We start from the raw sequence: 102,619 nt of genomic DNA on the forward strand, positions 1-102,619 counted from the left end.
ATACGGATCGAACGACCGCAATGGGTACTTGTCCACGAATGTACAATTTTTTGCGTATGCACTGTAACACCTATAATGATTATAATAAAGAAAGAAAGTTCACTCTAATGGAAGGGGAACGGTAAAAACACATTAAAAAAGGCACGGCACATGTTCCTGCTTGTGTAGCACCAGACAATGAATATTCTACTGAATTAAGAAAAATAAGCAGCAGGTATTGCTCGCTTAGAAGACCGATAAACATGCAGTTAGATGAAATTTGAGAAATAATGATATTGAAGCTTCCAAGACTTTAGAAGAAAACAAAAAGAAAATTAAGACTGAATAATCGCGACGGAACATATCACCAGTCGCTGTAGGCGTCGAAGACCCTAGCTATAATGAAATTATTTTTGAACAGCTCCGATAGTGTCCATGCAACAATGGTTGCTTGCGTACTGTCAAATGCTCATATGCTGTGGCATAAAGCTCACGGCACGGTGCAAAAACATGCTCGGAGCGAAAGCGAAACATTGCGCGAGGACATGCATGCGGACGCGAAGTCGGTCACCGCGAACCCGTGCGATCGCTGCATTGCAGCTTCATTCTGTTATGCTACATTTAGTTACACAGACAGCCATCCCACTATAAGAACATATTTCACATAGTTTTCTCAGCAATTGCTTACGTTTCACGCAAATCGGTTCGGTGGAATCGATTGCGGCGACCGCTCGCAGTGTCCCAGCTTACTGTACGTAGTAGGCAAAGAGATAGCGTTTGTAAACCATTCTGTGCTTTCTGTTTGTCCAACATGATTGTTTTAAAGGTAAAATACTGCCATTTCGAGAGTACTTGCAAAATTGTTCAGGAGGGCTGCCGCGTAGTACGTTTATTTACCCTATATTAAGGGCCGATTTACGCTCGAGCCGCCCATCGCCGCAAGCCGCACCGCACTATTGCGGTTGCGCGAAAAATTGCACGTATCCAGCACTTGCGCACAAATTACCATTTAGACTGTGTGCACAGTGTATACCTTACACATTGTAAACCGAAATTTGTGCACAAGCGTTTGATACGTGCAATCTTTCGCGCGACCGCACGCGTGCGGTGCGGCTTGCGGCGATGGGCGGCTCGAGCGTAAATCGGCCCTTAACGCCGACGCATGTGAGGCGCTTCCGACAGATGGCGACCCGTCACCGTAGTGTGGATGTTAAAGTACCGGGCCCCGTCACTGTAGTGCAGATGTTAAAGTACCGGGCCCCGTCACTGTAGTCACTACCTACGCAGAATGTGTGCATTTTGCTGCCCTCGGCACCGTGCGCCGGCCAGTCGACGCTTCATCCGTGAAGATTGGAAAGAAGCGGCTGCTTTGAATGAATCCCCCTACCGCAGGCGTATCTTATCTGTGCGCACGAGAAGCGCAGGGAAGTGAAGGTTAGCCCGCAGATGCGCTGCAAGAGTGAGCAAGGCTCCACAGGATTAACGTACCCCTGCGAACACATCAAACTGCTGTTCCATGGTCGCACGTAGGCCAGTTCTACGCGCGTGGTGTTGTACACCGTGCGCCAGTTATCGCAAAATTTTAGTTCCGTGAAGCTTCACTTACCATGGCAAGAAGGCATCTCAGGCCGCAGTCAATGAATTTAAACGCGGAGTCAGAAATGACATATTCTCGCCGGCGCGCTGTCGCAGTGATGCGCGGCCACCCGAAGTTTCTTCAATAAAGCACGACGATTCCTCAAGCCACAGCGAGAATACGTGTTTGTGCTCATAAACTCCACATGGATCCCAAATGGGTCGGTGTGCCGTACGTGTCTGCAGTGCGTTCTTGCAGTGCAGTGAGAATGCTTACATTTTTTTTCGTGTCGACGTTTAGCTCGCAAGTCCGTCTGAGAGCCTCAGGAAGACTAAGCAGAGCAAAGCAAGTAGAAGGGAGCGATAAAGGTGATCGTTTTAAAAACACGCAAGAACGGGGAAGCGGCCGGTACCTGCGGTTGACGAGAACAGTTGACTGGACTAGCTGATAAAACGTTTATTTTCATAAACGCCGGTAAAAGCGGCCGATTCGACCTCACGGCCCAATTTGCAAAGTTCGGCAACGGTAATGCAATGAGACATCGCGATTACAACCTTTTGTTTGGTATTACTGCGGAGCGCGCGCGTCTGAGCAGCCCGGTTGCGCGCAACGCGACGTGGTTTCATCACAGAAAACCTACGTTTCACGTGGTATGTGGTTTCGCGAGAAATGTAAACACGAGAGGAGTACGATGCACTAGGTGGACAGAATACCCCCCTGGTGACCTAAGTTGGCGTGAAAAAAAAAAAGAAAGGAAGAAACAGCTACAGCACAGATGTCGATCGAAAAGGGCCCTCGGGTCCATTTCTTGTTCACATACACACACACACACAGATATATATATATATATATATATATATATATATATATATATATATATATATATATATATATATATATATATATATATATATATATATAAGCTTGTAAACCCTGATTATAGTGCTTAGAATATTATAGTGGCCAGTATATTTTAGGTCGGTCCACGTTGTAGCACCGCTCAAGTTCTTTACGTTTGAAAGGTAGCCTGAAGAATTACGCTTCACCTACTATATATAAGCTTTGTTTATGAAGTTGTAGCAGCACGAGTGCGCATGCACACCGAGGAAGGAACCAAAACGTTGGAAGGAACGGCAACGGATTATAACTAGCGCCACGACGCTCGTAGGTTACATTTATTTATTTATTTATTAATACTGTCAACCCTCATAGAGGGTCATAACAGAGAGGACAATACAATTACATACATCAAATATGGACAATGTCAATGTGCGTAGAGTTGCTTAACACTTAATGAACTAACCAGACGCGGGTGAGGAATGACATATGCAGTATGTGCATGCCAGCTGCCCCTCTTCCAAGTAATCCCGAAAACTGTTCATGTGTGGTGTCCTTGTTCAAAAGAATGAAGCTTTATCGCGGCAAGAATCTCGCTCCCATAGGCCCATAGCATCATACAGTTATTATAACTATAACGTATACCACCCTGCTTTGTATGTATATTCATTGGTCAGATTTTAGGACGGAGATATGTAAATGAATGATTTTTTTTCTAAATTATATTACTGCTTCGAGCAGCAATACTTGTATCTAAACTGTTAAAAGAGATTCAGAACTGATTGACATTATGCGCCTTATTCTACTGGAGTTAACAACTTAAAAGAGAATTTCACGAGGCAACACTGTAAAAAAAAAACTAAAAAAAACTGCACGGGCTACATTAAATTTTAATAAAATCAGTGTTTGATTGGTAGTATAATAGTTTAGCATGCAAAATAAATATAATAAAAATGTATTGGTAACTCATATTTAGTATCTTAATATATTATATTTTATTTAGGTAGTAGTGTGTGCGGGGTGTCTTGAAGATGGTGGCCTAACTTTTGTCGTCTGGTAAGAAGTATAAGTTATACACTTCCTTATCCGCGGCTTTATAGCGAAGCTTAACTGGACTTCGTGTGAGCTTCAGTAGAGTTCGCTTTATGTTGCTTTAACTCTTTGACGCATCACATGTTCTTGTAGCAGTATTTCGGACTCTCTTGTTAGCGTGTGTACCGAAAATAGGTGAGAGTGCATATGTAACGTTTCAGAGGAATCTGCCACGAAATGTTTTTCCTGTCCTGATCGAGAACCGAAACTAGAGCTACTTTCTTTGATTTCAAGTATAGCTTGTCTTTACACAAGTCATAAGGCGTAGCGTGTTTGTGTTGCGGTTGCCCCTAAACGTCCTCTTGGCGAGCGCAATCTTGTGGGAAATGGTGGCCTCTTTATACAAGGAGGTTACCTCGTGAGGAAGTATTGGGGCTCGTGGCCATGGGACGCCTGCACTGGCACGAGGAAAAGCCTTGAAAATACTAGTTACGTCACTCTATCCAGCCTTGAGCGCAGTCCCACGTGGCTTGCGTATAATCTTCCATCTGCTACGTTTTATTTACTTACTTTTTTTTTACAGCTTGAAGGGGAAACTTTTTCCCATCCGAGAACTCGCGAAAGATCGCGCGATTACCAGTTTGCGTCGGGCTGCCTGAGGAAGGCGTGTGGATCTTGCGTCTTTTTTTCCTGGACGTCATGAGTTTGTCGTAAGCTTCACTTTCGCTGTCCGCATTTCGGCAGGCTTGCATGTTCTTGTCATGTCTATTTGACAAGCGACGACCACTGGGCGCGTAAGAGGGCAGATTCGTTTTTATGCCGTATCACAAACTTTTGGTATACTTCTTGATGGAATGATGTATCACTGAAGATTCGTGTCGTGTCTTCCAGAGACTGGCCAGCAGCCACTCCGAGGACAGGGCTGGATTCGGATGGCAGGAGAGCGGCCATGGCAAGCGTAAACGGGGACACGACGGCTACCGCCCGGGTGCCCTCACCGCAGCCGCGTGAGTCACACATTCCAAAGCATCTTGTGATTGGCATATGTGCAATGACTGACGCATTTCCTTCTTACACAGCAATGCCCTGGTTTGGCATGGACATTGGAGGAACATTAGTAAAGTTGGTGTATTTCGAGCCTGCGGTTGAGGATGGACCAGCAACAACTGAGACACTGGAACGCATAAAGCACTACTTGAAGAAGAATGCCGCCTATGGTCAGTCAGGCAAGCGAGATGTTCATTTACAGATGGATGGTGTTGAGGTTGGCGGCATCGAAGGCACACTGCACTTCATTCGTTTCCCTACGAGTGAGATGCCCCGTTTCTTGGAGCTTGCCAAAGCCAAGGGGATCGCCAGTTTAGCCTCTACTGTGTGTGCCACAGGTGGTGGAGCTCACAAGTTTGAAAATGACTTCCGCACTCAGGTAGGCCTTGGCCTGCACAAGTTCGATGAGATGGACTCTCTGATTCGTGGTATCCACTATATGGAAGCCCACAACAGTCGAGAGTGCTATTACTACAGCAGCCCCATGGAGCGATGTGTCAAAATGCCGTATGACTTCAGCAATCCATACCCTTACCTTGTGGTAAACATTGGCTCAGGGGTGAGCATCCTAGCAGTACGATCACCCACCGAGTATCATCGTGTAACTGGCACTAGTCTCGGTGGTGGCACTTTTCTTGGCCTCTGCTGTCTGCTGACTGGTTGTGAAACTTTTGAGGAGGCTATTGAACTTGCCCAGAAAGGGGACAGCACTCATGTTGACAAGCTTGTGCGTGATATCTATGGTGGAGACTATCCGAAGTTTGACCTACGTGCTGACACAGTGGCTAGCAGTTTTGGGAACATGAACTGCAGGGCTCGGCGAGAAGCTGCTTCACGGGAGGACCTTGCCCGGGCAACACTGGTTACTATCACCAACAACATCGGCTCCATTGCTCGCATGTGTGCCATCAACGAGGGCATCTCACGTGTTGTCTTTGTGGGCAACTTCCTGCGGGTGAACCCCATCTCAATGCGCATGTTGGCATACGCCATGCAGTTCTGGTCCAAAGGCACGCTTAAAGCTCTCTTCCTGGAGCATGAGGTAAGACAGGGCTCCTGCATTGTGGGACCATAAACATTGACCAATCTTGCATTGCAGGGCTATTTTGGTGCTGTTGGCTGCCTGCTGGAGCTGATGAAGGCTTGCAGCTAGCCACACATTCCATGCTGCCATGGTGCAGCACGTCCCTGTGATATAGGCAGCCCTTTGTCAAAAGCTGGCCTGGTTTGACAGCTGCCAGATAGAATCCACCGTGCTCCGGACACTACGCTGTCACCGAGAAGCTTGAAATGCTGGTCGAGAGAACCTGTTTCCATGTGATCTTCACCAGCTCGTTGCACAGCACCCATGGGCCAGCCACCTTGGGATGGCATTGGTGCTATGCAGGCCTCGGAAATGAAAAGATGGTTTTTATCTGTGCTTCAGGTTATCACTGCATGAGCTCCTTCAGGGAACAGTGCTTTTCGAGTCTCTGAATCGGACAAGAGTTTTTGTATGTGTTGGGATGTTATCGTGCAAATCCCAAATAGTATTCCAAAAGGTGTTCTCTCTCCACTTAACATTTGGGTGTGTGTTTTAAAGACGGCTTTAGGAATGGACGTGTTGTCAATTTCATACTTTTATAGTGTCATCCTTTCTTTTTTTTTCACAAATTTTATGTATCAAGACAAATTGTTCATTGCGGGATTAGGCAGAACTTATTGTGGCTATTTTCTGTTATGCTTACACTTTCTGCCTTTATTCCCACAGGAGAGTGCAAACAAGTTGTTCTTATTGAAAAAGAAAAAAAAAAAAACAGAGAGAACCATTTTCAATGACCCCACAAGTGCCATGCTATTACGGCAATTGTGAATGTTCGATCAAAGAATAAGACTATTAAGTGTATGTTCAAAATAAAAAGAAAAAAAAACAGAACTGTGTCATGTGTGAAAAATATCAAAATATGCTCAGTTTTAATAGGGAGTAATGTTTCAAAGCTATCTATTCTTGCCATTGCTCACCTCAAACCTTGCATTATTTTTGTGTAATTGTGCTCTGTCCAACTTTACTCACCAAGTAACTAGCACTGCAAAGCATTTACCATGCAATAAATTTACAGTGGCATAAATTGGGGAGAAAATTTTAATGGCACCAGTTCGTCCCTGCATGCCTGTTTACAGTCTTACATGCATTACTCAATGCCCTGCTGAGGCTGCTGATAAGGCTGTACACATAGTGAAACCCTCGTAAGTAAATCTACCACACTACGAACCACATGTTCGGGACATACATAGATAGCTGCAGCATGGGCATTCCTTTCACTAGCTCAAAATCTATGGTGACGAGTACGTGCACATTCTGTATGTTTGCAAAGTGATGTCCTCGTAACTGTCATGCACATGGCTGCTTTTCATAGTGGCTCTCGAGCAGCTGTGTCTTGTGGAAGAGGCACTTCTGCCTCAAGTAAGATCAACTGCATGAGCTGCACAGTTTATAGATGCTTTGAACAACTTGACAAGCATTTTCACTGTGTTCATAAATGCGTGGGGCAGTGTGACTTTGAAGGCGTACTGACAAAATTTTGCCTTGTTTTTATTGCTCTATTTGGTAGCCATCGATCCAGTAACTGCGTTGTGAAGCGTTGATTCCCCCATTATAGTTATGTTGCTTTTTAGCACAGCCAGTTCAAGACATGTGCCAAGAGCAGTGCGGCTTCAGAGGTGAAAAAAGTTGATTCATCACGTAGCCTAAACCTGTTGTGGCAGTCTTGTGGTATCAGACAACACTGACACGTACATAGACACTATGGCCATGCTGCTGAATGCCGAGTCCATTCAACACTCCACCAAATGAGAAGAGAGCTTTTCCCCCCGAGTTTCCAAGGGAAGCATGCAATTGGACAGGTCATTTTGGCAACTTTCAGCAACATGGTCGTTGTGTGTCCTCAACCACCGCACAGGACATGTTTAAGATACATGAATGCTGCCAATGCTTTCTTTTCATCCTTTCATCCTTGAGGACGCCTTTGAATGCAATTCCTTTACTGATGTCTTACTGTGATGGCTGTGGCACACTGTGGCTTGTGAAATATACAGCCCTTTTGACTTGTGCATATGCATCATTGATTGATACATTTTTTTTCTTCCATGAAAGGCCAGCCCTTCGACCTCCCTCCTTTAATTGCACACATTTTGACTGTAGATGTTGCACAATTTGGAAGTCCTGCTACATGAATGGTGCTATGACCATGACAACTTGCCACTAATTTATACTATCAGAGTCACGAGTGCTTTCTCCTATAAACCATTATTGCAGAACATATTGCACTCAAATAAGCATGCAAGAGTGCTTTGCACTTTTATTTATATCTAAGGTACAAGCAGAGAGACTGTTTGCATTGTGGCATTTTACATTAATTGACTAGGAAGCTGCAGTCGCCACATTGTGTCTTGAAACCCAGCAGGAATGCTGCAGAGAGGTTATATTTTTTTGTAAGTTTTTCTCCTAGAATCTTGGTGCATTAAAGGAATTGTACATTTTATTTTATAGACAGCTTTCAAGCCACCAAACGGTATTGGGGTGTCTTTTTCCTAATAGCTTCTTTCTTTTTTTACATGTGATGGTCTTAAACAAAGACACTAAATAAACATTGAATCAATCTAGACTGTTGGGTAGCTATGACTGGTCTTTTGGACTTCAGATGGTGCTATAAAGGTTGTGCAGGGCAGCAGTCAAGCTTTAGTGCAAGACTAACGTGGCCCCAACATGCACTGAAATATATAGATTATGAGTGGCAGATCCCGCTTATCCTCAAACTACAGCTTGAATAAAGTATCCCATGCTGTGCCAGTGACCTCTGGAAGGAGAGGGGATGGGGTCATGCATAGCTGGGTTCTACTTCCCGCTTTTAATTACCACAAAGAGAAGGCACCATACTCCCAAAAATTAGTCTTACAGAGGATATGAAGAGAGTATCGGTGATCTGTTCTGTAATGCATTTTCTTTCATGTTGAAATGCGACATAGATAGAAGGGAGGAAGGAAAGGCATGGAGGTTAACCAGACTTTGTCCAGTTTGCTACCCTACACGTCGGGAGGGGGGATTTAAAGAAAAAGAGCGAAGGCACAAGTCTTGATTGCACTTTCACATGCACTAAGCCAGGTGCAGCATATCTAAAGTCAGGCACTCAAGTCTGTCGTCTTCAGGTACTGTAGGAGAGCTTGAATGGCATTATGGGCTCATAAGCTGCAAGACCAGGCACCTAAGACCTTTGCTTCTGTAAATGGCCTATCGTCCAGTCTATTCAGGGCACACTGGAGAGTCTGGCGTTATCGAAGCGAGAACAGCGGCACAGAAGATGATTGATAGTCTCTTCACGTTTGAACTTGGCACACATGGGCCAGTCCGCCATTCCAATGCGATAGTTGTAGAAGTTAGTGAAGGCTACTCCTAACCACAGCCGACATAGCAGTGTTACGTCACATCGTCTGTTGGCAACATAAATTTTTAAATTTCAGTAGATGCCTGCAATTTGCCAGTTATATATGTTCAATATTATGTATCAAGAGAGCTGGTATCACATTTTCACTATAGCAGGAGCTTGTGTGTCATGCCAGGAAACCGAGTATATTGTAACACCAAGTGCTGTTGCACTATATAGACTTTTTTTTTTTTGTCCTTGCAGTGCTGCTAAATTTCCCAGCAATCCTGTCATGCATTAACATAATTTTCTCAGCAAAAGAAAAGCTTTGGACATCATTGAGCACTATTAACTTCAAAATGCTTGCCTTTAATGCATCCTCAAAATTATGGGCGCATACTTAATATTTAAGGTATAGGAAACATTGAAACTATTGATTCAAGCACACTTTTGCAAATATTGAAGACTGTTAGGTCAATAAGCTAGTGCAAATTCCCATACTGTAGTAATACAGACCACTAGTAAAACTCTGCAAGTAGGCTTCTAGTGCGATTAAAAAGCCACTGCTAAGGTGGCGCATCTTGTGCATGAAGAGAAGGCCTTGCGGAGAGTGGCATACTTACTTATGCATATCTTTGGTGTTTTACAGCATTTGTCAAAAAAAAAAAAAGAAGCCACTGCTTCATGACTGCAGCTTAGTTTGGTATGGTTGGCTGGTCACTCAATTGTCTCTGCACTGCTTTAAAGTTCCGGACTAAAAATATAATTCTTGTAACCACTTACCAATTTTTTAGCTGCAGGAATTCCACATGTGCAAAATATCACAGGCAAGGTTTGAGCAATATTAATCCTTTTAGAATCTTTATTTCTTTTAAAAAGGCCGCCCCTGCTTTGAGTGCAAGTGCAAGCACTCTGGTGGCACCATTTTGTGTGAAGAAGCCTACCTGCCAAGTTTGGCATAGTGTCTGTTGCAAACAAGTACATGAATGGTTATGGGGTGTCTTGGTAATGGGTAATAAAAATATGCAGTTTGTGTACCAGTACCATCCACTTGATATATGTGACTCTGTGTGGGCCAAAGGCACCTCATGCAATTTTTTTACCAGCACTTGCCAATGCTTTGAGTGGCAGTGATTGTGACTTGGTGAATGAGCATTCCTACATCTGCAGTTGCACAATGTTGCAATGAAAAAATTTGAAGCAAAATAATTTTACTGATAAATTTATCACCTGTGCGCCAAACAAGATGAACAAAAGTAATGTACATGTTCGTATTCAATAATCAAATTGTTTTGTGTTATTGGAGTTACACATCAATGTGCAACTTTTGGAGCAGATTCAATTTATACACTGGAAACTAGAAGGGTGTAGTCATTAGTAAACATGTTTTGTTAATTAGTATACAAGCTGTGCTTGAAAAAAATAGCAAATACATTGACTTGCATCCAGTTTTTCTGGCAGACTAGCAAGGTACGTACTATAGTTACAACTCGCCAGTGTTTCTAGGAAACATTGGGTCTATAATTTCTGAGATTTATCCCCTCCATTGCTATGCTAAATAATTTTGTCACAGTAATGACTGCCTTATGAGGGGTTTTAGTTAAATTCAAAGGCCTTCTAAAAAATAAGCAAAAAATTTGTTAAAGATCTATTTTTCACACTAAAGGGTCTGTATACAGTGTGTTCATGCAACTTCTGTGAAGCTTTAGAAGAATGGACAAAATCACTGCTCACATTTTGCATAATTTGACTAATTGGATCATTTATCAAATAAACGTTTTAGGGCACATGTGCTATTTGAGAGCATATTCAGAAATGCATTTGTTCGCCATTCTGCTGCCTTGAACAGAAACTAAGGTCGGTGAAATGAGTGATGGAAAGGACATTGATAGGCGTGTAAGATGTGGCATTGATTAGAGATCGAAACATAAGTACATAATATTTTAGACAAGATTAAGAAGTGCATGGAAGTAGGTCAGGTAATGCATTAAGATAAACAGTGGTCTATTAGAGTAGCAGAATGGATGCCAGATTGATACAGTCTTAACACAGTTAAGGTTCACAGAGGATTAACTAAAGTGATGACGAATTTTACAGTGTATGGAATGGACTCGGATGATGCAGGTCGGAGTTGAATGGAGATTTTTGAGGGAGGCCTCTGTCCTGCAAATGACTTAAAATACACTTAACTGTCATCACCGTCTCGAGGGGTTAGTTTTTTCCAAACTCGTAAAGCTCAATTGCAATGAAATTTCACTCTCACTTAAGTGATTATAAATAAGTAGCATATATTATAGAAGCAATTTTGCAAAGTTGTAGGGCCAAAAATTGTGTAATTTTGTTAATGGCCCTTAAGTGGCACCTAAGCAGATATGTACACCTGCCTGTCAGCAGATACGATGAAAATCCTAGACCATGGCCTCAGATCAGTGTACTTCTCTCTTGGCCTGGTCTCAGTGATGTACTTCTCTCTTTCCCTCCCTTTCTACCTTTTGTAAACACCTAACTTGACAAACAGGCATTCTCATCACTCTAGTCATATCATTAATATTCAAGTGGCTCCATGGCTTTCATGGTAATGCATGTGGCTAATGTAGAGGCTGTGTACTGCTAAAAGGTTGCAGTGCAATAGCTATCACTAAAAAATGAAAAACTTCATTTTTACACACACACTCACAGAAACAAGACAGAGAATATAGAAAAATTGCAAAAGTGACCAAGCCTGAATTATAAAAAAAGGGTTATTTTTAGTTATACAAGAATCACTATCATCATCATAACTCCCCAATACGAAATTTGAGCGCTTGCAGCTCTATACATGTTTTCATTTCACGATACATTGGCTGGTGTGGACAATCTTTCTCGTGTAGCACGTTGCAAATGGAGTGAAGCGTGGCGCGACTGCATCGCTAATCAGGAGATTGCAAGAGGCAGTGCGTGGGTGGGCGCAATTCACAGCAGCTGCTGCAGACAGACCTCCACTCATGCGGCGCTTCGTTTCCATATACGGTATCAGTGGATGCGCTCGCCGCAAGCCTTATCAATGGAGTCATCGGTGAAGTCAACGCACGTCACTCTAGCAGCATCTCATAGTGATTGTTGCTGCAGAACACATTCTACATAGCATTACGCTTTTCATTTTTGCCATACCCTCCTCCCCTGCTTTCTGCCTCATGGTTTTGCTGCACCCTCCTCTTCCACTTTCCTCCTTTCGCTGTGCACCACGTTCACTCTTTCATCCTTTTCTGTGCTCGTTTGCTTGGTTACACCGAGGGACATCGACACTCAATGCAGGAACGGGCACCTAAGAGCTGCGCTCTAAAAATAATTCTCAGGTTTTACATGCTAAAACCACGATCTTATATGAGGCATGTAGTGGTGGACTTCGAATTAATTTTGACCACCTGGAATTCTTTAATGTGCACCCAATGCATGGTACATCAGCGTCAATTTAAAGGCAAAAAAAATGTGTTCTGCATATTTACACAAAAGTGTCATGTAATTTCTCTGCCGCCCATTTGTAGGCATGAGATAATCCCAACTGTACGCTTTGGAACCTAAACACATTGTAACAAACGCAGACAAACCTGGAAACAATGCATTTGAGTTGCTTTCTACTAGCTTTAATTTGAATTTATGCCTCTAGTGTACTCGCTTGCTGCCTTCTACTTGTCACTCAACTGCATGGTTGAGATGCTTTTGTACAGCTTTTGTAAATTAATTAGCATTTCAGTAAGATGACTTGTTCAAGGGACGCTAAGGAGCTACACTAAATCAGCCTAGACTAGTATTTTCTTAACTCAATTTTCATCCACATGGTGGAAGAAATGTTTGCCAATTGAGAAAATGAAGCCCAGACTTTCCTTTTCTTAAATTTTGCACCAAACCCTCAGCAGCAGCACATCAGTCTGAGGTGACGAATTTAAAAGCATTCTTTTGTATATGGGCCGTTTTCTTACAGAGCAAGTTCTTCAAAGTTCCTAGGTTCAATCTTTGGCCCGTTAATAATACAATGTAGTCCTTTACATATACATAACTATACCTCGGCGCACAGCATCAAAATCTATGATGTCATGGCAAATGGATTGCAGGAACTTCAGGGTGCACTACCCATCTTTTGTCTTCCCTAGCTTACCAAGCCTCTTCTCATAGCAAGAGTACCATTTTTGTCTATATATATTACAAAAGCATGGTTTATACAGGTCAACTTAACATTCCTCATTAGGATCCATTTACATGTCCCAGTAACTTCACAGTGTTAAAAAGAATGGCCACGCAGGTCGTAATTGTTTTACACAATGTACTGAGCATATAACAAATGAAATAGTAAGCTTTTATAAGAATTTGACAATTTTTTCAGCAAAAGTGCAGCCACTCCGGAAAAAAAAAATTTTATGCTGAATCCTTATGTTCTCTAACATGGTATAACAGGCTCGTGCAGTTATCAGTCACACAGAAAAGCACCAAGGTTTCAGTGTTTGTTCTTTCAAAAGCAAATAGCCACTTGAAATGGGTAAAGGTGTTCTTACAATCAAGAAAGCTGCCAGTCAAGAACTTGGTAAACTCATTTGTGCTACTCTCTACATTTAGAACACTTTGCCATTCAACAGCAACATTGCTACCTTCGTAGACAAAACACCTGCAGCACAAGCCAGTGCAATGTTCCTGCAAGCAACTGCCAGTGAGGGAGAACCATACATGCATTCACAACATAGCTTCCCCACCCACCTCCCCAGAAGCGGAAATCCACACCCACATGATAGAGAAAATGGCTGAGGCTATTCTGGCGGGATGCAGTCAAACACGGTTATAATAAACAGGCTTATGAGCTAAAGATAGTTCGATACATCAAGTAATTCAATATATTCAAACTCGCCGACACCTAAAAACATTTGTGGTGCATTCGCTATACACAGATTTCTTATCTCCAGTGAAGAAGCAAGGAAGGAATTCATTCATTGAAAACAACTATGCATAGTAGACAGTGCTTCAGGCACTGAATCGAGAAGCTGAGCAAGTTCCTCCCAGAGTGCGGCAATGCTGTCATTTTGCATTGGGACTGTGATCACTGGTTCAGTGCTTTCTAGCTAGGAGGTTAACCTGGTAGGAACAGTCGTGTATGGTGTTGAATGAGAAACCATACCTGGCATGGTTGAGCACTGCTAGCAAATCCAGCAAAGCTACGTGTCAGGGATCATTTAAAGATTGACTTGCTGGATTCTGCCGACTTGCTGCAAATCCAGCAAATCAATCTTTTAACTTTCCCTGACACTTAGTTTTGCTAGTAGCTGTTTGACCATGCAATTTCCATATCCTTGTTTCAATATCTGGGTGATGCCCTGGTTGAGCGGTGGTTGCATCGACGTACAAATGCTCGGGAAATAGAAAAGTTGTACATAAACTATCAACTGTTAATGTTAAGCTAATAACAGAATACTTCTAGAATTCTATTTGCTTTATTAAAGGGTCGATGCACTTGCTTGAAGGCATATATTTGTTGCACTGAGAATATTTAAGCAGTTTTTGTTTCATTGCGTAATTCCGTAGAGAACAGAGCTGTAACTCGCGCATCTATAGAGGCAGTGTAGGTGGCTATACAAGCCGATTCGTCATGTGTGTGTTTTAAGCGCCGAGCATTTTTAGGCTTAAGCGCGGCCGCCCCGGCTGACGTGGTAGTGGACTTTCCGCGTGCAGCTTGCTGTTCAGTCCCCATACATGGCTTGTCTCCAGAGACACGAGCACCGGCGTGCAAGGTGCCTGCCTCCTTCTCCTGCAGCTGCCACAAGGGAAGAGTGCGGCAGGAAAAGGGCTGCCATTCCCAAGCACCCCACCACAGCACGTAAACCCTCAGAAGTTCCAAAGCTCTCATGCAAGCATCTTAAATAGCTACAATAGTTGGCGTTTTGAGACTAAAGTGACTCGCAACTGAGTTGTGTGACAGCACATATCCTTTGCACCAACACCTTTTCATTGGAGAATAAAAAAAAATTAATCTGGGGTTTAACCCCTTCCCTGTCATGCGATTATTCCGAATTCTGACCAATAATGGTCAAGTTAATTTTTAAAGGGACACTAAAGTGAAAAATGATTTCTTCTGCATCAGTAAATTACCGCTGTACAACACCAAAAACGCCACTCTTACAACGATAAGACGTTTGGTAAGCCAGAAAAAGCGCACGAACAAAATACGGGTGGCGACGCCTACTTAAGTTCCCGCACCTGGGGGCTGTGACGTCTTGGATTTTGATGGCATCTTCTAGGACCTACTAATTATATATAGTGGTACAGATTGACTACAATGTGTTCTAAAGGAACCAAATATTAAACAAGGCAAGTTTCGGGAACCTTTATTCAGCCAACGCGGCCCAAATGCGAAAACATACTTTGAAATCCCCGACGTCACGCTGACGCACCAGCGCTGGGATTTCGACGCGAAACTCAAGTACTGATACTTGGGCCTTCATTTTCTCATCTAATAATCAAACTATTTTTTTGAAATGACTGCCTGCAGGCTTCTCAAACAATGCTTCATTAGTCTAAACTGATTTACTGTTTCGTTTTAGTGTCCCTTTAAAGAGCCCATATGCTAACACTTTTTACCTCCTCAGAAAGAATTCACTTCTGCTTGCGCTGTCCCGTGCATTGTGTGCTGCCAACTACCATAAGAATGACTAAGCACTGAGACAAGACTAGGCTCGGCCATAGCATTGCTAGAAAATGCGAAGTACCGTTGATAAGCCGAGCTCATCCTTGGCCGTTTTTACCAGAGACGCGCGGACAAACCCAGCTCGTCTAAAGACCAAACAATGAAATCTTCCTTACCTCAGTAAGGAAGCCTTCATTGCGGTGAGCTTACCTTATGTCACTCTGAAAGCTTCCTTACTGAGGGGCCCTCGGTGAAGGCTTCCTTGGTGCTTCCTCAACATAAGGTAGCTCCAAAGCTACCTTCATGCGTCCTTACACCGCTCCTGGCCCTGAACAAGCGCTTCACCTCACTGCTTAACTATGTGACGTTTGCTTGCGCATGCGCGCTGTTGCCCACCTCTGGAGAAGCGCGAGCACGGTACGTCTTGCCAGGCATGTTCGTTTTAGTCACGCTTGCGGCATGAAAGCGTTGCTAGGTGTTGCACGACGCCGGCGTGCCAGTGTTGATGGAGCACATCAAGTTTTGCACTGTAATGCGCAACTTTTTTTTAACTTTAGTAAACAAAACTAGAAGAAAGCGTCCACGCTTCTCTATATTAGCTCTTCAATGTAAAGACTGTGCGACGATACAATATATTTTTATAGAATAATGGTGTTCGCGTAAAGATTTTAAGAGATAATCTCGAACCCAGGCATACGGCAACCGCTCCTTACATGAGGTCAGATGAAGGGAGCTTTCAGAGTACGCTTGCTTCCTCCATCGGTCCTTCGCTGTAAGGAGGCCTCACGTAAGGGTAGGAAGCGCTCAAAGGAAAGGAATGTTTCATTGTTTGGGCATAAGGCAAAGAAGCGGTTGATGTTCCAAAATCCCAATCAGATTATGAGGCACATATAGTGGAAGACTCCGGATTAATTTTGACCACCTAAATATAAATACACAGACGTTCTTGCATTTTGCCCCCATTGAAATGCGGCTGCCGTGGCCGGAATTGAACCCACAACTACGAGCTTAGCAGAGTAACATTATAGCCACCGATACCGCAGCGGGTGGTGGTAAAGCCCAATGACCAACCACGACCACCACAAATACAGAACCAAGATTTCAAATAAGAATTTATCTGCTTAAAAAAATGTATATAGCTCACGTTTGCACCATGCAAACGGCTTTTCAGTGCTAGCAGCCATTACCCCGAGTGATATATCCAATGCGAAATTTGTTATGAGGGAGTTATTTTACGTGCATATTGGTCAGAAGTTTTGTATGTTCAATGTAGAGAATTGGGGGCGAAGGGGCTTTATCTGCGTGTATATCTAAATATTGATTGAGTATTATGCTTAAAGATGAGTGCATTTAGCACCATACACAAATGGCGGAAAGTAGGGGAATGAGGTCCGATGCTACAAGCTCTGCATTCATTGTGATGAAGTCGCTGACAGAGGTTTTTTTGCAGCTTGCATGTTGCACTTGGTTTTTGACAAATGATGTAATTTGCCAAGAAGGTTGTGTAAATGCTCAATAGTTACTAAAGATTATATTGAACATGATGGCACCAATACACCATCTGGTGTTAGTTTTTCCACATGGAAAGCCCACTGAGCAAGGCAAGTAATAACTACACGAATGTGGACACTTCTTTTGACGTTATAATTACAAGTTGAACAATTCCTATGCTAGGACAACATAAACTACCCCAACTAGTGATGGAAGGAAAACAAATGCAATTTGACTACTAGGTTGGAGTTCACTGATACAAACTAATATATGCACGTAAACAATTTGAAAGGGCTACTGCTCACATTTTCGGAGTACGTACAGCAAACAGTGAATGCAATTAAGCTACATACAGGTTTTAGGACGGAAAAACTGTCCACCTTAAAGAAGCACAAAGTTACAAAGGGTTTGCACTTGCAGTTACCAATCTTTGCAATTGAAAACTTCATCCTGGTTTGGGGATCCAAGTGGGGCCAGTGCTTTTCCAGGGCAGTCACTTCACCATATGAGCTATCCAAGAAGGCTAGCAGATGTGGCAGCATGATACTGAATTAACTCTAAGCACAGGAATACTGAACAAGGTTTCAGTTGCACATGCACATGGCTTTCACAAAAATAATGTAAACAAAAGCCGCTGAGCTTTATTTGAATCAAAGGAATTAAATGCAAGGCATCTGACATTTCCCCAGAAGCAAACAAGCTCTGGTCAAAGGCTGTTTCACTGTACATAGCAGCTCAAATTGACTTTCAGATTAAAAGCAAGAACTCAAGGCAAATGACATGAAATATACGCTAGTTGCAAAATGTTTTCAAAGCACAGTTATTTGACAAGGCACTTCTGTGGCGCAGTGTTTGCTTTATGCCATTTATGCCATTGTTGGGCATCATCTATTGAATGGGCGGGCAGGGTGTCTAGAGATGTATTGTGAACACAAGTGGTGTTCACGTCAAATCTAATTAGTCAAAATGGGAAATGGGGTTGATGTTGAGCTAGACATCACTTTTTTTTTTTGACTAAACACAGGCTGCAGGTAGCACAGACAGCATTTAGAATGCAACTCCTGTAGGTTGAAACTTAAGATGCTTTTGGCTGTCGTGGATTGCTGCATATGCTCTTAAAATATATGCAATGGGGCGTCTGAATAGCCTGCAATAGGTCAAAATATGCAAGAAAGCCCTAAGAATTGTCACAGACACAGCCTCTAGTGTCATAATGTAGGATTTAATGGAAAGGAGGGAGATGCACTTCAGGACGAAATCTGAACTCTCCTACTACTAGCCCTCACCAGCCAGTGTAGACCTCTGCAGAATGTAACAGTGTGCCTTATCGTAGTTGCAGGCAAAATCATGCCTGTTCTTTACACATCTAATGCCTCAAACATAGTGCCACCTACACCCTAATTCACAGCATAGCTGACGCAAACGGACCTCACGTGAGATGGGTACTCTCGTGGTCAAATTCAAATATACAATCGGGCACCGTCTACTGGGCACGCTTACTTAAGATGATGCGAGTGAGGATGCAGGACTAACTAATGCCACCACGCCACCCGAGTGCTACAAGCTGTTGTCGCCATGCCACATTACAGTGAAGCCACCTGCACACGAGAGCTGTGCTTCCATCGCAATCTTTGTACCCATTGCATGAAGTAGGTGTGCTCAGTAGATGGTGCAGACTGCACAGTCAGACATGCACTCCATTGTTTGTATTTCAATTGTCCACAGTAGTACATCAGTTTGGCAGGGCTGGTAGGAAGTTGACGCAAATGCAGTGCTACATAGTGGTGCTGTTACAGCCCACAAGTCAGCAGGCTCATTTGGTTAAAAATTTGCGCAACTTCTTGAATGCAAATTAATTTGTAGTACTGTGCACCAGGCAAAAGTTATACTAGGATGTTAGCTCTCACATTAGTATTTTAGAAGTGCCTTGAAGCAGCTTTCAGCAGTCCTGAAACTAACCGTAGGTATAAGAGGACCTTGAAAAAAGCATTTTAAATAAGTACTTGCATCAACCCTTTCGCTGTCGGACCTTTCTGACCGTGACGCACCCCCAGTGTCGGCTTGGTTTCAGGGAACGAGCATAACAGGGAATGAACATAGCAATTTATTTTTGATTATGATTGGTATACAAATAACATAGTCAATGCAATATACACATTTCAGTGTTCTGCAGCTGTTAGTAAACATCATCATCAGCCTGACTATAAAATCCCTTCAACATCCGAATCTGACGATGCGGAACCCTCTTCTTCGCATGCGACTCTGTCCGAGTCCGAATCCGAGCTCGGCTCGTATTCTGAATCGGAATTGAGCCACCGCTCCAATGAGCAGACGAAGGTCCCGCGCGCTGAGCCATCCGAAAGTAACCGCGCGCAGGGAGGATGCGCTTTCAGTCGCCCGCACAACGGAGATAAATGGGACGTTGCGTGATCAAGATGACAGAGAGAGATGGAAAAAGGCTAAACAAAGTTCGAAGGGTTTTACGTTTACTGCTGCAAGTCGGAAGCGAGGGTGCGGCGAGAGAGCGAAAACAGCAACGAGTCACTCTTTTCGGAGAGGCAACGGCACGTGCGCCTGAACTTGACGAGCCGTAGCAGGCACACCAACAGAAGAAAAATAAAAACCTTCAAACCAGCGGAGATGGCAGAACAACCCTTGAACCCAACCCCACACGCGCGCGACGCATGATACAGCCAACACGGAGCCACCGCGCCACTCAGCTAAGAGAAAGTGGGGAGTGGCAGTCGCGCCGTACTCTTCAATACATGGAGTAACACAGGTCGGGGCGAATATACGAACTTGTAGAAAGAGTCAACAGATAGCGTGGCCAATCCAGGAGCGCCAGCTTTGCGCTCTGGCGCGAAATTTCGAACGCACGATAGAGAACGTACCGGTACGTCAGTGACACTGTCGGGGGGAAGCGCGATGACGTACCGGTACGTCCGTGACAGCGAAAGGGTTAATAATGTCAGTAACTGGCTTTCCAACCATCATTAAAAAAAATTAAATTATAGGGTTTTATGTGCCAAAACCACTTTTCGATTATGAGGCATGCCGTAGTGGAGGACTCCGGAAATTTCGACCACCTAGGGTTCTTTAATGTGCACTTAAATCCAAGTACACGGGTGTTTTCACATTTCGTTCCCATCGAAATGCGGCCGGGATTCGATCCCGCAACCTCCCAACCATCATAAAGAATAACCCTTTGCCAACTACACATCACGAAGCATGCTCCTCTGCAAACATTAGACTATGCTCCAGATGGCAACGTTTTTCAAGTGCACAGATGGCAATACTTTGTCAAGTGTGCGTATTGCTATTCAAGGCATACCAAAATTTCGGCTAACAGGAAATTTTTTTTTAAAGATGCACCAGCAACCACTAAGGTTACTAAAGATTTGAAAAGACACAGTTAGGTGCAAGCAAACTTAAAAGGGGCCCTGCCGTGGAGGTCAGGCATGCACGTTTATTTCATCTTGACACAGTGAGGGTTGTGCTGGTGCCTCAAGTGCCATGACAGTAGCAACAGCAGGATATTTAGCATTTTAATGTCAGAAATGAATATGCGGTGGCATACGGCGGCAATATTTGGCAGCAACAATTATGCGGTATTGCGTTCACTGTGATTTGTTGGGGGCAGTTTGAGTATCTTTTCTTCACGCTACACCAATAAAAAAGAGAAAGAGATATGAAAAAGTTTCATTTCAGCCATTTCTTCCAGGAAACAAACACCACAAAAATAAACACTAATATATCTAAAGGGCAAAACTGTGACATGGGTCAGTGAGAGGAGTCGAATCGATTCAAAGGATACCTTATTTCGATTCAAAGGATACCTTATTCCACTGGACACCCCCCACTTTCCCCACGCTCCACCTTTTTTTCTCTTTTGGTATTTCAGCGAACTAAACCTGTCTGTTATGGCAACTGCACACCATTTCTTCACAAATGAGTCAGCTGAAATCAAAGCATCCTTTTGAGCCTTTGCCCCACTCACCTGTGCTGTTGGTAGCAACGGCATGCACACCAAAACGTTGCAAAAAGCACAGGCACCGACTGCTGCGACAGGACCATCTTGCTATGCAAGCTACTACACATACATAAAAATTAAAAATGCTCCTCTCATTCATAGCAACAGTGGCATAAATGGGCAAGTGAAATGCGTGATGTTCCTTTTCACCCGCTTTACTTCTAGTTTATAACATTTTTCTCACATATGCCAATTTCCACAATTTTTTACATTAAACTCAGTCCTGCAAAAAAAAAAAAGATGATTTCGCATTTTTCTTGTGTGTAAACATTTTGCCGAGATATTCAATGCAGTTACTTGGCAGACGCCTCATTCAGCATCAGCTGTGGTTCCCTATTGTTAGGGAGTGACAAAATAATTTGGGTCAAAATGACAAACACTGACAGCAATTCAATAGAAGTTTCCGATATGCTGTTGCTGTGAAGAATACAGTGCTCGGCACATTTATTCATTTTTGGTACCTAATGGTCTTTTCACACAGCTACAATGCAGAAGTTTTATTAACTGCTCTTGATTATTTCAAGTACTACAATGATGTATGCTGTACCTTTATGAAAGCAAAACCTGATGCAGATCTTCGAAGGCAGGCTATAGTTGGAACTTCTTAAAACATAACGGCTTGCTCTGAATGGTCAAATTAAGCTTTATACAGGCTCATTAAGGCTTCCGATGGCAAAATTAGCATGTTAGTGGCAAATATTCTTTGTATGGGAGGTGTTTTTACTATTCAATGCAAGACATGATTTCAGCAAACAACGGAACGGGTTCAGTATTCCTTTCCCGAACACGCGCAGTGCTACCACATTGATACAGATGAGGACACGACATTCTACAGTTGATGCAGACATATAAGAGTAAAGATTCAGCATTTGGTTCAGTGGTGGTTGAAAATTTCAACTGGTGGTCTCTCCTGCAATGACATCGTCTTTGTCATTTTCTTCTAACTACTTTGCAATAAGATTGTACATAAAATATATATATTAAAAAAATCTTCATAGAATGTCTAAGTTGTTTTCTTGACCTTAATTTACTAGGGGTGTACAAATAGAGACTTTCGAGACCGAAATAGTGCCGAAAGTGAATCAAATTGAATGTTCTATATTTATTAAAAAAAATTAACATTCTGGGGTTCTACATGCCAAAGCCACGATTTGGTTACGAGGCAGGCCATAGTGAGGGTCTCCGGATTAATTTTCCCCACACGGGGTTCTTTTATGTGCACAGTACAGGGGGCATCTTTGCAGTCACCCCCGTCAAAATGCAGCTGCCACAGCTGGAATTCAATCCTGTGCTCTCGACCGAGTAGCACACCATCATACCCACTATGCTACCATAGCTGAGTATTTTAGAGCACAGCTCTTAGGCACCCATTCCTGTGGCATGCGTCAGCAGCGTAACCGACTGAACGGGCACAGCGAAAGATGAAAGCACAAATGCAGAGTGGGATATGAAAGACTCCAGCAAACGGTGAAGGCCAATGAGAGCAACCCCTTCAGTGACACATGTGCGGGAAACTGGTGTCACGTGAACCCACGCAACTGCTCGTTTTGTACAATTGTCTGCTCACGTCGGCTCTCGCTCACGCATGTTTGGTTTCGTCTCGTCTGCACTTGTCGACTGTCATGGTTTGCAACTGTCTTGTTATCCTATCGTATGCACAATGCGAATTGTGTAGTGCTTTTTGCAAGCCATGTGGCACCAGCGATTGCACTGGAACCTCCAACAAGTCATGTATCAAAGCTGATGCGCTTGACCCATAGATCAGATTTTCGATGATCACAAGCTCTCCTACGTCTCTGAAATTCTTTGCCTCAATATATTGCGAAATGAAAACACTTATAGAGCTGCACTCAAATTTCGCATTAGGGAGTATCGTAATCGTCAGTGAATTTCTTTTTTCAATAATGAACAGCAGTTATCACAATTACTATAAAGCGATGCTCACATCCTAGTGATCTTAAAGTTTGAAATTTTGTGTCATCACATAGTATGTTACAAAGCACTGTTTATTAGGACAAATGGAGCATCAGAGGAAAACAAGTAGTTTCTTCGCATGCACTCTTGAGACAGCGCGAATTATTGCTGTATAGGCTGTAAAATATGGCTACCCGAGCAACATAGCCTGCTCCACTCCGTGAAATTCTCTTTATGTACTATGCTTGCAGGGGTGAAAATGTATCATACTTATGCTCCAATTTTGTTTGACTGGCTGCCAGACACTTTGAAATATTCGAAAAGTATTAATATTCACATGTAGAAATTGATTCAAAGACCAAATCAAATAGGACACTATTCAACTCGTTATTAGAAAGTTTCGAATATTGGCACACCCTTAAAATTTAGTCCAACACAGTTTGCTATTTATTGGAAGTGAAGACAAGATTGTGCCATTTTTGTGGATGGAAAGAAACTGGGAGCAGAAATACCAATGTTTATGTGCTTGTTATTCTCTTTATACAGTTTTGTTCACTGCGCTATACTGCATAGCGCAGTGAACAGAACCATGTCACAATAAACTAGCCCCAGTCAAAGCCTTACAAAAGCTCTTTATACCTGCAACCCCCTGTGAAGCTTTTTTGCAGCCAGCAACAAATACTTCGCCTGAATACAGGCAAAAAAACGATCAAACATGCTTTGAGAGCAAATAAACCTTTCTAGCATAGTCATAGGCCCAGCATACTTTATTATAAAGTACACTTGCATTTTCTTGTGAAGCTATAAAGATGCTTTGTATATGCAATCTCATGCATTCGTCATTTTACAACATTCTTTTCCAAGACTTTCACACAAAAATCGGCTTCAAAAGCAAGTACTAAGCATGATAAAAATGAGCTGCATGCACGGCATTACTTGCCAAGTTCAGCACTTCTCTCATTTTGGCGATTATAAGATCAGAGAAATTATACAGCTGAGAAAAAACAATGTGGTCATTTTGGCATGACCCTTTGTAAAATGGCATACTAACTAAAACAATGTTTCTTCTTTAATTATCTACAAATGAAAATGATGTACTTTCAAAAGTACACTTGGCGCTAATGCGTTAAGGGCACATCATAACAAGATAACAGTTCAACAGAGGCACCATGAAGTATGCAGGTTATTCATTAAAAACAAGTTGGGCACTGCACCAAGAATAAAAATTATTTGCTGCAATGAACGAGCGTTCCTTACACTGCTACCTCGCTCAAAACATCCAGGAAATAAATGAAGCTCTACCATGAGAAATGTACAGCAGGTATTTTCTTCCTGCTTGCTTGAAAATACACTTCTAAAGCATTGCCAAAATTTTTCGGCCAGCCATGTGTACAATAGCCATTTACTGCACCTGCACTGAAGGCATGCAGAAGGTGTAGAAAATTTATTCTGCCTGCCTTCATAGCAAGTTGTTCAGAACATTGTGGACTAGGAGTGGCAAAATGTACCAATTCTCCTACACTTCCTTCAGCTAAAGAGGCCAATCATCAAAAAGCATGCAGATAATAGTGTTTAAGAAAGAGAGAGAGACTTGGTACTTGTTCTCCCCAACTTTAATTGAACAAAATTTTCCTGCAACAATATGTTGCCTGTAAACGCCACTGATGCGTCACTGAGTGTCATCATCTGCAGGCATTCAATCTACATGCACCTCTGATGCCATTTGTAGTCAATACATTCTTCATTTCTTTACAGTCCCAGTTTCTTCAGCACCATGCACAGAACAAATAACTGTACGAGCACAGCCAGGTCCGGGGTATTCATATCCTATGCCACATGCACACACAACATTTCAGACGATCATCTGCAAAACCAACACCACCTCCGAGGCAAAAAAATGAAAAAAAGCAGGGCAAAAAGATTTAACAAGCACTGCACTGAATTAGGCTGCCAGAGAGAGAAACTGCAGCCTAAGAATCTTGCATAGCTCCAAGGATCATACAATGTATGTGCGTACCCTGTCCACTTGGAAATACCTTCTTGCTAACAATGGTATTGTCAATAAAATGAGTGCCTACTAAGAATATGATTGCGATAACCACAGCCACAAGCCTGGAGGAATTTAGAACCATTGTACACACACAGCCATACACCATCGTTTAAATAAAAAAACTTCATTCGCATTCATTCAGACCATTTGTAAAAATACAAATTCTACTGTAATTTCATACAGTTCCTGGCATGGGCATCTTAGTTTACCGCTTGCCTCACTGCCAAAAGGCACACAACTTGTTCATCCCATACCCACAACTACACTTCCAAGTGACAAATAGGTCAACTTGTGCAGGAAAGGCAGCAGCAGCAGCAGCACTGCTTCGATAGCAATTCACTAGGAATTCCCTCCCCATCACAAGCAGTCTTCAAACGAAGGGCGCAGGGCACACATGCTGTCTGGCCTGAAGAAAGTGGGGAGGGGGCAAGGCAGCAAGAGGTAGAAGTCGTCCCCAACTTCTTTAATGCTGCTCACCCTTGTAGAACACTGTACAGCACACCCAGGTCAGGTGGAAGGCCAGGCGGGTTGGCCAGGTGTGCGTTATAATAGTCGACAGCTCCGTGTGCACAGCAGCCACTAATCAAAGTGCCGAAGGAGCTAACTGGACGTTTACAGGTCATCTAAATCAAAGTCATCCACAAGGTCATTCACCTCGAGAGACTGGAAGTCCACACGGTAGCGCAGGATGCCTCCTATGCCACCAAAACCCTTGACAAACTGCGAGCCCTCCTGAGACTTATCTGTGATGATCTCTAGCGTGGCACCTGCGATAGAAAAGAGTTGATGAGCAAGGGCTACTACTTTACAAGCTGTCAGTCACTCACCAAAATTCTTGTAGTTATTCGCCAGCCATTCTAGCAGTGCCATTGACTCCACCAGCTCCAGTTCAACACCTGTCTCTCGATCCAGAAAGTGGCTTTTGTCTTTCTCTTGCTCAGGGGTAAGGTGCAGTATCTTCTCTTCATCACTTGTGTGGTTCTTAAGCACATAGCGTACAATGTCAAGATTTTCCCACGCAATCAGGATTTCAACAGAACCCATCTCAAGAGCTTTCAGTGTGTCTTCTACACCAAAGCAATATTTGCCAGTGTCCTGAGAAATTTCATCGAAGTAGCGGCCAATAAGTTTCTTCTCCTGAATGAACTTCACATTGGACAGCACCTCTGCAGACAGTTCTATGGCCTGGTTGAAGCCATTTTCACCACCATAAGATACATCAACCAGCTTGAGCACCTTAACCTGCAGCCTTGGGTCAAACATATCTGACTGGCTCAGCTCGGTCTTAAAGTCGGCAGAACCTGCCAAAATGAGGCCCGCAATGTTTGGCCTATCATTGCTTATGTAAAGTGTGGTGGCCACTTCGGCTACCTTGCGCACATAATTGTGCCTCTTCTCCATACGTAGCCGAGCAAATCGCAATGCAGACTGACCTCCACGTCCGTGCTTCTTCGGTAAATCTACCGTGAACTTGTGAAGCACTTCGCGTGTGTTGCCTTGAAGGGTGCCAAAGAGTGCTCCGTTGCCGTCCATCACAATGAAGCCGAATTTGTTGTCATCGGCAAGCAACGCGGACAGGGCCTCTGTGTGGAACTTATTGTCGCACAGGTACAGTGACGTGTTAATTGGCTTGAACGGCTCGAAGTCGATGTTCACCTTTTTCTCTTTGCCTTCCTCGGTTACGATCGTACCACAGTAGATGACTAATCCATTCGGTGGCACTGCATGGTGAATGACGAATGAGACACTGCTCACCGCAAAGAGTTGCGCTCACCTTTCGTGTAGAGCTTGAGCCGGTGCTGCACAGACGTGATAGCCCCAAGAACTGACAGCCGGTTCACCCGGCTCTTGATGTTGGAAGCCGTTCCGAACTCGTCGGCCAACATTTTAGACACTCGGGAGATCTGGTCCTTCGGTGGGATGATCAATGAGATCATACTCGTGCCATTGCTGCACAGAAATTACGAATGATCAGCGCATGACAACTTTAGAACGCCGGTTTGAAAGACACTCTAGGCTTAGCCTTTAACCCTAACATATGCCAAACACCATGGGAAAATGTCACTTACCCCCGTGCGGCCTCCAAGCTCTTGATTAGTTTCTTGATCTTCCAGATTTCCACATTCCTATCGGCGTTGGACTCCTCTAAGTTATATCCAGTAGAAGCCATGCTTAAATTAAATTAAAATATAAATACTTCAATGTAACCGGTTCGCACCGACTGTATCTAATGCTCGTAGGCCTAATGTCGGCCCCAAGCGCTCCGCTTTCTGGTCGTCAGGAGCGAAACTCACAGTAACAGTGGGCTAGCAACGATAAGTAAAGTGCTTCGAAATGTTACGCAATGATTTTGCGTGCCAGAACACCAACGATAGCGATTACATGAACTGGCAGTGCCTACTACAACCCTAGCAGAGCACGCGACAAAACGTGACTATGACTGAGGGCCCATGTGGAACTCACGAGTCCAGTAGGTCGACGTCACACGCCGCGCGCAGTCAGGGTCGTTCAGGGTGTCCAACTGAGGACGAGCTTTTGCGCCTTACCCTGCCGTACTCTCTACACATTTATCATAACGTGTATTTTAATGCCCTTACAAGTGCTAAGACGAATATTAAAGGTAATCATTTGTCATTTGTTCCCAATTATTAGCATTTCTTTATTTAGCATTTTTCAGGCCGCAGAGGTTACCGTAGCTTTATGTTTGCAGTTTTACCTCACATTCTTCGAGCAGTCCAGACTAAATTTCCTATAGATTGTTTCTTTCTAAAGAAGCAGAAAAAATACGTAGGGACTTAAGTTCAGATCGCTTTGGCTTCCATGGCCACGACGAAACTATAATCACACAATTTTACCCGTCCCCTCAAGGGCGATTTTTCCACAACTAGTACATTGGGCTAGCAAAAACGTTCGCTTCACTCACGGGAGTATCGCACCGGTATCACACGGCGCACTTTTGATCGCGATCAAGGCCGATCCGGATCGAATTTCTCTGGCGTGATTGGCTCCTTTACGCAAAATGCACGAGAGAGCCAATCGCAGTCGAGAGTTTCGAACCGGATCGGTCCCGATCGCGATCAGAAGTGTACGTGTGACATCGGTATAAATTGTTGACACGGTTGTGGCACCTGTCATATGGAGGAAAGAAACAAAACAGAAAACAAAACGCTTTCCTTCCTCCATGCACCTGTATTTCGTACCATAAAGTCTGCCACGTCACACCTTGTTTGTGTCTTTTGCGCGAAAAGTCACGTATTTTTCTTTTTTCGGCTTTGGCACTTGTAAGGGTTCCTTAGTTTGTATGGGAGAAGTGACAAATCACTATCATTATGCTGCGGTAGCTGTTTTTTGTAATGATAGAAGGAAGCCTTATGCATGAATACAGGACGCCATGTCCCGCAAAAGCGCAGCACGTGCCCATTTCTACAGCCGAAAGTGGCGAGGCGCCGATAAAAATTGGAGCATGGTTGGAATTTATTGCGCAGTTTTTGTTCTTAGCACCAGCCCAAAAGCGAACATTCTAAAATTGGATCACCAGAGCCATGGAGGAAGGAAAGAGCAGTGACGGCAAACACCACTACAACTGCCGTGCTAGCACCAGTAAAATTATGCGGACATCATTACCAGTCGCAAAAAGCAAGCGGCTGCATTAGCAACACCTATGCTATTTGCCGTGTGCATGGTGTAGCGTGAAGTGTGCGGAGTTGGGAGCCTCCTAGAGTTTCATATATACAACTATGGGGAGCCTGACAAAACTTCCCAGTCGAACTGGTTAACCCGTTCATGAATGAGGTCAATGAGGTCATGGAGGAACATGCCCAAAATATGCCATAGGGTTTTTATGGCACGTGACTTCCGCCACAAATAGTACGGTACCTGGCACGGTGGCCCTAATTGTATGAAAAAAAACCTAATTGTATGAAACTCTATGCACCGCACCTACAGTACTTGCTATCTGAGCCAAGCTAGCAAAGCCTGGAACGAGTTTTTTTGTAGAGAATACCTACGAACTCGCTATGCCTACAAATGTTACAATCGGTTCAACTAGAGTCACTGGCGGAAGTACGTCAGCAGTTAATTTTTTTTTTCGGTTTCTCTGATTGTATTTTTCTCATGCTACAGTCATAAAGGTTCTCACTATAACACCAATAACACTATATAGTGAGAGATTTTATGGCTACAGTAAACGTAAATTTTTTCCCGCAGAAAGAAGCGCGAAAGAAAGCGCACCCAGGGGGAAGGAAAAGGCGGGCCCTGCATACTGTAAAAAACCGCTCCATTCTCGAACACCAGTGTTTTGATGGGTCGGCATTACACGGTATTACCATGACATTACACGCGTCGAGTTCCCTACTGAGAAACCATGGAGAAACTCTGATCGCACGTGAATGCTAGTGATGACAACTGATCATGCATCGATGCTGGCGCTTTTTTGTGGCTTGCCTGCCAGTGGGAAAACGACGCTGGTACAAAGCATTTGTACTGCATTGGAAAGTCGTGGAATAGCGCCAACGCGCGGCTTGCCTTGGTACCCATGTGTCATTTGCTATGACGAACTCGTGAGCACGGATGCCCAAGCCGAAATGGTAAACAGCAATGGTTTTATATAAGCGCAGACGATATCAACATGTTGAAGCTGTTGCATTGTGCAACGCCGGAGCGAACTGCCGTCGTATATATTGCGAGAAGTTGCCATTGTGAATAATATACTACTGGCGTTTTCTTTCTTAACACCTTTGTTGTTGCCTCATTTGTGCCCAAGTGAGAAATCTTTATTTTAGAATAAAAACACGGAACACCGAGTCTACAGGACCATGTTCCAAAGCATGTTTCTCGTGAAATTGGAATTTTGTCCCGGAAGTGGCGTTATGTTTGAGTGCCAACAGAAGAATATGTTATACTTCTGATTTGGCAAGCGAATGTATTGTGCTCTCGGCCAAAATTGAAACACGAGCTTTGCTTCACGTATTGGGTGTTTCACATAATTTGAACCGAATATTGTATGGGCGATTGCGACCAACGGCATATTGCCCACAGTCTCTAGTTACTTAGGGTATTTTTCTGTAGTGCACTTAGTTACGAATTAATTTAGATAAGTTTGTATTGTCTTAGGGCATAAGTTGTCTTGAAGCTCTCTCTATGTGATAGTTTCTTCCAGGATCGAAACAATGTTTGATTAACAGCGCAAGGTCACCAGAGAGGACGGAAGAGAGAACAGAGAGCACTGTTCTCTCTTCCGTCCTCTCTGGTGACCTTGCACTGTTAATCAAACTTTAAAGCATGTTTTACCAACAAGTCCTATCTTACACCCTTCTTAATCACAACAATGACCATAAAAGATGGAATAATTATGTAACTGCTGATTTGCACACCTAGAATGCAGTGCTCTCATCTGTGTTTTCAAGTAACAGCAGCTGCATTTTTGCTGCAAGTGGGCTGTAGTGTTTTTATGGGCTTTAAGTGCCAGACCACTACTTATCAAATAAGACTCTGGCAGGTTTCATCTTCACGAAGGATACTGACATGGCTGCCTATGTTACACTGGATGCTAAGGCATGTTGCATTTTTTGCGGAAACTGACCTGGCAATTTAAGAAAAAATACAATTTAGGGTGCTGCATTCAAAGTGCACAAACATGTGATTTCATTTTTTCTTAATTTGCAGGTTTTCTTGAGAGCCTGAGTAAAAAGAACCATGTATAAAAACCACTTGGAAACAACTTCATTGAATGTTTCTGAACATGACCAACAGCTTCTATAAATATAATTATATGCCGAAGTGAATTGAACTTAATTTCAAACTAAGAGCAGTACAAGAAATAGTCTGAGTAAGTCGAGACGATTGTGAACACTGTGCCATATTTGCCTGTGGTTTTCATACCTTTTCAAAAGTTTGGTTGAAGTTACGAGAAACATCTAGTAGCAACTCCATGCAATGAAGTCTACCAGTGGCCTGTACACCATCTGTTGCTGTGCTGCCAAAACTATGGGAAGTAGGCAACCATTTACCTCATTGACGTGAGCTTGTAATTATGCAATACATGGTGTAGCTTTGAATATTTTAGTTAGGAGGACTAGATTGTTGCTGGGTTTGTTAGTTTTGACGTGGAGAATGCATAGTAGTGTAAACCTATACAAGCACAAATGAAGCACAAAGCGTCTGTCCTATCTTTTCTTTCTTTGTCCTTGTTCAAGTTTGTGCCACCATCTATTCTCTGAAAATGTCTTCTTCAGAACTAGAGCCGTGACACATTGTGACAGTCCATACTAATGAGGCAAGCAATGTTACATTTCCTGTCCTTGTGCATTTGGCCTTTCCTGAATCTACTTGTACTCGGAAAACATCTTGCTCTTCCTTGTGTTGTGCTGTGCACTGAAGTCAAGAAAACATGGTGTTGTTAACCGCATGCCTTGCTGCATGATCTAGGGGATTGAATAGAAAGCAAAATGTATGGTCCATTTACTCAGAGGAATGCGAAAACACCCATGTACTTAGATTTAGGTGCACATTAAAGAACCCCAGGTGGTCGAAATTTCCGGAGTCCCCCACTACGGTGTGCCTCATAATCAGAAAGTGGTTTTGGCACGTAAAACCCCATAATTTAATTTTTTTAAAGGGTGAAACATATTTTGGAATGGCCCCAATATGGAACCCTGAGGTAACCCCTGATTAGTTATCTTAGTGTCTGAAAACACACCTGATCAATGAACAATCTGTTGTCTTTTAGATAAATAGCTTCTTAAAAATGTTAATGACTGGACCTGTTATTCCATGGGCTTCTATTTTTGTAGACAACTGATTGGTAGCAACAGATACTGATTGCAATGACATAGTGGCCCAGCTGTAATGCGCATCTTCTCATGTTCAATTCCAAGCTATGGCAGCAGCAACTCGGTCAAGGTGAAAAGGAGACATCCAAAATACTGGTACATTAACACCTAATGTAGAGTCACATGCATAAGTGTATTACTCTTAAAACCACAGCAATGGCATACTGTTATTTAAACCAGTTCATTCTTTTTCGGATCCAATACTGAAATGTTGCTATTTTTACATCCAGTCAGGATTTTAATAAGTCAGGTTTGTTTCTAGGGTTGCTGCTTTTGCCAAGGAAAAAATCCTGAAATTTGGCACCTGGGGTAGGGGTTGCAATAAGTGTTAAGGATCTTATCATACTTGGACTTAATATGGAACATGAATCTGCTGTGCTTAGGTGGTTGCTCTTTCTTGCGCGGCATGTGATTTCAGAGGTACATTCACAAACAGCCCCTTGTAATTCAACCATTTGGCCACTGCATTCGTGGAACTTTCTATTTATTGTCTCAGTATTCCTTCGCGGCGCCAGTGAAATTTCATTATATTCAAATCGTGTATAAATGCATGATTATATTGAGGTTCTGAATACATGGTGTTCTATGGACAAAAAATCATAAAAAGTAAAATATTTCATTATATAGAGAATTTCGTTATATTGAAGTTCGTTATATCGAGGTTTAACTTACTGGGTGCTGATGCACAGTATGATACCTACTATTGTTGCAGAGTAAAGAGTGACTAGAAATCTTTAAAAATACAGAAGTTCACAGGAACTTGTAGGTTTGATTGAGATTGTTTGATTTTGATTGAGATACTAGATGACATAAAAAAAATGAGTGTCGTTGCTCTAGAAACATTCCTTATTTGACTTCTGTTGACCACAGGGAGTAGACAGTCCACATAAAGTATTGTCCTGGAATATTGAGTGCCTTCAAATTTGTAAAATACAGTCTGACTCTTATCATAAATTAATCAGTAAACTAATTGCAGCCTGTGAAATTTATATATAAAATTATGTGTTTACCTGAACAAATGGTCTTACACAGTGTAGCTTATGTAGCTGCCAAATTTAATTCGTCAGCAATTAGTTTCAAAGCCTAATATTGGGCCACATTTACAACACTTCTTAGGTGCCACTTGACATAGGTAGTGATGGTAATAGGGTCTATAGAGAAAGCTGCCAATGACATCAAAGTATACAATATTCAATTAGTGGCAATTAAGGACAGAAGGTGTACAACTATGAAGGAGAAGGAGAAAGAACAAATGCCTGTCTGTCACATTTGTAGTTCAAAAAATCAAATTTAAACATTTAGATTTGTTTTCTTTTTATTTAGAGCTATTCTTGATACTTTGAAAGGGATCACTGCACTGATGAAATGCTTAAATATTTAAATAATTGATTTAGTATCTCGAGTTTGAAAAATCATACGAAAGCGACGCGTAACTTTTTTCTGGCGAGTGCTCTTTCTTTCTTTTTTTTTGAAATAATAATCAATCTTGCTTAATTATATCAAGTAAATGATTCAGAGGCAGATAATGTTACTGAACAAAATAGGACGAGAAAATCACTACCTAATTTTGCTAGTACTGCCTCAGTTTCAAATTGTTTTGGCACACTTCTATGAAGCTTCACGACTCATTTGCCATGAATTAGGCATTGATAATGGGCCATTAAAAATAGAATAGTTGTAATAATAATAGTAAAGGATGTGTGAAACACTTTAAAGGTTTAAAGAATTTTCAGAGGTTCATGTACAAAAAAGTTTGAATGTTCAGGAGTGTGAATTACCTAAACACTTAAGCTTAATGAAAATTCTTAGGATATGTCGAAGAGTATTGGTATGAAAGGTTTACTATATTGCCACTACATGTTTCGTGACATTACCCTGTGCTATTGGCACCGTGGGCAGTTAGTGTGGGGGTCTATATGCTTATCAGCTTTGTTTTATGGCAACTTTTGGCACAGGCGCACAATAAAGGCCTCACTAAGGAATCCCGTCAGCATTTGCTTGAAGCAGCCGACCACTACATCAGATGGCTTCGTGGAGAGTTTTGTGAGCCGAGCTCTATGTGTACAGGCCCTGTGAAGGAAATGCTTAACCACTTAAAGACTGCAAGAAGGCAACTGCAACCTGATGAGAAGCCTTTGATTATGGTTGATGACAATCTCTACTATCGCAGCATGCGGGCTGCATGGTTCAGGCTGGCCCGGAAGTGTGAGTCTACAGTTGTCATTTATACCAGTGCTTCATGGGTCTAGCTGGTGGGAGGACAAGGGTGTTGCAGAGTTTAGATGGGAAACGGGGCAATGAAAGGTGTTTTCCCCATTTTTTGGTTATTTATGCAATTTTGGCACACTTAAGTAATCCTACACAGACATTAAAATGGCAGTGGGTTTTGAAATACATATCTGTTACAGCTTCTCAGTTACGAATCAAACAGTGTCTAACCAAAATTGCGATGTATTACACTAAACATTGCGGGGCTGAAGTCATTCCTTCCTCAAGGTTTAAAGAACAGGTGGTGAGCAGCACAGCTCTTTAGAAGATCTAGGTATAGGACAGAAGGTTCTTTTACATAGATTGATCTTTAGTGTGAGTTCATTGATTATAGGCTACTAAGATACACAGATGGAGTACAGTTAATTGCCAAGAGATATCCCTTTGTCAAACTCTGCAATGATGCACCTCCTGGCATAAACTAAATAAGATTAAAATGTTTACAACAGAAACTACTGCAAAGTGTAAGGAAAATACCTTTGTTTTTATGTGGTAGTTTGACATATGCCTGAATCAGAATAATGCTTGTTTTCCTTGCATGGTTTGGCATGTGAAAGGTGAAGGAGAGGGAAAGAGAAATCCCAGTTTTGGTGGTATGTGTTGTTCGCTTTATTAACTGAACAAGACAGGTAATTTTGTCAAAATATCTAGCTTCCATGTAGCTTCTGAGTTACAACAGGTAGCATTACTGCACACCCTTGCAACAGCACAAATCATGCATATTGACCCGCACACTTTTCACAAAGGCTGTACTTACTGTAGCAATGTGAGACATGCTGTGTCTTGCATTGAACCATCAGCAAGCATGAACCAAGTGAGAGCCACGCCATTTGCTAGGGCATGCTGTGTATATCTACCCACTTTGCCATGCTCTCTGCTCTTTCAGACTCTTTGGGCTTCTGCCAGGTATTTCTGCTCTGCTCTACAGAAGAGGCAATTAGAAGAAATTCTACTCGGGTCTTACCTGTGCCTGAACTGACAATTAAGACCATGGTGCAAAAATTTGAGCTGCCTCGCGATGAACCTTGGGAACAGCACTCGGTAGCTGTTGATGGAGGGCCAGGCAGCATGTGAGTTTATTGCTCATCTTGCACTACTTTAACATCTGTGATGTTGATTGATTTGCAAACACACTTTTGCATTGCAGCTTCAGACTTCACACAGTAGGCTTATTGTTCAAAGTATGTTGGGTTCTCACACAGCTGAAAAAAAAAATAGTTAATGACATTTAAGCAATTTCTAGTTAGAAGCAGGTGATGAACGATTGTCTACAGTGTTTTAGCACACTCAATGACCTACCACTTTGAATACCGTTTCTGCCAGCTATACCTGCAAACATTGTATGCGCCAACTATGCTACACCAGTTGCCTGTGTAGCTTAGCTGCACGTGCACTAGCAGGCACCTAAAACAGTGTAGTAGCTCTCTCTATTCCTGGACTCCTCACGGGTGTGTTTAGAGATATTTACATGGTATGCATGTAGGAACAGATTGAGCAACACCACAGGCGACTTATTTTGTGTTGCAGCTTTTGTTTACTTCTGATTGCTACCTTTTATCAATTTTCAAAGATGTATTTCTACTTACACATGAAGCTAGCTGGGATAATAAATCTGCTGATAAGGATTGTCATTTGGTTGTCATGATAACGCATGGAATTCTTTCGGAATATAAGTTCGGACTATTTTTTTTTATCTGGCTCTATGTTCAAGTGTCTCTTCACTATTTTAGGATGAACTGACACACTTACTTCTTTACATTTGTAGTTCAAAGAATACAAGGTGTGTCAAAAGTTCATTGATAGTGCAAGTTGTACCTTTGTACCGTTTGTACCTTCTTTATGATGTGCTGTTTATTTTACTGCCACAGTAGTTAAAAGCTCAAAACTGGGTTTGCTGTGGCTGTCTGTCTGTCTACCCATTCTGTCATGCTGACAATGAAGTTGTCATTAAAAGCTGCATACTTTCCATCACGTTGTCATCAGGCCACGTTGGCTACCTCAGGTCCACCCGCCCCGTAGAGTGAAGAAAAAAAACTTTGCCCATCATTGCATGCCACTGACATTTGAACTCATTCTTGTGCAACAATGTGCGCTTAGGAGATAGACATGCTTTGCTCTCTCATGCAACTTTGGTGCCTGGTAAATTGTGTGCGGTTTTGCACTGCACACAGGCTCTGAGAGAGGTAGTATTTATGCGCACATTTCCAAAACTGATAAAAAACAATACAAAAGTGGACAAGGACAATGATCTTTGCATCGCGAATAAATTTTTATGCAGAAGATGGTGGTGTTCACTGTGGGAGCCTGTAACTGTTGCAGTAAATCAATTGATGCAAAGGGCATATGATGCCGAACTCTTCCCGAAGGCCGGCAAAATTCTTTTTCACCTCTATAACAAAGCATACCCCTGACACACGGGCACTCCAAAGGCCTTTGGACTAGGGGACATCTACCGGAAAGGCGTTCACGTGGGATGACACATGACAAAGGAGTATCTGCTTTTTTGTAAGAGTCTCTTGTAGAAAGGGGGTTATTGAAATTCCTTTATGGGCCTAAAGTTATAGCCTTGCTTCCACAACAGAAAACTTGACAAAATAGATGGAATATGGCAGCCCACTTCAAAACAAGGACGTAACACAAAGTGAACAAACACGAGTGCTGTACTACAACTGTCGGTTTATTGCTGGATAAGCATACATAAATACGCATTCCAACGCATGTGTGGAGCACTTCATTAAAGGGTATGACACAGATTTTTGACCATTCATACAAGCTAACAGCCATCATGCTGCATGAAACCTCATACTTCACAAGCCTTCATACTGCACTGCAAAAAAGAAGCAAAAAAGAAAAAAAAAAGGTGGAAGAAGGAAAGTAAAACACCATCTGACATTGCAGAGCCGCAATCCCTACAGTGGAAGGCAAGGTGACCGGTATCTTTTCTAGAGCAGTGATAGTTATGCTCGTCAGCCTTGTGTTCAGACATCTACCTGTCTGGCCAATGTACACCTTATCACACGTCTGCGGAATGGAATAAATAACCTGCTCCATGCAGGGGACGTACGATTGCTTATGTTTGATAGCACAGACATCCGTTGGTTTCTTCTGTGTGTTTACTTTTTTGCTGAGTGAAGACAGCTGTAGAGGTGCTGAGAATACCACGTTGACATCAGCCTTTCAACCTTTCTTATGAAGATTATGTGAAACATTCGATCATTTCGATTAGAGATGATCACTGATGAACTATGTATGAGTCCCATTGGTCAAGCTAAATGTGCTGACTGTGGTATTTGCTGTCCCAATTTCTAGTGCTTGCTCTGCCAGCATTGGCGTAGCAAAGGGGAGTGGGGTTGACTCCCCCCCCCCCTGAAATTTTATGATGAAACCCCCCTTTGCCACGGAACAGAAAGTTTTAGGAAGCGGCCTCTGAAAGAGTGACCTTGATGAAAAGGAAAGCTTGAATGTGAAAGCAAGGCGAGTGCTAGTGGTGGTCCAAAAGGGGGGAGGGGGCGGTCGGGGGGGGCGATCCCCTATCTCATGCACAACATTGCGGCCCCACTCATGGTGCGCCTCTGCGTCATTCCGGATCGTGTTAACCATGACTACTGAGAGGGGATCAGCGCTAAAAGTTCCACTTACAGATAAAGATAGGATGAGTGCGTGCGTAAAACTTAGGAGGCACTGTTGCTCCTACCAGGCCTTCGTGTCGTTGAAGAGCTTCTCATTTTTGGTACTTGACCGAATCATCGACCACGCTGTGTGGATGAGAAGCATTCTGAAAATATTGTGACTTGCTTTCCTAGGACATGCATAATGAGCACTACCCCCCCCCCCTTTTTTCCCCTTCTTTTTCATTCGCTTGCCTCTAACTTTTATTATCTTAATAAACTTGAGATGAGCTTGCTGTTAGGCTAGTTGCTGCACACTGTCAAGAATGAAAGCAGCGAAAAGAATGGGACAAGAAACAAAGACCTACAGAACACTGATTTGCGCATGGCAAAATATGTCTAGGACAGGGGTACTGGGCCAGCGTAGTTAAGAAGCCGCCACAGCAAACAGGTGGGAGGGCAGGTACGTGAATAGCCTCGAAGACCATGCAGAAACAGACATATAGGAATCTTAGGGGCCACTGCGGCATTCAAAAACCCAGTAAATGTTGAAAAGTGCGACAGTGTCTAACCGAAAAGAATTTGAAGATGATATTGAGGTGATGGATATGAGGATGGATGGGGGGGTGCATAAAATGGGTTGTGGGGTGCTTAAAATGCACCAAAAACGAAGTTTACAGATAATTATGGACATAGGGAGAGCGTCTCGTCACTGCCCGATCGCTCAACACCAGACGGCTGTGGCCAATCGCATAGCTGAGGCTCCCCTACCCTGCTGTAACACGTGCTGCTCAACTGCTGTGGAGATACCATCCTAACTAAACGTTTCAGCAGTTTTCAGAATGGACGGGTGTTGGGAGACGCGACACTTTAAAATCTCTCGGAGCTACTGGCCCTTATTTTACTGTGTGGGGCTTCTCACCCACGCTCTTGGGACAAAGGAACGACAACACAGTAGTGTAAACAATCACAAGGGCATTTATTGCACCTTTCATAGATCAATGCCTGCTAGCCGAGTTACTATCCACAAAACATGCTGATGGGCACGCGACAAATCACGAAAGTCCAACTTACCGCGACCGGATGGCGAGCGAATATGTTCGCCTCATGCTGGACACCAACACCTAGTTGTTCACGCGTACGGTCAAGCGAACGGTGGTGCGTTCGAACGAGGCCTCACAAGACGGTCTCGCAGAAGCATAAATCGGCGCACGCGCTGGACGTCCGCGCCACTTGTCGACTCCAAGCCAAAGAGGAAGTGCCTTCTCCTTTCCGTGCCCTAGTAATCCTGCTGTTAGGCGGCGTCAGCACAGCCACACTCGCGCCATCTCTCGCAATGCGCTTCAACCACACCGACTGCCGCGGTCACTAGGCCATGCGGCGAAGCCGGATCACAGGATACGGGAGTTATGCGGGAAAACAGCGTATCAGGGGACGCATGAGATTCGCGCATCCCCCCAACTGCGAATTACTGATGCCGTAATTTTCGCAAAGGCTTCTAAACAGGAAGCAGCCCTGCTTTGGACTGTCCGCCGCATCAATTCCCAAGTATGATCAAATAACATTATGTGTTGCATGATCTACAATACCATGATAGCAAGTTATTTCTAAACATCTCTTCAAACAAGTCGGACAGCAGGTCACTGAAAGTGAGTGAAACTTGCATCATATGGTACTATCGAGGTTCTAGCGCAAAGCTTCGTTCCTGTATTTTTTAATATCTAGAATAATATAGCATGCCTGCAATGCCGAAACCGCAATTGAGTGATAGGTGGTTTGCAAAATAGTGTCCGCCCTCTTCCGTACATAGCCGTGACCCTACCATTCACTAGAAGATCTGGCTGGAAAACAACGGTTATGTGCGCTGTTACCTGGGCTGCAACAAGTCTGGCCCAGAAACAAGAAGACATGATAGTGCTCTATCTTGGTTTGGTTTATCCCCGTTTTTAGCTCCCCGTTTGTTTTTCCAAGTGATGTAAAAGCTAGGTCATCAACATACATTATAGAAATGCATCAATTCATAAACACAATTTTAGTTTTTTTTAATATCGTCATTTTTAAAAATAGCATAAGGATGATAGCATAATTTGATGCGAAGTGGCTACATGCCTTAGCAACAACAAAATTCACACAGAAACTCCCCTGGAAGTTGTGTAAGTATGGATAAGCATTGTACCACTTGCTCATCTCTACGCAGCCCAGTGCCATTATCAATGTTATGAAACTTGATACGACTGGTAGAAACGACAGCGCTTGCGGCAACACAAACTGCTGTGGACAGTGGCGCAAGGTGAATTGATGAGGCAAGCAAACTACTGCAGGTGGCGGTGCTAGGTGTGCTGATAGCTTTCTGATCATTATAATCTGATATCACTCTTTAGTGCCTTATCCATCCATGTCGAACCAGGGTGCACTGCGCGGACCATATCTTGAATGCGTTCTACGATGCAGACAGAGAGAACCGACTGCTTATAGCGTTGCGAGCTGTGTTTTTGCCGCTTCGCGTTGAAAAGAGACGTGCAGGCCCATATCTTGAAAGTGATCTGTGAAAGGGGCAGGGTGCTGCGTGTGCTGGGAGATTTGTGAGTGCTGTGTTCTCTCTGGTTTGTTTGCGTGAAAGTGATAGGCAGCACGAAGGTAAAGCCGCTCACTGCTGCGGGCTTTATCTATATTGTATGCATGATTCCAAAGAATGTATGCACTTTTCACTTCACTTTGTCTAGTGCTTGAAGCCTGCTACACCTCCGCCGAAGGTCGGCCTGATATTGCACTATCTTCGTGATCGGCCCACATTTTTGTCTTACGTGACGGTCGGTTTTCCCGTAGGTGTAAAGTTCTGTGGCGACAGCTGTAGACTCGCACCTTTTCCTCGCCTTACCTCCTCCACCGCATTCATCCCTTCATGTACCTTTATCCCTCTTGTAAATTCTGCATCTCTCCCAAAGCAGACTTAAACCACATCATGTGGGTGTGCCTCACCCTTTCCTCTAGCAATTAATACCTAGTGAGGAGCAGCGGGAAGCTGCCTTGCGCAACTCGAGGCCCGACCTTCAGGAGGCCATCCTGGAGTGGGCTGAGAGGATAGAGGAGGCCTACTTCAAGTAGTTCTTCCCCCTGCCCTCTATCCCGTTGCCCCCATCCCTTTAATGAGGGATAAATAAAGTTTTTCATTCATTCATTCATTCATTCATTCATTCATTCATTCATTCATTCATTCATTCACATTGGGTAAGCATAGAAATGCTTGTGCTCTTAAAAACTTGTCAGAAGTTTAAAATGTTTCGGCAATGCAAAAATTTGTGTCCTCTCTCTCTATATATATGTAGGTTGTACACCACACAAAGACAAACTCCAAGCACTCCTCGGACATGATGGCTTTAACAACGAGGATATAGGTACATATAAATGCATTGGCGTTCCAGTTACTTGTGTGCATCAGTGCATGAAACGATGTTTTGGTAACAAATTAACTGGAACACCAATGCATTTCTCCGCAAAGTTCGGGAATTTATATCTTGAAACTGGTGTCATCTTGAAAATTCGTTCCAAGTGGATCTGCCTTGCGAACTCCACGGCTAGAATTTGTAAATCGCAATATGGGCCATAATGTAATTAGTTGAAAACTTAATTAGTGATTTTTTTAATTAGTCAATTTTGCATCTTAATTTTTTGTGGAAGTATTGTCCGCCGCTTTGAGTAGACCAGCTTATGAACTATAATTGCACAGGCAACTCTTAAACATTTTTGAAAGTGTTCGCTGAAACACCCTGTATATGAACAAAAAGAAAGGGAACTGAGGGGCCTGATTTTTATTAATCCTATCATAAGCCAACAAACAGAGACACCATGGATAACATTGAGGAAATTACTTGTACTTAATAATTTTATTAAAGAAATTATAAGTTAATGGAAATAATGACTGAACAAACAACTTGCCGCAGGTGGGGAATGATCCTGTCTTTGCATAACGCATACAATGCGCTTACCAATTGAACTACCGCGGCAGATGCGGAACATCCTCTCTGCCGCAGGCTTTATGATATATATATATATATATATATATATATATATATATATATATATATATATATATATATATATATATTAGCAGCACCCAGCATCGCGTCGGAACTGTCCTCCTCCATCTATCTTCCCAGCTTGGCTCTCGCACCTCTTGCACGTGACCAACAGCATGTTGTCTACTACATTCATAATATATATATATATATATATATATATATATATATAATATGTTGTTATGACCGCTGTAGGCAGCATGCTGTTGGTCACGTGCAAGAGTACGATGTGAGAGCCACGCTGGGAAGGTAGTTGGAGGACAGTTCCCACATAATGCTGGGCACTGCTAACTTTCCCGTAACAAGCTACCCTCGTGATAGAAGAAGTGCCATAAAGGGAACAAAGAGTTGCCATTTTGGGTGAAGTGAGATGACGTGAAGGGCTCATGTACATTTCCAGGGAGAAAGCTGCCATGAATTGGTGCCTGCCCTATACTGAGAAGCAGTGGAGAAAACCAGTTGAGAGTAAAGATCTCATTTCCCGTTCCCATGGCCGGAGACCCTCTCTTTGCCTTTGCGCCCACTGGAACTTGGTGGGGCTGCCGGTCCAATATTCCGTCTGCGACAGTGTTGTTTGCGCTTCTTGATTGGCTGTTGTCCTGGTGGGTTGTGACCTGTGTGTGATTGGCTACCGCCAGGAGGGAGGGTTGGAACAGAGGTGTTATAATGACTGTGTAGAGAGAAAACAAGCGGCACTGGGCCATGGAAACTCTGCTCATCCAGATGCTCCTTGCTAAGCACTTTAATCTTTTTCTGTTTTCCTATTCAACAATGTAAATAAGTTTTGTTCAAATGCCAGTAAACCTGTTGGTTTTGATTTCCCAACTTCTGAGCTTCTGATTTCTTCAATCCGAAGCCTCCACCATGCTGCCATATGGAGCCAGGTTCGAGAGATAACCTATCGTCGCAACTATATATATGTACATATATATATATATATAATATATACCATAGGAAGCCAACAAACACTGATGTCAAGGACAACATTGGGGAAATTACTTGTGCTTTATAAATGAAATAAAGAAACGATAAATTAATGTGATCGTAATGGAATAATGGAAACTTGCCAGCACTGCAGTTATCCTTTATAAGTATACTTTGTAAATAGTCTCCAGTTATTGATCCTTTGTTCGCGTAACATTTTGGTGGAGGGTGCCATTCCCTGTCCTCGCCACGGAACTCTGCAGCGGCCGCACCATCCTGCTTTTCGCCATGGCTCCCGGTGACGACACCTCGTCTGTGTCTACTCCTGCGACCCCGACAACAGCGTACCTTACATTTACCAATCCCCGCGATCCTGGCATTTTCTCCGGCCAAGGTAATGTCAGCATTGAGGACTGGCTCAGCCTGTATGAGTGTGTTAGCCGAAACAACCGCTGGGACCCTACCATTATGCTAGCGACTCTCCTCTTCTACTTGGGCGGAACTCCTCATGTCTGGTTCTGGACGCACGAGGGCAAGATCTCTAGCTGGGATGCTTTCAAGGAGAAGCTCAGCGACCTCGTTGGAAATCCCACCAGTCGGCAGCTGGCTACTAGAAGATAGCTTGCTACCCGAGTTCAGTCTTCTACTGAATCGTATGTCTCGTACATACAACACATGCTCGCTCTTTGCCAGAAAGTCAATGAAAAAATGCCGGGGTTGACAGAGTCGGCCACGTACTCAAAGGGATCGCAAACAACGCGTTCAACTTGTTGGTCTTCAAAAATGTGTCCACCATTGACGTCATAGTCAAGGAATCCCGCTGCTTTGAGCTCGCCAAAAGCCGCCACATTAGTCCACAGTTCTCCCGGCTCCCTAACACAGCTGCGACGTCATCTTGCGTCGACCTTCCTGCTTCACCACCCTTAAATGAGCATGTCATATATATTGTTTGCTGTGAGTTCGAGGCTACAAGTCTGCGCCGTTCCATCCATGCCCACTTGCCCCCACCATTGACCAACCAGCCTCAGCGTTCTCCCTCATTCAGGCAGTTGTGCGGCAAGAATTTGCAAACTTTGGTTTTCCTGCTGCCTGCTCCGTCTCCTGACCTGGCACCCGACCGATGCCGACAGCTTCGCCTCGCAGCGATCTGTATTCCCCTGCCAGATACCGCAACCCTGCCGAGTGGAGAACTCCAGACAACAAGCCCATTTGCTTCCATTGCCTCCGCACTGGCCACGTCGCTCGCCACTTCCTCACCTCCTGGACCTCACCGTATTTGAGCTGCTTTTCCCCATCTCGCCCATATGCCGACCCACGCCGTTGTTCGCCTCACTGTATGCCTCCTATCTCTGACGTGCCGTCGGTCCCCGTCGCCCCAACCACGCCGCTATTCGTCGCCAACCAATATGGACCCTCCTGGACGGAAAACTAGTCCATGCAGCTCCTGGGGGTAGTGCTGCATTATCTTCATTGTGTTGAAATCCTCCATTGACGCTCCCAACGAACCAGAACTTACTTGATGTTCACGTTGACTGTGTCCCTTTGACGGTGTTAATAGATACTGAAGCCCAGGTATCCATAATGAATTGTAACCTCCGTCGTCGACTGAGGAAGGGTCTCACGCCTGCTACTACATGAACCGTACGTGTGGCTGATGGCAGCACTGTTGACATCACTGGAATGTGTACTTCCTGTATAAGTATCGCCTACCACCACGTTCCTGTTCTTTTTATCGTGCTGACGAATTGTCCCCTTGACCTAATCCTCGGACTCGACTTTCTTATGGCGCATTCAGCTTTGATCAACTGTTCTGCCTCTAGTTCTGCCCTTTGCCTCGAACTTCCGGTACTCGCGCATATTCGTGCCGAACTGCTGAACAACTTCGCCTTCGTTTGCCTGCGACCGCCTTCGTTTGCCTGCCGCCTAGAGCCTTGATTTTCGTCTATTTGCTATCATTTTTTTCTGTGCTCGATGATGATTACGTCGCCACACCGTTTCCTGATGTCCTTTTGATGCGCAGTATCACTGTGCCCCACTCCGTCGTCACTGTCTCTGATAACTGGCCATGCCTTCCCGTCATTAATTTTGGCCTGACAAAGGAAGTTCTACCCCAAGGCATAACAGTTGCAACGCTGTGTGCTATCCGAGGTGACCACGTCATGACGTTTTCAGTAGACGTCTGCTCAGATTCTTCACCATGTCCACAGGATGCTATTTGCCCTGTCCCAACATTTCGTCACATGATTTCTGCGGACATATTGCCTGAACAAGCAGCAGCCCTGTGTCGCCTTTCAGTTTCCTACCACGACATCTTCGACCTCAACAATCGCCATTTGGGCCAGACTTCAATTGTTAAGCATCACATAAATACTGGTCATGCCAGTCTTATTCATCGCCGGCCATACCGAGTTTCTGCTTCAGAGCGTAACATTATTCAAGATAAAGTGAACCAGATGCTTGCTGAAGGCATTGTTGAACCTTCGTCGAGCCCTTGGGTGTCGCCCGTGGTGCTTGTTAAAAAGAAAGATGGCACCTGACGTTTCTGCGTAGATTATCATCATCTAAACCGCATTACCAAGAAAGACGTCTAGCCCTTGCCTCGCATTGATGATGCCCTCGATTGTCTCCACGGTGCCAACTACTTTTTATCAGTAGACCTTGGGTTGGGTATTGGCAAATTTCTGTGGATGAAAAAGACCAAGAGAAGACCACGTTCGTTGCCCCTGATGTTCTATATCAATTCAAAGTTATGCCGTTCGGTCTATACAACGCCCCAGCAGCGTTCGAACGTATGATGGACTCTTTGCTTCAAGGCTTCAAATGGTCAACGCGCCTTTGCTACCTAGATGATGTTCTAGTATTTTCGCCTACCTTGAGCGCTTATCAGCTGTTCTTCAAGTCTTCCACAAGGCGGGGCTTCAACTAAATTCATCGAAGTGTCACTTCAGTCGTCGGCAAATTACAGTGCTGGGCCACCTTGTCAGCACTTCCGGTATTCAACCATACCCGGAGAAAATTCATGCCGTCATGTCTTTTCCTGTACCTCAGTCTGTCAAAGACGTCCGAAGTTTTGTAGGACTCTGCTCCTACTTCCGATGCTTAGTTAAAGGCTTCGCAGTGATTGCCCGACCACTTACTGACTCCTTTTGAAGGAGGACGTGCCGTTTATGTGGGGCCCTGCTGAAACTGCCGCATTTGCCAACCTCACCAACATTCTCACTACGCCACCTATACTGGCCCAATTCGACCCGTCTTCTCCTACAGAGGTGCGTACCAATACCAGTGGTCACGGTATCGGAGCCGTCTTAGCCCAGCGCCAACAAGGTCAAGATCGTGTTATCGCCTACGCTAGCCGCCTCCTCACACCAGCGGAGTGAAACTATTCGATTACAGATGGTGAATCTCTGGCTCTCGTCTGGGTGGTTTCCAAATTCCGTCTGTACTTGTATGGCACGTACTTCTCTGTAATCACGGACCACCACGTGCTCTGCTGGCCTTCCTTACTCAAGGATCTTACCGGCCGGCTTGGTCTCTGGGCTCTGTGGCTGCAAGAATATTCCTATGCAGTAGCGTACAAGTCGGGCCGATTACATCAAGACGCAGACTGTTTATCACGCCATCCAGTGGGCGAACTACCCGCCGACCCTGACCCCGATGCTGACGCTTGCATTTTCTCTGTCTCTCAGCTGCTACACGTTGCCACTGAGCAGCGCTGTGATGCCACCTTGCGCGCCATCATTGATGGTTTGGAATCTTCACCTTCTGATTCGTCCCTTCACCTGTTTGTTCTCCGGGATGGTGGTTATACTGCCACAATGTACGCCCCGACGGTCCTGCCCTACTCCTCGTAATTCCTAAGCACCTCTGGTCAGCTGTTCTCCACGAATTTCATGATTTACCAACGGCAAGTCACCTTGGTGTCTCCCGCACCTTCTACCGGATTCGCTGACGCTTCATTTGGCCAGGCCTTGCCACTCCGTCCGAAAATACATCGTGGCGTGTGAGAAATGCCAGGGCCGAAAAACACCATCGACGTTCCCTGCCTGGTGTCTTCAACCGTTCGACATTCCTTTGGAGCCGTTCTTTCGCTTTGGCTTGGACTTAGTTGGCCCTTTCCCTCTATCCACGTCTTGCAACAAGTGGGTTGCTGTAGTGACAGATTACGCCATGCGCTACACCATCACCAGAGCGCTTGCAAGAAGCTGCGCCTCAGATGTTGCCGATTTTCTTTTATGCGACGTGATTCTGCAGCACGGTGCTCCCCACCAACTGCTCACTGACCGTGGACGTACGTTTCTTTCTAGAGTCATCGCCGACATCCTGCATTCCTGCTCCACCAAGCAAACTGACTACGTCTTACCATCCACAGACTAATGGTCTCACGGAGCGCCTGATTCGCACCATAACAGACATGCTTGCAGAGTATGTCTCGTCCGACCATAATGATTGGGACCATGCCCTACCCTATATCACTTTTGCATATACTTCTTCGCGTCATGACGCTGCCAGTTATTCCCCATTCTTTCTGTTGTTCGGTTGAGAACCCACATTGCCCCTGGACGCATCCCTTCCCTCCGCCGCAGCAGAGACCAGCGAGTATGTGCTTGACGCCATCACCAGAGCAGCCCAAGCACGCGGAATTGCCCGTGCTTGCCTCCTGAAGCGAAGCAATGGCGTTTGTACGACTGCCAACACAGAGACGTCCACTTTTCGCATGGATCTCTGGTACTCCTGTGGTCCCTGAATCATCATGTTGGCGTGTCAGAAAAACTCCTGTCTCGGTACACAGGCCCATATCGAGTGCTGCGTGCCGTGACTCCAGTTACGCACGAAATCGCTCCAGTCAGTACCGGTGCCTCATCTGTCCCGAATTCCACTGATGTTGTGCATGTCGCACGCCTCAAAGCATACTACTCTCCTGTTATCACCGATATTTAGACGCACCAGGACGGTGCGTCGGTGCCCCACCGGGGATAATGATACATGCATATTGCATGTTTCTTGTGGATGATGCATGCGGGCGCTTTGACGAAGACAACGAATGCTCTCTGGCTCTTGAGCTGTCGGCTGAACTGTCCAGCGCTGCAGTTATCCTTTATAAATATACTTTGTACATAGTCTTCAGTTATTAATCCTTCGTTCGCGTAAAAATATAAATGAAGAAAAAGAGAGTACGATGTACATTGAATTAGCACAGTATATTTCACTGACGTTTCAGCTGGTGGACCAGCCTTTGACAAAGGCTGGTTCACCAGCTGAAACATCAGTGAAATATACTGTGCTAATTCAATGTACGTCATACTCTCTTTTTCTTAATTTTACTACCGGGGCCTGTGTAATTTCCTCAGCCACAATGATATATATATATATATAGGGTCAACTAATCCCCAATGATTAGTTGGCCTAACTCAACGATGCGGTCAGCTAATCCCCTTCTGTACCTCATGCAGATTGTCGTCACTCTCCAGGTACCAGTGGGACATGACACACTGACATGCGCAAGATGTGGCGATCCAGTGCAGCTTTCTGGCGCAATCAACCAGCACGCGTCATTGATGATACTGAACCTTGATAGGGCAGCTTTCATCTTGGAGCGACCAGTATCAGCGACAACCACGCAGAATCAGAACATCGGATGGATTTCCTTCATGGCAACATGCACATGCATGCTTATAAATGCTGGCAGCACTTGACTGTGGGCCGAAGGGCATGGGGGCAACTCAACGATGCGGTCAGCTAATCCCCTTCTGTACTTCACGCAGATTGTCGTCGCTCTCCTGCTACCAGTGGGACACAACACACCAATACGCACAAGACGTGGCGGTCCAGTGCAGCTTGCTGGCACAATCAACCAGCACACTTCATTGATGATACTGAACATTGATGGGGCAGCTTTCATCTTGGAGCGACCAGTATCAGTGACAACCACGCAGAATCAAGACACCGGATGGATCCCCTGGTGGCAACTTCACATGCATGCTTATAAATTGCTGGCAGCACTCGACTGTGGGCCAACAGATATGGCAGCAACTAAATGATGCGGTCGGCTAGTCCCTTTCTGTACTTCACGCATGTGAGCCAGCATTATGGAAAATGCTTTCGCTCTAACGACCCATTTTGATTTTGCTGCCATGCCCAAGGCTCATTTCCTTGCTAGTAACCAACCTTGTAGATTGTGCTGAAGATTTGCTTCTGTTGTCTGGTGATGTAGGAACTAATCCCGGTCCTGACCTCAACCAGTTTGCTAAGCAGCTGCAAAGTATTGCAGATAATTTAAAAGAGATAAAAGAAGAGCACCTTACTTCTGTCAATTTGCAGCTAGCTAAAATTAGTGCTCTAGACAATAAAATAGCAATCTGCGTTGCATAATTGAAATAACTAACCTTCAGAAAGTAGTACACACGCCGAAACTGCAGTTCGATGATCTTGAGAATCGATTTAGATGAAAGAACCCCATTATATATGGTGTACCAGAAAGTGAAAAAGAAAACAGTGAACAACAATATTATCGGAACCCTTCACAAAACTGAGCCAGTGGCCATAGAAAGAAGGATACATAGATTGGGAAAGCCTAGAGCTAACAAAAGCAGACCAATAATCCTATGGCTTGCTGATCATCACTACCAACTAGTGGTTTTGCAGAATTGCTACAAGCTGAGGAGGAGCAGTGACTCTGTCAGTAAAGATTTCTCAGCTAGAATTCGTAACATGAGGAAGAAACTATGGAACTAAGGCAAAGCAAGAAAGTAAGTGGGAGAAAAAGTGACCCTAAATTATGACGAACTTTGGATTAATGGTGAAATATTTTCCTGGGATGATGAAAAGAATGAAGTGGTTACCGTCAGCTGCGATGTCAACACTTCTGCAAAATAAAATAAATGGCCCCACCAAAAACAGAACTAACCTGCATAAATCTAAATGCGTGTAGTCTTCAGAACAAATCACATTTGCTTGAATCTTTATTACTGGAACTAGAACCCGACTTCGTAGCAATTACTGAAACCTGGCTAACAAGTGACATTGATGATCAGGAAATAGGGAGCCCAAACTACGTGGTAATGCAGAAAGACCAGCCCACACGTGGTGGCGGCGTAGCTATTTTAATTGGCAAAAAGCAATCTTTCAAAGTTCTTCCAGATATTGAAAGCATAGAAGCAATATTTTGCAAACTGCTGATGAGTTCATGCGCTATCACTGTGTGCTGTGTATAGTGCGGTATATTGGCTTACAGGGACGCCATTATTTCACTTTGTAACTATATGCAGCGTCATGTATCAAATACCAGACTAATCCTTCTTGATGATTTTAACATGCCAGAAATACATTGGAAATGCATGCATTTCAAGTCCACTGATTCTCACTTAATCTGTGATTTAATTCTCCATTTCAACTTACATCAAATAGTGATTCAGCCCACATGAGGGCAAGCATTATTGTCTAACATTTTTTATTTAATTTTTCTAAGCGATCATTTCCCATATCACAGTACTAAAATAGAAATTATGCCGGGCATCTCGGACCATCAGTTGATCTTCTGCTCTGTAACTGTGATGGAAGTGGGATTTCATCAGCAGTCATCGCTTTTATATCCTGATTTCAGCCATGCCAATGGTACAAGTATAATCGACTGTCTTTCTTTCGAGTATGATTCTTTCATAGTGCTTTCGCATAACTTATCCGCTGATATCGGAACGCTGTGGAGTAGATTTATAGAACACGTGATGTCATGCATAAAAAACTACATACCAATCAAGAGAAAAAAAAACGAGAAGACTAAATCCCTGGATAATGCTTGATGTAATACATGCAAAGCAAAAGGTAAAGCAATTAAGAAAAACTGAATCAACAAGTCTTAACTACAAATGATCTTGCAGGAGGCGTTAATCATATGAGGTCTAAACTAAAAGATGCTAATAACAATTACTTTACAAAGATTCTTCCCAAATTTTTGAAAAATTCTCCAAATAAATTTTAGAAATATCTGAATCCAAAGAAAAATGAGCACACACATTTTTCTGAAAACAGCAACGCTCTTGCTAGCTCCTTTAACAATTACTTCGAATCAGTTTTTGCCGTAGGTGATGAAGACATACTGTCCATGGAACCTTCCGACCATACACAATTAAAACCAGTAACATGTACTGAGGAAAGAGTGCTTAACCTTTTATTAAACATTGATGCAAAGAAGGGCACAGGTCTTGACAACTTGCCAAAAATCTTTCTTAAGAGGTATGCGGAATGGGTAGCTGAATACTTATGCATAATATTTAATAAATCCCTAAAATCTTGCACTGTTCCCATAGAGTGGGACACCAAAATAATACCCATGCATAAATCAGGCACCAGAACCATGGTCTCAAATTACAGACCAATACCACTAAATAGCTCTGCATGTAAATTACTAAAACACGTAATAATAGAACACATAACCATATCTTGAAGAACAGCATATCTTGTCTCCTGTACAGCATGGTTTCCATAAGGGCCTTTCAACAATTACTCAACTTATAGAATTAATACATGATGCAGACCAGACTATTGATAACCACAAACAAATTGATCTTATTTTTTTTAGATTTTTCTAAAGTGTTCGACCACGTTTCACACAATAAACTAATAAATAAATTAGAGATAACACTTGGAGATGGCCTCATAGTTCACTGGATTAAAGGCTACTTGAGTAACCGTTCGCAGTATGTACAAATACGAAACGCTGCCTCTAGAATAACATGTCACATTAGAATCTATTTGCTATGCTAAATTTTTATTTATTTATTTATGCAATACTGTCAATCCCGTCAGGGATCGTAACAGAAAGGGCATTCAAAAAGTACATTGACATACAAACATGACAATGTCAAATGGTTTAGAAATACACATTAATACATAGAATAAACTTGTACATCAGCAGGAGTAAAAAATATATAATGAGGTTCGTGCTGCAGGATTTAGGTTGGACAGAATAATTGTGCCACAAAATGCAAAACAAAGGTAGTAACAAAGTGATACTGACAATAAGCAAAAATTATTACTGAGATGTAAGCAGATTGTTTTCAACAAGTGTGATAATGGCAGTTAGTGATGAACTATTAACAGAGGTCACGTTCAAAGCGTTCCAATCACGTATAGTCTGCGGAAAGAAAGAACACCTGAAAGTGTCAGTACGGGATGAATACTCGTTTAGTGTGCGTGGGGGGTGATGACGTGTTTTCCTGGTTTGAGATTTCGTTATGTATCATGAGGTATCCAGATTTAAGTTTATGAATTGGTAAATGGTTTTAAGGCGTGCTAGTTTTGCTCTGTTTTGAAGAGGTAGCATACCGGCTTGTTTGAGTAGTTCTGTCGGTGAGTCTGTTAGCCTATGTTTGTTGAAAATGTATCTGAGCGCCTTTCTCTGAACACCTTCAAGTTTTTTAATCAGCTTGTTAGTGAAAGGAAACCAAACGACATTTGCATACTCTAGTACCGGTTTGACAAATGTTTTGTATGCTAGTAGCTTTATATCAGATGATGCTAGTCTGAGGCGTCTATTAATAAAAAATAATTGTTTTAGTGCAGTTGCCGTGACTTTGTTAACGTGAGCATCCCATCTGAGGTCAGAGGTTAGTAATATTCCTAAGTATTTGTATTCACAGACCGAAGCAAGAGGAATGCTGTTTAAGGTGTACTAAAAGAGTGGCCTGGTGTTTCTTCCTTGTTACAGATAATAGAACAGATTTGTCAACGTTAATAGTCATCTGCCAATCTTCACACAACTTCGTTACTGCTGCTATGGCGTTATTTAAAACTATATGGTCGATGACAGAGTTGAGTTCCCGATATAGCATGCAGTCATCGGCAAAAAGTCTAATGTTAAAAATGTTAGCAAGAAGGTCTTTTATAAAAATTAGGAATAAAACTGGGGCTAAAACGCTTCCTTGTGGTACACCTGATGTGACATCCGCTGTTACGGATTTCTCATTGTTAATTTCGACAAACTGAGTACGGTTAGTGAGGTAATCAATAATCCAGTCTAAAATTGGGCCAGTTTCTAAAGTTAGTTCAAGTTTCCTAATAAGTTTTGGGTGGGACACAAGGTCGAAGGCTTTCGAAAAGTCTAAGAAAATAAGGTCAATTTGTTTCTGGTGATCAATAGAGGTGGTTACATCATGCACGAGTTCAATTAGTTGAGTAACGGTAGAAAGTCCCTTTCGAAAGCCATGTTGGAAAGGTGTTAGAATTTGGTTATCTTCTAGATAGGTTGTTATGTGCTTTAAGATGATGTGCTCAAGTAGCTTGCATATTGTGCTGGTTAGTGAGATTGGTCTGAAGTTTGAGGGATCTGATTTGCTTCCTGATTTATGCATTGGTGTTATTTTAGTTGTTTTCCATTCTTTAGGAAGGCTGCAGGATGACAGGGATTTGTTAAAGAGTATTATTAAAAACTTCGCAATCCACTTGGCATATCTGCGCAGGAATGTGTTGGAAATGTTATCAGGCCCCAGTCCTTTTTTAGTGTCTAAATTTAGTAGTAGGTTTAAGACTCCAGCTTCAATCACAGTAAGGAGCCCTAGTTGCTTGCCGGTGCAGGGGCTGTTGCGAGGTGCATTTCCATCGTCTGTTGTGAAAATGGAACAAAAGTAGTTATTCAGTGTGGTTGCAGTGTTTCGATTTTCCTCTGAGGACGGATGACTTTCATTCTGTACTTTAGGATTTAAGTAACGCCAGAACTTTTGGGGAGAATCTTTCAGGAAATTTGTTAGCGTATTTGAAAAATAGAAAGCTTTAGCTATTTAGATTTTAGATCATTAATGGCTAATGTTAATTTTTCGGCTGTTCCTTCTGATGGGTGGCATCGTTGCGTTTTTTTTCAATCATCAGACCTTCCGTTTGGCATGAATTCCAGTTCGAGTAATCCAAAGATTATTCTTTCGCTTTATTTTAGTCTTGGTAGGAACGAAATTAGTAATGCAATACAATATAATATTTTTAAATATATTATTAATAGTAATAATAAAAATATAATAATAATAAAATTTATATTTATAATAATAAAATATAATATTTTTAATATTTCAAGTTATATGGAACAACACTTAGTTTCGTTTCTTAGTGTGTTTTTTTGTTTTTTTTCCTTTTATTTATTTATTTATAACATTTCAGTTTTTTTTCACGAGCACTGGTTTCTGCCACTCCTTCTATTATCTCTGTTGGAAAAAAAACAAAAAATCATGAGCAACATGCATTTGGTCGCGTTGCCTTAGAGTGCATCGGCATATCATTAAACTCTGGCTAAAGCTACCTGAAACACCCTGTACACGCACACACGCACGTACTTTAATAACAGTTGCACTTGAAACTTTGTGTGACCTTGAAGAATTGTTCACTAAGTGACGGCCTTATGTGAGCATATACAAGACCTTATAGTAGGAGACAGTTCAATTTCACAGTCTGAGTCCTCTCACACCACCAAGAATCTGGCATCTCTCGGTGGTGTAATCTTTCTTCCGAAAATTATTGTATACTTCACTATCACTAATAATGTTTTGCCTTTCCGGAGAAATTGCAGCATCTCTCACTTTTTTTTTTCGCTGCGCATGGCTGCTGTTGATTCTGATTTTGAGTGAATCCGGCTTGGCCTAATTTTGTTTACTGAGTGAATTATACAGGATGTCCCAACTATCATGCAACAAGACTTATAAAAAGAGCAATTGCGTTACTCCAAGAAAACCGAGTACGTATTGTTTCCAGTACAGTGGAGTAGCCGCCAGTAATTTTCTTGTTACTGAGATTTAATCAGGTAATAATAATTAATTACCTAACTCTAGAAGAACTGTCATAATTATCGAAGTGTCAATTAGGCATTTGTAGGCGCCCCCAAATGACATTTAGATGTGGTGCTTTCAGCGGCGTACTAATTGCGTACAATTTTTTCCGGCTGGTAAAGAAACCCCACAAAAATGAGAAATACCACATGACTGCGCTCCCACCTGCATCATAAAGCAGCGCCCTCAATTAAGCTGATAGAAAGCAACTGCCTTGCCCGTCGCAAACCCAAAGAGACAGTTCATCACCTTGATAATGGTACGGAAGGAGCACCAATAGCAGGTTTCGCGGCTTCGCATGCAGCTATTAGTTCCTAAAATTTCTGCGTCACATTTATTATCTGTCTCTCAAGGCCGACTGATCACATTGATAACAAAAGCTCCTTGATAACATGGCCAAAGCGTCGCTCTGAGCATGCACGAAGCGTGAACAGCAATGCAGTAGGCATAGAAAGTTTCACAATCTCGGCTGTGCTCGCACCGCATCGAAAGAGTGCGCTTGCAGCTCAATTTTGCGCCAGAAATTTGCTTCGGACCTAAGCCAAATTAAAGTGATCGTTTTATTTTTCATGAGAATGTACACGTGGTGCAAAAAGAGGTTCGTGGCAAAAAATAAAAGCGAAATAAACAGAGCGGGAAGCGACCCATGTGTAGAGAAATGGCAAAGCAGATGCATTCAAGAAAGTAAATGTACCACTTCTAAATGTGCCGAATTGGCAATAATAGGGACGTCGGCAAAAAAGAGAGAGAGAGAGAGAGAGAAAATTCCACGCAGAATCTTCTCTTGGATTTATCTGAATGATGCATAAGCACTTCGTAGTACTGATGTGGTGTTTCATGGCATTATGCTGTTGTGTTTCGTATAATTGCGAGAATGACTGCAAAGGAACCATCAAACGGAGAAGCACGGTTGCAACAGCGAACTATTAAGTGAGACCTGCAGGATATTATATAGAAGAGGCGAGTAGAAGCAGTGTTCACTGTTGTTATAGACAGCTCGCCGCCAGCGGATGTAGTTGTGGGATGAAATGACCAGGGAGATGTAGCAAATGAAGGAAATATATGCAACATTTATTAGGTACACTGAACTATTATGAACAGTGATCAACCGTGCTCCGGCGGCGGCTACATCTGGTGCAGCCCGTTTGAAAGCAGTCTGCGAAAGCCGTGGAGTGCGGTATGTGCTGCGAGCCCCGTGAGCGCTGTGTAGTCGCCGCTTCGTTGACATTGAAGTCAGAAGCAGCACACAGGGGAATTAGCTCGCTGCTGCGGGCGCTATGTTGAAAGCAATAGTCTTACGGGAGTTAATGGAGAATACCTTGGTAGCTTGCGATTCGCTGATGATATTGCCTTGCTTAGTAACTCAGGGGACCAGTTTCAATGCATGCTCACTGACCTGGAGAGGCAAAGCAGAAGGGTGGGTCTAAAGATTAATCTGCAGAAAGCTAAAATAATGTTTAACAGTCTTGGAAGAGCACAGCAGTTTACGATAGGTAGCGAGGCACTGGAAGTGGTAAGGGACTATGTCTACTTAGGGCAGGTAGTGACCGCGGATCTGGATCATGGAACTAAAATAATCAGAAGAATAAGAATGGGCTGGGGTGCGTTTTGCAGGCATTCTCGGATCATGAACAGCAGGTTGCCATTATCCCTCAAGAGAAAAGTGTATAACAGCTATGTCTTATCAGTACTCACGTATGGGGCAGAAACATGGAGGCTTACGAAAAGGGTTCTACTTAAATTGAGGACGACACAACGAGCTATGGAAAGAAGAATGATGGGTGCAACATTAAGGGATAAGAAAAGAGCAGATTGGGTGAGGGAACAAACGTGATTTAATGACATCTTAGTTGAAATCGAGAAAAAGAAATGGGCATGGGCAGGACATGTAATGAAGAGGGAAGATAACCGATGGTCATTAAGGGTTACAGACTGGATTCCAAGGGAAGGGAAGCGTAGCAGGGGGCGGCAGAAAGTTAGGTGGGTGGATGAGATGTTTGCAGGGACAACATGGCCACAATTAGTGCATGACGGGGCAGTTGGAGAAGTATGGGAGAGGCCTTTGCCCTGCAGTGGGCGTGACCAGGTTGCTGCTGCTGCTGCTGCTGATGATGATGATGTCTTACAGGACGGATGGATGGACTTTTTCATTGGGTAAAGATATAAATGCTTATGTATTAAAACCATCAAATTTAATGAGTGTGCCCTTATTATCTATGAATTCGCTAGTGCCGTTGAGCACTAGCTGCTGCCTAGAGGACGTGTTCGAATTGGTCTCCTCCTGCGGCTACTGAGTTCGCTTTATCACATCATCTGTGGCTTTCTTGATGACAGATGCTGGAATTCTATGGCAGACATCCATTTTCCTTGCTTGGAGTTCATCTGATGTCCGTGATGATCTAAACACATAAGATCTTTCACATAACCCTAAAGAAAGAAATTGAGTGGAGAGAGGTCAGGTGGCCTAGCCGGCCAATTTACCGGCCCCTGCCTTCCAATCTATTGCGCATCCAGCCAGGCATGTACGCAGAATTTTTTTTGTGGGGGGCCCAACCCAAGGTAACTTTTCTATGCAAATGAGGGGGAGGGTACTTTTACTAGTACAAATGTGAATAATGCCCACCATTCGCCATAAAGATGCGTAAACCGGCAGTAGAGAATTGAAATAATGTGTATCTCACAGGTACGCCTGTGAGATACACCTCTTCTTTACTTGGCAAAGAAAGAACCTCATCAACTGGACTCACGCATGAAAGATGCACTGGAAGAACCTTGCCAAGAACAAGTTAACCAGCGAAAGTGCAAAATAAAGATTGGTAGTAGCGTTTTCTGAATTATCTTTGGTAGAGAAATGTATATTTGCAGGACAACCACTCCTTTACTGCTCTACCAAATGCCAAAACTGACTCGTGTTGTTATTTGGGAAGTTGGGCAACGATGCATGGTCACCAATCCCGTACAACCACATAAAGCACAGGACGCTGCGGTTCTAGACGTACTGTGCCCACTGCGGAAGGTTAGAAAAACACCCCTATTAGCACAGCACGGAAGTGGCTACGTCAGGCGGCTCGATTTATAACTGTAGAAAAGTCATTCAAAACACACAGAATTATTCTTCACTTCCGGCGGCATTTTCTCTACTTCTTTTTCAAATAAAAAGATGTTGATCCATAAATATTTTCACAAACAATTTTCGCTTTTCCTCCCTGTTTGGCTGTTTCCTTGGCTTTCTCCCTTAGTAGATTGCTTAATTTCTCATCTCCTTGCGGCTCTTGTTCCAGTTGCCAGTTTTGCACGAAAAGTGCTGTACAATTAGGGAAGAACCAGACGAGGTAAGGAATGACAGTCATATTGCTTATGGGTTGAACGGTTTTTGCAGGGTCTGATGATGGACGCTGTTTCGCAATATTTTATTTTCCACCTTATCTAACCCATATCGTGGATATATGGTTCCGAGGATCTGCCAGCGTCGCGGCGAGCCGTTATTTGAGGAAATAATCAAGCGAAAGGAAAAGTTGGACGCAACTGGCATTTTTTCCGGTCGCAACTCGTTCCATGAGCATACAGGCCAGCTCACTATGAACCGAGTCTCTTTCCTGGCCCTTGGATCAGTCTAAACAAAGGAGGTTGAACTAACGAAGCAACAGCGATGCACGTGATTGTTGAATGGATAGTGACATAAAAATTGTGTTGGGCATTATAAATAAAATAAAATAAAATATTGTAAATAAAACAATAAACTACGCCCTGCCTGCTGCAATATGTGCTGACAACTGAATTCACCTTGATTTAATCACGCGGGCACCGTATCGATGAGAAAACTGGCCTCCACACTCCAGGAGATGCCGATAACTACCGCCATCGAAAAGGAATGAAAAACTTGGCAACCATTCCACTCTGTGAAGATGGAATGGCAGCGAAAGCTGACGAGAGTCAAAGCTCTTGAACGAAAAGCAAAGTGTTTTACCTCCGCTGCGGTTTGGCCTGAAGATAGTGCAATATCGGGCCGACCCGCAGTGGAGGTGAAGCATGCGTTAAGTGCTCCCCATAGGTGGGTTCGTGCCAAAGATATTGCAATACCGGACCCACCCGCGGCGGAGGTGAACCAGGCGTTAAGCACTCCCAATACGTGGGTCTATCCCGTAGGTAGCGAAATGCCGGGCCCACCCGCGGCAGAGGTGAAGCAGGCGTTAAGCACTCCCCATACATGGGTCCATCCCGAATGTAGTGCAATGCCGGGCCGACCCACGGTGGAGGTGAAGCAGGCGTTAAGCACTCCCCATACGTGGGCCCATCCCAAAGATTCTGAAGGGTGCGTTATAGGTTCCCGAGTCCACGGGCGTTTGTGCCATTGATCTTGGACCCTTTTTACACTATCACCAGGATCAGCCCACATGATTATTTTTTTTTTGTTAACGGAGGCCGAAAAAAACTACGGAAGTTAGTCATACACTGTTTTCGCTGTAAAAGGCAGCAACATGTCGACCGCCAAGTAGTTTGACTTGTCGGCGCTTTAGGAATGTTTGTGAGGGGTGGGGGAGTATGCCACTTAAATTCAGGGGGGGGGGAGAGCCCCCCCCCCCCTCCCGGACACGTGCCTGCGTCCAGCCAGTTTCATGCTCGGCTGCTGCTGTGTGCTGGTGCCCGATCTTGCTGATGCCACAGAAGTGGAAGACGTGACAGTGGGAATTCGCTGAGAAACTTATCTGCCACTCCTTCAACGGTTTTGCCACGTAAGCTGTTCATTCAGTGTGTGATCGAAGATGGGACCAATTTTAGCACCGGTGTAAATCCCGAACCACACATTGAGCGACCATTGGTACTGGTGCCAAGTGCACTTTGCCCAGTGTGGATTGGAGTCACTTCAAAGTTGTATATGCAAATTTACCTAGCTGTTTCTGTAAATGTTGGCTTCATCTGTGCACATGATGTTGCTCAAAAAGTCCGGTGACTCATAGGCATTTGTGAGGACCCAATTCAAGAAATCTAGATGATTCCGCAGGTCCCTATCTTCTAAGCATTGGTACAGGTTAAGATGTTACGGGTGAAAGGCCGAGTCATGCAGAATCCTCCAAAGTGATGACTTGGAAATCGGTACCTTGGCGGCCACGTCCCACACACTAGCATGATGGTTTGAGGTCATAAATGCTAAAACATTCGTGCATAGGCTAGGACTGAAAGATAGAGTTTTCCGCCACTGTTTTTGGAAGCTGCCCGTCAGTCAGTGCATTTGGTGTATCACTACACTTCCATGACTGATATATATTTGCAGCCTTCCTCTTGTTGCCATTTGCAGCTCCCAAGGCAAGGATAATGTTTTCCTTCTGCTCATTAGAGAAAGACATGGCGACTAGGACAAAACAAAACACACCTTAAAATCTTTTACACTGATGTTGCCAATTTGCTTTTGTGGTGATGGGTTTTGTGAAAAAAAAAAAATCATGCACTTCATCGATGCTAAGACAACACCTATCACAGCTTGTTTCCAACTAACACCAAACACGATGTGTTACTTCTGGCGGGGCGTGTCAGATAGACACGCCCCGGCATTTATTTCCTTTATTTCGTTCTCGCTAATTCTGAGGGATCTTGTTCGAGAGTACTGCTTTATGATGCGGGTGGGAGTGCGGTCACGTTGTATTTTTCATATTTCACGGGGTTTATTTATCAGTCTGGAAACATTTTTATGCAATTAGTACGTCGCTGAAAATACTGTAATTAGATGTCCCTTGGCTGTGCCTACAAATGCCTCATTGACTGTTTGATAATTAGGATAGTACATCTCGAGTTAGATAAATAATTACAATTACATAAATTAAATCTCAGTAATGAAAAAATTACTGGCAGCTACTCCACGGCACCAGAAACAATACACACTAGGTCTTCTTCGAGTAATGCAATTTTTTAAAAAATATTTGTGCATGGTAGTTAATTGGGATACCCTGTATATATTTATGACCTCTGCGTGCAGGTGACGATGTTACCATCCTTTATAAATGTTGTAAGTTATTAGAAGAGTTTTTTTTTTCATGAGTCGTTAGCATCGCTTACTGGATAGAGAAGCAATACTGAGACATGTATCATTCGCGTGCATTTCACATGTCATTGATAAAAGACTTTGCCGAAGAGGTCACTGAAGCCTGCAAGTTTCATCATCATCATCATCAGCCTGGTTACGCCCACTGCAGGGCAAAGGCCTCTCCCATACTTCTCCAACAACCCCGGTCGTGTACTAATTGTGGCCATGCCGTCCCTGCAAACTTCTTAATCTCATCCGCCCACCTAACTTTCTGCCGCCCCCTGCTACGCTTCCCTTCCCTTGGGATCCAGTGCGTAACCCTTAATGACCATCGGTTATCCTCCCTCCTCATTACATGCCCTGCCCATGCCCATTTCTTTTTCTTGATTTCAACTAAGATGTCATTAACTCTCGTTTGTTCCCTCACCCAATCTGCTCTTTTCTTATCCCTTAACGTTACACCTGTCATTCTTCTTTCCATAGCTCGTTGCGTCGTCCTCAATTTGAGTAGAACCCTTTTCGTAAGCCTCCAGGTTTCTGCCCCGTAAGTGAGTACTGGTAAGACGCAGCTATTATACACTTTCCTCTTGAGGGATAATGGCAACCTGCTGTTCATGATCTGAGAATGCCTGCCAAACGCACCCCAGCCCATTCTTATTCTTCTGATTATTTCTGTCTCATGATCCGGATCTGCCGTCACTACCTGCCCTAAGTAGATGTATTCCCTTACTACTTCCAGTGTCTCGCTGCCTATTGTAAAGTGCTGTTCTCTTCCGAGACTGTTAAACATTACTTTAGTTTTCTGCAGATTAATTTTTAAACCCACTCTTCTGCTTTGCCTCTCCAGGTCAGTGAGCATGCATTGCAATTGGTCCCCTGAGTTACTAAGCAAGGCAATATCATCAGCGAATCGCAAGTTACTAAGGTATTCTCCATTAACTTTTACCCCCAATTCTTCCCAATCCAGGTCTCTGAATACCTCCTGCAAACAGGCTGTGAATAGCATTGGAGAGATCGTATCTCCCTGTCTGACGCCTTTCTTTATTGGGATTTTGTTGCTTCTTTTTTTATGGAGGACTACGGTGGCTGTGGAGCCGCTATAGATATCTTTCAGTATTTTTACATACGGCTCGTCTACACCCTGATTCCGTAATGCCTCCATGACTGCTGAAGTTTCGACAGAATCAAACGCTTTCTCGTAATCAATGAAAGCTATATATAAGGGTTGGTTATATTCTGCACATTTCTCTATCACCTGATTGATAGTGTGAATATGATCTATTGTTGAGTAGCGTTTGCGGAATCCTGCCTGGTCCTTTGGTTGACAGAAGTCTAAGGTGTTCCTGATTCTATTTGCGATTACCTTAGTAAATAGTTTGTAGGCAACGGACAGTAAGCTGATCGGTCTATAATTTTTCAAGTTTTTGGCGTCCCCTTTCTTATGGATTAGGATTATGTTAGCATTCTTCCAAGATTCCGGTACGCTCGAGGTCATGAGGCATTGCGTATACAGGGTGGCCAGTTTCTCTAGAACAATCTGCCCACCATCCTTCAACAAATCTGCTGTTACCTGATCTTCCCCAGCTGCCTTCCCCCTTTGCATATCTCCTAAGGCTTTCTTTACTTCTTCCAGCGTTACCTTTGGGATTTCGAATTCCTCTAGACTATTCCCGCAAGTTTATTTAGGGTCAAAAAAGCACGCAAAGCAATTTGAAGTGAGGTGAACATGCAGCAACATATTCATTCTCTAGGCATAGGCCTTCAGAAATAATTTTTTATTGGCTACCTCCTTCTCTTTCAAAAATATAATAAACTTTGACCTGTGTGTATATTTAAATAGAATTGTGTATGTGCATAGTGTCTACAGTGGAAATTTAAAACAATGTTGAAGTGAAAAAATATGGATGAGGTAGCTGCCACTCCTCTGAGCTAGTGCTCGTCCTCCTATTGTCAGGATTTGCAGAAATAAAGCGAAAGTATGTTTTAAAAGCCGTGCATGTCCACGCCAACAGTGATGCAGTAAGCTGTTAGCCGCAATAAAATTTTAGCCTAAAAGGTTGAGTCAAGTCAAAAGAATCCTCAAATGATGTGGGTGACAAAACTTTAGTAATGACATTTTAGGTGTGCGTGTGGTGGGGGAGACAGGCTTCGGCGCTGTCTGGGGGGGGGGGTGCTCTGCTTTCTGCAGCCAACTCTGGAGAGGGCTCGGGCCCCGGTGCCTCCCCCATAGTCGGAGCCTGTGGTGTAAAAGCTGGCAAATGTCTCTCAATGTTGGTAAATGTGTTTCCTTGGCAATAACCCGCAAAAAGTACAGGTCTAACTTTTCTTACACTATTGACAACTGTCCCCTGACTAAAGTAATTGGTCACAAGTACTTTGGAATAACAATTTTAAGCCATGTAAGATGGGAGACTCACATTGATAAGATTACTAGCACCACCCTGAAGCAACTGTTTGTACTCAAAAGACGTCTTAAACTAGCACCCACCGAATACCAAATTAAAAGCTTATACAACACTTGTCCGATCTGTACTAGAATATCCTAGTCCTGTCAGGTTCCCTTTCATACAGCAGCAGGTGAGCAGAATAGAGGCAGTACAAAGAAAAGCAATAAGGTTTATTTTCAATAAGTATAGACTTACAGACTCACCAACACAACTAACTAATGATGCTGGTATCCTAACACCACAAAACCGAACCAAACTAACATGGCTAAAACTGATGTTCCAGTTTCTCCACAACATGATAAAAAGTGACACATCAACAATTATATCTTACTCAAGTGGAAGACCATCTCATCATAGGCACACCTATACACTAACCGAATACTCTTTCAGTACTAATTGCTTCAAATACTCATTTTTCTCTCTAGGAATGAAACACTAGAACTCATGGAAACTCACTGTAACTAACTCACCATTAAACAGGTTTATTAGCATGATTGACAATTAATTTCTTGCTTCACAAATATTCTTGTCAACGTAAAAACATAAGCTTACTGAGTGTCAAGTCTATGTTGTTGTTATAAATATATTCTTTTTCTTTTGCATCTATGTAGATGGTGCAGCCAAAACCATTTTTTCTAATGTATTGTTCAACTAGCACGGTATAATGTTATGCATGTATGACTCTGTGAAACCAACAGACGTTTCATGTACCTTCCCTGCTACAATCTCTTGACGAGATTGGCAGTATTGTTAATATATATATATAATGTATAAGAGAGAGAGAGAGAGAGATAGGTGAATGAGGGGGAGAAGTGGTAGTTGTGACTGCCAGTGCTCTAAGCATCCAACTGTAGTAGAGTTTGGGGACTACGAAAGCACGTTAGAAGGTGTTAGTCAATAGAATACAGCATGTGCTTTTTGGCAAATGGTAGCCTGCATAATTTGAACCATTCCTATGTGTTTGATTCGTTGTGAATGTAGCAGACTGATGTGGATGAGTGAAATAGAAGCTAGACTTGAGTTGGCATCATATTTGCATAAAAAACAAGTCAGATAATGCCTTACAGTATGTTGGTTTGTAATGACCATCTGTACAATGCCTACTGGCCACTTCTTAATACCATTAGAGGCAATCTGCAGAAGGCATTTTAAGTAAATAAATGTTTATGTTACTCAGGTCTTGAACACATCATTTAATTTCAACATAGTATATGCCTATGTGATGTGTTAAGCTAATTATATCATTATGATAATTACTGTTTCGCTGAAAATATTTCCAGGCAAATAATTAAGGTATTTCGTTTTTGGGTAAAACCCAAGAATTCTAGATTTTTGTACCCTGAAGAAATTTTATGAAAATCAGGTTAAATCCAACGTCTCCCCGAAGCTCCGCCCTTTTGTGAACGGTAACGAAAAAATGCAGCTGTTACAAAAGCAATGAACATAGGGTTGTCAACCATCCTAAATTTAGTGGGACAGTCTCGACTTTCGAGTAAATGTCCTGTGTTGTGACTTGACCCAGTCAGGATGGCCAGATATCCTGACTTTTTGTTTTCTTTATCAACCGGATAACAATAAATAGACCAGATTTCCTTTTTATAACGCCCGACAGCTCGGTTGAGCATTGTTATCTTTGGTCTTCTGTTGCATTGTCATAAACACAAAGGCACTGTCATTTTTGTCGTGATTCCAGTTCTGTTGTAGGCCTTAAACATTCACAGTACCTCTATTACTATACCTCTATCCACATTGGTAGCCATATTAGCCAGGACATATACTGCACCTTTCTTGTTGTGAATTGCGATATGGTGGGACTAAAAAAATTGTTCAGCTTTGTTGCACGCACACGCTTGCGGCTTCGGGCTCTGAGAAGGTCGGTTGTCGCCAGCAGCTTCCCGTTCTCTTCTCAACCCCATCTCTCTATATATGTAATGTTATCTGGAAAAACATTTGCATAGCTAACATGGATGCTTGTTTATTTTACAAGTTGTATTGGATAAATAATTTGGCACTTGAAATCTAGGTTCAAGGTTCTTTTGTTTTCCTAATTGCCTTAGCAGGAAAATTGGCAGTACGGTCAAATAACCTTCTTTAAGGCACACTTTGAACTTCTGTTTCCATGTAGGGAGAAAGTAATGGCCATTCTAGAGACAGCATCAAAAGAACCATGGTCACCTGTGGATACTGCGGGTTGCATTACTGAACCAACACCTGCCAGTCAGATTCACATATGGGACCTACAGCTTCGTGCCATTGTGTCCAAGCTCATCAGGCAAGCACAAGGTGAAGCTACATCAATTTTTCTTTAATGTTATGTGACATACAAGGTCTAGCTGCACATTTCTCAGAACTTTAACATATAAATTGTCTGCAGTGGCTACAGTATTCTGTCACTTTTCAAATAGTGCCCTTTGCTGTGGGGTGTTTGCTTTTTGCAGAAAAGTCGTCCAAGTCTGAGCTTCAGGCATGCTGTCTCAGGATTCAGAAGGCTCGCCAGAATGTTCTAGACTACTTAAGAACTCTAGATGTTTATAATGAAAAGGAGGAGGTGGACTTGGAAAGGCTCATGCAAGTACATCTTGACAGCAACACTGAAGGTGCAAGCTGACAATTTGATGCGTCTGATCTTCCCTTTTTCTCTTTTATTTTATGTGTGTGTTTGTGCCGACAATATTAAATGTACACAAAGTGGCATAAATAAAAGTGGCATAATAAAAGTAATAAAAGTCGGTGCATAAGCATTGATAATGTGGGTGCACAGGTTCTTGCCCCCCCCTCCCTGCCCCCGTACCAGAGAGAGGCAAAGCCTCACTTGGGCCAGAAACTTTACACCGCCCCAATTACCTGCTGCATTTTGTAGTGGACAAGTATACTGCTGTATTCTTGTCACATAGTCTAACTCAAGGCACTTCTCCAGGTATACAGGGTGTCTTTTTTATCTGCACTAAATTTTTTAAAGATTGCCTATGGCAGATAGAACAATTCTAACCCTTGATCCCAATGAGGTGGCCACTACTTCTATGAGAAATCAAAATGTGCAATTGAATAAACATAATTATGCGAATTAACTTATTTAAATAATTATGTTACACCACATATTTCAATCTACTAATTATAGCCGCATAGTTTGCACGTCGTATCCACTTGGAACGAATTCTCCAGACAGCACCAGTTTCGAGATATTAATTTTCAAAGTAACCGATGAAATGCTTTGGCATTCCAGTTACTTTTTAAAGTAACCGCTGTTTTATGCATTGAAACACAAAAGTAACTGGAACACCATTACATTTCGATGGACACTTTTAAAATTAATATCTCGGAACTGGTGCTGCCCAGAGAATTCGTACCAAGTGGCTATGCTGTACGAACTCAGCGGCTATAATTCATGCATTTAAATATCTGATGTAAAGTAATTAATTAAACAGTTAATTAGCCTTATGATTCGGGTGTAGAGATGCGATGTACGAATCAGATGCGGTGGTACATCCGACTATACATGTGTTGAACATTGAAAGGAGAGGACGGGGTCGTTGCCGGAAAATATTCCATATTGGCGCAACCGTACATGCGCGTAAGCATGTGTGGCGCTCAGGGCAGCCAAACAGAAACTGCATGCCGCGAACGGAGCAGGCAATCGAAACTAAGCACTGAAATGGCTGAAACGTCCTACTGCTTGCGGCCATCACGGCGTGCTACAGCGGTTTTTTTTTTTTTTTTTAACGGCTTCACTCAGTTCACCCACTTCGGCGGCGTTACGGCGGCGGCGCCCGCGGCGCCGACGCGCTTGTATGCGCGGAGCCGCTGCGACGGCCAACCAACGCATAGACAAAAGGCGGGCGAATTTCAGAGGCACACTTCCGCAGTCGGCGCAGGCGCCGCCGCAACGTCCCCCGTCCACTGACGTCTTCCACATCCGGAGGGTGTTTCCTCGCGTGGTCGCCGTTGCTTTTGCGCTCGCATCACACGGCCGCTGTGCACGATGGTGATATGGGCACCGAGGAAACCGCCAAGACTGGCTACCTGCACGTCCTCCACCAGGGATTCCTCAAGGTAGAGACGCGTGTCGGTGTGCTTTGCTTCCGTTTATCGCACTCGTTTCGCTTTGCCTCCGTGTCCGCTGGCCTGGCGACTCGATCGTACGTTGTGTACCTCGCGTGGGGCGACGCACACTAGTTGGATTCGCCATAATACTGGCGCGCCTCTGAGGTATAACTGCACCGACACGGATCATAGAATCTGTGCACGCGCGACCCCGTCGAAGAGGCAAAAGCGTACCAGCGTTGCGTATATGTTTTTTTTCTTTTATTCTCGCTGTTTTGTCGCGCCGCTTCGATCTGAGAGCACCGTGCTCTGCTTACTTTTGGTCACAATTGTGCGCACGCACATGCTGTGTCACGGAGATAATGACCACGTGGTACGCTCATTTTCCTTGCGCCAGTATCGCCGCACCGGCTGTACCGGTCAGTCCCACGTAGAACTGCAACTATTGTAACTGGATTATAGCCCAAGTTCTCATTTGTGACAAGTCATAATCGTCATAAACCAGCAAATTAACACCGGCTGTACAAATAAGCTGGCACTTGAACAGTAGACATTCACCTGCAGGGTCTGATCTTGCTGCCCTTGCAGAAGTCGTGGTTGCACAAGTACTGCGCCCTGTACGATAGCAGCCGGCACGGCGTGAAGCGGCTTGAGGTGTATGACTCGGAGGAGAGCTTCTCTCGCCATGCCCAGCAAAAGTGCATCACCTTGGAGGACTGCATTAAGGTCGTGCCCGCGTTGCAAAAGCACCAGCCCAACGTTTTCGAGGTGAGCAACTCTATAGCGGAGTCAATCGAATGCGCTGCTGCCGCCCTAGAAACGAAGCAACTCCGTACGTGCCACTTTCCAGACTCGCTCGCATTGACGGAAACGTCAGGCACAGTGTGGCAAAATGAATCCTCCAAAATTTTCATGGTCGCGCTATGTAGACAACCGCGAGCGCGTTGATGTGTGCGTTGCGTTCTTGTCGAGCGGCCTCGAAGTAGGGCCAGTTAAGACAAAGCTTCAACTTTCTTCAGCGGTACATTATTTCCGCCAACAGACATCGGAAATTGCCCATTCATATCAGTGTCTACTCATTAATTCTGAGGTATTCTTCTGCCGTCCTCGACTGCGCTTCCCTTGGCACCCATTCTGTAACCCATTCGGTGGGGTGATGAAGTTAAGAAATTCGCAGGCGCTAGCTGGAATCGGTTGGCGCAGGACAGGGGTAATTGGAGATTGCAGGAAGATGCTTTCGTCCTGCAGTGGACATAAAATAGGCTGATGATTATGAGTATTTACTATACTTCACTTAAGTCGATAAGTTTTTCAGTTAATTACGAAGCATTTTGCACTGGCAAAATGGAACCCATTCGGTGCTAGCCCGACGGTAGCATCTGTTTTGATGCGATTGTCCGCAAACGAAGTTACAGCGCGCGGTAACGGTAAATGAGACGGGGGGAAACGTCATACACAAGCCTGTATCGTTTTCTGTTTCTGCGCTAAGGAGTTTGGTAATGAAATAGCAACGAGCCTGCATGATCTCTAACATTGTCTGTGAACTTGAGATAAAATGCCATTGGCGTTCCTTTAGTGAAATCTCCTTAGTTAGCTATAGGTGATAATCGCCCACTTTCTGGCGTCCGCCAGCGCGAATAACGCGTCGTCAAGATAAGGAGAGAGAGAACTTCGTCATCATCCGCACTGTCTTTAATAATTAAAATAATTTGGTATAAATTACCAAAGCAACTTGTGGGTTGTGAGAAATGGCGTGAAAGAAAGAAAAGGAAGGAGGGGGGCTCTTCGAAGTGCGCCTAAAGCACGGTACACGAGCATTTTTGCATTCTAGCACCATCGGAACGTTGTTGCTGCTGCCGAGGGTCGAGCCAGCGACTTCGTGTTCAGTAGCAAGACGCCATCGCCACTGAGCCGCAATGGGAGATCTATAACTCTTTAGCATTCGCTGAAACACCCGCTATACTAGGGCTTTTGATTGGGTTGGCTCTATTCACACGACGAGGCACGTGTCGCCTCGCAGGTGCACACGCGGACGCAGAGCCAGCAGTTCTCCGCCGACTCCTTCGGCGAGATGACAGAGTGGATCGAGGCGATCAGAGGCGTCACATTTGGACAGCAGGCTGTCGCGACTTCATCGGTGCAGGATTCGCCCATCGTGGAGGAGGAGAACACGCTGTACGGATCTCTGGATGCTCGTAAGTGGCCGACAGCTCATTAGTTTATACTGCCATGCGGCACTCAAAAAGAAAAGAAAGAAAGAACACCCTAGGTTGTTGCTTTGTCATCTGACTAACACCCTTAGATTTAGGGCTATAAAAAAGTCAGTTTCGCCGCAAGGGCGAAGCAAAGAATGCGACAGCAACACATTGGAATGCTATACGAAGTAAGGCTAACAGCTTGAAGAGCAATATGAATTGCAGTAAACATGAGCTTGCTAAGTAATAGTGCCGCGGCCTAGCCAGACCGATTTAACGGCACACAGTTCAAGTTGGCCACCGTCCGTGGCCGGTCGTTTGCGAGAGCTGTGTGTAGTTGTGTCGTGACGCTTTCTCGGTGGTTGCTTGTGTGCGCGGCGACAGCTGCGGCCACGCGATTATGGCAAGGATATTGTTTATACAGCTGTGTACAAGGCTCGAAATTCTGTTTACCGTGCAATTGCAGCCGTGTGGACATATGAAGCGTCGCTGAAGGTACGTTTGTGTTTACCTTGTAGCGTCAATACAGTGGTTCATGCACAAGCAGGTAGATTTGAGTCCGCGCGCGTGGAGTTGAACCCGCACATGAAAACGCATTGAAACTCGTTATCTCCCCCGCACGTTGTCACACCATAGTGTGTGATGCCGTTACATTGATAAAACATGTAGTGAAAGGAGTGTCGCTAGGTAATTGTTTCATTACTGAGCAGTTAAGTGAACAGTGCGCATCACATTAACTCTCAAGGTACACGAAGTAAGGATAGTAGCTTTATCGGCCGTATAAACTGGACAAACATGTACATATCACATCACACTCGATGACCGCGGACACTCGCTGTCAAAACGCTGGCGTGAGGAAACGTGGCAGCAGCAGCAGCAAGCAAAGTGACCTTCGTGTTGTCTATCGCTTCAACAAAACTGAGCGCCGAGAACACGCAGCACGCACAAAGGTACGAGCGTAGACTCTGCCTCCATCGCAGATCGCTCTCAAGATACGGGCGCGCGCGACGGCGGCCGCCACGTGCGCAGTCGCGGCCGGGGTAGAGTGCCGCCTCCCTCGCTCTCCTCCACCTCCGCCGCCTCGCAACGCTGGGTGCCTCCTGCGCGACGGAAGAGGGCGCGCTTCCTCCTCGCTTCCTTCCCTTTCTCGCGGGCGAGATTGAGCCGCGAACGTGGGCTCCCCTCGCCACGCTTTCACTTGCACATACAGCGTAGGGCGACGGTGATATCGCCCGCAGACTTTACATGGAACATCACGGCGACGCCGACGACTTAAGTGCGCCTGGAGCGTCCATATAATTGCTATCACAATAAAATTTATTGCACACGAGAGCTATACACGTGCGATGAGAAAAGACGTAGTTGAAAACTAATAATTCTGACCACCCGCGGCGCACAGAAATAGCTGACGCGAGAATTTGACAGCGATAGCTATGAAAGTTTATTTAATGCACTTTTCGTATCGTCTGTCGCGGTAATCACTATGTTTACATGCCGCAGAAAGTCGCTAAAAGGTAAATCTTCATTTATACGACTCGTTCTGACCCCTGTTGCGTACTCCAGGGTAGCGTATCGTACTGCTGCCGAGTTGTAGCGACGCCTGCTTATCGAAGCTCGACCGACGTTACTATTGGGTAGCGTGGCGTTGTCGGCAGGCTGCAGGCATCCGGTAGACCACGGCGACCGGGCAAGGACGAGACGATTTCTAGGGCGAAACTTGCACGGTTTATTCAAAGGTTGATGAAAGATGATGAGAAGAGAATGAAGTGATCTAAAAAAAGTACATTTCGGAGCCCATTCAATAAGCTCTCTACAATCGTGGGAGGAATCTTGCTTCCGTCAACGTCACGCGACCGGCACAGAGTCTGATTCGCGGATAGAGGGCCCCTCCTATTCCGGTTATACCGAGCCTCTGGTTATATCGAGCCTGCTGCAAGGAGGAGGGCGTCCCGCCTCCGGTTATACCAAGCCTCAGGTCCGGGAATTGCAGACGCTTGTCCTTCTCTTTTGGGCGTTGCTAGTTCGCGGAAGTTCCCCTGTAGAGCTTGACAGTTCGAGGAAAGGGTCCCTCTAAAGTCGCGCGCGCACACACACGCACACACACGCACACACACGCACACACACACACACACACACGCACACACACACACACACACACACACACACACACACACACACACACACACACACAAAAAGAGGCCTGTAAACACTCCGGCGCTTCCGCCAGACCGGCAGACACTCGACGAGATGACCATGGCGAATTAGGGAGTCACGCTTCATTTCGACGAGGCATGGTGGGTGAAAGTCCTTTCTGCACGAGGTGCTAGACGCCAACCGTAACACCCCTTAAACATGAGGGTGTCAGCTGTAGGACAAACTAGCATCCTTTATACACTCGTAAAGGTGTTAAAATGTTTTGGTGTGATGACAGTATTACCAAAGTGAAGTCTGTTTCATGTGGTGCGATTTTACGCTGAGTTGCGAACTGCGAACTGCGAAATGCGAACTTCGCATTTCCGTTTCACATGCACCGAGCGCGGCAGCTGCGATTTTCGCATTTACGAGCGCCTAGCAGAGGATTGAATATTCTTGGCGTCAATTCGCTTCGATGAAAACGAACTAAAACAACTTGAACTGTTTTCGTGAACGTTCCTTTTTTTTTTTGTCTTTGAGTGCGTTACTTTATCGAAACAGAAATTAAGTAGGCAGACCACAGTGACGCGTCCAACGTTCCGTGTTGTGATTGGTTCCCCGTCCTCGCCGCATGTGCGTTTTCGCAGAGAAGTTCAGCGCTCCGAACATCGCAAAATCGCACGCACGGAGGGTGCGACGGCCCGTTTGCGGCAACCGCGAAACCGCAAACAAGTTCGCGCCATGTTAAAACGGGCTTTATGGTCGTTTAATGTTTGCGCGGGACGCGCCGCTCAAGTGGTTTAATTCGCCTCGCGTGGAACGATGTTTCACTGCGTTTTTCGGAGCTGCCACGCACCCACATTCGGACTTCGCGTCCTCGTTCATATACATGCACCGATCACAGCATTTTATATACAGCACCGATCACAGCATTTCAATGCATTTTCGCATTTCCGAGTACCTAGTGGGAGACTGTATTATTGTTGGCGTAGGCTTATTCAGTCCACTTCGGTGGAAACTACGTGAAACAAACGTAGAAACTGTTCTCGAGAATGTTTTCTCTTCTTCCCCCTTTATTTTTTCTTATTTCTTTATTTTTCTGGTTTGACCTTATTACTCCACCAAAGAGAGGAATAAACTTTTATTTTCTGAAACGGTAATACGAGTCAGGACCTGGTTCACCCTAGGTTGGAAGATTCCTTATTTCAGGAACCCTCTGGCTCCGCAAGAATATATATATAGGAAGAAAAGCAGTTCTGGGTCCGGGTAAATATTCACAGTGAAGTAGACGCGCGTATGAAGCGGTCTATGAAACGCGTATGAAACGTCAATAATTATTGACGTTTCGGCCCGGGTCCGGCCTTCATCAGAATACATTGCATGGTGTCAGTACAGTTAATATACATTTGCCTATCAACCAAATGAAGATACGTTTTCATGAAAAACGAATAAAATGGGCGAACAAAATGCATCCGAATCGTTCAAAGGATAGCTGACACGTGTATGGACCGATGGCGATTGCAAACGTATCATCTAAAATACAAAGCATAAAAAACGGTATATTGCATGTGCGCTGATCGAACGAGGCTAAAAACTGTAAAGTTGCCTGGTCATGTGTCTTGGGATAAAAACAAATGAGAGTTCCATTTTTGAGTCGAGATGTACCATTCTGTTTAGTGAACTTATCCGTGTGATAAGGTCGTTTGCGTCTGATGACTTGCTCTTATACGTGCTCGCAGTAGGCAGTGTTCAAGATATAGGGCCCGGGCTTTGGAACACAGCAGACCCCCGCAAACCCTGGTGAAACGTGAGAAGTGAACAGTCAATCGGACCAAGTCGCATTTTTTTCCAACAGGTTTCCGAAATTTAGCGAGGGTTTTCTTTTGAACAAAGTCACTTGTATTAGTGTAAATACATGACTTGGAAACGAGTTGAACCAGTTGTATAAAATTTAGCGGTGCTGTGTGCAGGTCGAATGCCCCAAGCTGGAAAGCGTGCGTTTGCAGTTACTTCTAAATTTTCTGTGAGCAAATAAATTGTCAACTCACCGCGTTGAATGAGAAAACAGTATCTTCTGCTTACACCTCTAAACTAAAACATGCTATCAAAACGATATGTCGCCTCGCGGCATAACATTTGTCATGATCAACTTCAGACAATCCGAGCTAGTTGTCGTTCTTGCTACTATGCCTGCAAGAAAAAGAAAAGAAAAAGAATAAGAAAAAAATCCGCTTCTCCTCCTTTCGCATTCCCGGCCCTTTATGTCGCAGCATGTCTCTGCCGCGTAGGCTTCGTTTCCTATCCGTCAGTCTCGAATAACTGATTAAAATTTACAATTCTAATATCCACCGCCCTAATTATTATTTTGACGTTTTGACAGCGAGTTTCCGTGGTCGTCGAGCCAGATGTGTTCATGTTTGCTTGTGCGCGCGTGACGCCGTGCTTGTTAATTTAGTAAGCGAATGTTTACAAGTTCATACGCCCGATAAGACTATTACCCTTACTTCGTGTAGCTGTCTGCTAATTTGCTATCGCAATTGATGCTTCGCCTATCGGGCGAAACTGCGACTTTTTTTTCTTCACACAACGATACCAATGTAAGGCGCGTGTCTATTGCGGATGCAAAGATATAAGCGAGAATGCTATAACATGTTTTCGTTACCTGGGGTATTAGCAAGCGACCTCCTTTGATCAATTTTAAAGACGTTTCACGTCAAAAAAAAAAGAAGAAAGAAAGAAAGAAAATGCAGACCGAACGCAATACATAAATCTAAACGAAGCAAAGCTTTCGGGCTGCATGCGTTTAGGTGTGTTTTTCTGACATATGGTCACATTGAAGGTGCAAATGCGTGACCTGTACCGAAATGCAGGCGCCATCAGTTGAAAATAGTTGAAAGTCTCTCTCTCTCTCTCTGTGTGTGTGTGTGTGTGTGTGTGTGTGTGTGTGTGTGTGTGTGTGTGTGTGTGTGTGTGTGTGTGTGTGTGTGTGTGTGTGTGTGTGTGTGTGTGTGTGTGTGAGTGAGAGTGTGTGTGCGTGTTTGCAAATGTACGAGTTGTCTTATAGTAGGTGTGCTATTAACACGAGTAGTATATGTACTACCGACGTCGTGGAGGGTGTGATCATACGGGGATGCCAGCGGGATGCTCAGGATGGGCCGGTGCTCAGAGTGCGAAACGTACGGGTCTGCGGCATCCAGTCTGTCAGAAAAGTCGATTTCACAACCACTGCGATACGTGGTACGAAGTGGTTTGGGGTTGTGTTAAGAGGAGATATATAAACTCGAGACCGTAGGTGTCTTACATGAAATCGAGGACACACGTTTTCATCAGATACATCATTTTGTCTGTCGTTTTCATAGCCTATTTTACACTCGTAGGGGTGGGGGTGGGGGGACTGAACTAAGCGTAAAATCCACTTTCGCACGCTCCCCACACCCGTAAATCGCACCGCAACGCTACGCTTGTCACCCCACCGTAAAATTCGCTCTTTTTTTAGAGTTTTTTTCTTTTCTTTTTTTAGTGAGCATGGATGGCACAAAACTGCACGAAGTACAACAACATAACACCCTAATTCGCGTTTCCCCCTCGCCCAAACCCACGTGCGCACCCTAACATGTGGAAACGCTTTGATTCACGCTACTTCTGAATGCCGCTGTTTCTCTCTCACTCTCTCTCTCTCTCTCTCTCTGTGTGTGTGTGTGTGTGTGTGTGTGTGTGTGTGTGTGTGTGTGTGTGTGTGTGTGTGTGTGTGTGTGTGTGTGTGTGTGTGTGTGTGTGTGTGTGTGTGTGTGTGTGTGTGTGTGTGTGTGTGTGTGTGTGTGTGTGTGTGTGTGTGTGTGTGTGTGTGTGTGTGTGTGTGTGTGTGTGTGTGTGTGTGTGTGTGTGTGTGTGTGTGTGTGTGTTATTGAAAGAGCTTCCGCTGACTTCTCCCTCTGAGCCCTGCACTGGCCAGCGCCTTCTGACTACAGGATGCATCGCAATCCGTGTTCGTACATGTCCCTGTCGCCAGCGGAGAGTGCCTCCTGACATGAGTGCGGGCTGGTGGGGTTCGAGAGGAGAAGCTGCCGAAATTACCTGCACGCTCTTTGTCGCATTCTTTTGCGTGCAGCGAGGAATCCCTGGTTGTGAGGGCGCGGCGCATTAACGCGGTAGGATGCCTCCATGGGGGAAAAAAAAAAAAAGAAACCTGAGAAGGGGCCCTACCCACTTCGCGCGCTAGGAGAAAAGTGTGGAGGAAGTCACGTGGTATCTTTTGCTGTATAGCGGCCGTGTTGTCGGGGCACAATGGCAGTTTTGTAGTGCGTGGTCATGCGTGTGCTGCCCCATGGGTCTGGTTCCGTGGCAGAGGTGTCGTGTGTGCAGGATCGCGTTGGTCTCCGTGTTTTGTTCCGCGTTGTTGTCTGCATGGACCGTGCTATCCCGGCTGTTGTGGCCAAGTGGGACTAAAGCCCCTGCATCTACGCGCCACCGCCGGCCAGAAAGCGGCGGTGGCGCGTAGATGCAGGGGCTTTAGGTGAGACTGGAAGAAGTAAACGTGAAGCGAGCGCGCAAAGCCGTATACACCACGTACCACGTCACGGATAAAGGACGATCTGAAAATTTATTTGCCGTCTTCGGTCGATTTATGCTCACGTGCCATCACAGACTGAAACCGCTGTGCTTCAGAATATCGACGATAAACGCCTTGCAGGACAGTGACAGCTCTGCAGTGTCCCTGCATTTGACAGCGCACGATGTATTTGTGGCACGTAGAACAGTCATCTGGAAGGATGGGAAAGCAGCAGCTGCTGTGAGTAATAAGGGACGAACCCTCCTTACTGCAGATGTTTTATCTGTGTGCTCGAGGGGCGCAGGGAAGTGAAGGTTGGCGAATGCGGCGCAAGAGTTGACAAGGCTCGACAGAACGTAGGCCTGCGCGTACATCAAACGGGTGATGGCCGCACGTTGGCCCGGTCAACGCGCTATGGCCGCACGCATACGCGCTTACTGTTCGGAACCGCGCCGAGGATACATAGAACTTCGTTTCCGTGAAGCTTCACTTACCGTGAGAACAGTATGCCTCAGGCTGCAGACAGTTTATTTAAACGCGTAACGACGCTCTCCTCGGCTGGCCTCTTCGTCGGCGAGCTGTGGCTCGTCACATCTCCGCGGAGCGCAGCAGCTCGAAACTAGTTCAATAAGGCAAAACGATTTCTATAAAGCCACGACCAGCATACGTGTTTGTTCTCATAAACTGCAGATAGGCTAGCCTTAGCTTGTGATGTGCGTAAAGCGTGTACTGCCGGCCATCGCCTTTGCATTCTTGCAGTACAGTGAGAAAGCGCAAATTTATTTTTCAGAAAAGCTGGCAAAAGTTGCGAGGGACCGGCCTCACAGCTTAACTGGCGGAGTTCATTATGAGCGACTTTCAACGCTATAGCACAATACTCGGTCTAAATTACTTGGGCAACGGTATCGCGATGGTATACACCGCAATTAGATCCGTCGGCCGGGTCACTACCGCGCGCGCACGTCCGCGCAGCCCGGTGTGGTTGCGCGCCGAAGGCGAGAAATGTAAACAAGAGAAGAGAATCTGCCCCGACAAGATGGCGGAGTAACGCCAACTTCCGTCGGTGCGCTTCATAAGGAGTGACGTCAGGGCTTCTAACGCGGTTCGTGACTGCGGGGCTGGGTGCCTAGCGTTTAGTAGGTGTTGGCCTAGCGCGTCTGGAGCGTGATCCGCGCGAGGGCAGGCCGGAAGTTCCGCCTTCTGACACTTATCGCTTGGGATTTCTTCCGGCGCCCGCTGCCTGCAACTGGTATCAGCTGCTACACCGCCAATACTCTGTCCCAGCTGCCCTGCACGCTGTCTCCTTTATTCGCTGCTAGTCCAAGGCAGTAGTTTGGGGCTAGTTGGTTTATCTTTACTTGGTAGCATTAAAACGACAAATACAGGTAAATAACGCGAGAGGGAATGACGATAACTTGTGTTCATTACGAGGAACGTAAACGTAAGTGATGTGATCGTTTCCGCTTCACCGTCGCGCGAGCGGGAGCTCGAGCCTTTATCAAGCTGCGACCTGTTTCGTTTCATGCTCGCCCAACGGGGAGACGAAACTGGTTACGTCATTCGTAGGCGTCTTCTGTGGGCGTGGCAGTTGCGCTCTCCGGCATTTCAATTTACATTTCTTGGGTGCAATTGTCCGAAATTCATTACCCCGCAGAAACTAGCAGCGTCATCTTTCTGCAAGTTTGGAAGAGTTTACGAAATACTCGGACGCCGGACGGCTCTCGAATTAGGGCCGATCTTGTGCCTCTTTCGGCTGAATAGTCCCTCTAGATTTTTTTTTAATTCTGTAAACATTACACCGAATCATCTTAAAATGTACGTCGCCGTGGTAAAAGCAGTTACGAGGAAATCGCTAAATTATCTCATCATCTCTCTATATATATACATATTCTTAAATAATTTCGAATGAATTTTGTGAAACCGCGTATCTATAGGTCGACACATAATCAGTCACGTACCCAACCGATATTTTTGTGGCATTGTCTCTATATGTGACAAGTGTAGACATTTGATGGATTATTCCGAATGTAGAATTGCGCGTGCATCGCCCAAATTGGAATCAAATTCAGGCACTTGTCCTGCAGAAAGCTTTGAACCATGATTGGCTAGCTTGCACACAAGGATACACCGCGCACGCCAACCACTCTGCCATCGGACAAGAGGTGAAGGCAGTGCTTTGTGCGGGACGTACGTGTTACCGGTAACGAAAATGTAGTGCTGGCGTGATTCTCATGACCCTAATGGCCGTGTGTATATCAGTGCAAAAAAGTGGCATGGCCTCCGCGTAGCCTTAAATATACTACAGTGGTAGAAGAGTCGACGTTTCTGAGAGCCAACACTTTGGGGACAGATGCACTCCGTAGCTCAGGGAACAGTGCCAATGTATGATCGATACGGGACCGCAGTGGCTACGCTTCCAGTGTGCTATATTTCACCACACACTTGAGCCGATTTCATTGCAAGTCTCAGAGACGAATATACTCGTCTCACGGTCGATTTAACTTGACTGACAAAATAATAGTATTGGTAAATTCGTAGGTTTTAGGATTATGTGCGCGTGGCTAAGCAAATTTTGCGACTGAATTGATGTAAGTGAGGGTGTTTCCTTTATTTGCATGCACTTTGTTTGCATGAAGCCTTCTATGCAAATGAAGTCAGTTGTATGTTGTTAGCAGCCATCTTCAAGTAAGTCTCCAGTATTTTATTGTGTTCCCCTTAATTCACTAATTTGTGGTGACTGCTGTGCAGACGCGAAGACAGCGGAGTGACGACGGTGGCAGGACCACACTTTGCTCACTGACGTTGAAGGCGTCGTGAATGAGCGCTGTGCTGAAAGCCGCGATGCGAACGACGGCAGTTTCTTGTGACTGTGCTGATTATCCCATTACTTTTAAAATCTTTCGAATCTTCAGTTCATCGACTCTTTAATTCGGTCTTACTCCCTAACCGTCTAAGCCCCAGCGTAGTCTCTTAGGCGCCCAGCAAAACACAATTGAAGAGGGCGGACAACGGCGTTGCTTCGCGACTGTAAGACTATTCAAACCACGCATGGAAATTATTGAGGAGAAAAAAACTCAGTGCCCTTCCACTTTGTGAATAAGGATGACCAGCGAAGCTATGTGGGCCCTTAATGGCGAACTGCACCTCCGCCGCGGGTGGGCCCGTTATTGCACTACTATCGCGATGTACCCACGTATGGGGAATGCTTAACACCTGCTTCACCTCCGCCGCGGGTCGGCCCGGTGTTGCACTATCTTCGGGATCGGTCCACGTATGAAAAATTGTTGATCTACGTGTGGACGCGATCCGCCAGATCCCAGGAATAGACAGCTTTTCTGTTAAGAGAGAGAGAGAAGAAAGAAAGAAAGAAAGAAAGAAAGAAAGAAAGAAAGAAAGAAAGAAAGAAAGAAAGCCCACACCCAAGTGCATGCAGGTGCAGAAAAGCGGACAAAAAACGAGATCTAGACAGCAGCGCTGCAGCGTTACAGAACATAAGTACCTAATTTTGTGTCAATTGTTTTGGTGAAACAGCAGATGGACACAGCACAGCGCGGAATGCTAGAAACACAAATGCGTCGCTGGCTTGGTTAATATTTGCAGGTTTTACAAACTTTCACTTTAGGCGGGACAAGCTTGCAACAATGTTTAATGTTCAGCCATGTTCTTTTTGTGTGTGGTACCTAGTGAATAACAAGAACGTGTTATCTACAAAGTAGCGTACCGATCCGCTGATTACAGGATACATTTGATTGTTTGTTTCGCTTTCTTTTTCTGTGCCTGTGTACCTATATGTGACTTCATCTGTACGTCGCCAATAATTAAATACTGTTGGAAGACAGCGCCGCGTGCGAGGTACATGTTGAAAAGCCGGTTTCAAATATTGCGGTACAGCGTCGTCTTCTATACTGGGCGGTGCATTGACGCCAACGAGAAAGAGGTTCTCAGGAGCGCGCGTGCCACGCCGAATGCGGTGCATGGGCACCAGAGAGAGAGAGAATCTGAAGACGAGCTGACGCAATGTGTATCTGACTCAAGGCTTGTCTGTCCCCGACGACGAAGCCTGCTCTTCCCAAAATGTCTTTAGAATACACTGAGCTGTGAATGTTTTATTCGGTGTATATATCTCGTTCTGGTTCTCGTCTCATCGTGCATACCGTTCCTTGAGGTTACGTGGGCGAGAGCTTTTCGTTAAAACGAAGCCTTGCAAGTGCAGCCGAATCGCAGACTTTTGGAAACTGTCCATTCATTTCTTTACCCCCACCCGCCGTGGTTGCTTAATGGCTATGGTGTTCGGCTGCTAAGCACGAGGTCGCGGAATCGGATCCCGGCCTCGGCGGCCGCGTTTCAATGGGGGCTAAATGCGAAAACACCCGTGTACTTAGATTTAGGTGCACGATAAAGAACCCCAGGTGGTACAAGTTTCCGGAGACCCTCACTACGGCGCGTGCCTCATAAGAGACGTTTAGCTTGTACGCTATTCCGGTAAACGGGAGCGGTTTGGGCGGATTACCGGATGATCGGGGCGTAAACGTGAGCGGTGAAGCCGCCTGGTGTTGTAGAGCTCAACCAGACAAACGCATAGCTAAAACTGCAGTAACTCACCATATCCTGCTTCGCCACTCGTGCAAATTTTTGGCAGCGGCGTAATTGTGAACACGATTACGCCACTGTCGAAAATTTACCCCAGCAGCTAAGCAGAATACAGTAATTAGCTCTGTGTTTGTGTGGTTGAGCTTTGCGCCACCAGCTGGCGCCACCGATCGGGCCGCTCACCTTGACGCCCCCGCTAAACCGGAATACCGCCCGCGCTTGCCCGAATACCGCGTCGTGGTTTTGGCACGTAAAACCCCATAATTAACTCATATTTTGCCCCGCCACGCCACGGAAGAAGTGAAATTAAGGAAGTAATTCGAGCCTGATATATCAGGCTCGCGTTACTTTCCTAATTTCACTTCCTATTACTTCCCTAATTTACTTCCCCAATTTACTTCCTAATACATTCCTATAGGAATGTTTTGCACCGAAGCTAAGCGTGGATCATTGGGTTCGTTCGCACTGCATTTCTAAAATAATTAAAGAGCGCTAGAAACACGGAGACGAATCTGATGCATACATCACTCTCTGTACACCAAGAGCGTTACGGTGTTCAGCTACGTCTCCGTGTTTTTCACGGGCTTTATTTTAGCGAAATTGTTAAGGACAGTTCCACAAGAGTTTTCAAGCGCCAGAAGAGGACGGAGGGAAGGTGCGGCGGCATGGTCGGTATCCAATGTCATCTAAAGAACTGCCAGGAACGCAGCTTGCGTTGGAGCCCCGAAGCGGCCGTAATGTGGCCAGGGTGTCAGAAATCTGAGCTCGCGAATACAGTGAAGCGTTTGAAAAGACTCCCGTATATTGAAAGAATCGCACTGGCCATAGTGAAGCGTTTGCAAAGTCTAGACAGATTTCGGACAGTGGCGAACCAGTCCTCTTGTACTTCCAAACGGTATGAGAACTCGCATGTTTAGAGCTTCGGTGTCTGATGCTAGGCTTGACATACACGTGCGAAATTTTTCTTTTCTGTCTCGCAGCGCACGTGTTCCGGGTGCGTGCCCTGCCGACGGAGGCCGGCGAGCGGTGCGGCATGCGCGGCTCCTTCTTCCTGCTGGTCGGGCCCCGGGGCGTGACGCTGGCCGAGCGGGGCCTGCGCGGCGCTCTGGGCGCCGCGCTGCTTTGGTGGCCCTACTACAGCATCCGCCGGTACGGCCTGCTGGCGGGCACCTTCTCGCTCGAGGCAGGGCGCAAGGCGGCCTCCGGCGAGGGCCTCTTCAGCTGGCACGCCGCCGACGCCGAGGACATCTTCCGCGCCGTCGCCTCGTTCGTGCGCACCTCGCGGGACGGCTCGGCGCTGCTCGAGCAGCTGGAGCAGCACTGCTACGAGAACGTGCCCCTGGTCACGGGCGCCGCCGAGGGCGACGCCGCGGACGATGCCGTGCCGCACGTGCGCCGCAACGGCGCCGAGTACGCCGTGGTGCACAAGTCTTCCGCCAAGGCCCTTCACCCGCAGTAATAAGAAAGTGCCCTTCCACTCCGCGCTCCCCGTCGGGCGCTGGTGCGCGCGAAGCCTGCGTTGCTTGAAGTTTATTACGATTTTGACAATGCAAGCTTGTCATGGCGCCGGAGCAAAAGGCGAGACTGTGCACGTCCAACTAGGCTCCTGGCGCCACGAGCACAGCAGACGACAGTGCAAAAAATATGTATACATAAATATACATAATACACACACATATACGTACTTATAAATACGTGTATATAAACGAATGACTCAATTATACATACAATAAGTCAATGCGGTACAATAAGTATAAATAATGGAAGTGAAGAAATAAAGTAGGTACAGAAAGATACAGAAAGGCCAAAGCTAAATGGAAGCAAAAAGTCTTGCAACGCATTAAATTGCATATCAATCGAAAAGCAGGAAAATCAATTAGAAAAACAGGTGTCAATTGTCGAGAGAATACAGTCTCAATTTTTTTTTCTGAATGTTGAAATGGTTGACGAATTTTGCATGATATCAAATAAAAGCATGCCCATCATTAAGTAAATTAGAAATCTGCCACTCTAAAAGCTGACTGCCGTAGTTCTGGTTTTTACCTTAATAAAGTTCCTAGCACTTAAGGTGTAATTAGTTGTGGTATTAGTGTATATAGAAAAAAAAGTTATTAGTTATGAATTCTAAAAATGCTTTTTCGGATAACTTTTGTTTATATAGACTACTGACACTCAAAATACTGTCCTGGTGAAAATACTCAGAGGTATGTTCGTACATCGATAAGTGATGAATAAAACGAACACACTTTTTCTGCATTCGGAATAGTTTCCAAGTTAGCTTTTGAAGTGACGCCCCAGATAAGTAGACAACAGTGGAATCTAGGATGAATAGTAGAAAAGTACAACTGACGCTAAAGTTTTAAAGGTAACAGCGTGCGATGCTTATTCGGCATACCAATTGTGCTATGCTACGTTTAATATAACTTGCGTGATGCGTCCACCGTAGATTTTCATGGAACAGTGCACCCAAGAACTTGTACTGGGAAACCCTTTCAAGCGGTTGCGATTGAAATATTAAAGATGCGAGCTTAACTGGCTTGTTAATAGGAGTAAAAACAATATACTTTGTTTTTTTAACATTTAGGTTCAGCAGATTAACCGATGATCACACTGAAAGGGAATTCAACCAGTTAATAAGAGTAATTAGAATAGATATGTTATCAGAGGAGAAAAAAACGTTTGTATCTCGGCATATAATACAATATCGGTTGTTTCTGGTATTGCCACGATATCATTGATATAAAGCAGTAAAATCGTAAGACCTAAAATAGAACCTAGAACAGAGGTGCATGCATGCGTTTCCGTTCTTGGAAACTGCATGTGTTGGCTACTTTTCCTTCAAGAATGCTATGTCACGTTGATAACGCACAAGCCATTCGATACCTGAAAGTACCGGGCGCGAGGCGTTAAAAAAGGGAAGGCACGCAAGATAGATGACGATTCTTGTTTGGGGACAAAGTAACCTTAGAGGTACAATTTTTTTTTTTAGGGTGTAAGAAACGTTTATACCTTCAGAGGCTGATCTTGTCTCCCAAACACGCGCGCTAAAAAAAAAAAGAAAAAAAAAAGAAAAACCCACAACGTTTACACCATTTGTGGCTCTGTGACCCTATACTATTATACTGTGCTTGAGACCATACTTGAGTATGATATTTCTATTCACCTTTTTGACGCGCCGCTGCCTGTAGGGTAGAAGAGAAGGCGCGATGCGTGGAGAGAGTACGAAACTGGATGCGGAGTGGGCTTAGTATGGACTACAGCGGGAACCATATAGAGCCGCCTTTCATGGAGGGAGACCAAATATAGTGGGGCAAAAAGATATCGGTGCCCTTCCACTCTGTGAAGGATGACCAGCGCGAAGCTTTGTATGTGGGCCCCCGCTGCGGGTCGGCCCGGCATTGCACTACCTTCGGGATCGGCCCACATATGGGGAATTTTGTCTACACATGGACACGATCCTGGGGGAACTAGCCTTTAACAGCTTAGCTGTAAAATGGGGTACGTCTTTGTGTTTATTAATTCATTAATTAATTACGCCGAACGCGGGAGCAGTGGCACGACCGCATTCGCACGGTACGTAGCGCCAAGGGGCGCCAACGAGCCAGCTGTGGAAGAAGGCAACGACGCTGGAGCCAATCCTGGTGATAGTTTTGTATCTACGGGCACGATCTTGGGGCAACCCAGGATCGTGTTGGAAAGTTGGAAGGTGATTCAACCTCCCCTTGAAGTCGATCAAAGACAATGTCCTCCTGAGCGAGTTCGGGCGGAGTCAATGCTCACAGCACTCTAACCTCTCGAGTAAGAAGAGTAGGAGTGTCGCACTGCTACAGCTTTTTTTTTTTTTTCTTGAGCTATCTTCGGGGTCGGCCCATGAAAAGATTAGAAATCAAGATGAGCAAAACGAGAACAAGGTGAAATCAGGAGCTAACATTTCGACAAGTGGAGTTGTCTTTTTCAAGGCGAGATATGCACTCCTTGGCATAGTATATATAGGTACGGTTTTCCCAAAGGGGCAAGAAGGTAAGGCAAAATGTAGTTATCAGCGTGACTCGGCCTTCTTGATGAGAAAGTGGCGATCGCAGTTTTGCAAGTAAGGAAACGCAAGCAAGGCAGATTATTATTTCTTGGGGACAAAATACTGCCCAAAGGGCGTAAACTTTCTTTTCTTTTTTTTTTAGGGTCGTGCTGGGAGAGTTGTGGATTTAGAGATATTTATTTATTTATACATACATACATACATACATACATACATACATACATACATACATACATACATACATACATACTGCTGCCTCAATGAGGCTATTGCAGGAGTGGGATGAACAACAAACATCTATAAACAAGCTTGCGTGAGTTGTTTCAGTGGTAGTGAACGGATGTTGGCCGGTAATGAATTCCAGACTTCAATTATCGATGGGGAAAAAACTGTTTTTAAAGGAATCAGTGTGGGCACGATTTTCACGAATATGCCCGTATTGCAATATTCGCCATGTAGTATGGGTGCTGTTCTGCTGTTTACTTCAACAAGTGCTCGAAGATGTATTCGTAGATATATTGTGTGACTAGTTATTTTGTTGCATGCAGATTTCGGCCCCAAATGAAATAGTTTTGGTTAGTAATAACATCCCGTACAAGCCAGACAGCGATGAAAAACGATTATCTGTTTGTCTATTCGGCCCCCGCCTTCTACGAGCGGAAAAAAGCCGTAAAAGTTTTTACCATCCGCCGTGATCGCTGTGTTGAGCAACGACATCGGCCTCATAAAAGGATGCTCAACGTAGTAAATTCGGAATGTGCGAGAACGGCACCGGTGGCTGACGCAGGTATGCTCATGATGAGCGCTTGAATGTTTCGGGGTTTCATTGAGGTGACCGTGATTGAACAATCGTATGGCGAGTTCGTTTTCCAATTCATGCTAGCAATCGTCAGGTGCCGCTGCTCTTTGTCTAGTGGGAACTGATGCCGCCAAAACGCATCACAATGACACACCGTGGCTGGTGAAGGCTGTCACACGTATGCGCAGCCAAGAACTTGCGCTTTCTATATTACTACAGGCAAAGACCGCACCGCGGTTCCCTCATATCCTTGTGGAAGTTGACGTTACGTAACTGTTTCACGAGAAAGAGCTAAAACAAATCGTTCCACATCACGCGACGGCAACACATTCAAGCAGGTCTGCACAAAGAAAGGAAGAAGGCTGCTTTCCAGACGTTCTCGTTATCGCTCGATGAAAAGGTCTATATCAGATTTGCAGTATCCTCGAAATGTGCGACGAAATTTAACAGCCTCGCACTTATTAATTTTTTTTTTTTGTCTCGCAGTGCGTCATGGAGGCCTTTGGGAAACTACATGTAACTGGAAGTGCCATGTGCATCTCGTAGTGTACTTTGTGGACGGCCTGGTGTTAGGGATTTTTTGCTGGACTTCATTACCGTCCCGCTTGAATTCTGCAATGGCAACATTTGGGTTGAAGTAAATATTTGAATCGTCTTACTAAGAAAATTTTCTAAATAGCTAATGGAACATCCATATTTGTCGAGCCTTTATCTACGAGGAGAAAGGGCATTGTGCTGTCTACCGATCGTCATTTAATAAAATGAAAAAAAAGTGCTCGAAGCACGGTACGGATAAACAAAGATCACGCTTGTTCAGCGTTCGATAAACGCCTATGCTTAGCTGTTTTAACGGAACATTCTGTTATTACGAAACAGCGCAGACGACAGGACGGGTGAAAACGGACAGGACAGTTCACTTCTACACAGGCCCCTTTCGCGCATGTTTCGCTATAATGCGCTCCGAGGACCCGGCCAAGCAAGCCATCGCCACAGGCCGGGCTGCCAGCGTCATGAGTCTCCGGGACATGAACGTTTGAGTGCAGTGGGGCCGTGCTGGGGCCCAAGGACCTGCGTGTCCGCAACTCCCCTGCGTGCAATAAAGTTATCACCACCACCACCACGTAAACCTCGTAAACCAACTATATCCCAGCTCAGAACCCTTGCACACAACGTTCTACTCTTCGGCGCAGGCGTTTCGAACTTGCCGTGAAAAGTGTTTTCGTCTCTCTAATCCATTTCTGCCTGTGCTATCCATTGTGAAGAGAAGACCTAACCCACCACGACAGACCGGTAGATCGCACACCAGGCTCATCGCATCCATTGAACAAATGGCATGGCGCGGGACACGAGGTGATATATAGGTATATGTCGGGTCTCTGTATGAACAACTCCGTTTACAGGGCGTCCTACATTAGCTTTCTTGCCCATGCCTTTGCCGAGCGCACCTTGTCCCTAACTAGGCGAACGTACGGGCGAAGTGAGTCTGGTTATACGAGTTTTGGCCTAATGTATTCATGAGTTATTCTTAAAGGTATTTGCGCTGGTGCATTTCGAGCGCGCGTGAGTGTTGCTGTGTGTATATGTGTATGAGCGGTGCGCGTTTTTCTTTTTTTTTCTTGCCCGCCTCCTTCATCCTTAACCGTCTCATCTGGAGTGGCATGTCAAGCCTGTCGCTAAGCTAACCTCCCCAGATACCATTGGACTTTCTCTGTTATCTTAAGTAAATGAACCACGTTCAATACCAGCCAACCAACGCACCTCGAGCACCAGATTCTTGGCCAATCCACCAGAGTTGCCAATGTCACACGAAGGAGGCACTTTCCACCAACCACTGCATCTCGGGCACCTTGCAGGCGTCGCTTGTGTGTAGTTTTATGGTAATAGCAGTATAGTAGTAACTACATTAGGTCGTACTGGCAGGCACCCGCCCTGGAAAATTGGGAAGCAATCGGTTTTGAGTACTTCGTTTACGTACCAACATGCGCGCATGCTTTGAGGCCGCATGTGGCACCATGCCGGCTAAAGTCGCGCATCGCGGTATGCCCGATTCTTCGTAATCGTTCTTTGAAGAACTTCTACGACACAAGTCCGGACCCCCACACGCGGCTTTCCAGTCCTGATGCAGAGCGCCGCGAGATTTGTGGAAGCTACTTTTTTGCTGGTACATGACTAGGCACAAGCCTTCAGGTGACGTATATGTACACGCACTGCTATATGTGCGTAAACCCTGAACTTCGCCTGTATGTAGCGCGTCGCCGTAGACTTGTTGATTCGTACCTTGTAAAGAAACGTAACACATGGTACGAGGCCACACCTGCGCTGGTGCGTCCTCTCCATGCTTGATATAGTTACAGGGCGACCTGGGATATAACCGCGTGTTGCACTATGTAGTCTCTTTTGTTGCCTGGTATAAAAAAAAATGAGTTTAGTAGATGTCGACTGAGAAAGCATGACAATACAGAGCCTCTTTTTTTTTCTTGTTCTTTTTTTTTCAGCATGCCCTTGAAGTCTGCGCGCTGCGAAAGACCTTGGAAGCGGTTGGCGGTTCACCCGGTGGTTGCCAAGCCGACGTCCCGGTGGTTAATTAATCTCACACGAGTAGGGGGCACCGCTCGTGCGGGCTCATGGGGTCGCCCGGGTTGCACTTGAAAGCAGCTGAAAACTCTTCGAGGTTGCGCACGGCGGCGTTGCACGAGCTGTTCTCGTGCCCGCACCACTTGTGACAGCTGCTGATGAAAAAGATCTGGTCAGGGGTGTAGACCTCGAGCCCCTTGAGCAGCACGTGCTGGTGCGTCCTGCGGAAGGCGTGGAAGGCAAGGCGCAGGGCACTGCTCTCGAACAGCGCCTGGCCGCCGCCGCCGCCGTGTCGGCACTCGAGCCTGTTCCGGAACTCGTCGGCCGTCGCGTCGTCCCACCAGTTGCGGGGCCGACCGTGCTCGTCGTACCAGCGCCCCTGTTCGTCGAAAGAATGCAGCAGTTCGAGCGCCATGCGCTGCCCGAGTCCAGCGTAGTTGAAGGCGGCCGGGAGTGTATCCTCGAAGAACGGCGTGTTGAGCATGCCTGCCGACACAACGATGGCGTTTCTTTGCGCCGTGTAGAGGACGTCGACGGACGCCTGGTTCGCCTCATGTGCGTCCCTGTGGCCACTGTGCTCGGTGACGTTGATGTACGACTGGAGAAAGTCCTTCAAGCTGAGGTCGCTGACGCGAGCATAGACGCGGTTGACCTGCGCCTCGCTGCGGTGTCGTGGCAGCACCCAGGTGAGCTTGCGCAGCTTGAGCGTCGCCATGGCCTTGGGCCGGTCGCCCAACCAGTGGCTGGCGCGCACGCTGGCCGTGGCGGCCGCACGCAGTCCGTCGGCCATCGCTTCGACAGCCCTGCGCGAGCGGCGCGTGGCGAAGTGGCGCACCACGAAGGCGTTGTAGGCGAGCGGCATCAGGTTGGCCGCGTGGGCCAGGCAAGTGGTCTTGACCAGGCTCGGGCTGGGCTCGAGCCGGCCCAGCTTGGTCTCCAGGGTGGTGCGGAACAGGTCGTACTGGGTGAGCGAGCCGAGAACGCGGGCCGTGTGCCACGCCACGTAGCGCCGCAGCGCGGCGTCCCCGCGGTGGCGCCGCAGGAAGTTTGCGTACCAGCGCACAGCTGCCGGCGCCTCGACGTCCACCGGCGTGTGCGAGTTGGTGCCAGGCAGTTCCGTGAGCCAGTCGCTGAGCGAGCCGCACTCCTCGGCCACCACCTCCAGGGGCACGGTGCGCGTCATGTGATCGACGGCGGGCGGCGTGGCCAGCTCCCGCTCGATGAGTTGCAGGTCGTGCGCCACGGCTTGCGGCTCGTCCAGCAGAGCCAGCTCGGCCACGCGGAGAACGTAGCTCGGCGGGTTGCTCGCCGGCGGCGGTTGAGCGGGTCGCAACGAGACGGTGGCGTTGTGCTCCACGGCTAGCAGCAAGTGCAGCGCGTGACGCGTCGAGAGCCGCAGTAGCGCCCGGAAGGCGCTGCCCACGGTCGCGTTGGCGGGGCCCAGGCCCAACTGCACGATGAAAGCGCGTAGTGTGTCGGGCTCACCACCGCCGGGCGACAGTGAGGTCACGCAGCTCTGATAGAGCGCCACGACCTTGTCGACGGCCGACTGTCCCCGCCGCGGCACCCGGTACGCGGTCCAGGCGTAGTTCATGATGAGCTGCACGCGCGATCCGGCCCTCTCCATGCGCGGCCAGCCGTCGCACACGAAGCGCTCCAGGTCTTGGCAGGGACCCACGCTGCGGCTCAGCGACATGTTGAGCGCCAGCGCGGCCGTGCGGCACGCTGAGGTCGAGCAGAGCCCCGGCGAGGAAACTGTGCCCCGGCGGCCCAGGCACGTGGCGAGCCCCAGCAACGACAGGGGCAGACCGACGAGCATGGCTCCGGTGACGCCGCAGCGCCACTTACTGCGACGTTGCTCGCACGACATTCTCCTGGAACGGGCGCCGATGGCCGCTGTGCCGCCTCAAGTGGCCATTGTCATCGTGCGCCACGAGACGGTGGGCTTCGTTTCGTTTCGTTTTCCTTTCACGATGGCGCATACCCACTGTGGGGTATATTGGCCAACATTTGGATGATATCAGGATATTGTAGTTGCTACTAAACTAGGTAACATTGTCAGGAAGAAATGAATGAAAACTTAAAAACTTCAAGAAAACTTTAAAAACTATGAAATGGAAACTTCAAAACTATGAAAAACTTAAAAACTCCCTGAAACAACTTCAAATTTCCTCCGCGGCTGAGCAAACATCCATGGCACTTTCTAAGAGAGTTGACTCCCAGAGAAAGAATATTCTGAATGGAAAAATTGAAACGAAGTTGTATGAACCCTAATTCCAAAATGTTTTATTGCGATAGCAGTTATATGGACACTCCAGGCGCATTTCTGCCGCCGCCGTGAGGTTCCGTACAAAGCCCAAGGGTGATAAAATCGTTGCCGCGCGCCCCATGATATATGTTCGCGTGAAAGTGTGCGAGGGTGCGCCGGCGCTCGCGGCTCAATCTCGCGGTTCCAAGCTCGGGCGCGTGTGCACGACCAGGCCGAGCCCGGGCATGCAGGAGGAAATTTGTTGATGGTGATTATTATTATTAGTGCCTTGCCCGTTGTAGCGGGCGATCAGACGGAAAACCCGGTGTACGTACATGCATGGAAATATTGCTCTTACCGCAGTGCTTGCTTAACGGTTAAGCTGTTGCGCTGACAAGCTCCAAGATGCGGGTTCGATTCTCGGCCACGGCGCCCGCATTACAATGGGGGCGAAATGCAAAAACACCCGTAGTTGATGTTCGCCTCGATGTCGGTGAGAGAAATTGAACTTGTTGTGGATGTCCCGAAGTCACATTTCAGTAGGCAAGGCTATAATGCTGATTGCAAGCTAGGGGTTAACTGTTTATCAAGATAGAATAGGCAAGCGATAGAATGGAAACCACAGCTACACAGACATCAGACTACGAGTCAAAAGTTACAATGACGTTACAATGTTCATCCTCTTTCTCTTAGCCAAATCTCCACGGAATCCCCCTCCAACGGTCATGCACGTACCTAAAAGCGGTGGTACCTGCTGTGCGCGCAGTGTGCACACAATGGGGCTCCAGGGTGACACTATCCTGAGTTCCAATACGAAGGCCGTTGCCACAAATCCTTTGCAGTGCAACGGGTCTCTTGTCGGAGGCGGGCTGGGTTTACCTTTTCTGGTGGTTGCTACAGGTTTCGTTTGCGATACGGACGTACCGGGTTCGTCCCGACATCGTCCTCGCGTGCCGTACACAGCCGTACGCTGTGTGCGCGAGTGAAAGCGTGCGACGGTGAGCCCACGATGGCTGCTCAATCTCGCGTGCGCAGAGTTGAAAAGGGCGGGGGGGGGGGGGGCGGTGAAGCGAGTCAGCTTCTGTCGCGTGCATGACACCGGGGAGGGGAGGGAGGAGGATGTTGTACTTAGGCTAGAGTGTACTTCGGCCGCGCGGGCTATATCTTGAACGCGATCTGCTTTTGGGGCACAGTCTACCTGGACCGATGGCTCGTAGTTTTGCGTGCGCTGTGTTCTCGCCGCTCAGTTTGTATTGAAGCGATGGACAGCGCGAAGGTCACTTCGCTCGCTGCTTCTGCCGTGATTCTTCACGCCAGCGTTATGACAGCGAGCGTCCGCAGTGATCGAGTGTGATGTGTTCATGTTTGCCTGTGCACGTCGACACCATGCTTGTTAATTTAGTTAATAAGCGAATGTTTACAAGGAGGCGTTCTACTCCGGCGGCTGCGGCGTATGGCGCGGCCGCGCGAACCCTGTCTTGAATACGATCTGCGATCCGGACAGTCGTACCGAGGGCGCATAGCTTCGTATGCGCACCCATACGCTTGCGTGTCACCCGCGTTCACGAAGTAAAACGTCACTGTCACCTTTTGTTTCCTCTTCTTGTTTTCGCCTCTGTTTACGGGTGATGTGCGCCGCAGGCCTGCAGCAGGATGCCTTGATGCGCGCGCTCACGGGCGCGGCGCATCTAGGCACCCTAGCCTCGGGGACGGGTAGCGGTGGCGGTCACTCCTAATGTTCGTTTTAACCGAAGAGCCCGTCTGAGGCAGTTCGTCTTAAGCGGACTTTTTTTACAGTGGGTCTATGGAAAATCAAACAAACGTTCCCGTGTTGTTCGTTATATGCAAGAATTCGCCTTAACCGAGTTCCTCTTAACGATAGTTCACTGTATATATATGTTCGTTTTGATAATGTTTTGAAACAGTGATCGTTTTTGACGAGCTCTTTGCACGTGTCACTTCAGCTTGGCACAGAATGTCTTGGACCATGCAATGCAAAACGTTCGCGTGTGCTCAAAGGTCTGACTTATGCCTTTTAATGAGCGGGCCCGAGTCCGGCGCGGGCCCGAGCCCGGCCCTGGTCCGCCGAGAAACGCTTCGGACTGCCCGGCCCGGCCCGTGGGTCGGCCCAGGCCTGTGCAATGCAGTAGGACAGAGTCCGTCGTGCGCTGTTTTCGCGACTTAGTTCGCGTTGATGCGACACGCACCACGGAGGTAAATTCGCTCGCTGCTGCTGCGGAGAGCGAATTCAGCTCGCCTTAGCGTTTTCACAGCGAGTTTCCGTGGTCATCGAGTGAGGTGTGTTCATTTTATGGCGAATCTGTATATGGCTAGAGTTCCGTGCATTTTTGTTCTCCGTGAACAAGAACTATCATCATCAATTACTCATACCCCCGTATGCATTCACTCCTGTAAGCAAGCAAAAAATGCAATGGCTCATGGCTCCGTAAGGCAGAGGCTACAAGCACTCATCAAAGTGAACAGGGCTTAAATTATTTCTAATCACGCATACAAGATACAGAACAGCATCTCGAAAACTGTCCTCATCAACGGCTCATATCCCCGTGAGCAATGGCTCATATCCCCGTAAGCAAGCAAAAAAATGCAATGATTCATACTCCCGTAAGGTTCATGGCTACTCACTTTGCGTGAATTAGCAGCGATGACACGTTGCCCCTGTTGTCGTTGTTGGTGATTTCAATGTGGATGTGTTGGTGCCGAAAAGGGAGCGGTTTGTGCGTTCCGTGTTGGAGACATATCCCACCCGCCGTGGTTGCTCAGCGGCTATAGTGTTGGGCTGCTGAGCACGAGGTCGCGGGATCGAATTCCGGCCACGGCGGCAACATTTCGATGGGGGCGAAATGCGAAAACAACAGTGTGCTTAGGTTTAGGTGCACGTTAAAGAACCCCAGGTGATCGAAATTTCCGGAGTCCTCCACTACGGAGTGCCTCATAATCAGACAGTGGTTTTGGCACGTAAAACCCCACAATTTAATTTTAGACATATCCCTTGGGATGCCACATCGCTCTGGCCCAACCGACCACCCAGCGGTGTACCTGCATCGATTTGACATTATCAAAGAATGTGATTGCAGTTACGAGTGAAATAATGACCACCGATCAAGACAATAAATGAGTGTGCGTACCTTTCGTCACGATGACCACCCATCTAGACAATAAATGAGTTCTTACCTTTGTTCAAAATTCAAAACGCTCTTTTCCGCATTGAAGCAGAAAAGGAACTGGGACGCCCATGTATCTCGTCCCACACTTTGGGAAATAATATCTAAAAACTGGTGTCATCCTGGAAATTCATTTCCAGTGGATACGTCATGCAAATTCACTGGCTAGAGTTCGTAAATTGCAATATGTGCCGTACGGTGTTTCATTAAGAAGGGGACAGGGAAATTTGTCAGGCATTTGTATGCCTTTAGATCTTGACTCCTCTCTATTGTACGAGAAATCAATAAATGAAATTTAAACATTTTCGAATTTTTGGTGATTGAATAAGTGCTTCGACTTCTTGGGATCGTAATATGCAACTCTTCGAATAATCCAGCTCGAGGACAAGAATTATATGCTATGTGCCACTGCCGATCTTTAAAAATTCCGGAAAACTTAATATGATCACCCCTCATATCAGCACGTAATTGAACGAAACTAGAAATATTCAAGAGTACTTTATCACTCTAAGCTGATTTGGCATTTCTCTTTAGTGTCGCTTCAAGACATAAATGATGGGTCAGTTGATAATTAATGACTTAGTTATTAGCAGTACACTTGAATAAAGACATGGACACAGCAAAAACGAGGGCACGCACGAGGCGCTGAATTTTTCACTGCTTCTTTTTTTGTGTGCGTGTGTGTGTCCGCGTTTTTTTACAATTGCTGTGTGAATAAGTGGTATAAAGATTATAAGCAAGGACAAGGTGCCTCAGAAAGGCTGGCCAACGTTTCGATAGGAGGACCTATCTTCGTCAAAGGCAGCCTCGTCATCCTCGGCTTGTTAGTTTTAACGGGTTAGTAGGGTGACGTCACGTGTGGATGTTGTCGATGGCGGCTGGTTGTACAGGGAGAGACCAAAGAAAATGAGCGTTGTCGCCTGACGTCTGTTAAGCGTGGTTCCTAAGACGAGGGGAAAAGAGCGGGAGAATGGGAAGGCGGGGAAAAAAAGGAAAATAGAGAAAAAAGACACCAAGAGGGAAAAAAGAATAAGGAGAAAAAAAGAACGGCAAGGGAGGGTGTTGGGGGAGCGCAAGGGAGAGTGTTGGGGGAGGGTGTTTGGGGAGCGCCGTACCTAGCATTAGTATGTTATGTTCAGAGGGTATGTGGAAAATATTTGCTGCGATGCGCAGACATTTTTTGAACTGTGCTGGGTAATTAAAGGTCAAATAATAATTATTAAACCTTCGTTCCTTTGCCTGTGTAGAGGCGTTCTTAAAACACTCACAAAGTTCCCCCACTTTCTATAATTGCAGAGAATGGGGCTCATGTTACGGGTGAACTGTATCGAAAAATTCACAAGCGTATTTTACGAACCGCGCAGGAAGTTTGCCCAATATCTTGAAACAGCTCAACGGGCCACAATGTTGACATTCTGAGGGAATAATATGCATATCATGCGTAGGAAAAGCTTCGAGAGCGTAAGTTAATTACATCCTCTGCAAAAAAAAAAAAAAAACGACTCTCTAAGCAAGTGCTTAAAGCAAGCAAGGGCGTTATATGGCGGTTATCAACTATGTTTCTCTGTGTCCCGAGAAAAGTCGTTTGGTGCACTGAGTATGTATTTGGTGAAAGCACGAAGCATGCATGGTAAGTGTAAATTGACTAAATATTTGCGTTTCTGGCGAAATTATGAGATTTGGAAATAAATACCCAACCGACATTTTCTCCATATTTTCATTCATTATACGAGAGAGAGAGAAGGGAAGACGGAAAGGCAGGGAGGTTAACCAGACTGAGTCCAGTTTGCTACCCTACACGTGGGGAGGGGAATGGGGAGTGAAAGAGGGAGAGAACTTAGGTGTAGGATGTCTATAGTCGGGCACTCAAGTCTGTTGCCCTCAGGTAGCGAAAAAGCGCTCGAACTGCTTTCTGGGCCAATGAACTGTGAGGCCAGGCTCCCAAGATCTTCGCTTCCGTAAATGGCCTGTCATCCAGTCTATTTAAGGCACACTGTAGAGTCTCACGTTGATTATCGAAGCGAGAACAGTGGCACAGAAGGTGACTGATGGTCTCTTCACACTTGCACTTAGCGCACATTGGTGAATCCGCCATTCCAATACGATAGCTGTAGGAGTTGGTGAATGCTACTCCTACCCACAGCCGACACAGCAGTGTTGCGTCACGTCGTGGAAGGTTCGCTGGTAATGTAAGTTTCAGTGATGGGTCGAGGCTGTGTAAACGACACTTAGAGTTCTGTGGTGTATCCCAGCAACCTAACGTGATTGTACGAGCGAGACTGCGAAGCTCTCGTGCAGCGTCGACTCTGGATAAAGGTATAAGGAGTGTCGGTGAGCCAGCGTGGGCACGTCGGGCAGCGTCATCGGCGAGGTGATTACCAACGATGCCACAATGTCCCGGCAGCCACTGAAATATGATATCATGTCCTCTTTCAGAAGCGCAATAGCAGGTTTCGTTGATTTGTGACACCAGCTGTTCATAATTGCCACGTCGTAAACTTCGCAAGCTCTGGAGGGCTGCTTTCGAGTCACAAAATATTGCCAATTTGTTGGGTGGTTCTTTTTCAATGTATTCGACAGCAGCGCGAAGAGCGGCCAGTTCAGAACCTGTACATGTCGTTACGTGTGATGTCTTAAACTTGATGACGACCGATGGAGATGGTAGAACAACAGCGCCCGTAGAATTTTCCGATACGGAACCATCCGTGTAAACATGAATTCGGTTAGCGTATGAACAATGCAGAAGTTCCAATGTGATCTGTTTGAGAGCCGCGGTGGTCAGGCTAGCTTTCTTCACTATTCCTGGAACATGTTGTGCCATTACCACAAGCCCGGATTCCGAATCTGCAAGATGCGGAATCTATCCTGCGAGCGCCATAATTCTCCCTTCACAAGTCAAGATGCTGCGCCTTCGTGCGGGAGAAGCCTCGGCGGAGCAGCGTGTTTTGACGTGCCCGCGTGTGCCCGACGGCCCGGCGCCGCACCTCCCTTGCCTGGAGGTCACCGCGCGCGCGAACTTTGAACCGAGTGGCCAGCGCGGTCGCTGGTTGGACCCCTCGGACGACCGTCGTGTGCTGACTTTGTATTGGGCCGGTTGAGTGACAATGGGCCTCGGGGATTATAAAAGCAGTGACAAGCCGCCTGAAAAACAGGATCCGCTGACCCCACCTGGAGAGAGGGTCGCTCCCGACTGGGGTGAGATGTGTCACGCGTTTTCGCCGGACGCCGTCGTGCGAGAACAGTCGCGTTTGTGTGAGCTCTCGGCCCCAGTGCCGATCCGTTCATGTCCTGTATGATAACCTGTATATAATGTATAAAGTCCCTTTTGTTATTCTCATCGACGCCAGGCTCGGAGTCTTCGCTACCAACGCTCTGTCACGAAACGGGTGACGAGCGCTACGGGACCACAAAGCCGTTATCGTGGTGCAGCGGTGCAAGTTCGTATCACTGGTGGCACCGGTTGGGATTCTATAACACTGGTGGCAGCGGTGGGATGTCATAACACTGGATGGCAGCTACGGGATTGACCGGCATCAGCTACCTCGGCGCGGTGAGTGCCTGAAGTTTACCTCAAACACCAGACTTTCTCTGACACAGGTTATAGTAGCTCAGGGATTGACTTGGTGTTGCATTGTGTTTAACCTTGTGTGTTTCAAGCCTAGTAAGAGTGTTTTGAAAACCAGGGGATGCTGAGAGGGTAAACAGGGCAGTGTGTGAAATACTTGCATATGTCTTACTAGTAGTGTTATAGTAGCGTACGGCAGGTATTTTCAAAAAGGGTAAACAGCAGGAGGACAGTGTGAACGATGGAGAAGTACAAGGTGAAGGAACTTCTCGAAATTTGTGAGGAGTTGGGCATTGAGTTGGGCTCAACCAAAAGAAAGAATGCGATCCTTGAGGTCATGAGGACCGGGGACGTAACGGCTGAGGAAGCCGCTGAGGCCTGGGCGGGTATCAATGAACGTCGGGAAAGGGAGGAACGTTGCGAGCAGGAAAGGAAGGAAAATGAACGACGGGAAAAGGAGGAAAGGAGAGAAAAGGAACATCGGGAGTTGCAGGCAGAGAGGGAGCGACGTGAGCACGAGCTTAAAATGAAAGAGTTGGAGACCCGAAATAGCTCGCCAGCGCCTAGTCTCACTTCTAACGTTCCAAGAATACGCGATCAACTTCCACCCTTTGTCGTCGGAGAGGATATGGCCAAATACCTCGTGAAATTTGAGCACGTGTGCGAACGGAATAGCATTGAGCGATCCCTCTGGGCACAGAATCTGTTAGCGTTGCTTCCTGGGGAGGCATCAGACGTAATAACTTGCTTATCGAAAGAGGCGTTTGAAAGCTACAGTGATGTGAAGGAAGCGCTACTGCGGAAGTACAAATTGTCGCCCGAAGCTTTCCGGCAGAGGTTCCGGTACGCAAAAAAGGGTAAGGAGTCGAATGTTGACTTCGCGTTTCGTCTAAAAGCCGACTTGGTGGAATGGCTGAAGGGCGAAGAGGTTTACGACGACCGCGACAAAATTGTCGAATGCATCGCGTTGGAGCAGTTCTACCGTTGCATTGATGAGGATGTCCGGCTCTGGCTGCAAGATAGGCTAAAGGAGGTTAAGCTAAACAAGGCAGCAGAGTTAGCGGAAGAGTATTACACCCGCCGCAGCTTGCACAGCAAGGCAGTGCGCATAGAAAAAGCAGATAGAAGAGATGGGTTTTACGGGAAGCCCGACGAACGGAAGGAAATCACGCGTCGCGAGTTTCGGGACGACGAGTCCCTTCCCAAAGAAACTGTAAGGGATGGACAGAATGCATCTCAGAATGATGACGATGGTCCGAAACAGCGAAACGAAATGACGCGTTCTTTTGAGAAACGGAGACCGTTAACCTGCTACAATTGCAAAAAGCAAGGGCACATCGCTGCAAGCTGCCCAGAGAGAATTGCTTTTGCAACGATACAGGAAACTCACAAAAACATACGTCTATTGGAGCCCTATGTGCAGGAAATTAAGGTAAACGGCAAGAAGTGCCGAGCACTGCGGGACTCTGCAGCAACTATGGACGTTGTTCACCCGTCTTTCGTCTCCTCGAGTGATTTTACGGGAGAGTGCGTTAGGATACGGCAAGTGGCCGAGAAGGAGAGTGTCTGTTTACCGATCGCAACGGTTATCATTGAAGGAGAGTTTGGAAAACTTAACACCGAAGCCGCTGTGTCAGCCGCCCTCCCGGAGCAATTTTCCTACCTCTTCTCAAATAGCTCGGAGCAGCTGCTGAGGGATCAGGGCAAATCATTCTTTGCCGACGTGGCGTACATGGCCCCCACGCGATCCAAAGCGCGCCCGCTGTCGAGGGAACTTGACTTAGCGTCGGTGAGCGAAAGGCGGTGCGGCACACGGACCGATCACGGTAACTTGAGTGGCGAGCAGTCACGGGAGAGGCAGAGCTCGGAGGCTGGCCTAGACGAGCGGGTCCTGGAAGTGAGTGGGAGTGACGCGTGCAGTGCTAGCCGCGATATAGACTCGACGCCGCAATTAGGCGACGCGGGCTCCACACTCGCTCCGGTTTCCGCCAGCTGGCAGGAGCAGGCTGCAGTTGAAAGGGAAACTCGGATTCGCGAACAACAGGAAGATTGTTCACTAGCCGATCTGAGGAAGAGCGTCAAACGGGGAGTGAAAGAAAAGGGGGTTTCATTTGGCAAGGAATCTGGCTTATTGTACCGCCGCTACACGGATAAGCAGGGTCGCAAATATAAGCAGCTTCGGATTCCGCGAAAATATCGCCGGGAAAAATGAATGACCTCATTTGCTTCCTCAGAAGTATGTTTTCGGTCCAAGCGATTTCAAGGGGACCATTCTATTTGTAATTATTATTGCTGATTAATAATTGTTTCTATTTTGTTGTGTTGTTAATTTGAAAACTGGTTGTTTGAGCCTTGTGTGCTAGATCGTACACCTGCCTCTTGTTGCAGCGGGAGAAAAAAGGGGAAAACAATTTAGTTAGGTTGATTTGAATTATGGCCTTGTCTGGTGTTTCACGGGAGACAGAGGGCACTTGTTCGTGTTGGGTGTTGCCTTTTGCCGGTCGGTTTTGCAAGCTGCAGAACGACCAAGCGGGACCAGTGGCGAGAAGCAAGGTCTTAGGAACGACCCGAGCGGAGCTGGTCAAGGTGCCTTGGCGACGACGTGGTGAGCAGAGCTCCTGTCCTGACGAGTCGGACCTGGGCACGTGAAGTTACCTGGCGTCCCGACAATGGACGTGAACTTGGACGAGCCTGACGAACGTGCGCGCCTGGCATCCGAGCCACGTGGAGGCAGCTCGTCTTCCCGGCGCCTTATCTGAGGGCGGGGATGCTGTTGTGCCATTACCACAAGCCCGGATTCCGAATCTGCAAGATGCGGAATCTATCCTGCGAGCGCCATAATTCTCCCTTCACAAGTCAAGATGCTGCGCCTTCGTGCGGGAGAAGCCTCGGCGGAGCAGCGTGTTTTGACGTGCCCGCGTGTGCCCGACGGCCCGGCGCCGCACCTCCCTTGCCTGGAGGTCACCGCGCGCGCGAACTTTGAACCGAGTGGCCAGCGCGGTCGCTGGTTGGACCCCTCGGACGACCGTCGTGTGCTGACTTTGTATTGGGCCGGTTGAGTGACAATGGGCCTCGGGGATTATAAAAGCAGTGACAAGCCGCCTGAAAAACAGGATCCGCTGACCCCACCTGGAGAGAGGGTCGCTCCCGACTGGGGTGAGATGTGTCACGCGTTTTCGCCGGACGCCGTCGTGCGAGAACAGTCGCGTTTGTGTGAGCTCTCGGCCCCAGTGCCGATCCGTTCATGTCCTGTATGATAACCTGTATATAATGTATAAAGTCCCTTTTGTTATTCTCATCGACGCCAGGCTCGGAGTCTTCGCTACCAACGCTCTGTCACGAAACGGGTGACGAGCGCTACGGGACCACAAAGCCGTTATCGTGGTGCAGCGGTGCAAGTTCGTATCACTGGTGGCACCGGTTGGGATGTCGTAACAAACAGCATGGTACACAGGAGGTTTCTTCAAGCACCACATAGGGGATGGCGTTCTTGTTGCGGGTGAGTGCCTCAAAGACAAAGAGTGCCGGTTAGGTGCAATTGATCTGGAGAACGCTGCCCTGGGTCTTTTCTCAGGCAAGCGAGCGAGATGGTGGTCAGGGACTCTGGATATATGGCGAACATGCACTCGGAGTGCGTCGATGTCTATATAGGTCCTTATTGGGTGGTCTCTCGCGGTGGCAATTGTTGTCACGGTTGAAGCATTTCGAGATAGCCCCAAACATGTTCGAAGGGCTTGGCCTTGAATGCTCTGTAAGACATGGATGTTAGTTTTGTTAGCATTGGACAGCACTGGTGTGCTGTATCGCAAGTATCCTAGGAAGAGCGTCCTGTATAGTTGAAGCATAGATGCCACGGATGTGCCCCACGTTTTACCGGCAAGAAACCTTAGTATATGGGAGATAGAAATAAGCCTCTTCTTCAAGTATGTGATGTGGGGGCTCTATGAAAAGTCTCATGCATTAACTTCGTCGTTCGTTTGCCCGGTGTCTTCAGTGAAATAAACAAAGTATACCTTGTTTATATCTTGTGAAAATAAGGGGAATGTTATGGGTAATGTGTCGGCGAAGTGTAGAATATGTGGGTTAATTATACAGCCTTTGAAGCAAGTTACGCATCCAAGTGTTCCGCAACGTTATGGGCGTGCTTTAGGAATGGCGAATAATTTAGCCCATTGTTTCGAGGAACTGTAATTGTCACCAATATCAAATTTGGTGTAAGTGAGGGAAACGCCACCCGTCGTTTAGTGGCTTCGGCGTTGCGCTGCTAAGCACGAGGTCGCGGGATCAAATCCCGGCCGCGGCGGCATTCCAATGGGGGGCGAAATGCAAAGACGCCCGTGTACCGAGCATTGGGTGGACGCGTTAAGGCCAAAATTAATCCGGAGCCCTCCGCTACGCCGTACCTCGCAATCAGATCGTGGTTCTGGCACGTAAATTGAAAAGGGAAAGGTTATGGCCAACGAGCATGCGAACTCAAGAGGAAACTTTATAACTCGGACCCAACTCCGACGTGGCCTGTTCAAATACATGTAAAACGCAAAAACGTTTTTCGGAGATAACCCCAAGAGCGGTTTTAATTAAATTTGTTGCATTTGAGAGTGGAAGTTAAATTCTAGTGACTGTTGCAAGCGGAATTTCGATTTAGTGCCTAAATATTGTTACAAGAATTTTCAAAAATACGAAAGTTTGAAAAAAAATATAGAAGCATGAAGTTTACAAAAAATAATAGCTCCAGTACATCAAGAACAGATATCGCAGTTTTGTAAACGGCATCCATTAGATCATTGAAAGCGGAAAAATTCGATATGTCATTTTATATCTTAATTGAATTTGTTACGTTGTGTACAAGGGTTTTGCAAAAGCTGTATTTTTATATTATATTTCTTGAGATTCATATGTAGCGTATCAATTTTGTCCGCTTTAGATGTGCTATTAGATGCAAGTCGCAGAATTGTGCTATCGTTTTTTATTGCTGAGTTAGAGTTGTAAACTTGATAGTTTCGTATTCTGAATTTTTTTTATTTTCGCCAATTTTTAATGAAAAATTGACAAGCTAAATAAAAAATTCGCAACCACCAGTCTCTAGATTTTAAGTTTTTCTTTTAAATGCAACAAACTTCATCAACTTTGTTGCAGTGGTTGCCGAGAAAGACGAATTCTCCTTTTAATCTTTTTAGATAGGAGCACCGGAGCCAAAGCTTCCTCTTAAATAATGCACCCGAACTGAGTTCTTGGAACTCCAGCTCTGCTTACGCCGATTGCCACTTTGTTCTGGACTAAATGCAACTGCAGCCGGACCACTTCACCAAGGTACGGTCACATACTCAAAGAATGCAGGATATCTTAGCTAACGTCATCCAATTGAGCTACTAAGAAAGAGAGAGAGAGAGAGATAAACTTTTATTTTCTGAAACTGTAATCCGAGTCAAGATCCGGTTCACCCTAGGTGGGAGGGTTCCTTATTCCAGAAACCCTCTGGTTTGGCTGCCTCCTTGGCCCGGGCGACGAGACTGCGTTGGTCGTCCAGGTCGTCAGAGGAAAGTTTTGCCTTCCACGTTTCTGGGGTGGTATAAATGTGTGTTGTGGTGAGGAGGAGGAGTAGATTTTAATGAGATGAAATGAAGAGAGGTTGGTCTGGAGAGCGTGTCTGCTATACTCCTCACATGGGGTAATAAGTGAAAGTGGGAGATACAGGAATGGTAGGCGGCAGATGATTAGGATATGGTACA

At 45.5% G+C, this 102,619-nt stretch overlaps 5 protein-coding genes across 10 annotated transcripts; 3 read left to right on the top strand and 2 right to left on the bottom strand.

The window, feature by feature from the left end:
* The first annotated feature begins 3,291 nt into the window (after positions 1-3,291).
* On the top strand, positions 3,292-7,561 carry fbl (pantothenate kinase 3 fbl). 4 transcript variants are annotated; one of them, XM_065439682.1, is made up of 5 exons: positions 3,431-3,448; positions 4,008-4,134; positions 4,316-4,431; positions 4,504-5,513; positions 5,571-7,561. In XM_065439682.1, exons 2-5 carry the CDS (start codon positions 4,124-4,126, stop codon positions 5,622-5,624), a joined length of 1,191 nt encoding a protein of 396 aa, XP_065295754.1. In that variant the 5' UTR covers positions 3,431-3,448; positions 4,008-4,123; the 3' UTR covers positions 5,625-7,561. The 4 variants fall into 4 exon arrangements, with proteins under 4 accessions (XP_065295757.1, XP_065295754.1, XP_065295756.1 ...); XM_065439685.1 differs by lacking the exon at positions 4,008-4,134 and having other exon boundaries at positions 3,292-3,448; XM_065439684.2 differs by lacking the exons at positions 3,431-3,448; positions 4,008-4,134 and adding an exon at positions 3,479-3,619.
* A 16,140-nt stretch (positions 7,562-23,701) lies between these two features.
* Positions 23,702-27,503, bottom strand: eRF1 (eukaryotic release factor 1). The gene is made up of 4 exons (XM_065439686.1): positions 27,072-27,503; positions 26,777-26,952; positions 25,830-26,723; positions 23,702-25,769 (listed from the first exon to the last, which is right to left on the bottom strand). The coding sequence occupies exons 1-4, from the start codon at positions 27,170-27,172 to the stop codon at positions 25,615-25,617; spliced, it is 1,326 nt and encodes a 441-aa protein (XP_065295758.1). The 5' UTR covers positions 27,173-27,503; the 3' UTR covers positions 23,702-25,614.
* A 1,682-nt stretch (positions 27,504-29,185) lies between these two features.
* On the top strand, positions 29,186-65,719 carry Pstk (Phosphoseryl tRNA kinase). Its single transcript, XM_065439687.1, has 5 exons — positions 29,186-29,588; positions 33,788-34,037; positions 34,987-35,170; positions 65,104-65,261; positions 65,417-65,719. The coding sequence occupies exons 1-5, from the start codon at positions 29,391-29,393 to the stop codon at positions 65,584-65,586; spliced, it is 960 nt and encodes a 319-aa protein (XP_065295759.1). The 5' UTR covers positions 29,186-29,390; the 3' UTR covers positions 65,587-65,719.
* Positions 65,720-66,495: 776 nt separating this feature from the next.
* On the top strand, positions 66,496-82,560 carry LOC135907913 (docking protein 1-like). 3 transcript variants are annotated; one of them, XM_065439688.1, is made up of 4 exons: positions 66,707-67,028; positions 67,584-67,787; positions 69,040-69,214; positions 81,467-82,560. In XM_065439688.1, the coding sequence occupies exons 1-4, from the start codon at positions 66,966-66,968 to the stop codon at positions 81,943-81,945; spliced, it is 921 nt and encodes a 306-aa protein (XP_065295760.1). In that variant the 5' UTR covers positions 66,707-66,965; the 3' UTR covers positions 81,946-82,560. The 3 variants fall into 3 exon arrangements, with proteins under 3 accessions (XP_065295762.1, XP_065295760.1, XP_065295761.1); XM_065439689.1 differs by having other exon boundaries at positions 66,713-67,028; positions 67,608-67,787; XM_065439690.1 differs by lacking the exon at positions 67,584-67,787 and having other exon boundaries at positions 66,496-67,028.
* Positions 82,561-87,774: 5,214 nt separating this feature from the next.
* LOC135907914 (neprilysin-3-like) lies at positions 87,775-89,853 on the bottom strand. The gene has a single exon (XM_065439691.1). It carries the CDS (start codon positions 89,763-89,765, stop codon positions 87,912-87,914), a length of 1,854 nt encoding a protein of 617 aa, XP_065295763.1. The 5' UTR covers positions 89,766-89,853; the 3' UTR covers positions 87,775-87,911.
* Between the last annotated feature and the right edge of the window lie 12,766 nt (positions 89,854-102,619).

This window comes from Dermacentor albipictus, chromosome 1 (assembly GCF_038994185.2).
Source record: "Dermacentor albipictus isolate Rhodes 1998 colony chromosome 1, USDA_Dalb.pri_finalv2, whole genome shotgun sequence".
NCBI classification, from domain to species: domain Eukaryota; kingdom Metazoa; phylum Arthropoda; class Arachnida; order Ixodida; family Ixodidae; genus Dermacentor; species Dermacentor albipictus.

Coding starts and splice junctions, on each gene's coding strand:
- LOC135907913 (XM_065439688.1), top strand. CDS start 66,966: ATGGGCACCGAGGAAACCGCCAAGACTGGCTACCTGCACGTCCTCCAC. Junction 67,029..67,583: donor TCCACCAGGGATTCCTCAAG/GTAGAGACGCGT, acceptor ATTCACCTGCAG/GGTCTGATCTTGCTGCCCTT. Junction 67,788..69,039: donor ACCAGCCCAACGTTTTCGAG/GTGAGCAACTCT, acceptor GTCGCCTCGCAG/GTGCACACGCGGACGCAGAG.
- eRF1 (XM_065439686.1), bottom strand. CDS start 27,172: ATGGCTTCTACTGGATATAACTTAGAGGAGTCCAACGCCGATAGGAAT. Junction 26,953..27,071: donor AGCTTGGAGGCCGCACGGGG/GTAAGTGACATT, acceptor ATTTCTGTGCAG/CAATGGCACGAGTATGATCT. Junction 26,724..26,776: donor GCTCAAGCTCTACACGAAAG/GTGAGCGCAACT, acceptor TTCACCATGCAG/TGCCACCGAATGGATTAGTC.
- LOC135907914 (XM_065439691.1), bottom strand. CDS start 89,765: ATGTCGTGCGAGCAACGTCGCAGTAAGTGGCGCTGCGGCGTCACCGGA.
- fbl (XM_065439681.2), top strand. CDS start 4,175: ATGTTCTTGTCATGTCTATTTGACAAGCGACGACCACTGGGCGC. Junction 4,432..4,503: donor GGTGCCCTCACCGCAGCCGC/GTGAGTCACACA, acceptor CTTCTTACACAG/CAATGCCCTGGTTTGGCATG. Junction 5,514..5,570: donor CTCTCTTCCTGGAGCATGAG/GTAAGACAGGGC, acceptor CTTGCATTGCAG/GGCTATTTTGGTGCTGTTGG.
- Pstk (XM_065439687.1), top strand. CDS start 29,391: ATGCTAGTGATGACAACTGATCATGCATCGATGCTGGCGCTTTTTTGT. Junction 29,589..33,787: donor CGGATGCCCAAGCCGAAATG/GTAAACAGCAAT, acceptor CTTTTGGCACAG/GCGCACAATAAAGGCCTCAC. Junction 65,262..65,416: donor GCTCATCAGGCAAGCACAAG/GTGAAGCTACAT, acceptor TGCTTTTTGCAG/AAAAGTCGTCCAAGTCTGAG.